Source organism: Mesoplodon bidens (genome assembly GCF_964165515.1).
Source record: "Mesoplodon bidens genome assembly, chromosome: 4".
In the NCBI taxonomy this organism is placed as follows: domain Eukaryota; kingdom Metazoa; phylum Chordata; class Mammalia; order Artiodactyla; family Ziphiidae; genus Mesoplodon; species Mesoplodon bidens.
The window spans coordinates 127,595,921-127,740,099 of NC_138160.1; the positions used below are offsets into that span (position 1 = coordinate 127,595,921).

The 144,179-nt window shown below is 43.5% G+C and overlaps 2 protein-coding genes across 8 annotated transcripts in view; one reads left to right on the top strand and one right to left on the bottom strand.

Moving 5' to 3' along the window:
- Nucleotides 1–18,952: 18,952 nt before the first annotated feature.
- Nucleotides 18,953–77,801, bottom strand: SH3TC2 (SH3 domain and tetratricopeptide repeats 2). 5 transcript variants are annotated; one of them, XM_081233971.1, is made up of 17 exons: nucleotides 77,544–77,801; nucleotides 67,178–67,276; nucleotides 64,984–65,111; nucleotides 61,731–61,836; nucleotides 59,711–59,854; nucleotides 58,450–58,651; nucleotides 57,599–57,672; nucleotides 55,234–55,429; nucleotides 47,233–47,366; nucleotides 44,408–44,449; nucleotides 42,586–44,283; nucleotides 42,302–42,482; nucleotides 27,766–27,916; nucleotides 25,594–25,716; nucleotides 24,199–24,349; nucleotides 22,230–22,426; nucleotides 18,953–20,563 (listed from the first exon to the last, which is right to left on the bottom strand). In XM_081233971.1, exons 1-17 carry the CDS (start codon nucleotides 77,593–77,595, stop codon nucleotides 20,372–20,374), a joined length of 3,870 nt encoding a protein of 1,289 aa, XP_081090097.1. In that variant the 5' UTR covers nucleotides 77,596–77,801; the 3' UTR covers nucleotides 18,953–20,371. The 5 variants fall into 5 exon arrangements, with proteins under 5 accessions (XP_081090097.1, XP_081090098.1, XP_081090099.1 ...); XM_081233972.1 differs by having other exon boundaries at nucleotides 58,450–58,672; nucleotides 77,544–77,692; XM_081233973.1 differs by lacking the exon at nucleotides 25,594–25,716 and having other exon boundaries at nucleotides 58,450–58,672; nucleotides 77,544–77,692.
- Nucleotides 77,802–134,442: 56,641 nt separating this feature from the next.
- Nucleotides 134,443–144,179, top strand: part of ABLIM3 (actin binding LIM protein family member 3) — a 148,599-nt gene continuing 138,862 nt past the window's right edge. For 2 of the 3 annotated variants that reach the window (XM_081233976.1, XM_081233977.1), the window contains exons 1-2: nucleotides 134,445–134,611; nucleotides 134,998–135,093. In XM_081233976.1, the coding sequence (XP_081090102.1) occupies nucleotides 135,081–135,093 (13 nt within the window). In that variant the 5' untranslated portion in view covers nucleotides 134,445–134,611; nucleotides 134,998–135,080. Of the gene's footprint in view, nucleotides 134,612–134,997; nucleotides 135,094–144,179 lie in introns of all 3 variants that reach the window. The other variant, XM_081233978.1, reaches the window with a different exon arrangement.

Genomic DNA, 144,179 nt, shown 5'->3' on the forward strand with positions numbered 1-144,179 from the left:
TGAATGGATACAAAAACAAGACGCATATATATGCTGTCTACAAGAGACCCACTTCAGACCTAGGGACACAAACAGACTGAAAGTGAGGGGATGGATAAAGATATTCCATGCAAATGGAAATCAAAAGAAACCTGGAGGGCTTCCCTGGTGGCACGGTGGTTGAGAGTCCGCCTGTCGATGCAGGGGACACAGGTTTGTGCCCCAGTCTGGGAAGATCCCACATGCCGCGGAGTGGCTGGGCCCGTGAGACACGGCCGCTGAGCCTGCACATCTGGAGCCTGTGCTCCACAACGGGAGAGGTCACACAGTGAGAGGCCCACATACCACTAAAAAAAAAAAAAAAAAAAAAGAAACCTGGAGTAGTAATTCTCATATCAGACAAAATAGACTTTAAAATAAAGACTATTACAAGAGACAAAGAAGGACACTACATAATGATCAAGGGATCAGTTAAAGAAAAAGATATAACAATTGTAAATCTTTATGCACCCAACATAGGAGCACCTCAGTACATAAGGCAAATGCTAACAACCATAGAAGGGGAAATCGACAGTAACACATTCATAGTAGGGGACTTTAACACCCCACTTTCACCAATGGATAGATCATACAAAATGAAAATAAATAAGGAAACACAAGCTTTAAATGATACATTAAACAAGATGGACTTAATTGATATTTATAGGACATTCCATCCAAAACCAACAGAATATACTTTCTTCTCAAGTGCTCATGGAACATTTTCCAGGATAGATGATATCTTGGGTCACAAATCAAGCCTTGCTAAATTTAAGAAAATTGAAATTGTATCAAGTATCTTTTATGACCACAATGCTATGAGACTAGATATCATTTACAGGAAAACACCTGTGTAAAATACAAACACGTGGAGGCTAAACAATACACCACTAAATAACCAAGAGATCACTGAAGAAATCAAAGAGGAAATCAAAAAATACCTAGAAACAAATGACAATGAAAACACAATGACCGAAAACCTATGGGATGCAGCAAAAGCAGTTCTAAGACGGAAGTTTATAGGAACATAATCCTACCTCAAGAAACAAGAAACATCTCAAATAAACAACCTAACCTTACACTTAAAGCAATTAGAGAAAGAAGAACAAAAAACCCCAAAAGTTAGCAGAAGGAAAGAAATCATAAAGATCAGATCAGAAATAAATGAGAAAGAATTGAAGGAAACAATAGTTAAGATCAATAAAACTAAAAGCTGGTTCTTTGAGAAGATAAACAAAATTGATAAACCACTAGCCAGACTCATCAAGATATAAAAGGGAGAAGACTCAAATCCACAGAATTAGAAACAAAAAAGAAGTAACAACTAACATTGCAGAGATACAAAAGATCATGAGAGATTACTACAAGCAACTATATGCCAATAAAATGGACAACCTGGAAGAATGGACAAATTCTTAGAAAAGCAGAACCTTCTGAGACTGAATCAGGAAGAAACAGAAAATATAAACAGACCAATCACAAGCACTGAAATTGAGACTCTGATTAAAAATCTTCCAACAAACAAATGCCCAGGACCAGATGGCTTCACAGGTGAATTCTATCAAACATTTAGAGAAGAGCTGACACCCATCCTTCTCAAACTCTTCCAAAATACAGCAGAGGGAGGAACACTCCCAAACTCCTTCTACGAGGCTACCACCACCCTGATACCAAAACCAGACAAAGATGTCACAAAAAAAGAAAACTACAGACTAATATCACTGATGAACATAGATGCAAAAAAGGTCAACAAAATACTAACAAACACATTCCAAAAGTACATTAAAAGGATCATACACCATGATCAAGTGGGGTTTATCCCAGGAGTGCAAGGATTTTTCAATATACGCAAATCAATCAATGTGATAAACCATGTTAACAAATCAAAGGAGAAAAACCATATGATCATATCAATAGGTGCAGAAAGAGCTTTTGACAAAATTCAACACCCATTTATGATAAAAACTCTCCAGAGAGTAGGCATAGAGGGAACTTACCTCAACATAATAAAGGCCATATATGACAAACCCACAGCTAACATTGTTCTCAGTGGTGAAAAACTGAAACCATTTCCACTAAGATCAGGAACAAGACAAGGTTGGCCACTCTCACCACGGTTATTCAACACAGTTTTGGAAGTTTTAGCCACAGCAGTTAGAGAAGAAAAAGAAATAAAAGGAATCCAAACCAGAAAAGAAGAAGTAAAGCTGTCACTGTTTGCAGATGACATGATACTATATATAGAGAATCCCAAAGATGCTACCAGAAAACTACTAGAGCTAGTCAATGAACTTGGTAAAGTAGCAGGATATAAAAGTAATGCATAGAAATCTCTTGCATTCCTATACATTAATGATGAAAAGTCTGAAAGAGAAATTAAGGAAACACTCACATTTACCACTGCAACAAAAAGAATAAAATACCTAGGAATAAACCTACATAAGGAGACAAAAGACCTGTATGCAGAAAACTATAAGACACTGATGAAAGAAATTAAAGATGACACAAACAGATGGAGAGATATACAATGTACTTGGATTGGAAGAATCAACATTGTGAAAATGACTATACTACCCAAAGCAATCTACCAATTCAATGCCATCCCTATCAAACTACCAATGGCATTTTTCACAGAACGAGAGCAAAAAATTGCACAACTTGTATGGAAACACAAAAGACCCCGAATAGCCAAAGCAATCTTGAGAAAGAAAAATGGAGCTGGAGGACTCAGGCTCCCTGACTTCAGACTATACTACAAAGCTACAGTAATCAAGACAGTATGGTACTGGCACAAAAACAGAAATATAGATCAGTGGAACAGGATAGAAAACCCAGAGATAAATCCACACACATATGGTCACCTTACCTTTGATAAAGGAGGCAAGAATATACAATGGAGAAAAGACAGCCTCTTCAATAAGTGGTGCTGGGAAAACTGGACAGCTACATGTAAAAGAATGAAATTAGAACACTCCATAACACCATATACAAAAATAAACTCAAAATGGATTAAAGACCTAAATGTAAGGCCAGACACTATCAAACTCTTAGAGGAAAACATAGGCAGAACACTCTATGACATAAATCACACCAAGTTCCTTTTTGACCCACCTCCTAGAGTAAGGGAAATAAAAACAAAAATAAACAAATGGGACCTAATGAAACTTAAAAGCTTTTGCACAGCAAAGGAAACCATAAACAAGATGAAAAGACAACCCTCAGAATGGGAGAAAATATTTGCAAATGAAGCAACTGACAAAGGATTAATCTCCAAATTATACAAACAGCTCATGCAGCTCAATATCAAAAAAACAAACAACCCAATCCAAAAATGGGCAGAAGACCTAAACAGACATTTCTCCAAAGAAAATGCACAGATTGCTAACAAACACATGAAAGGGTGCACAACATCACTAATCATTAGAGAAATGCAAATCAAAACTACAAGGAGGTATCATCATACCTCACACCAGTCAGAATGGCTATCATCAAAGAATCTACAAACAATAAATGCTGGAGAGGGTGTGGAGAAAAGGGAACCCTCTTGCACTGTTGGTGGAATGTAAATTGATACAACCACTATAGAGAACAGTATGGAGGTTCCTTAAAAAACTAAAAATAGAACTACCATACGACCCAGCAATCCCACTACTGGGCATATACCCTGAAAAAACCATAATTCAAAAAGAGTCATGTACCACAATGTTCATTGCAGCACTATTTACAATAGCCAGGACAAGGAAGCAACCTAAGTGTCCATCGACAGATGAATGGATAAAAAAGATGTGGCACATATATACAATGGAATATTACTCAGCCATAAAAAGAAGCGAAACTGAGTTTTTTGTAGCGAGGTGGATGGACCTAGACACTGTCATACAGAGTGAAGTAAGTCAGAAAGAGAAAAACAAATACTGTATGCTAACACATATATATGGAATCTGAAAAAAATATGGTTCTGAAGAACCTAGGGGCAGGACAGGTATAAAGGCGCAGATGTAGAGAATGGACTTGAGGACACAGGGAAGGGTAAGGGTAAGCTGGGACGAAGTGAGAGAGTGGCATGGACATATATACTCTACCAAATGTAAAACAGATTACTAGTGGGAAGCAGCTGCATAGCACAGGGAGATCAGCTCGGTGCTTTGTGACCACCTAGAGGGGTGGGATAAGGAGAGTGGGAGGAGATGCAAGAGGGAGGAGATATGGGGATATATGTTTGTGTATAGATGATTCACTTTGTTATACAGCAGAAACTAACACACCACTGTAAAGCAATTATACTCCAATAAAGATGTTAAAAAAAAAATCATACCCACTGATGTCCAAACTGTCCTGAATCACTCTACACTCACAAGCGGAAACAGCTGGCATCAGAGAACTCTACAAATACAGCAAAGAATCACATGGGACCTGGTCCGAGGAGATGGGCCTCCTCTTGCCTTGAAAAGCGGCATGCCGATGATCATCATGTTAGTTTACATTTTTCCCAGTGTCCAAGAGTAGTTTCAGGGAGCAACACTGACTACAGTGAGTTGGGTGACCTCGGGGAAGGCTCTTCCCTTTTCTGATCCTCCCTTGGTAAAATGAAAGAGTTGAACTAGATGGTCTCTGAAGCCCATGGACTGTAACAATTACCACTTGTTATGATATAAAATTCTCTGAGCATTGATTCATTTAAGACGTAGTAAGAAGTAACAATTTAATATCTAGCTGTTTCATATACAACAGCCCTATGAAGCTATTAATATTCCCATATTACAGATGCAGAAATTGAGGCCCAGACTAGTCAAGTGTTTTGCCCAAGAACTTTCACAGAGCTGAGATTTTAACCCAAGCAGCTCAACCTACAGGTCTATGCTCTTAATCTTTAATAATATTAATGAAAATACTAATGAACCAGTCATGTATAGTAAGGGTTCCAGATCCTTCTTTTCAGGATTTCTCCATTTTTATTCCATCAACAGTGTGTGTGTCAGCTCTCAAGTATCACCTGGCAGATGTATACATACATCACCTACCTAGGTCCTGGCATGTCAACCTCAGACAGGTCCTGACAGATCACCTGGGCTGGGTTTTCTTAACTCATTATCCTTGGGCAGCCATTAAAGGGTACATGAACTCTCTGAAGTTATGTGAAAAATGAGGGTGTGTGTAATTCTGAAGGTAGATGTCATAGATTTCTTCAGATTTTCAAGAAGGTCTATGAACTTTTAGAGACCAGCCCATGTTTTGATAGTTGATAAAATTGACACCTAGGGATGAAAATGGACTTGCCCAAGTACACACAGCAAGGAGCGACAGAGCTGGGTTCAGACCTCAGATCACCTGGCCCAGAGCCCAGGCTCTTTGGCTACATCATACCGATTCAACTCGATGCACCTCCAACATGCACCAAGGGACTGCCACGGTCGAGATGCCTTAGTGGGGATTATACACACAGCTCACAAGCTTTGGGTAGTTTTAGAAAATTGTCGTGCTTCATGTTTAATGCAAAATGGCATTGCGCCTTTTCTCTAAAGTTCTTATCATTGATAACTACCATTGATCTGCCTGTCTGCTTGTCTGCTATGGATGAAAACTTAGCTCATGGCATTTCATTCATATCTAGTCCAGTCTGCCTATACTGGCCCCACTCCTGGCCTCCACAGATACTTAAAGTGGTTGGGCATTTGTATTTCATTACTTTGTTTAAAATAATCAGTTCAAAATAAAACTGACAACAGCTAAACTACACAAAGCAAAATGTGTTAATGACTGAACACTGACAGAGGAATCATATTGTCCTGACAAAGTTCAGATCAACCAAATGTGTACCCGGAAAACTGGACTTAGTAGAAATAAAGCCACAATAGAAAATTCACTCTGGCAGAAGCTAAAATTTAATATGATTACATTTGATACAGATAAATCACAATTGATAAATAAAACCTGCCTTGTAAAAATTCACAAAATGGGGGCTTCCCTGGTGGTGCAGTGGTTGAGACCCCGTCTGCCGATGCAGGGGACACGAGTTCGTGTCCCGGTCTGGGAAGATCCCACATGCCGTGGAGTGGCTGGGCCCGTGAGCCATGGCCGCTGAGCCTGCGTGTCCGGAGCCTGTGCTCCGCAACGGGAGAGGCCACAACAGTGAGAGGCCCATGTACCGCAAAAAAAAAAAAAAAAAAAAAAAAAGCAATGCTAATAATGCAGATTATACTTAAAGCTGTCAAGTCTATATCTGTTCCACGATGATGAGCACAAAAAACTGAGGCGATATTCTTTCGAATTCAGCAAAAAAGTCATTCACACTATTGACAAATGAGTGATTTCCAACCTCTTTGTTGTTTCACTTTCGTCTTAACTTGTTAATGAAAATCTCAATGAACATTCATGTCAAAACTGTTCTTGTTATACAACTGCAACCATGGTTGACTCTAGATACAGACTTCGGAATAAATCAACGAATGCATTTTCTGAGAATCAACTGGCTATATGAAATGTACAATAAAAGCATTTATATTTTATTATTTGTAAATTGGGTACTGTACATCCTTTATAAAAGTAAAATGTATCATAACCTTGAGTATGCATATACACACATTTTCAGAGTTGTCACTTACCTCTGACTTCCCTCAGAAGCCCCTCATTCTCTTATCACAAGACCACGAGGACCTGCTGCAGCCACCAGGCCGTTAGGCCAAGTGAGGTCATGATGGGCCCAGGGAAGTACCTGGAAGCTTCAGGCTAGAGGAAGGGAAGGCCAGTGTTTACAGTGAGGGTTCTCTGCAGGATGGCCTTCGTCTGCTCAGGGCCTTTATTTGTTTTTACACCAGCCTAAGGCCTTTGACCCCAGTTTGAAGTCAAAGGACAGGAAGAAAGATCCTTTACTTTCATGAGGATTGGCAACATAGTTTGGCTGGCAGAGAACTCCAGGGCAACGTGAAGCCCTGCCCCAGGACATCTCAGGGCCCTGGAATGACAGCTCATGTAAGAACTGGAAAGAGAACGACCCTACTTCTTCCTGGAGGCCATACATCATTTGGAGTCTCTGCAGGAAGACCACACTCACTCACATACCTCTCTGTCTCATGTCTGCTGGTGTCCTTCGCACCGGGGGGCGGAGGGGGTGCTTATTTATTTCATTATTTTATCCATGTATAACTTATATCCTAAATAATGCCTACCATGCATTCATATATTCATTCATTCATTTATCCAATAAATCAATATCAAGTACCTTCTGTGTGTCAGGCACTGTTCTCGTGCTGTGGGTACAGGGGTGACCCAGACAATCTCTGACCTCATGGCGCACAACATCAAGTGGACAATATGGACATTAAACTGGTTTCACATCCAGTTGGATGCAAACTCTAAGTGTTTGCTCTACATGTTCCAAGCTGAATTCATTATCTTCTTCACACAAACACTCTTCTCAAATACCTGTCAAGAGAACCACAACAATCATAGCCACCACTTATATAACATGTGCCAGGCACTAGTCTAAACACTTACATATATTAACTCACTTAATCCTCACAAGAATCCCACAAGAGAAGTACTATTATCACCTTCATTTTACCAAGAGTTTGAAAGCTTCTCTGAGATCACACATTTGATAAGCAGTGGAATTGTTCAATGGTACCACCATTCATCCTGGGCAGGATGTTCAGGTGAACAAGATCAATCTAGCTGGAGTTCCATGAAATTTAGCAAACATCTAGCTTCAGTTTTATGCAATACTTGCAGTACAGATGAGGCTTAGATTGGTATCCTTACTGCCACTTTCCACCTGCAGGACTTTGAGTAAGAGTTAATTTCTTACTTAACCTCCCTGAACTTGTTTCCTCATGTGTTCTATGTGAACAATTATACTATGCAGTTACTTCCTGGGTGGGGTGAGACCATTAAGAGGAGTCAGTGATGTAATGGGACCACACATCTGGGACCCTGGCCCACCCAAGAGCCCATAGGCTCCTTGAGGTCATGGACCATGATTACCTTGCTCACTGGAGCGTGAACCTAGCACATAATAGGTGTTGAATATTGGATGGATGGTTGGATGGTTGGTTGGTTGGTTGGTTGGTTGGTTGGATGGATAGATAGATGGATGGCTCTGTTTCCATTGTCCCACAGGAGCTATCCCTGACTCAGACTCTCCTTCCTAGAGCTTCTCACATGCGTATCCAGTCTCACCCAAGAAGACCAACAGATACTCAAAGGCAGGGACTAGGTCTTTTGTCCTATATCTCACCACAGCCTCAACTTATGATTCACCAAGGAAGGAGCCTTGGGATTCTGAAAAAACACTCTGCCCACTCAGGTCCCAAAATATCCTAAAATTATCACCTGTCCCCTGGCACCCTTACTTCCAAAGAACTTTCAGGACTGAAGGGATTTCCTGTAATACTTGGTGGATTAATGCTTGTATAAACTGAGTTTCCTGGTCATTCCCCTCTTTAAGACAAAGGGGAACCATCAAATGTTCACAAGGAAAATTGTTCTCTTCAAGATCTTAAGTTCTAAAAAGAAAATGTGAAACCAGAATTACAGTTATTGAAAGCACTGATTTTCAGATCAGATAGAACTGATTTTGAATCTCTGCAAGTGTCTTAACTACTTTGAGCCTAGATTCTTTCATCTGGAAAGTGGGGATAATAACACGTTCTTTGTAGGGTCATTAGGAGGATCAAGTCAAATACTATAGGTGTATTACTTAGCACCATGCCTAGCACAGGGCAGGGACTCAGCAAAAGACTGTGATTATTGCTTATCGTAATTGGTACTTCACTGAAAATCAGGAAGAGACCAGCACATCTATAGCAATTCATCCTCAACAAATGAAAATTATGCTTATTATTCTCAATAAACTTTTACTGAGCACCTGCTATGAGTGTGAGCAGCCTTATCACCTAATTCCCTATGTCTCTCGTGAGCAAAAAGCAGGTAGATTATGGTCTTAATACTTTCTCCCTCTCATAAGTGATGAAAAGTGGTCACAACCTGAATCAAAAGTTTCACTCAGGGGCTTCCCTGGTGGCGCAATGGTTGAGAGTCCGCCTGCCGATGCAGGCGACATGGGTTCGTGCCCCGGTCCGGGAAGATCCCACATGCCGCGGAGCGGCTGGGCCCGTGAGCCATGGCCGCTGAGCCTGCACGTCCGGAGCCTGTGCTCCGCAACGGGAGAGGCCACAATAGTGAGAGTCCCGCGTACCGCAAAAAAAAAAAAAAAAAAAAAAAAAGTTTCACTCATTCATTTTTTCTTTATTAACCCATTCATCAAACCTTTATTGAGCTTCTACCATGCGTCAGACACTGGTAACAACTCTGGGAATATAGAGGTGAGTGACACAGGCAAGGTCCCTGCTCTCATGGAGCTTCCAATCTAGGTGGTGCACAGGAATTTTTTTAAAAAGCCAAACAGACAGTATAATTATAAACTGTGATAAGTGCCCCGATGCAAAAGTACAGGGATCTACAAGCACATGAAAGAGGGCGAGTCTAATCTAAGGATACAAGAAGAAAGAAAGAGAGACACAGACTTCAGCTGGAAAGAAAACAAAGGAATGCCACAGGACTTGGAAGAGTGTCAGAATATAAATCTAAATAATCCCTTAGGACTTTAAAACAACCAAAAATGCAGATCCTCCAAGTCATCTCTCTGTTTGGCTATCCTTCCCTCCACCCACTAGAGTTCGAAAGCTACATCCTCTAGGACAGACAAAAGTCTGTTTTGTTTATCTCATGAATAATTAGCTGTTTGGTCACCAGGATTACCATGCAGCTGTTATTTCAGCCTGGCCCTTGGCAGTTGCCCTGGGGAGGGAAGCAGATGTAACTAGTGTCACTGCTGTCTGGGGCAATGTGCAGACGTCAGGGGCATTCCTATGAGCATCTCTATGAAGCAGATGTCCAGTGTATCCCCAGATGAACAAACATCAAAGTTCTCAATTTACAAGAAAGTTCAAGAACAAAAATGTCACCTTCACACATAATGTTTGGCCCATGAAAGAAAGGTCAAGTAGTTGAAAGTCATATACATTAGGTTTAAATATCATCGTCTACATCTAAAATTCTTTGTTAGAATCAAAGACAGAAGAGATCACCTACTTAAAAATTCTTTCCAGAGATAAAGAATTTGCAATAGGTAAAATTTGCATAGGCAAAAATTTGCAATCCCAAATAAACATAAAATAGAAGGTTAAGAAAATAGGTAAGCATTCCTAAATATTGTGAGTCAGTTAAAAAACCTGTTCCTAACACAGTTTATGCATAAGAATTAAAACATCTCAACATGAGCGTGGGCTTCTCCCTGGTTATTTGTTTCACAAGACACATTTGGAGGATGATGGTATCCCCACCAGCTTTCCCATATCAAAAGTGGATAATTCTCTCACGTCTGTGACCTCCCTTCTGCTGCTGCCATTCAAGCCCCACAAAACTCCATTCACCTGGCTGCCTCACTTGCTCAGGTATCCACACTCTTCTACTATTGGCTTAGGGGTCTCTTGCAAATTCACCCCACTCCTCACCTGGAATCTTTCAAATCTAATTTATAATTTGTTCTGATCTATCACCATTGTGACATTATAAATGTTCTATTCCTCCTTTCATTTTCCATTTGGGAAAGATGGTTTATCATTTCTTCTGGACTGTTACCTGTGGTCAGTGATAACCTTCATATTTTTTCAAGATCTCCTAGAAAATCAGTTCTCTCCAATCCTGTTCTAGAGTAATTAATTTTTCGCCTCACCAGAATCACCATATTGATTTCAGCCTAACATTCCAGGCTGCTGAAACAAGTTTTAACCTTGCTTCTATTCATGATCACATTAGTGATGGTACCTGTCCCAGTGATGTGTCACCTGATAGAGATGCACAGCATAATGTAATGGGTTCGCACCCTAGTTCCAGCATCAGGGAGACATGACTTCAACTCTCACCTCGACCACTTACTAACTGTGGACTTAAGCAAGCCATTTCCATTTTCTAAACCTCAGTGGAGATAAAAACAATAGTATCTTCCTCAAAGTGTTGTTGGATTACATGAGAGAGTTCTCAAAAAGGTTTGCATAGGGGCTAATGCATAACGTTCATTCAAAAATCTCAACCGTTATTTTTGTTTTGATATGTACACATTCTCTGGTCTCAGTAAAGTTGTCCCATCAAATGATATATATGAAAGAACAAAAGCCAGAGCCCTCCAGGTCAATGCTTTTCAAACTGCAGATTAGTGAATCTAGAAATCAATTTAGCAGGTCATAAGCTGGGTATTTTTTAATTAGAATAGAATGTTTTTAAAAATGAATAGAATAGATCAAAGTGCATTTCGTGGTGTAAGCACAAAATGGTGTTTTGTCAAACGATACTATAGGTATATTTGTGCATATGCATACTGAGATACAATGTAAAAGGCATTTCTTACTGTGTGTCATAGTAAAAACCAAACCAAACAAACAAACAAAAAATTTGAAAGGCATTGCTGTAGGCTGATCCAGAGCTCCTAAACACACTCTTTGGTAATGATATACTACTTAGGAGAGACATTACTGCCCCCTGCTGGAACTCTTGATTTCTCATGGAGAAGGAAGACCTCAGCCATCCACCCCATACCCCCCTGTCTGGAAGCTTACCTGGGGGGGAATGCACCCCTTGAGCTATCCTGATGCCCTGCGCAATGAGTCCAAGGCAGCACTAGAAGTGGCAGCCGGCGTTCTCACCTTTAAAATAATTCTGAAAGCACAGTGTCCTTCCTTCCCACCTGCCTCCACAGTCTCTCCCGAAAACAAAGCTGAGCAGCCCCGTGACTGAGTTATCCTTGGTCTCACCTCTGCCCTATCACACATCACAGCTGGGCAGAGCCTCCCCAGCCCCTAAGCAGCCACATGTCTCTGCTTCACTGGGCAGACTACACTTCCTGGAGGAAGGTGAACCGACTGCATGTTCTCAGAGCTGGGACCGCCAGCAGCCTCCATCTTCTAATGCCCCTGAGTTCTAAAATAACTGACTAGGGCTGGGTGACCAGAGGAGTACAGACTTGGAAAGATGTGCTGTCCCATCCAAGAGATAGGCCTCCACCAAGAGGTCTCACCAAGAGGTAAAGGTCCCAAGACACCAGCAACCCTAACACAGTCTTAAGATACGGAGCCCAGAACCAGATACACTTACTAAGAATCTACTTAGTCCTGCTTCAGTATCAGAGCTACCATGAATTGAGGGCTCATACCTAGTCATCCATACTTGAGGTCTCAAGTAAAACTCGAAGCAGAGTTAAAATTGAGGCTGAAGAGTATAGAGTAACTTGCCCAGTCACTCAGCCAACTTCAGACCCAGGTGCCCTTGAATGCAGGACAGCGTTCCCAGCCACTGCTCTAAGTCTGGCTGCACTTCCGAACTTCAGGACTTACACCAAGAAAGAAACAAAATATGACTGAATTGCAAAGTGGCAAATAAAACCTAGTATAGAAAAGAGTAAATCTTAACTTTAAGATAAATAAACTAATGGTTGGGTCATAGTAGGCATTTTTTAGAACATAAACCATTAAAACCATTTTAATTTGCTTTAAAAATAGCCTCATTTGTTTTAAGTCTTGGATCAGGCTTCTTTCTTCCTTAGGTAAAGCCCTGCTCCCAAAGATAGATGTGCCTCAGCCATTTCCTCATCTATGAAATAAAGAAGGTAAACAAATCTATCAGGTCACCTAGTGTTTACACTATGTGCCAGGCACTGAGTGTGTTCAGTACTTTTACGTGTGCTGATACAAATCTTACAACACTGGGCTCAGAGAAGTTAATTAATTTGCTGAAGGTCACACAGCTAGTAAGAGACAGATTCTAACCCACATATGCCTGACTCCCTTGCCCCCACTAGGAACTGTTACCGTGGTGAGTGCACGACTCATCCTCTTTAATTTTTCCTTCTTCCCTTCCCCTTGTCCACACATCCCAATGGGAGCAATTATCAAAAGGGAAGGAGGTCAAGATCATGAAAAACAAGGGAAGACTGAGAGACTATCACAGGTCAGAGATGACTAGGGAAATGCGACAGCTAAATGCAATGTTGTACCCTGGACCCTGGATCACAAAAAGGACTTGAGGGGAAAAACGGGTGAAATCCAAATAAAAGCTGGAGTGTGTTGTTGCAATATCCAGCTAATGGGTCTCCCACCTTCCCTCCTGCTGCTCTGTAATCTGTTCTCAGGCTGCTTCCAGATTCATCTTTCCAAAGCACAAATCTGAGCATAGCTCTCTCACCTGCTTAGAACCTTTTCGTGGCTCACCCTCACACTCAGGATCTGTCTCCGGCTCCCCTCTCCAGAGTCTTCTCTCACTTCCCTTCCTTACCTCCCTGACTCTGCTCCAGCTTTGTTCAACTCATTGCTGTTCTCAGAAAACCCCAGGCCCTCTCCACCCTCTGGACCTTTCTTGACACATACCCTGTCTGTGAACCCCACCCAGGCTGCAGGTAGAATTAAGTAGATACCTCTCTTTCTCAGGATTCAGTTTAGGTGTCACTTCCTCCAGGGAGCCCTCCCGGATACTCTTGCTCCCATGCCTGGGTTAAATCCTCTCCCCTGAATTCTCACTGCACCCTGTAATTAGCTCCCATCACAGCGCTACCCATCCTGGACCATATTCATATCTGTCCCTTCCCTCTTATACAACTGAGTCCCAGCTTCCCTGAAGTGGGAAGTGTGCAGCCAGACATGGCATTGAATAGCATTGACTCCCACTGTGAGGAGGTCAGTCGTTTGCACTGCTTGCTCTGTTTCCTTGATTGCTCAAGGAGAACTGTGTTAGTTTGTCTTCAACATTCCCTGTCAATTGCTAATCTCTTTATTTTCAAATAATGCCAGATCAAGCCTAAGCTGGCACTTGCCATAAGCAACAGGATCTAGCTTGAATTTAGTGCATTGTTTGTTTTCATTGTATTTGTTTTTATTTATGTAATTCTTTTTCTAGAAAGCAATGTTTTTCTTCTGCATAGACCAGTCATCCTTTATAAAATTAATATTGAGTAAAGGAAGTAAATCAATTTTTAAAAAATTGGTAAGTGGTTGTTCAGGTGGCACATATGGTGATAAATGCAAGTGTGCATATGCATGTGCACATACGTGCACACAAATGTGCACGTATGCATGCATGCATAAAACTGTGAAAATCGCCCGGAAGGAATCATTTGTGCAGCTAAGTCCTTGGACCCAAGGTACTGCTGTCTTTGCCACAACTACCTGTGTGGCAGGGAGAAAATTACTTTTCTGTTTTTCAGTTTACTCACCTGTAAAAAAGAAGAGAAAAAAACTGGGCCATAAAAACATGATTTCATCTTCCAGATACAAGTCTCTCTTCCTGTTCAGATGGCTTGGAAATAACCAGCTTGGAAATTTCTGAAAAGGAACCTGCAGGAGGTCATACTTTTTATATTAGAGATCAGAGGTCTGAAGTTTATAGAGGTTAAGTGACATGCTCAAGGGTCACATCATAATTTAATGTCAAATTCAAGACCAAGATCCAGGTCTTCCCACCCCCTGGTGAACTGTTACTCCCTTCATTTCTGAAACTGTCCACCCCTATATACTTCTTTCCCCAGATAAACTTCTGTCAAAAGAGTTACATTCAGCTCAATATCAAAAAAACAAACCCAATCCAAAAGTGGGCAGAAGACCTAAACAGACATTTCTCCAAAGATATACAGATTGTCAACAAACACATGAAAGATGCTCAACATCACTAATCATTAGAGAAATGCAAATCAAAACTACAATGAGATATCACCTCACACTGGTCAGAATGGCCATCACCAAAAAATCTACAAACAATAAATGCTGGAGAAGGTGTGGAGAAAAGGGAACCCTCTTGCACTGTCGGTGGGAATGTAAATTGATATAGCCACTATGGAGAACAGTATGGAGGTTCCTTAAAAAACTAAAAATAGAACTACATATGACCCAGCAATCCCACAATTGGGCATATACCCCGAGAAAACCATAATTCAAAAAGAGTCATGTACCACAATGTTCATTGCAGCACTATTTATAATAGCCAGGACATGGAAGCAACCTAAGTGTCCATCGACAGATGAATGGATAAAGAAGATGTGGCACATATATACAATGGAATATTACTCAGCCATAAAAAGAAACGGAACTGAGTTATTTGTAGCGAGGTGGATGGACCTAGAGTCTGTCATACAGAGTGAAGTAAGTCAGAAAGAGAAAAACAAACACCGTATGCTAACACATATATATGGAATCTAAAAAAAAAAAAAAAAGGTTCTGATGAGCCTAGGGGCAGGACAGGAATAAAGATGCAGACATAGAGAATGGACTTGAGGACACGGGGAGGGGGAAGGGTAAGCTGGGACGAAGTGAGAGAGTGGCATGGACATATATATACTACCAAATGTAAAATAGATAGCTAGTGGGAAGCAGCTGCATGGCACAGGGAGATCAGCTCGGTGCTTTGCAACCACCTAGAGGGGTGGGATAAGGAGGGTGGGAGGGAGATGCAAGAAGGAGGGGATATGGGGATATATGTATATGTATAGCTGATTCACCTTGTTATACAGCAGAAACTAACGCAACACTGTAAAGCAATTATACTCCAATAAAGATGTTTAAAAAAGTTACATTTTACTTACAAAGCACAAGCAAACACACACACACAATATAAAGACATCTTAAATAATGGAAAAGCAAATAAGAAAAGGATAAAAGCAATATTAGATTTCAAAGCATTAGCTCGGATGAATAGGGAAGTAATGTAACTGAAAGCTGAGAAAACATGTTACAGGTTTTCCACAATGTTGTAATTCCCTCCTTGTTCTTTATTTAGATTAGATGCAAGGAGCCAGAAGCCAGGCAGGCCACTAAGTTTTGGGGGAGGATTAGGATAAAAGAGGGTAACTGATTCATCTTTGGCTACTACCTATGAATAATGAAACCTGTTTAAATAGAAACCAGGCCCAAACACCACTTCACTCACTCTCTGTGGATCATGAAAAACAGCATCAACATGATTCCAGGAGGAACAGTTCACCACATCTTTAAAACAGAATTTTCAGACACTTTTAAAGAATATTTCAGCAGAGTAATTTGCATACAGGATATAGTCATTTCAATGATACAGCACAATGTTTTTCTCATTTAAAAAAATAGCCTTATCCTTGTCTTTGGAAATGTGCTGAACATTTTTATAACTGACCTGGTTAAGGGCAAATTTACCAGACTTACAGGTAAACCAAAGTGCACAGAATCACAAAGAAATGGAAAGATATCCCTCACTCTTGGATTGGAAGAATTAATATTGTTAAAATGGCCATACTACCCAAAGCAACCTACAGATTTCATGAGATCCCTATCAGACTACCCATGACATTTTTCACATAACTAGGACAAACAATCCTAAAATTTATATGGAACCATAAAGGACCCAGAATTGCCAAAGCAATCCTGAAGAAAAAGAACAAAAGCAGGAGACATAATCCTCCCAGACTTCAGGCAATACTAGAAAGCTACAGTAATCGAAACAGTGTGGTACTGGCACAAAAACAGACACGGATCAATGGAACAGAATAGACAGCCCAGAAATAAACCCACACACCTACAGTCAATTAATCTGTTACAAAGGAGGCAAGAATACACAATAGAAAAAAATACAGTCTCTTCAGTGAGTGGTGTTGGGAAAGTTGGACAGCTGCATGGAAATCAATGAAGTTAGAACACACCTTCGCACCATACACAAAAACAAACTCAAAATTCCTTAAAGACTTAAATATAAGACATGACACCATAAAACTCCTAGAAGAAAACATAGGCAAAACATTCTCTGACATAAATCATACCAATGTTTTCTCAGTCAGTCTCCCAAGGCAACAGAAATAAAAGCAAAAATAAAGAAAATGGGACCTAATCAAACTGACAAGCTTTTGTACAGCAAAGGCAATGAGAAACAAAACAAAAAACAACCTACAGACTGGGAGAAAGTGTTTTCAAATGATGTGAGTGACAAGGGCTTAATTTCCGAAATATACAAATAGCTCATACAACTCACAACAAAAAAACAGCCAACCCAATCGAGAAATGGGCAGAAGACCTAAATAGACATTTCTCCAAAGAAGACATAAAGGTGCCAAGAGGCACCTGAAAAGATGCTCATCATAGCTAATTATTAGAGAAATGCAAATCAAAACTACAATGAGGTACCACCTCATACCAGGCAGAATGGCCATCATTAAAAAGTCTACAAATAACAAACGCTAGAGAGGGTGTGGAGAAACGGGAACCCTCCTACACCGTTGGTGGGAATGTAAGTTGGTGTAGCTACCATGGAAAACAGTATGGAGTTTCCTTAAAAAACTAAAAATAGAGTTCCCATATGATCCAGCAATCCCATTCTTGGGCATACACTGAAACAAAACTACAATCCAAAAAGATACCTGCACCCCCTATGTTCATAGCAGCAATATTCACAATAGCCAAGACATGGAAACAACTTAAATGTGCAGCAACAGATGAATGGATAAAAAAGATGTGGTATATATACACAATGGAATACTACTCAGCCATAAAAAGGAATGACATAATGTCATTTGCAGCAACATGGACTCAGAGAAAGAAAAATACCACATGATATCATCGCTTATATGTGGAATCTAAAATATGACACAAATGAACCTACCTAGAAAACAGAAACAGACTCACATAGAGAACAGACTTGTGGTTGCCAAGGGGGAGGGGTTCAGAGAGGGGTGGATTGAGTTTGGAGTTAGCAGAAGCAAACCACTATATACAGAATGGATAAACAACAAGGTACTACTGTGCAGCACAGGGAACTGTATTCAATATCCTGTGATAAACCATAATGGAAAAGAGTTTTTAAAAGAATATGTATGTGTAACTGAATCACTTTGCTGTACAGCAGAAATTAACACAACATTGTAAATCAACTATAATTCAATTTTAAAAAGTACACAGAATCAGAAAAGTTTAACCAAATTTCCCAATGAAGTATAAAATGGGTAGATATAATGTCCTTCACCTAAATATATATACATGTATAGATATATGTGTGTGTAGGTATTTATGTGTATATATGTATATGTATTTATGTATATATATCTATACATGTATATATATACATACATGTATAGATATGTGTGTAGGTACTTATGTGTATATATGTATATGTATTTATGTGTGTGTGTGTGTGTATATATATATATATATATATATATATATATATATATATGTATACTTGTAAAAATTGAGAAATATCTGGCCAAACAGAAACTCAGGTGAGAAGAGACTTCAAATGATAAGCTCAATGTGAGCCAATGGTAAGATGTAGCTGATGGGGAGAAGAAAAATCTTAATGTAATGTTAAAATAAAACATTAAATCACATTAAGTATGGTAATGACCCTCTTTACTCTCCACCCACCAGCCAATACCAGTTATAGGAACCACACTATCAGAGGGACAGAAATTGGCATCTGGCCAGAGGAGAGTAATAGGTCAGTCGGGAAAAGGGAGAGGGTCTGTAACCTGAAACAAATGGAGAATGGTTCATGGCGTGGGTCCCAGAGCCAAGCAAGCCTTCTGCAAACATGAGATTCGTAACCATTCTGCATGCATGTGCCCCGTCAGTCTCCCAGGAATGTTGTTGAAAGGACTCTGCATGGGAGGTTAGACTCATCTTCAACATCCCTCCCTTGGGGATTTTATGGTTTGTGGTGGGAGCAAAACCACAGCTATCTTACATGGTAGTGGACTAAGTCACTTCATTTCCTTTCTGGTGAAGAATACTCTAGAGTAGAGAGCATTTTAACAACCAACCAAGCTCCTAAGAGAAAATAAGATGTACCGATATGTACACAGCATTGGTGACTAGAAGGTGCACTATTGACTCAACTCACCACCCCCATCCCACCACTACTCATCTGGTTGCTCCAAGAAGCTAGAAAGTAAGGGCAGAGGGTTTTACAGTAAATCTAAGCTGTTGGGGGTCAGATGGCGATCCCTATAGCTAGATCTTACATGTTTCCACATTTCCGAGCAAGAGTGAACCATCAGCATCAGGGTCATTCGAGATGCTCGTTAATAATGCATGTTCCTGGGGTGTCTCCCAGGCCTACTGAATCAGAATTATTGGGGTAAGAACCAGAAAGTTCATTTTCTGAAAGTTCCACAGGTTGATGCCTTTTCACATTCTCTGAGAACCATGGTTCCAGAGGAGTGCTTCTTGTGCTTCAGTGTGCATTAGAATCACCTGGAAAACAGGGTAAAGCCAGGGATCCTTGGCCCCAGAGACTGTGCTTCAGAGGTCTTAGGTGGAGCCTGAAATTCGCATTTCAAACAATCTCAGAGGTGACGCTGATGTTGCTGGCCCAGCCAGTCAGTGGACCATACTTGGAGCTCACTGCCTTAGCAAATTCCTGATTCCGTCATCAAGGGACTCATATACTGTGGTAGGCAGCTTCTCCCCACCTCCTGGAATCCACACCCTTGGTAATTCCCTCGCTATCTGTGTGGGCCGGACCTAGTGACTCATATATAATTAATAAAATATGCAAAACTAACTAGTTTTCATCTTCCCTCTTATTAAGGAGACAAATGTGTGAATAAACGTAAATGAGCAATATTTAATAATATACACTATTTACATGTAATTTATGTCATAACTTCCTTAGTGCTCAGTTTTTAGGCTTTGACCCTTGGGAGCCTTCTCCTGGGTTTATGGGAGGTTATGAGGGAGCAGAGCCTCGGGGCAGGATGGAGATGGTGCCTCCACATCAGACCTCACCTCCTGTGCACTCCACCTGGCCATTCTGAGGCTGTGTCTTTTGAGCTAATAGCATGGTGAATTCCCGCCTGCCAGTCCCCGTGACAGGAGGAGTGGCACCCCCTCTGGTTGAAGAGAGAAAAAAAAACAAATGACTAGTTTCTCTGCTGGCAAGGGGAGGGGCCTTTCCCTGAGAAAAGTCAATGAAGGGAACAAAGTCCAATGGGCTGGTCTTCTCTCCAGTGCAATGCCTCATTTCTTCACTGAGGGAAGGAGACAGCTTTTCTAGGGGCAGGGGTCTCATTTTCTCTAGAACTGTGTGTCTAGAAAGTGCATTTCAGGGTCTGTATGTGTGGAAGGGCCACAGTCTACTGGAAAGGTTCTAGACACAAAGCCAGGACTCCTAATCCCTGCTCCACCGTCCATGCCTTGTGTGACCTGGAATGAGCCCTCTCCCTCTGGACTATGCTCTTCCCATTCTGAGATGAGAGGCTGGGCCAGGTGATGACTTGAACCCCACCCCCAGATTAAGAGCCTAGAGCAGAGAGGTAGCTTCTGACCATGGCAACTGGTCGGAGATGGGACAGCTGTCCTCAGAGGGCCAGGCCCCCACCACTCAGCCACCGCGCCCTCTCTGAGGAGCGCCCAGAGAGGCTGCTATGCCAGAGGGGGCTCTGGCAGATGTAGTCCAGCCTGGTCCTAATGATGTCCTGCAGCTCCTCGTCACCCAGCAGGACTGCTGCAGCCAGGGCCAGCCAGAAGTATTCAGTGGCATCGTGGGCATCCTAACCCCCGGCATGGGGGCAGAGAAGAGATAGCATTAGCAGACATTTCCAGGAAAGGCTAAGAGGCAGTGCAGGGAAAGCTAAGAACACTAGCTTTTGTCTGCCTGACATCCTCTCCCACCCCCTTCTCCTGGTTCCTTGAGGGAATTCCTCCTACCAACTCCACTGCAGTTCTGTGACAGTGCTAACCCTGGCGGCCCTCCTCCTCAGGCACAGGGATGGCACCCTACCCAAGCTCAGACAATCATGAAGCAGCATCACCCTGGGCACAGAGCTTCAGGTATGTGAAAATGACTCAAGCTGACCTGTCCCAAGTCACTCTCTGGGACCTTTCATGTGTGACCTAACAGAGAAAATGGTTGCTCACCCTTTTAGAAGGGTGCTTGAGCCTGTCAATAACTGGAGGAGAAGAGGCCAAGAAACAGAGAGAAGCAAAAACATTCAGAGCCAAGAGATACAGAGAGAGGTGGGGAAATCCATGATGACATTTGAGTACCAGCATCCAGAACTACCTGAAATTAAACTTATACCTGAACGTCCTCGTTCCTTGAGCCAATAAAATCTCCTGCTTTGCTTAAGCTACTTTGAGTTGAGCGCTTTCCCTTGAAATCCCTAGAGCCCTCGGTTGATGCAATCATATCACACATACTTTGTCCCACTTCCTGGGAGCTGTGGGACAATGGCAAGATCACTGTGGGGGAGTCCTTCACTACCCCATGTCCCTCCCTAATGGTTGGGATGCAGAACAGGTGGTTCCTCCGGTGAGACTCAAAAAGGGATGACTGGTTCCCATTAACCCTCATCAGTCAATAATAAATTTAGGCCAGAAACACTCTGGCAAATAAGAAAAAGACAACAGAGCTGCCCTAAGGGTCCCCTGGGGGCCAAACACAGGAGTGACTCAGAAGCCACTGTATGAAGAGATTAAGCGTTGTGCTGCAGCAGACAGAGACCTCTGGTAAGGGAAGCCAGTGCCCAGAGACAAGGTTCAAGGGCCAGAATTGTAACTGAGAATTATAGACCCCACACACAGTTCTAGAAGTGGCTGGAAAAATAAGAAGTTCTGGATTCAACTCCAGCAGAGCAAACAGAAGAGTCAGGGCTATGGTCTTCTTAGGACCTAGGCTTGCTTACGTTCTAAGACCCTGCATGTTATTATCTCAAACGTTAACACGTACCTAGATTTATCCTAAAATAGTTTATACAACTTTATAAGAAGTGAGTTGCAATTGACTAATTAATCTATAACATTTTTAGACATACAGTTGAGAATTAATTTTGATTTTAATTTTGGAGCTTATACTTCTTTTGTTTGGGGGTCTCATGTATTGTTTTGGGTCTCATATATTTTCATAGGTCCTAGAGGAGCTCACAGGCACTAGACCAATGTGCCCATAGTACCTGACAGATGAAGTGGGCCCAGAAGTCACAGCAGGGCAAGAAAAGAGAAGAACTAGGACCTGCCTCCTCAGCAGAGATGGGAGCCTCTTTGAGGTCTCCAAGGGGGCTAAGTGAAAAGTCACTGCGTTCCCAGAGGAGCCACTCCCCACCCTATGAGACAACACTCCCCATCTTACCCCTCTCAACTTTACCTTGAAGGCTCAGGGTGAGGAAAGAATATAGTTGGACAGTAGCTCTCATATGACCTTGGAAGCCTGGCTCTTACCTTCAGCTGGTAGAAGGTGAGTTGGCCCAGGCGATAATACACCTTGGCATAGTATAAGGCCTCCTTGGGGCTCTGCAACCAGGGTGGACAGAGCGACAGAGTCTTCAGGTAGCAGTCCTCAGCCATCTCGTACATGTGCAGGGAATAGTACACAGTCGCCAGACGGTGGAAGGCCACCAGCTCCTGCCTCTGATCTCCTAGAAATTGGAAGACTGAGAGAGATATCCTGAAGCCAACACTTTGCATCATTAGTTCACTCATTCATTCTGTACAATTCTTTGAAGATCTACTAGGTATCAGGGACTGAGCTTGGGACACAGCAAACAAAGCAGAAGTCCTGCCCACATGAGGCTTACTGTCTCACAGGACACAGACGTTCCTTAAATAATCCCACAAAGGTAAGATTACACCTGTGATAAGTGCTACAAAAGAAAACACAGGGATCTATGAGAGTGACTAAGTGGAGTATGTGTTCTGGACAAGGTTTTCTGGGACAATTCCTGAGGAAAATTTTCTCATTGTGGATGTCACTATAACTCAGAATTCTGGGAAATAATTACTTCCAAATCTCTGTGATGGGAATGGTGACAAGACTAGCTCGATGGAGTAGCTAAGAATTTCTGACAATGAATAACTTCATATAACAAATGTTTTCTCCACATGAAAGTCTCTCTCTTCAGAGTTCTTCTCTGGGGCTGCCATCAGTAGCAGTCACCCTCTACCCTTCACCAGCTTTCAGTCTCAAATAAGCTACAGAGACCCATTCACTTTTAACTCATGCTTTAGAATCTTGGTGTCTAAGGGATCTTTGGCTTGTTTTGGTTTTGGATGGATTTCTTGTTTCAATAACTAACTCCTTTAACACAAAGTAGCATTTAAAGAGAACAAATGCTTCCAATTGTGTTTTTGGAGTATTTGCAAGGTGGCTATTTGATGCAATCTAAAAACATCACTTTTAGGCTTCAAAGAGCCAAAAGCCAAAGCTAAAAGAGAAAATCCAACTCTCTGATATGGAAAAGTCCAGTCACAGGGAGTCACATGAAATGGTGGATATAGCCTCCTTTCAGCTTCTGTCCAAGGAAGGATAAAGAATGCTCCAGAGGGAGCTGCCTGAGCCCCCAAGGTCTTCCTGAGATTAGCAGACAGTTGCACAAATAAGGTTTTCTGCAGTAAAGGGAGAGGTAGGAAAAGAGAGAGAGCTCTGAAGTGCAATTAAATACAATAAAGTCCAGTACCATCCACATCTCATGCCCTTGAGAATGCCCAGAGGTCCGTTCTAGAATTATCACAGAAGACTCCATTTGCCTTTACATCTAATCAATCCTCTAATAAAACCTGCTTTTCCCCAAGCACCAACATTCAAGATGAGTTTATCTTTTTTCATTCTGCCTTTTTTTTTCTGTTTTAATGACCTACACTGTTTCTCATTAGCTTTTGTTGTAAATGCAAGCTATTTCAGCTACTGAGGGAGTTAGGTTAATGGGAATCTGACCTTCATTTACATTTCAATTCCATAAGAAAATGTGTACTTGACTAATAATTAATAAGTTAAGGCACAGTGCTTTTGTAATGGGGCATTGCCTGTGCATAGGATAAAATACCATTTACCCTGCACTCAGAATAATACCAATAATACCAACTATAATATAATAATTAGTGTGCACAGGTAACACTTATCAAGGACTTACTATGTACCAAGCACTGTGCTATGGGTTTTACCTGTATGATCATCGGTCTTCATAACAACTGCCTGCTGTGGGTGCCATTTTTAATCCTGATTTGCCAATGACAAACTTGAGGTTTATAGATGTTAAGTAGCTTGCTTAACTGGGGGCTCCCTGACACTTCGACCTGGAATTTGAACCCACGGAGTCTGACTCCAGAGCCTATGCCCTTACAACTTTGTTGTCCCTCCTTAGGGAGTGTTACCCCCTCCCATTCAATACCCTGGACAATTAGGACCACCGACCTGTGACTGTGCTGAGTCTGGCCGCCAAGGTGGCAAATTCCAAAGCCTTCTCATAGCCTTCCAGGCTGATCTGCAGCTCTGTCAGCTTGTTGAAAATCCGGAGCTCGGTTCTCACTGCCTTCATTCTCCTTGCTAAGGGAACAGCCCCAGCCTGAGAACAGAGGCACAAGGAACCTTAGTCTAGCTGAGAATCATTGGCACATACCATACTCTAGGAGGCTGTACTGCATCCTACTGCCAGGGGTTGAGGGATGGCAGTGACTAAACCCAAGGGGGAGATGGCACCTTCCATGCATGGCTTTTCTCAACTCACTCTCCTGGTCCTTACTCTTAGTTGCTCTGCCCAGACCTCAGAGGTGGAAGAACTAGAGGTCATCAGGCTCCCTGAAACTGACAGCAGGAAAGGGATGATAACTTTCCTCAAGGTCACATGAGAAGTTACTCACCCGCCAGCTACACGCTCCCTTAGTGCCCACAGTGCTAATCTACAAAGTACATACGTGGAGTATGTGCATAGTGTCTGACAGAGTCCCCAGTAAATAGTCATTTCTATTATTTTTATTATGATAGAACTTTGGGCAGGTCACTTCATCTCTCTGAGCCTTAGTTTTCTCCTCTATAAAATACATATGACCAAGAGCACCTCAATAGTCAGGGACACGTTTCTTGTTCACCCCTAGCTCAGTGCCTGGCACATACTGGGTCTTGATGAATGTTTGATGACTGAATAAACAATTGAACAAGCGAATGAATAAGTATCTGAATAAGTGAAATTTTAGGATCAAATAAGATAATGAGTTTTCCAACTTCAGTCAGTGACGAACAACAATTATGATTCTTCACATATCTGCTTAACATCTGAACATTTATTTAATTAGTATTATTTCTTAAATCAACTGTCTTCTATTTTCTTGCCTCATTCTTTGCAATAATATCTGTGGTATCATAGGTTTGATGAACTGGTATTATACATCTTTAATTTTTAAAATATATTTTAATGCATACTTAATGAAAACACAGTAAAGCAAAAGTGTTCACCCATGGACCAATCATCTCCCACCATACCATGTACATAGGAACATTCTGGTCAACATAAAAGTGTGCTACAAACTATAAACTACTATGCACCCAAAAGTTGTAATTATTATGGTATGTTCTCTCAGGAAAGATACTTTATTTATCAAGCCTGAGAATGACAGAGTTCATCAGCTCCTTCTTTGAGAGCCTGCTAGACTGAAGACAGGGAGGGCCTGTGGGCATTGGATGAGGAAGGGAAGACAAAGAAATACCAGCAAGACAGGGGAAGGGGACGCCGGGCGAAGTCCAAGTGGCCTTGCCCACGTTTGTGCCACAACCTAGCTAGGGATACTGCTGACTGTGCAGCCCACAACTTACTCGATAATACTCCACCGCACGATGCCTGTGGCGGGTCCCATTGAAGAACACATCACCTGCTTCCTCGTAGAGCCTGAGAGCCAGGGAGGGCTCCTCTGACTTCAGGGCTTTCTGGATGGCTGCCTGAGTGGGACAGAGACTGCTGTCAAAGGCAGAGAGAAGGACTTTCCAAATGTCCACAGGACTGGCAGGAATGAGATCCTGACCATCTAGCTTAACCCTCTGCTAAAGTCCCCTGAACCCTAAGTTGTCTTCACACTCATAAAGCTAGTAAGATTCCCTAGTCCGGCATTTCCCCACCATGCTATGAGAGATTACTTTGGTGGCCCTAGAAATGGTTTTCAGCAGCACACAAACATCTTGTAATAGTTAAGTATTTGTTTTAATGTGTTTCAGAAAAAAAGATTAATCATATTCAAAACCTCTGCTTTTAGATAGCACTGTTTAGTGTAAAAAGCTAAGTTGATTTGAAGTTGAGTCAAAGAAAAATAAATAATGGTACAGAGGTACCTGGATATGGCAAAACTATAAACTTGATGTATAAATGACTGAAATTTGGGAAGAGTGATCTCATCCAACACGTACAGTTCCTAGATGGAGAAACTGAGGCTGAGAATAAGGAGCTTTCAAGTTTACATCAATAGTTAGTGGCAAACAAATGCTAGTGTCTTTCAGCCCATTACCCTTCTCCTGGCCCCTATGACCTCTTTATCTTGAACAAGCTACTTCACATTTGCACCTAAACAAAATGTGATGAGAAAGTAGAAAATGTACCACAACATCTGCAGCACAGCCACAGGACCTCAAATATCCTTAGGTAGGAATTATTCACCTCAGTGGGAATAACTGCAGAACATCAAGTCAGGTGACAGTCTAGGGTTGTGGGTGCCTGGGACCAGTTCTGGACAGTGAATTACTGGGGCAAGATCCCTCAGTTATTTTTATTGCATATGCAGCTACACAAAGATAGAAGCAGTGAGATGGAATCCTAGAGTCAGGAGTTCTGCCACCAAGCAATGAACAACCCCAATAGCTCCCTCTGGGCATGTCTCCCGGAGACAGAAAGGCAAGACTGAATTGTCTGCTCTCTGATAATTCTTCCAGCTCTAAAATCCCAAGGCAGAATAGAGTCTGCAAGTAAAAGCTTTAAGTCACACTGCTGGTGTGTAGTTTTAACCACTTACTAGTTGTATCACTTTAGGCAAGTTACTCAGCCTCACTGAGTGTCATCTGTAAAATGGTAATTTCAGTAGAGACTCCTGCTGCATTTGTAATGAGGATTAAACTATATCAAGCACGTGAAGCGTTAGCAAAGTCTCCCATGCATAGTAAGGCTTCAATCAATGCTACACAACCATTATTAAGTCTCGGTGGAAATGAATTTGTGCGATTGTAAGTAATAGAGTAAGGGGGAGTAAAAGGGGAGAAAATGAGAAATGGGAAGGAAAAAAGATAACAGGCATATTTTTGATGGAGCAAATCTTATATACCATCGTGTCAGTATTGTACAGATAATGATGATGATGAAATACCATTTATTAAGCATTTACTAGGTCCCAAGCACTTAATCTTTATATGCATATGTTTACTATGCAAATGTTATACCTAATCTTTATTAGAGACAGGTCCAGCCATGAAGAAACTGAGGCCCAGAGAGCTCACGTAGCAAGCCCAAAGTCACACGGTTCATAATCAATGGCCCTGTGATTTGATTCCACACCTGTCTTTTTTAAAGCCCAGGTACTTAATCACTATACTATGTTATATCTCAGATATTAAAGATATGCAAACTAAAAAATCATAAAAGAATAATGTTAATACCATACACACGTCAACCTTCCCTCAAACTGCAGCAAAACCCTGAAGTCAAGGTGTGTGTCAAGTTTTGGAAAAATGGATAAAACTGACATGACAGATGAGCAAGTCTCCCACCATGTTCTTTGAGAGCTCACACGTGCATATGGGACTCAGGGACTGGCCCTTTGCTGCTTGTATTCAACCTGCCAGACCACCTTGGTTTCCACCTTGGGTTCAGGGAGCAGCCCAGTTGACCGTCCCTCCAAGGGCTTGACGAGGACATCACCCCTCCCTAGTTCTAGCTGATCACTTTGGAGGGTACAGCTGCCTCCCCGGATGGCCCAGGTCAGCAGATAAGCTCTGCGGGAGGCCTACCTGCAGGTATAGCTCCACCAGCTCGTCTTCCTGCATGAGGTAGTAGAGTCGCCCAGCCCCAAGCCAGGCCTCAGCAGCCTTGTCTCTCTCCCCCAGGTCAACGAAGATACGCAGGCTCTCCTTGATGCAGGTGAGGGACCTCCTAAGGGACCTGGGGGTGGACATGGACTCATAAGGCGTGAGGGTTCAAAGGGGCCCAGAGTCACTCTGCACAGGAGGAAACTGAAGCTCTGGCAGGGGAACAACATTGCTTCAGAACACACAGAGAGATCGAGGACTGATCTGAATCTTGGATCTGCCTAAACCAGCTGTGAGAACTTGAGAAAGTACAGAATCTCTCTGTGACTTGGTTTTCCCATCTGTAAGATGGGGATAAGCTGTACCTGCCTCAGAGGATGGTTGTGAGGATTAAATGAGATAGAGTGCTTAGAACAATGACTACCACAGAGTAAGCACTTGATGAATGTTTAAATGTTAGTTATCATTTTTATTATTACTGGCCCATGGTCCACACACTTTTGACTACTCTATATAACAGTTTTTCATAAGAACCTAACACAGTGGATACCAAATGCATATTTATTGAATAAATCACAAAATAATGACCATAGTGGTAACTTTATTATTTTTTTTTAATTTTACTTTATTTTTGGCCAGGTTGGGTCTTCATTGCTGCGCGCGGGCTTTCGCTGGTTGTGGCGAGATGGGACTACTCTTCATTGCGGTGCATGGGCTTCTCATTGCGGTGGCTTCTCTTGTTGCAGAGTATGAGCTCTAGGCACGCAGGCTTCAGTAGTTGCAGCACGTGGCCTCAGTAGTTGCGGCACGCGGGCCCTAGAGCACGCAGGCTTCAGTAGTTGCGGTGCATGGGCCCTAGGGAGCACAGGCTTCAGTAGTTGTGGCTCATGGGTTCTAGAGCACAGGCTCAGTAGGTGTGGCGCACGGGCTTAGCTGCTCCGCGGCATGTGGGATCTTCCTGGAGCAGGGATCAAACCCGTGTCCCCTCCCTTGGCAGGCAGATTCCTAACCACTGCACCAGCAGGGAAGTCCCACAGTGGTAACTTTAAATCATCAAAAAGATTTGATGTTTGTATAAGAAGAAAAATCAAAGAAGGGTGAAAGTTTTGGTGCTTAACAGAGTACTCTTTAATTATCTGGAAATTGTTTACGTAGAAAACTCTTGCTCCATGTCAGGAATTAATGAAGAAATGAGGCATAGGTAATGCAGTGTTGAACAGGTTCAGAATTCCAGAACAAGAATCAGCCCTGGGTATCACCTAGATAGTAGTTCTCAACTCCAGCAGTAATTAGAATCTGGAAACTCTTTAAACATGCATACACAGGCGAAGTCACCCCAATGTGTTGACATGTCATGCTAGCCTGTGACACTCTAGCTCAGGCACCAGCATTTTGTCAAAGCTCTTTATTAGTTACTATTGTGACTCTATTGTGCACCTTGGGTTGAGACTCTCTTCTTTTTCTATAGAGAAAACAGGCCTGGAGATGGGAGGTGACTTGCACAAGGTTGCACACCACGCTGGGGGACAATCAAAGGCCAGAACTCTGTTCTCCTGAGTCCCAGTCCAGGACTCGTCCCACAGTACCCATACTCCTCACACTGTGATTCATGGCCCACCTGCACCAGCATTACCTGTGGAGCTTATTAAAAACACAGACTCCCAGAGCTCCCTCAGACTGACTGAATCAGAATCATCGTGGTAGCCAGCCAGGAATCTGAATTTCTTAGACACACCCAGGTTATGCGCCTGTGCATTGAAGTTTCAGAAGCACCGCACCAAACCATGCAAATCCTTCTAGAAACACTGATCATCACCCCCCAAGTCTGTAAACAGTTAGGAGGTCCTCATCAAACATGGCTACCATCTCATGATGGGCAACCCAGCCCCCAGGCCCCCTTGTGCACAGTGATGGAAACAAGCATTGCTTGTGACTAATGAGGCCCTGATTCATCTTGGCAATGAGGCAGCTATTAGCCTTCTGCAGAAAGTGCCAGGCGTTTGGCCCTTGTAAGTCCTGAGAAGAAAGAACTCTAGTTTTCCCTATTGCCCTGCTCTTGACATGATATTTGTTGACATCAACGATGGGCACTGGCCACCCTCTGTCAAGAATCAGAATGTCAGACTTGCTGTTCAGACTGTGCTGTGAGCTGAGAAGCTGCACACTGTGCTGAGGTGGTCACCAACCTCCTTGGCCTGATAACCACAGGCCTCCTTTACTATAGGAAGCCCTGTCCTCCTCTCACCCACTCCATACCCACCAAATGCCAAGCAGGGCTAACAGGTTCTGCAGGCCTGGCCTCTACTTCTCTCCCTACTCCCCCTGGAACAGTTAATGAAGAGAGGAGTCATACGTCTCATCCTGATCCTATTTCCTGCTCTGTTTTTGTTTATTACCATTTGCTGTCCTGGGAGACCCCTGGGCTATGGTTGTTTTCTCCAGACCCCCAGGGAGCAAGATTTGGGTTATCACAGAGAAGACAACTCACAGAGCAGGCATTACGATCTTAAAAGTTTTCTCTCTGAGCTCACTATGACTGTGGAAGAGAGGAGGTCAGTATTCCTCTCCAGGAAACACCCCATGGGGGAAGGCAGGACTTACAGAGACCCAGATGCTCACATTGCACTATCAAGACTCTATGTGCGGGCTTCCCTGGTGGCGCAGTGGTTAGGAATCCACCTGCCAATGCAGGGGACACAGGTTCGTGCCCTGGTCCGGGAAGGTCCCACATGCCATGGAGCAACTAAGCCCATGCGCCACAACTAGTGAGCCTGTGCTCTAGAGCCCGCCAGCCACAACTACTGAACCCACGTGCTACAACTACTAAAGCCCATGTGCCTAGAGTCTGTGCTCCGCAACAAGAGACGCCACTGCAATGAGAAGCCTGTGCACCGCAATGAAGGGTAGCCCCTGCTCGCCACAACTAGAGAAAGCCTGCACGCAGCAACAAAGACCCAATGCAGCCAAAAATAATAAAATAAATAAAATAAATAAATAAATTTATTTTTTACAAAAAGACTCTATGTGCATGCGTTTTCCAAAGACCACTGCCTCCACTAAGTCTTATACCTGATCCATGACTCCAGTAAAAGACAAGTGCCTTATGGTCTAGAATCGGGAAGTGGTCTCCAGCTTCCTTGGTTGTTTCCTATCACCATTCACCACCCCATGTGTTTATATCTGTCGCTGGCTGTGCTATATTGCCCACCAGGTAAGCCACTAGCTTGGCTTGGAATGTCCCAGCACCCCAATTCCTCCAGCCACCACCTGCAGGCTCTAGGTGTGGGCTCAGCTCCCAAATCAAAGAAGTAAGGAGCACGGCTGGTGGAACAGCATGAATTCAGTCTTGATCTCAAGTCTCATGCATTCCCGGCCAGCTATGCTTGGGCCCTGGCATGGTATCTCCTCTCCTATCAAACCCTGAGTCTTCTCTTTTTCTCATTTTTCCTGCCCCCAAAGTTCAATCTCTGTGGCTGAGTCCTTGTTTCTTCCTTCCTGTGTGGACATCAGCCATGAGCCTGTGGTGAGGTGACCTCAATACACCTGCATTCCCAGACTTCCTCTTACCAACCCCTGCTGGGGTTTTCCAGATCCCTGCCCTGCCTGGATGAATGTTTGACCTCTGGCCAGAGCCCAGACTCCACTAACTGGTCTTATCCTGTTTCCATAATGAGAATTGCCACTCACAAGGGGCTGACCTTGGGCCAGGTGCTGCGATACAAACTTTCAGTACACATTCTCTCATTTACTCCTCACAGAAACCCCAAGCCATGAGAGTTCTTAGCTCATTTTGTACATAAAGAAACCCAGTGGGTTTTTAAAAACGTGTCCATGTTTGTACTGCTCATTTCTAAAGTTTTATGTTGAGCTCCCTGCTGTTTTGTCTTGTAATAACAGCAATGGCAGCAAATGTTACTTAACATTTATTGAGCACTTAGCATGTGCTAGGGGCTTTACATGCATAATTTCATTTAATCATCACAACACCACTAAGAGAGCAGTACTATTATCATATCTATTTACAAATGGGAAAAATAAGCCTTTGAAGGGTAAGTAACACAGACCAGGTAATAAACCCTGCGATCTAAATCCCAGGATCTAACCCTGAGAATCGGACTCCAGAGCCCCCTACAAACCCTCAAGCAGTGCTCAATTTCTGGCTCAGAAATCAGCTTGTGGGAAGGTTTTGCTTATTTTACCACTTTAACAACTTCAAAATTTTGAAGGACATAAGCTACCTCACACCCTGAACAAAGCGCCCCCATCGGCAAAAGTTGGGTGGTGTTGTACTTCCTAGCCTCGTGATCAAACGAGAACGTTTCAGCAAAAGCAATTCTTTCCTTGTTTATGATTCTAAAAATGTTAGGGATTAGTCATATTAACTATACTGAAAACCAAATATTGAAGCTTTTTTTTTTCAGTTCCACAGAAGTAAGATGCACAGGATAAGAATAAAGGCCAGGAATAACGACTTATAGGCTACTATTGTATTCACATGCAAAGAATCATTATTTTGCAAAGACCTGTTGCATGCAAGGCATTTCTTTCTAAAAAACAATATGCACACCCTTTGTGGCACTTAGCACCATTTATGTGATACCTCTGGCGATTATGTATATAATATCTACTTCCTGAACTAGATGATAAGCATTGTGAGCTCAGGGACTATATCTCATTTGTCCAGTTTTTAGCACAGTGCCTGGGTCATAGTAGATGTTCAGCAAGTATTTGTTGAATCTATCCAATAGAGCCACAAAGTTCTCATGGACCCCACCTGGTTCAGCTCTAGAACTGAGTCTATAGACAGTCTAGAGTACAGTCTGTATTGTGTCACCTGGAGACAGAAGACAAGACCCCCTAAAGACCTTTCTCATTGAGAGACTGAAAAACTTCATCAAACTAAATTCTGTAGTCATCACCCTGAAGGCAGAGAAAGCAAGACTCAAAAGGTACTGAACAAAGGGACAGCAAAGTGTCCCAAGACAAAACTCTGAAGGCTGAGCCAAAGTTTTCACCATCTACTTGCTCTCCCTTACTACCCACCATCACTAAACCCTAGAGAAAACCTTTCAAATAGGAGGAATATAAATAAGTAAAAAAGCAGTAACGGGTGGTGAAAACCACCTTAAATTAGGGATTCAGGGATCTGCGCTAATACCAGTGAGGCAGGTAGTATAAGCAGTCTGGACTCTCCATAGCAGGCAGAGGTCAGAGCAGATGACAAATGAGGCCATTCTCATCCATACAATTCTGAGAGGTTTCACCATACAGTCATCTACACCTACTGCTTATTGAGGGTGAAAATTACTGGCTGAGCAGGCAGAATACATACAGAGTAGTTAAGAACAAGCACTCTAGGCCAAGGGTTGGCAAACTATGGCCCATGAGCCAAATCCAGCCTTCCACCTGCTTTTGTAAACAAAGTCTTATGGGAACACAGCCACATTCATTTATATATTATCTATGGCTGTTTTCACACAACTGCAGAACAGAGTAGTTGTGAAAGAGACCACATGGACAGAAAGCCTAAAACATTTACTATCTGAGTTTTTATTAGTGTGCTGACTCTTGTTCTAGACACAGATTGGGTATCAATCTCTGCTGTGTGGCTTCATGCAAGTTACTTGACTTCTTTAGTTCTCAACTTCTACGACTCTTTCTCCCTCATATGGTCATCCTGAGACTGCACACTGCTTGGTAATCAGTGCATGCCCACTGAATGCCTTCTGTTACTATTATGACCATCATTTTCAATACGGACACTGACTGTGCCAGTCCAGAGGCCCACTGCAACCCCCTACCCCCAACCAACCTCCCCATCCCCTCCTGGGGGATAGGCTGTAGTCCTCTTTCTCCTTTAGTACCTATACCCAGAGAAACATCAAACTCAGACTGCGAAACCTATGGAATATCTTTCAAATGTATCCTCACCTTTCCATTGCTATGGCTATTCCCTTGGCCCAAAATGGTATTCTCTTACCCTTCCCCACTTTTCAAAATCCTTCCTAGCCCTCCAGGGCATCTTTAAATGCTCTCACCTTTATGAAGTTTTCCCTGACAGATGCGCCAACCCTCAGCTGAAAGTGTTCTTTCCTCTCCCTCCAAACCTGCCCCTGCAGATGCCTGTCATCTTGCCCATGAACGCTTCCTGCCTTTGCCTGCTATGGCTTTGAGCTTTGTGAGAATGGAAATCCCATGGGGGTAGTTTAGTTGAAAAAATGTGCCCAGTACATCAAAACCCACTTAATAAATTCCTCCTAGAAATCAGTGCCAGGAATAAATTTGCTCCAACAGATACATTTGTTTATATTCGTTTATCAGACAGTGGGAGCCTCCTATGGTTTTTCCCCTTTTACCTCAGCTACCAGGAAGCTTAGAGCAAAATTACAGTAACCACCTCCAGGTGCATGGAAACACCTGTTAATCTACATCTGTTAGCTGGTCTTTGTTCTTTTCTTTTTTTTTCATGAAGGCTTTGTAGGAGTAGGTGATTTATACATGCTAAATAAATATAGCATTAATAGCAGTTCTCCTTGATGAACTGAGCATCCTGAAAAGGGATAACCAACCACCTTATGTTTGCAGAGGCTTCCTCTGACACCTAAGGTACTTCCCATCTCCTCTTAGTATCACTCATATTAGTGGGAAAGGAGGAAAAGTGGATGTTTATTTCCTCCCAATTATACAAATAAGAATCTCAGATATTAGAATTATAGAATACTAGGATTAAAAAATCCTAATCGGGATCAACTTCCAGAATGATGAACTAAGGACCTCCAAAAATCAATCCCCCACAAGAGCAATGAGAACATGGGCAAAAATTGTCACAACCAACTTTTCAGAACTCTGGAAATTAACAAAAGGCTTGCAACTATTCAAGGAGTGGTTACTCAAGAACAACAGCACAGTGACTTTTGTTGCTTTTTAAGTTGCTCTAGAGACACCTTCTCTCCCCAGCTCTGTGACAGCCTTAAAAACTAAAAGCCATGGTAGCTGGGAAAACAAGCAGCCTAGCAGCCATTGAAAAGAGCACAATGAGTGTGGAATTCCCCAGCATTCTATCCCCAGGGAATTGTCACTATTTTACCTGCTTGGAAGTTCACTGAAAGCCTCCACTCACATGGCTTGTTTTATATAAACTAACTCAGAGATCGCTCAGTATAAAACAATCTTTTCCCTGAGGTGTTTGTCCAAAAAGATCAGCAGCAATTGTTTAACATTGCTGCTGTCTGAGGTGGTGAAAACATTTGGAGCAAACAATAAGCTGACAAAAAAAAAAAAAAAAGGAAAAGCTGGGAAATGAAATGTCCATTGGAGGCTTTGAAAGGCTCCAATGTAGTCCCAGGAATATAAAAGACCACACAAGTATAAAACTGTGTGCAGGGCTTCCCTGGTGGCGCAGTGGTTGAGAATCTGCCTGCTAATGCAGGGGACACGGGTTCGAGCCCTGGTCTGGGAGGATCCCACATGCCACGGAGCAACTAGGCCCGTGAGCCACAACTACTGAGCCTGCGCGTCTAGAGCCTGTGCTCCACAAAAAGAGAGGCCGCAATAGTGAGAGGCCCGTGCACTGCGATGAAGAGTGGCCCCCGCTTGCCACAACTAGAGAAAGCCCTTGCACAGAAACGAAGACCCAACACAGCAAAAATAAATTAATTAATTAATAAACTCCTACCCCCAACATCTTCTAAAAAAACAAAAACAAAAACGAAAAAAAAAAAACTGTGTGCATGCCGAGGAAACCCCTGAGGTTGTTATTAATTAAGATGTTAATTATAATCCCCAGGGTAACCAGTAAGAAAAGAGCTGAAAGAAACATAGTAAAAGAAATGACAAATTTAATATGGAACAACAGAAAATATCTATTTAACACAAAAGAAAGAAGGAGGAATTTTCAAAAGATATAAGATACATAGAAAACAAATAGCAAAACAGGCAGACATGAATCCCACCTTACCAGTAATTACATCAAGTGTAAATGGACTGACCACTCCACTCAAAAGACAGAGATTGGCAGAATGGATTTTTAAAAACAAACAACAAAACAACAATAACAAAAAATATGACTCAACTGTATGCTGTCTACAAGAGATACACTTTGGTTTCAAAGACACAAATAGATTAAAAGTAGAAGTATGGGGCTTCCCTGGTGGTGCAGTGGTTGAGAGTCCGCCTGCCAATGCAGGGGACACGGGTTCGTGCCCCAGTCCAGGAAGATCCCACATGCCGTGGAGCAGCTGGGCCCATGAGCCATGGCCGCTGAGTCTGCGTGTCCAGAGCCTGTGCCCCGCAACGGGAGAGGCCCGTGTACCGCAAAAAAAAAAAAAAAAAAAAAGTAAAAGCATGGAAAACTTTTGGATACAACATCAAAAAGGCCTTGAGTTGCTATACTAATATCAGATAAAAATACCAAAGTTGCCAGGAAAGACAATAAAGAAAAGTTTATAATGATAAAAGAGTCATTCCATTCGGAAGACATAACAATTAGAAAAATGATGCATCTAAAAATAGAGCCTCAAAGTACATGAAGAAAAAGCTGACACACTTGAAGGGAGAAATAGACAATTCAACCACAATAACTGGAGATTTAAATACCCCACTTTCAATAATGGATAGAACAACTAGACATGAGAACAAAAGGAAATAGAAGACTTTAGCTATAAATCAATTATACCTAACAGACATCTCTAAAAACAATGCAATGAATGGCAGATACACATTCCTCTCAAGTGTGCATGGAACATCCTCCAGAATAGACCATATGGTAGGCCTTTCTCAATAAATTTAAAAGGAAATCATACAAAGTATGTTCTCCTACCACAACTGAATGATATCAGAAATTGATAACAAAAGGAAATTTGGGAAATTCACAAATATGTGAAATTTAAACAACACACTCCTAAATAACCAAGGGGTCAAAGAAGAAATCACAAGGCTATTAGAAAATACTTTGAGATGAATGAAAACAAAAATATAACACACCAAAACTGGAGTAAATGGAGTGAAAGCAGTGATCAGAGAGAAACTTGTAGCTGTAAATATTTATATTAAAGAAGAAGAAAGATCTCAAATCAATAACCTAACATTCTACCTTAAGACACTTGGAAAAAAAAGCAAGGTAAAACCAAAGCAAGCACAATTAAGAAAAATGATAAATATTAAATCAGAAAAAAAAGATGTAGAGAATAGAAAAACAATGGAGAAAATCAATAAAATCAAAGGTTGGTTCTTTTAAAAGCTTTTTTAAAAGGCAAATCTTTGGTTAGTCTGATCAAGAAAAATAAGATAAAAGACTAGGAACTAAAGTGGTGACATTACTACTAACAGAAATAATTACAGAAATAAAAAGAATACATACAAAAATCAGCTGTATTTCTATACACTGTCAATGAACAATCTGAAAGTGAAATTCAGAAGACAATTCCATTTACAATAGCATCAAAAACTACTTCAGAATATTTAACAAAAGGAGTGCAAAAATAATATTCTAAAACTACAACACACTGTTGAAAGGGGTTAAAGCATACCTAAATAAATGAAAAGACATTCCACGTTCATGAATTGGAAGGCATGATGCTGTTAAGATGGCAATATTACCCAAATTGATCTACAGATTCAACATTATCCCTATCAAAATCCCAGCTGACTTCTTTGCAGAAATTGAAAGCTGACACTAAATTTCATATGGAAAGGCAAGGGACCCAAAATAGCCAAAACAACCTTGAAAAAGAATAACCAGTTTGGTAGATTCACACTTCCCAATTTAAAACTTACCATGAAGCAATAATAAACACAATGGTGTAGGCTGGCATAGGCCAGACATATAGATACATGGAATAGAATTTAGAACCCAGAAATAAACCCTTACATTTATGGTCGATTGATTTTAAACAAGGGTGCTGAAAACATTCAATGGGGAAAAATAATTTTTTCAAAAAGTGGTACTTGGGCAACTGGATATTCACACAAAAGAATCAAACTGGACCCCTATCTCACACCATAATCAAAAATTAACTCAAAACAGCTGATTGACCCAAATGGAAGGGCTAAAATGACAAAACTCTTAGAGGGAAACAAAGAAGTAAATTTTCGTGACCTTGGATTAGGCAACGATTAAAAAAATAGATAGGGCCTCCCTGGTGGCGCAGTGGTTGAGAGTCCGCCTGCCGATGCAGGGGATACGGGTTCGTGCCCCGGTCTGGGAGGATCCCATATGCCGCGGAGCGGCTGGGCCCGTGAGCCATGGCCGCTGGGCCTGCGCATCCGGAGCCTGTGCTCCGCAACGGGAGAGGCCACAACAGTGAGAGGCCTGCATACCGCAAAAAAAAAAAAAAAAAAAATAGATAAACTGAACTTCATCAAAATTAAAAACACTTGTGCTTCAAAAGATGCCATCTAGGAAGTGAAAAGAAAACACATGGGTTGGGAGAAAATATTTGCAAATCATATATCTGATAAGAGATTCTTACCAGAATACATTAAGAACTCTTACAGCTCAAAAATTAAATGACAAACAACACAAAAACGGAGCAAATAATTTAAAGAGACATTTCTCCAAAGATATACAAATGACCAGTAAGCACATGAAACAAAGGTCAACATCTTAGTCATTAGGGAAAGTAAATCAAACCCACTATGAGATATCACTTCATACCTAACAGGATGGCTAAAATAAAAAAGACACACAATAACAAGTATTAGCAAGAATGTGGAGACACTGGAGCCCTCATACTTTGCTCAAAGGAATGCAAAATGGTGCAGCTACTTTAGCAGTTCTCCAAAAGTTTAACTATAGAGTTACCATATGACCCTGAAATTCCGCTCCTAGGTACACACACAAGAGAATTGGAAAAATATATTCACACAAAAACTTGTTCAGGAATGTACACAGCAGCATTAATCATAATAGCCACAAAGTTGCAACAACTCAAATGTCTTTCAACTTATGACTAGATAAGTAAACATGATATATCCACACAGCAGACTAATACTCAGCAATAAAAAGGAATGAAGTACTGATACATGTGACAACATGGATAAACCCTGAAAACATTACCAAAAGTGAAAGAAGCCAGTCACAAAAGGCCGTATCTTGTATGATTCCATTTATATGAAATGTTCAGAATTGGCACATCCATAGAGACAGAAAGTAGATTAGTGGTTGCCAGGCTAGGTAGGGGTAGGTTAATGAGAAGTGACTACTAATGGGTATAGGGTTTCTCCTGGGAGCCATGAAAATGTTCTGAAATTAGATAGTGGTAATGGTTACAAAACTCTGTGAATATGCTAAAGATCACTGAACTGTATATTTAAAAGACAATTTTATGCTATATGATTACATCTCAATAAAGTTATTATAAAAAGCTCAATTCAGGGCATTCTTCTATAAGAGTCCTGAGTAACCAGCCTCTACTTGAATACTTGCAATGATAACACACTCTCTCCTACATAGGGTAGACTGCTCCATTTTTGGACAGTTCTTTTGAGAATTCTTTTCCTAACTATTAAATTCCCCACCATCTACCACAGTACCCAGTACATCAGAAGGGCTCCTATAGTGGAATAAAATGCTGGATCAACATTTCATAGTGATATTTTTAAATGAAAAAAGTAACATGAGTATATTATATAACAGAGCTTCTATCATAATCCCATTTAAGTAACTAAAAATGTGCAAATTATATATACCTAACATATATTTAATATAGAGAACATGTATCATATATAATCTTTCATATATATAGAATATTTCATGACGGATATTTAAAAATCTTTAAGTAGTTACTTCTGAAGAGTCTTAGAGAAAGGGAGGTTGCAATAAGACCTTTATTTTTCAACTATAACCTTCAGTACTGGGTGTTTTTTTTTTTTACCATAAGCAAATATTATAATAGAATTTTAAAGAACTTAAATTTTAGGAAAAAAAATTATTTTTGATTTGGGTGGTAATCCCTGATATTCCAGTTCACTATCTGTTATTTGGGTCCTTATCAGTGCAAGCTCCCTGAGAAAAGACCCACTCTGTTCTGTAGCTAATGCTCTGTAGGCCAGGTTCTAAACAGGCGTCTGGAAAGGGCATCTGAGGTTCCAATGACAGCCATCTGCTGACTGTAATTGTCACTAAAGACCAGAAAGTCTGCCTCCAAGTTGCAAGCACCGTTTTTCCCTTACCTGAATCCTGAGCAAAGAAACCAAGGGCTCCCTCGGGCAAACTCCCTCATTCTCCATCTGAATCTCCTCTCTGGCAGCCAAGTCAGCCAAGTCAGTGTGTAGCCTGCAGCTCAGGGCTGTAAGCTAGTGGACTAAATAAATAATTTACTAACTACTTGGCTGCCCACACAAACATGTATGTCTCCCTGTTCTATGACAGTCATGAGGTCTGCCCAGATGGAGTTTATAGTCACTACATCAAGACCTTCTGAAGCTACTGCAGAGTCTTTCAAAACCCCGAAAAGTTTAGGTCTCTGATCTTGAAGCCCCACATCTTTAAGAATCTGCCTCCAAACTTCAAGACTCTCTGGAGGAATTCTTATACTAATAGGGCTATTGCCGGTGTCAGCATAGCATAGCTGGCTGGTCCTAGACCTAACATTTTAGAACTAGAAGACACCTCATTCAATTTAACCTTATAAATGGGGCAACCAAGAGACTTATTTAAGGACATGTTATTAGCTCATGGCAGGCTCACGTTTCCTGACTCCTAATGCAGTTTTGGTCACTCCTCTCCCTGCTCTGTGGCCTGTGACTTCCTCCAGACACTTCCTGGAGCAAGCGCAGCCCCACTCCTTCTCTCCTCTCTATCACTCCCGTCACCTAAGAAGTCCAGTGGTCCTTCACACTGCCTTAAGAAAGGCCTCTGCACTCTGTGTTGAGAGCATCCAGGGCTTACTCTTTGGCTTTCTTTCAGTGGGTTTTGACAACTGGAGGTGGGAGGAAGGCTGTGAACAAAGGATGGCAGTTGGGTAGGTGGACTGGACAGTGATTCATCAGAGACTGAACTTGTACACAGGGAGGGGTGGCAATAAACCTGACACATATTTGCCCCCCATACTCCAGTCCCTTAAAAGTCAGCTTTCCCAAAGCCCATTCTCACTATTCCTCACCATGAATATATGACTATTTCATCTCTAAGGTTAATTCAAGCCTACCTTCTGGATCTGCTCCAAAACCATACAAACTCCTAGGGTGTTCTGAATAGAAGCATGGTACGGCTGGGGCCAGACTTCCTGTCCCCTCACAGGCTGCAAGGATCCAAAACTCCCTTCCTGGGACTAAAGGCAATGGGATATTTGGAGGATACCTGATTCTTATAAGAGAGGGACGAGATGAGGGAGAGGGAGACAGAATGGGAGAGAGAAAGAATTCGGTATCTGATTATTAGTGATCTGACTGACCAGGTGCCCAAGTTACCACGTTGCCTAGAAAAGCAAAAATTGTCATTTAAATAGCTTCTCCTCAATCACCTCTCTCTGCTCAACACTAGCAATTATCCCTGCTCTACATCAGAAGTCAGTCATAATTATGAATACAATGTTACAATGCTAATCTGTCACAAAGTGAAATTAAATATCTTGCAACCATGTAGAATTTAATGAAATCAATTAAAGGCTTGTTAGAAAGCAGAACTGCAGGCCATGTCACTGGCAAATGAGGATCAGGCAGATTTGACCAGTAAAGAGATAGAAAAGGGAAAATCATCAAGAGATGGCAGGATAATCCACTTGAGAATAATTTAAATATCAAAGGGTGAAAAAAAAGGCTTGGATAGAAAGTTAAGTTTTGGGATATTTTTGCAAAAATGAGTCTTTCTAAGAGAGTGCTAAAAGTCAATCACAAAACAAAGGAGGTTTAATTGTGGTATTATACAGTTTTGTCAACACAATTAAGCTGAAAAGTTAACAGTTCTTTTGTTGTGTATTTATTCTACAACTTAGTGCATAGTTGCGGTGATAACCTAAGCTTCTTAACTGAAAAGTGAAAATAAACTTAGTTTCATCGTTTCCAGTTTCATTTTAAAGGTAAGTTTCCAAATTTTTACTGTGTAATTTTACACCCCTGCTTTCTGTGCATTTATTTACATTGGTCCTTTCTCTAATACCAACTTCCTCAGGTAACGAAGACCTCCTGAGGGTTCCACGGTCCTCAGTGTAACTGCCACCTCTCTGAATTATGCACTCTCAGCCACATTCACTTGATAGGTTGTTATAGAAACACACAGGTAATTGTAACATAACCAACATGACTGAGCCCTGTCTACCAGGCACTGTTCCAAGTACCCCATGTGCATTAACTGGTGAGGAAGCGGAGGCACAGAGAAGTGTAAAAACTTGCCCCAAGTCACACAGCTAGTAAGTGATGGATGGCACTGAGTTTGCAATGTGGCTGCAGAGACCACTTTCTTCTCCACGATGCCATAAACATATCATGTGCATTTGGACTTGACTTCGTTAGGGAAAGAATACTGATTCTCCTTAAGGAAGAAAAGATGTTCTAGAATTATCCCTGAGCTTGGACTCACCTGGCCGTATTTAGGTTCCGATAGAGCTGCCCAAGGGACTCCAGCAGCCTCCCCTCCATCTCCCGGTCTCTGAGTTGCTGAGCCAGGGCCAGCCAGTGTTCGTGGTAGGTGATACATGCCTCGGGGCTTGGGGACACAGAGCTGTAGAAATGGCAGAGGGATTTGGTGACCTGAAGCTGACCTGAACATAAAGCAGGAACACGGATGAGATGAGTGGAGATAATGGAAAAAATGTCTTCTAACACCTATTTCTAAAGCATCCCAGCAGCATGGGATATACTCACTCTTCAGGTGTTGATGCCTTAATCCAAACAGCAATGCCATTTCGTAACAAAAGCGGCCACTGGCCAGCTGGCGTCGATACACCTCAACTTGGGCCAACCAGAGAAGCACCTGTACTAATTCCATGTCTGTCTCCATGCTGGCCTGGAGTTTAGAATAGAGTTGCACAGCCTGCAGAAGATAGTCCCTGGCTGGCTGCTGAGTCCAGGATTTAAGGGTCAGATGGCCAAGATTGGCCAAAGCCACCGCCTGGTTGCGCATATCCCTTGCCTCCTGAGCTCTGTTCAAGGCCCGAAGATAGCTGTTGGCTGCCCTGTTCACCCGGCCTTCACCTTGAAGTGCGAGTCCCAGGAGGTTATGGACCACTCCCTTTTGGGTAACACTCTCTGTCCCCTTCAGGGAGTATAAGAGTGGCTCGAGGATGTCCAAAGCCTTCTTTGCCTGGCTGGCTAAGAGATAGGCCCATGCCAAGCAGAGGGAAGACTCAAAAGCTTCCTGCTCACTCAGCAGCTGGCCTAGCATCAAGGCTTGGCTCAGGTAGTGGATGGCGCCATCAGGAGACCTATGTTGGAGGTACACTTTGGACAGGATGAGACACAGCGTCCTCTGGGTGCTCTGATCCACCTGCTCCTCACAGGCAGCCAGTGCCTGCCTGAGTGCTGGGCACGCCAGGGCAGAAACTTCACCCCAGCTTGGGGAGGGGATGCCAAGGAGCTTGGTGGTGTTCTGGAGGACCAGGTGGACCTGCCAAATTGGAAGGGCCATCCCTTGGGTGCTCTGAGTACCACGTTGCCGGACAGAAGCTACCGCAAGGTGTGGCAGGTATTTCTTGTCATAGAGAAAACTCAAGATAGTGGCTGCAGCATCCAACGTGGGAGGGTGTCCAGAGAGGAGCTGCAGGCGCTCAGCGAAGGGCAGGACCTCATCGTGCCGGCCGAGGATTAGGAGCAATCGGACGGCCAGGAAGCAGGCTCTGGCCTCCAGGGGGCAGCTGCCCGACACGATGCCCTGTCTCAGCACATAGGCCACCACATCCAGCTCACTCTTGGCACTATACTCCCGGTCAGGCAGGCAGACCAACATGGCACCTGCTTTTTCCAACAGGCCCGAGCCTTTATGCCTCAGCCTCTGCCTCAGGTAGATGGCTGCCAAATTGATGTACAGGGCAGCCACCAAGGATAGGTCCTTAAATGCCCCGTTGAGAATGTGGATGGCCTCCTCAAAGTACACCCTGGCCTGAGAGAGTTTGACCTTCCTAACGCTTAGCCGGCCCAGGAGGAAGCAGAGCCGGGCATGGGCCCAGGTCATGTGGCTCCGTTTGGCCCACTTCCTCGAGGCCTCCAGGTAGGCCACGAGCTCATCCTCCTCAGAGTAGCTGTAGAAGGAAGTCGTGAGGAAAGAGAAGGAAAAATCATAGAGGCTCTTAAAGTGGTCAGCATAACCCTCGTGATCCAGAAAAGCCAATATGGGGGTGAAGTTCTCAGCCTCCTCCTCCTCCTGACCGGTGTTCAGGTCCATGAGCAGCTCCGGGTCATCAAGGTCATCAGGCTCTGGCAGGTGATAGGTGTCTGAGGCGGCTGAAAGGAGCTCCTCCTCCAGGCTGGAGTCCTCGGAGCTGCTGGACTGTCTGGAGCCCACGGCCTGATGCTCCTCCCAGGCTCCACCAGGCCGGGTCTCCTTGAAGCCTTCGGGCTGGGACGCTGTAAGGGACAGGCAGAATTGAGCAACCCTAAGTACCTGCAACTATGGTGGCCAGCTCTTGGCAAGAGGACAGGACGCTATCCTGCAGGACTGGAGGTCAGGTTCAGCATGATCTCTACTCACCGCTCAGATCGTTTGGAAGACTCTGGATGGATTCAAACCCACCTGGAGAGAGATGAAGGATGAACCTATGTTAGGTCAGAATGGCCCAGTATGCTTATGCCTACAGGTGCTCCCTGACCAGTGGCCCCTTAGGACACTTTGTGTTTCAGTTTCAGACCATCTGCCATCCCTAAGGTACTAGGCAGCATCTTCCCTTCACCATCAATGCTGCAGGGACCTGAAGATCATCTTGTTTAACCCACTCACCTTACAGTTGGGAACTGAGGTAGAAAGGAGAAGAGAGTCAGAGAAGAAAAGCCAGAAACATGAGCTCTATGACAAGAGGTGTGGGTATGGGGGGGGGGGGCAGGGGGTGGAATCTGAAGGCCCAAATGGCTCAGCAAGTTTATGACAAAGCCATGAACAGAACTCGAAGGGCAGAGCACTTTGTGGCACGTGGCACTGCCTCCCATTTATGTGTGTACAGCCTTCCTTCTTCCTTCCTCCATTCATTCAGCATCCATCCACTCAACAGATAGACTCAGTGTGCACAATGTGCTTTGTAAATTTGACAAGATGAGGTGACTAAATGTAAATAATGAAGAAAAGAAGGTAAAGAAGCATCTACCGTTCCTAAGTTTTGTTCCCTGAAGTACCTTGGTGGGATGAGGTGGGAGAAGGGACCGTCTTGAGCAGTTTTAGACGTTTTGAGTTTGCGGTACTTGCAGGAGTTCTAGCAGAGAATGAAATAGATCTGCGGCCAAGGAGAAAAGTGGAGACTTGCAAATATGGATTTGTGACTGACAACAGGTCACAAAGAGTGGGTCAAAGTCCCAGAAAAAGGATTTGGAAGGAAACACAAAGCGGGTGGGGGAGGAGTGGGGAGAGGGGACTTGTGAATGAGCCAGAAAAACTTCAGCATTTACTTGCAGATGGGAGCCAATGAAGGAGACTGAAAAGGCAGTCTGTAAAGAGAAAAGAGGAGTCAAGGAGAGCAAGGTGGCTTACGGTGCAGCCACCTAACATAAAAGTGAACTAAGACAAGGTGAGAACCAAGAAGACAACCTGGGGTTTGGCAGCAAAGAAGCTGACCCCTTTGGCTAAAGCAGCCACAGTGGAGCTTGTGGAGGCGAAGGCCAGGTTCATGCTCCATAGGACAAGGGCTGCTAGAAAGAAGATTCTACCTCTTCCTGGCAAAGAAGCAATAGCCAGCCACCTGTGCCTGCACTCTGAGCTCTCCAGTGCACTTTGAGGGTAGCAGGCCCCTCACCAAGTCAAGCCTCCACCTGCTATTCTCTAGGGAAGGCTTCTTCTGTGAGTTTCATTGCACATACTTAAGATCTGCAACCCCCAAAGGTCCCACAGCCAAACGCAGCAGAGCTAGAGAGCTGGGCTCTGGAGAGCTGTTCATGCACCTGGCCCTCCCTGACATTGCGGAACACGTGCCAGTCTTATGCCGTCATTTCTCTGCAGGCCAGGACCACCGAGAGCACAAATGATGCATGAGTTACCAAAAAAATGCTTCCTCTGGGAAGAAGAATTACAGGGCATAGGCCTTGGGGGAGTTGGAATTTACCAGTAGGATGCACCCTCTGCTGGCTGCCTTGGTGCCAGGGATAGCCTGTGCAGCCATAAGGAGCAGCCCTGCACCCAGCAGAGCTGCACTCCTGGTCTATAGATAAGAGATAACAGACTGCCTGAGACCTGCCCCTGGACCTCTCTCAACCACTGGATCAACAATTGGCAGATACCCTGGATCCAAGCCTATAGCCACCCTGCCTTCAAGGCCGACCCCAAGTAGTCCTTGATTTTTACACCTTTCAGACCTCCTGCCTACCAGGCTGCATTCATAGCTTCAGCTTCCTGGCTCAGCCTGGTGGGGCAGTGTGATCGGCTTGTGGCAAGATAGTGCTGCCAGGGCTGGTGCTGATGCCTGGGTGAGGTGCTCTTCACAGATGTTCCTATCTGGGAGAAACTCTCCAATTCCCACCTCTGCTCCGGGAGCTGGCCTGAGGGTCCCTTCTTAAGAATCTCTGGCTGCACCCATGAAATGTGTGCCATCTAATCTGGCCATACAGGAGTAGACACAACATCACCATCACTGAAGAGATAGGAGAAACAGGAATCCTTCCTCAAACCCTGCCAATGAATGCACTTCCTGACACAGAGCAGTGGGCCCCTCCCAAAGTAAAAGAAAAGAGTATCATTCATTCACTCAGTCATTCAGACACTGCTGAAAACTGTGCTAGGCACTGAGGTCCCTCACCCACCCAAAGCTAACACACCCAACAGTCCAATGTCATTTTGTGTCAGGGGCAGTGTGGTGAAGTAGGGATTGTCCTGACGAGAAGATAGGGGAGGGCAGTTCTTATCCTGGCTCAGGCACTAATTCACTTGGGCCTCAGTTTCCTAACCTGTAAAATAAGAGGAGAAGTCATCTCTTAGGGTCCTTCTAGCTATGACATTCTATGGCTCCACCTTCATTACTGGGGAGCCAGACAACTTCAGCCCTAGACGGAAAACGCTCAGAGACAACCCAGGAAGTTTTCTTCTCCAGGATTAGAATGGGAGGCTCAATATGGCCAGCCTCCCATGCTATAGCTGAGTTGATTTCATCACATCTCAGAGTTTCTAGGCAGCAAGTTCCCCTCAACTCCAAAACTGTCTGAAATGCAAAGTGAAAATGCTGCTAATCAAATATGACCCAGGTCATCAACTGAACCGTGGTCATAGCCTCACATTCATGCATAGGATTATACTTTAGAGATATTCTGTTTCTAGTTAGGAACACTCCCTTAATCTTGAGGAGCTTGGGCTTTCACAGGGTCTGAGGAGCGAACACTCACTAAGCCGGTAGACAGATGTTATGTCAGTCTGAGCAAGCGTGTGGAGGAAGCTGGCACACTCAGCTCTCCTGTCACTTCCCGGGACCCCCAGAGAGCATCTTTCCTCATCACTGAAAAAGCTGGAGTTCTTGCTCCTGTATTGAGGCAAAAGACATGGACACAGATCAGTGCAAGGTTCCAGACACGACCCCTTCTCTTTTCGCCCTAGGATGTAGTGGAGGACACAGAGAAGCCATCGACCCACGTGCCCAGAGCTGAACTCAGACTCATCTCACTGTTGTATGCTGTGTTTATTTATACTGCCGGGGAAGAAGAGCTGGTAGCACCTCATCCGTGCAGAACTGACCTACGCCGTCGCTGAACGGATCAAAGTGGCAACGAAAACACCCTTCCTGTTAAAACTGCATCTCCCAAGGAAAACAAAGCCCCTGCCTTCGACTCCTGCCCATTCTTTGAGACCACATGGTGACCATTTTTAAGGGAAGAAATAGGAACTGGCTGCCCTAAATGTTAAGAGTTGGAAAAGGACGATTAAAAGATGTTTCTTTGACAGGGTATTTCAAGAAAACACTCAGGATTAATGACACAATCTAGAGGAACAATGGAGAAAACTTGACTGTGGTCAGAACGAACCTTTCACATTGGATGTTGACATCTGATTCCATGACACAGAACAGTGTTATGTAGCATTAAGATAGAGAAAGAAGGCTACGGTGTGGGAAGCGGGTAGAAGGAGGGCCAGGGGGCTGGAAGAAATGATTATAAATAATAGAGTTCTGTTCTCTTCTCTATTGTATAAACTAATTGTTAAAACTAATTTGCTCACCAGAGGTCTGTCATAGAATCAAAGAATATGAAAATTAGAAGTGCCTTGGAAAGTATTCAGTCCAGTGCCTATCTGGACAACACTTAATATCTCTTTCAGTTCTAAATATTCTTTAAACTTCAGAATCCAGTTTTAAAACAAAAATAACTTAGACTACAAGCAACTCTATGCCAATAAAATGGACAACCTGGAAGAAATGGACAAATTCTGAGAAATGCACAACCTGCCAAGACTGAATCAGGAAGAAATAGAAAATATGAATAGACCAATCACAAGCACTGAAATTGAAACTGTGATTAAAAATCTTCCAACAAACAAAAGCCCAGGACCAGATGGCTTCACAGGCGAATTCTATCAAACATTTAGGGAAGAGCTAACACCCATCCTTCTCAAACTCTTCCAAACAATTTCAGAGGAAGGAACACTCCCAAACTCATTCTACGAGGCCACCATCACCTTGATACCAAAACCAGACAAGGATGTCACAAAGAAAGAAAACTACAGGCCAATATCACTGATGAACATAGATGCAAAAATCCTCAACAAAATACTAGCAAACAGAATCCAACAGCACATTAAAAGGATCATACACCATGATCAAGTGGGGTTTATTCCAGGAATGCAAGGATTCTTCAATATACGCAAATCAATCAATGTGATACACCATATTAACAAATTGAAGGAGAAAAACCATACGATCATCTCAATAGATGCAGAGAAAGCTTTCGACAAAATTCAACACCCATTTATGATAAAAACCTTGCAGAAAGTAGGCATAGAGGGAACTTTCCTCAACATAATAAAGGCCATATATGACAAACCCACAGCCAACATTGTCCTCAATGGTGAAAAACTGAAACCATTTCCACTAAGATCAGGAACAAGACAAGGCTGCCCACTCTCACCACTCTTATTTAACCTAGTTTTGGAAGTTTTAGCCACAGCAATCAGAGAAGAAAAGAAAATAAAAGGAATCCAAATTGGAAAAGAAGAAGTAAAGCTGCCACTGTTTGCAGATGACATGATACTATACATAGAGAATCCTAAAGATGCTACCAGAAAACTACTAGAGCTAATCAATGAATGTGGTAAAGTAGCAGGATACAAAATTAATGCACAGAAATCTCTGGCATTCCTGTACACTAATGATGAAAAATCTGAAAATGAAATCAAGAAAACACTCCCATTTACCATTGCAACAAAAAGAATAAAATATCTAGGAATAAACCTACCCAAGGAGACAAAAGACCTGTATGCAGAAAATTGTAAGACACTGATGAAAGAAATTAAGGATGATACAAATAGATGGAGAGATATACCATGCTCCTGGATTGGAAGAATCAATATTGTCAAAATGACTCTACTACCCAAAGCAATCTACAGATTCAATGCAATCCCTATCAAACTACCACTGGCATTTTTCACAGAACTAGAACAAAAAATTTCAAAATTTGTTTGGAAAAACAAAAGACCCCGAATAGCCAAAGCAATCTTGAGAACGAAAAATGGAGCTGGAGGAATCAGGCTCCCTGACTTCAGACTATACTACAAAGCTACAGTAATCAAGACAGTGTGGTACTGGCACAAAAACAGAAAGACAGATCAATGGAACAGGATAGAAAGCCCAGAGATAAACCCACGCACATATGGTCAACTTATCTTTGATAAAGGAGGCAGGAATGTACAGTGGAGAAAGGACAGCCTCTTTAATAAGTGGTGCTGGGAAAACTGGACAGGGACATGTAAAAGTATGAGATTAGATCATTCCCTAACACCATACACAAAAATAAGCTCAAAATGGATTAAAGACCTAAATGTAAGGCCAGAAACTATCAAACTCTTAGAGGAAAACATAGGCAGAACACTCTATCACATAAATCACAGCAAGATCCTTTTGGACCCACCTCCTAGAGAAATGGAAATAAAAACAAAGATAAACAAATGGGACCTAATGAAACTTCAAAGCTTTTGCACAGCAAAGGAAACCGTAAACAAGACCAAAAGACAACCCTCAGAATGGGAGAAAATATTTGCAAATGAAGCAACTGACAAAGGATTAATCTCCAAAATTTATAAGCAGCTCATGCAGCTCAATAGCAAAAAAACAAACAAGCCAATCCAAAAATGGGCAGAAGACTTAAATAGGCATTTCTCCAAAGAAGATATACAGACTGCCAACAAACACATGAAAGAATGCTCAACATCATTAATCATTAGAGAAATGCAAATCAAAACTACAATGAGATATCATCTCACACCAGTCAGAATGGCCATCATCAAGAAATCTAGAAACAATAAATGCTGGAGAGGGTGTGGAGAAAAGGGAACACTCTTGCACTGCTGGTGGGAATGTGAATTGGTACAGCCACTATGGAGAACAGTATGGAGGTTCCTTAAAAAACTAAAAATAGAACTACCATATGACCCAGCAATCCCACTACTAGGCATATACCCTGAGAAAACCATAATTCAAAAAGAGACATGTACCAAAATGTTCATTGCAGCTCTATTCACAATAGCCCGGAGCTGGAAACAACCTAAGTGTCCATCATCGGATGAATGGATAAAGAAGATGTGGCACATATATACAATGGAATATTACTCAGCCATAAAAAGAAATGAAACTGAGCTATTTATAATGAGGTGGATAGACCTAGAGTCTCTCATACAGAGTGAAGTAAGTCAGAAAGAGAAAGACAAATACCGTATGCTAACACATATATATGGAATTTTAAAAAAAAATGTCATGAAGAACCTAGGGGTATAACGGGAATAAAGACACAGACCTACTTGAGAATGGACTTGAGGATATGGGGAGGGGGAAGGGTAAGCTGTGACAAAGCAGAAGAGAGGCATGGACATATATACACTACCAAACGTAAGTTAGATAGATAGTGAGAAGCAGCCGCAGAGCACAGGGAGATCAGCTCGGTGCTTTGTGACTGCATGGAGGGGTGGGATGGGGAGGGTGGGAGGGAGGGAGATGCATGAGGGAAGGGATGTGGGAACAGATGTATATGTATGACTGATTCACTTTGTTATAAAGCAGAAACTAATAAAAAATAAAAATTAAAAAAAAATAACTTAGAAGCCCAAGAGCTAATAACAACTAACACTTGGGAGGGGCTTATTATGAATCACACACTATTAACTCATTTAATCTACGCAGTTGCCCTATGATACAGGTACTATTCTTATCCCCTTTTTAGAGAGGAAGAGACTGAGGCACAGAAAAATAAAGTTGGTGGTTAGGGAGCGGTAGAGCAGGATGTAAGTAGGATGTAAGAAGAGGTTCTCTCTTTCAAGCAAGGTTAACGGAGGGGCTGGGATGGAGTGCCATGGTCTGCCACTTACCCATTATCCCCATAGCTCAGATAAATGCAGTTTGAAAGTCAGTGATGAGAAAATTAGCCATTAATGTGAACTGCTCAAGGTCACACCTCTAATCAGTGGCAGAACTGGCACTAAAGCTGTGTCCTGACATCTATGGCTCTTGACACCACACTTACTGAACCCCCATCTCTCTGGCTTGACCTCCAGATTCTCCCCAGCACTCTAAGAGCTTCCATCCTCAAAAGAACATGTAATTGAATTCTACATCTAAACTCATTTGAGATAAAAGGAATATGATCCCAAATTTCTGTAGAACACTTGAATTTTACAAAGCATTCCTGAATTTACTATTTCATTTACTCTTCATAATAACCCGATGATGTAGGTATTTTTATCCATATTTATAGATGAAGATTCAGAAAGTAATTTAGTGACACGCTCAGAATTACACAGCTAGGAAGTGGTAAAGCTGACACTGAAGCTGAGGTCTTCTGCCTCTGTGTCCATTGCCGCATGGCTGATCTACTAACGTCCTGAGTCCCAGATACTTAGAGTCTAAGAAGCTTGACAAATTACATTAGGGCTTTCCCAGCATGGAGACAGGCTTAGAAGGAGTGTGGCAGAGCTTCTAGAAATATGGCAGGCTGACGTGCTCCACACAGGGCTACTGAGAGTCTTCAAAGTCACTCTGGCCAAATACAAACACTTTGTCTATTCGGATAGAAGGCCTGCCTGAGGTTTAAGAATGGGTTTTCCAGCTGCTGTTGCTGTGAAATTAGGTAGCTGATGTTGAAATCTGGGCTATAAAAAAGGAAACCCACAAAAATTTGCCTCCGCGGATAAGCAGGATCCCTTTGCCATGTGTCAGAGGCAAAGACTAAATCTGACTCAGAAAACAGCTTCTGAGAAATTTCATTCTCAATACACTGCCAATTTGATTAAATGAATAAATCAAAGAATACATGCATGCATACATATATACATTCATACACGCACACATATGTACAAACAGGGTACAAACACTTCAGGGAGTAATACACCAGTACAGGGAGGAAAGCTGGGGGAAGAGGATAGAGATTTCAGCAAATGCTGGACCATCTTCAGAAACCTGACCCTAAACGAACACAGAGTTAAGAGTGACACCCAGTGGCCTGATCACAGGGACAGCACAGCACACAGGGATGGTTCCCAGGACTTCCACACCCTGGCTGCTGCTGGCAGGTTGTTTGTGGGATTTTCCTCCAATTGCTGTGTTTCGGGGGTATCTATAAACTAGAGAGTGATTTCTAGAGTGTGCAATGAGCCAGTTCTCCTCTTCTCTCCCTCTCCCACCCCTCCGTCTCCTGTCCACTTTCCCCTTCCCTACCGAATGTGCAGTCCCTGGTGCATGGGGTCCCACAGGTGACCAGGTAGAGGCCAACAGGCAACTCTGTGCAAGTAAGGTTTCCTGCCACCACTTGGATACAGGGGATGATATTCTGCAGGGTGAGTGTATCCTGTACAACTAAACTAGCTAAAATGTGATGATCAGATTAATTTAGTAGTACTGGGTTATTGTCATTTGAGGCATGATATGAGGTACAGAAGTTCAACATAATTGATTAAATCTGACACCTGCCCCCAGTATCCTGTTAAAACTGCCTCTCAGAGATTACCACCCGCAACAGTAACAGCAATAAGAGTTAATGCATATTGATTACACTTACACACACACACACACACACACACTGTGCCAGGCACCATTCTAAGTGTTTTACATGTATCATTTCAACTCAAGACAATCTTATGGGCAAATACTAATACTGTATGCATTTTACAGATGAGAAAACTGAAGCTTAGAGAAACAAATTAACATATCCAAAGTCACCCAGCTGGTAAGCTAATGGAGACACAGGATGTGCTCACATGGCCATAAATGCCTTCCAGGAAGTCTGGCTCTGGAATTCTTTATTACTGACCTATGCTGCCGCCCAATAACCAGTGACCTCCCCAGGGCCAGTGACTTCTCAATGGTCAATTTCAAAGGCCTTCCACAGTGTTAAGCATCCCCCACCTCCCACATGGCTGGTTCCTCCCGCTCAGCCATCCTTTCTTCCTCTGCTCTATAAATGGTTCTTCCCCATGGAGTCGCTCTTCTTTTTATTCTTCCTCCCTTTCACTAGGACCTCAGCTGCAGGACTCTGTTTTTGAAAAAGAACCCTAGATTTAACATCAGCAATCTGCAATTCCAGACCCAAGCCATGGTTCAGCTGTTACACTCCGGGGGTCCTCACCTACTCCTTCAGTAAATTGAGGGGGTAGTTTTAGCAGCAGTTCTCACCTGGGCTGCACACTAGCCCCACCTGGGGAGCTTTTACAACCATGGCTGCCCAGGCCCCACGCAGACCAATGAGAATGAACTGCTGGGGGCAGAACACAGGTATCCATATTTGTAAGCTTCCAGAATCTCTAAAGTCTGTTGACTGGTCCTAGCAGTGCCCTCTCCTCTCCATTCCCCTTGCCCCTTCCCAAATGCCCCTAACCTCAGCTTTCTCATTGGTCCCCTGCCTCCAGGCTCTCCTCTGACCATGCACACCTCAGCCAAAGCCAGGGTTGGCTTCCTAGACAGAAGTCCCAGTCACATCATGTCACCCTTGCTCAAATACATTCAGTGGCTCCTCATGCCCTGACAGGCCCATGGCATAGGCGTTTCCCGTCTTTCACATCACGGCCCCGCTGAGCCTTTGCCACACTAGCACCCTCCTGGTGACCTGCCCCCAACAACATGAATCGTTCCTCAACATCCCCCTTACTTTCCTACCTGTGACCTCCTTTCCCTATTGACGTCTGTTGAAATGTCTTACACCGTGCAAAGTTGAATTCACATGTTACTTTTTTGAGGAAAGTTCTCTTGATGCCCTTTATCTCCTTCTAAACTCCCATTGTTCTCCATACCTCTCCAGGAGCATAGTGAGTGATCTTCCTCTTATAGAGGTACCTTGGTTCCCACATTTCTGTGTAGGGAAAATGACCTTCTCTCCCCTCTCCCTAAAAAGGACAGGGCTTAGAGGAAGCTTCTGCCCTTGGTCCACTCTCCTTAGTGGCTCTTTCTACAAGAGAAGGAGTTCCAGTCGGAGTGTTCAGAGCCTTAGGCATTGTTTGGGCCGTGTTCTCCCCATGTGGAGGGCTACGGTGTCTCAAGGTTAGCCACCAACTCTGTGTCCCCTCTTGTACTTCCTGGGCCCAGGCTTTCCACTGTTTGCTATCCCCGTGCAGGATGCCCACCCAGAGAGACCGGGCAGTACCCCAGCACTCCATGACAGGGTGGCGGGAGCAGGCTGGCCACCTGCTGCTGACTAGTCATGTGGTGGCTCTGCTCCTCAGAACCAGCCCTTCTGTACTGAAGGCAGGAAAGAGTAGAAGAGGCACTCCGCCATCCTGGCCAACACTGACTTCCCATACATTAAGCTCTCAGCAGACAGACCTATGTGGGAAGGACTCTCCATTCACTAAGTTGGATTCTATAGGTCCCTGTGTGTGTACTCCCCTGATGGGGCCCCTTGATTGGGTGGGAAGGGCTAAGAGCAGGCCCTGGGTTTGGGGGGTTGTGCTTCTCTCCTTGCACAGAGGAAGGCCTCAATGACCATCTGCTGAAATGAACTGAACTGACTCCTTCCCTGATCACTCATATTTTCTTTCCTATCACTCCTCATGTCGCCTTGATTGTCAGAATGTGCTCCTCTGGGTTCATGTTACCAGGAAACCCTGAAGCTCATCTTCAAACCTGCTCAGAATGGGGCAGGACCACTGGGGAAGGTGGCCCTGCTCCAGCACATCCCAGAGGGTCTGTGTGTCATACTCACATTGGGGAATAAGAATCAGGATCTATGTTTCTGGTGGGGACAAAGCCCACTTCTCCTGAGAGCGCTGACTTCCCAATGAACCACTGAAGCCCAGGAATGACAAAGCCGATGATCTCAATGCTTTCTCCCTGGAGGAAATTCAGTTCATCCTTTTCTTCCCTCTCGTATTCCTTCCAGGCCTTACATTTTCCTCTACCTGTGGGAAAACAGCACACAGGTCAACCAAATAAGGCAGGAACAGCTGAGCCTTCCACTAGCTTCCAGTGTAATATGAAATGAAGAGTTCCCAGACTTTAGAACTTTAAGGACCAGTAAAATTTCTCCCCCCCTCAAAAAAAGAAATTGGCAGGAATGATATAGGGTAACTGGCTTTTCATTTGGCCAAGCTAGGAAATTCAAAAAAGGAACTCCCATCCACTTTTACCACCGTTTTATAAAAGAAATTTTAACAAATGTAGTAAATATAATCTCAGGATACTAGGTATACCTTAAAACAGAATAAAGGTAGTTTATGTCAAACTGGAAAGCTCACTATATTGTCCTACTTTGTCCGATTTGCCATTATCATGTAAACACTTTGTCATGGTTGGCACAGATCCACAGACAAGGGTGAGGACTACTGTAGGATCTCTCCATTTCCTTCTGGCTCCTTTGGCCACTATGACCTTCAGTCTCCCCAACTGTAAAATGGGGATAATGAGAATACCTGTCTTTTACAAATATCAGGAAGAGTTAAACAGATAAAGTGCACAATGCCTGGTACTTAGGCAACCCTCAATACATGTTAGCCTCACATCACTGGCGAACAGAAAACAGCTGGTTACCCAGAGGGTTCTGGAAGACTCCTCTTCTGACTATGGGCACTACCTAGCTTGATCAGCTGCCAAGCTAGGATCTAGTAATGATATATGTATGACAACTGTACTCTCCAGTTAACAAAGTACACTTATGTCCCTTTTCTCAGATCTTTCTAGGAGCCCCAAAGGGTAAGCAGAGCAACTATCAGAATCTCCTTTTTATAGATTAGAAGGTGGAAGCACAGAGAGGGTACGTGATTTGTCCAAGGAGTTTGTGTGTGAACTAGAACTTAAGTCTCTCCACTGCTGTTAACCCTTCTTTCCACTAATCCAGTTCTAGTTGACGTAGCAGTTTTTATATGCCCCAGTTTCCATATTTGCTTCAGCTCCCCCGCTAAAGCTACTGGATTTGTTTTTCCTGACATTTTTGGTCAAGTTTCTGTTGACTGTGCCTTCAGAATCAGAAGTTCCCACTGCTTTGGTAGTATCTACCATGTGTTAAACACAATGTGAGAAAACTGTACTAAGTGATTTACAGATGTCATTTAGTTTAGTTTCTCATGACAACATTTAAAGTTGGTTTTACAGTAACATTTTACTAATGAGGAAGTTGTGGCATTGTGAGAGCACGTCATGAACTGGCCGAGGTCACAATGGTTTTAAGCTGTGGGGCTAGAATTGGAACCCAGAATAGGACTTCACAGCCCCATGTTCCTAATGACAAGGCCATACTGCCTCAGATAGCTAAAAGTCTTGTTTGTGGTTGATTATTAATTAGATCTAATGTCTGGGTCTCATAATTCTGTTTCTTTTTTTTTAAAGTGGTACTTGGGCTTAGAACTTTAAAAATTGCACTTCGTGCTAGGTGCAGGAAGGCAGCTCCAAGGATGAAGATGAAAGGAATGTATATTCTAGATACATAGAAAACATTAAATTTCCTTATCCAGTAGATACAAATATATTTATAGATATATGTGTATGTGTATATATTTATGTGTGTGTATGTGTATATATATACATACATACACATGTATATAGAGATTACATAAAATGTATGCATTTATACATATGTATGTATATATGTATTTCATCTATTCAACAAATATTTACTGAGCACCCGCTATGTGCCAAGCATTCTTAATCTTCCTAAATTCAAGATCAACTTCACAAAACTCTGAAGGAAATTAGAAAATGTTTTGACTAGAGATTGAAAGCAGGCAGCCTGCAGGCCACATCTGGCCCACACAGGGCTTTTTTTTCCCCCACATATCTTTAAATCGCTATGGTCCCTACCATTCCCTAACATCTTCCCTCCAGGCCCTCCACACATCTGTGTGTTCTGCCTGTCCCTGGAGGTATTTATATCTACAGTACAGCCCTCATCTGAGACCTCTCATTTCACAGGCAAGGAAACCCATGGGAACAGATGGTATAATTGGGTTCCCCAAATTCAGTCAGCAGCAGAGGTGAGACAGGAATTCACATCCACTGACTCCAAATCTGCCGATAAAAGGAGGAGGCAGAGCAATATTATCTCCCTAATAACACTGCCTTCAACTCAGCCGTACCGATCTGATAGGAGCCTGTCCAATCCCTCTTCCTGGAAAGGCCACAGCTTCCTGGATAATTCTTTAGGAACCATCTGCCAATGGAAACATGGGGTTTGCAAACATGGATTTCAAAAAATTTGAACAGTGAGCAGAATAATCCATTAAAATGATGCTGCTGATGATAAGTATTATTGTAATTTTGGTTACTTTTATTATAATAGTGGCAAACATTTACTGAGAACTTACTTTTTATCAAGCACTGTGAAAAATAAAGAAGCTCAGCAGGCCTGGGATATTTTCTGGCTCAGCAATTAGCTTGTCAGTTAAATATCTAACAAAGGATCCCATTCCATTCTCACTGTCAGATTCTCTGCCACACACAGAACCCACGGCCTGGAATCATGCTTACTGTCACTCTCTATGTTTGAGTTTACAATATCTTCCAGCAAGGATTCTGGAACTTTAGTGTGAAAAACATCGCCTGATGTTTAAGGGGAGCGTATATAAAATGCAGATTTTTGGATCCAACCTCAAGAGAGTCTGAGGAGGGCCAGAGGGTATAAACTTGCAGTAGAATCCCCAGGCGACTCTGCTACAAATGGTCCCCAGTCCCCACAGTGAGAAACACTGCACTGGAGACCAGGGAGTGTATTTCTTCTTTGGTACAATGTCCATCTGAAACTTTGAGTTGTCTCCATTTCATCTAATTGTGCAAATCTTGACTTAAAAAAATAACAAAACATAAAAAGCCACCCAAGTTTGTTCCCTCCCTGGCAGCATGGATGTCCACATCTGCAAATGTGCCTACTCTGTTCTGCAGACCTCAGTGCACTCTGAGACCCTCTCCCAGGAGGTGAGTGGTTACTCACTGGTGGAAAGGGAGAGGCAGGGGTTCCAAGGCTGACACCGGCACCAAGCCCCGCTGACCCGTCACCAAGGACATGCCTTCCCACTCGAACTCGCCTTCAGCTGTCTTCACCGAGATTAACTCATTCTTGCAAAGTGGCAAATACTCCCCTTCCTTCTCAGCTGGCTGAGCCATGGAGCACGTGGCTCTGCAGAAGAAGTGACCTGCAGAGAATGAGAAAAGCTCTTTCCAAGGAGTAGCAGGAAGTGAAAATGGAGTATCCCGCTATGTATATTTCCATCAGAGCCCAGATACTTTTCTTTCTGAAAGTAAAGTACACAGTCCAGGGGGAGGTATTACAAGAGGTCTTTGTGACCCCAGGAAAACTGGTACCAGGAAAAAAAGCCACTGAGAGGGAATTCACTTAAAATAGACACCAAAAACTCCAAATAATTCCCAAGAATGAGGTTTAATTGGGACTTCACCTTGAGAAAAAAATGAAACAAGAGTTCAGGAAAATATATTTTAACAGAACTTCAGTTATAATTTCAACCTCATGCTTAATCTTAGGACCAAAAAAGAATAAATTAAGTTGATTTGGGTGAATATAATTTCTCCAACTAAATTTCACAGTCATACAGTATGAAAGTTTTTCTTTCATATATGATTCGTGCAAAACAATCAGAAAGGGAATCATTCCGCAAAATATTCTATGCAAATCTGGCTCTTTCACTGTGTCTATGATGTCATCAGTCATTAACCGGTTGGCTGCAGCCTTGATTGGATCCTTCCTTGTAAACAGACTGGTGGGTGCTCCAAGCAGTTCCCCAATATCACTTTCCTCGATCTCATGAAATCATGAAGGTTTTGCAAGATCTGCAATTTTATTTTACAATCAAATTATATCACATGTTTGGAATAGTGGTTCTCAATCTTGGATGCATATTAGAATAACCTGGGCAACTTTCAAAAAATACCAAAGCCTGACCCCCATCTCCAGAGATTAATTGGCCCCAGCTGAGCCCTGATATGGGCATCTTCTTAAAAATTCCTGGGTGGTTCTAACATCAGACAATCAGTGAGACTGGCCTACATAGTTGTTCATGTGATATTGATGTTAAATTGAGAGAGATGTTTGAAGTAATATTATAACAGGTGGGTTCATTTGTGAATATTTTCATGTTTGAATGGTTTTTGCCTCCCTTTGCATCCTAATTATTTCAAGGACTCTGATAACATACATCCAGATAAGACCCCCATCCCCACCCCTACACCATGCTCACCTTCCTGGATCACAAGTCCCAGGTATATTGTTTCCAGGTGTTTATCATCTACTGACACGTGGATCTCTGTATCCTCCACCAGTCGGCAGTTAAGCCAGTACTTGTGGTCAAAGAGGAGATGCTCCAGACACATGGATACGTAGCCTAAGAAGTCAAACCAACAAGATTCCTCAAGGGCATGATTTCTGCCATTAGCTGATCATTAGGGTGAGCAATTTCCCTCCTGAATTTCTCCCCTAGACCTCCATCCCTAATCTGACTCCACTTAACTGGAATTAGAAGAGCATAAGAGGGGTAGCTAGAAAATTTCTAAAATGAATTGATTCTTCTCAGCATCTGTTGGGAAGTACAAATCATTTTTAAATGATATTTATTTTCAACATATTATGGGTCTCCATAAATGCAGAATGAGATTATCAAACCAAGTTACTTTTTTATAATTCATTCAGGGAGGCATCTCCAAGATTACAATGTTGACACTGGGAGTTCCTAGTTCCCCCTTAAAGTTCTCCCAACCAAATTCGAATTCTTGTACCCCTGATGATGCAGTGGCTGGGGAGGTTATCCGTGGCCCACAAATAAGTCAGGATTTACTTCAACATCCCTCTGACCCTGCCCCTCCCCCCATGCCCAGTAAGATCTCACTTGTTAAAACCAGACTAAAGGGCTTCCCTGGTGGCGCAGTGGTTGAGAGTCCGCCTGCCGGTGCAGGGGACACGGGTTCGTGCCCCAGTCTGGGAAGATTCCGCATGCCGCGGAACGGCTAGGCCCGTGAGCCATGGTTGCTGAGCCTGTGCGTCCGGAGCCTGTGCGTCCGGAGCCTGTGCTCCTCAACGGGAGAGGCCACAACAGTGAGAGGCCCGTGTACCACACACACACAAAAAAAACAGACTAAAAACTATGCAAACTGCAAAACTGCAACAATTATGGATAGTATTTTACACATTCCCATAAATTTAACTTATTTGTATGAAAATTTTGCTTCTTTCTAGACTTCCTCACTTTCTTAAGATGCAGAACCTGTCTCTTTCCACTCTCCGTTGTGCTGATTTAGGCCCTGTGTATCTTCTATAATGGTGCTTCTCATACTTTAATGTACACACAAATCACCTGGGGACCTTATTAAAATACAAATGCTGGTTCAGTAGGTCTGGGTGCGGCCTAGGATTCCATGTTTCTAACAAGCCCCAAGTGATGCTGATGCTGCTGGTCCATGGACCACACTTTGAATAACAAGGATCTCTAATGGTCACAGAAGGAGATGTGTTGAATGGAGAGCAGAAAAATCACCATGACTACAAGAGGAGAACTTATACCTTCTAGCCAAGAGCCATCTTGACCCTCCACCCCTACACAAAATCGCTTCCTGTGTAAGTCTGCATGGAGCCCAGCATTTTCTGAGATGTAAAACATGCGTCAATTCAAGTGGCCTCCCTTGCTTTGCTTGGTTTTGCTTTGCAATTGTAACTTTCCTATCATGAGTTATTCTCCATGGAGAGGGTAGGTAAACTGTTTCCCACCACATCGGTACTGCTGCTGTGCCCCAGTATCCTTCTTTACCTTGTAGAAAACCCTGCATCCCGAGGCCCCTTTAGCAGATAAGTTCCCCATATCTTTCTTTGACTTTTCCAAAAACATGGAACATGGATCTGGAACTTTTGAACAGCTACTTAGATCCTACTAGAGGCTGGTTTCTTTTCTTTTTTTTTTTTTCTTTAACCATCAATTTCTAATCTAGCTCTACTTTGAATCTAGTAGATGATCAATAACTGTTTGCCAGTTTTAACTGATTATCTAATACTCTCTTCCTGAAACAAAGAAGTGCTGCATGTGACATTTTAGAGCAATATTTGCTTTAGATTTAGTTCCAGGCAGTTTGTGATATTTCAAAGGTTAACCATCCATGCTAGACTCTACTGCTTTTAATTATCAGAGCCAGACCAATTCCTTAATGTCAAGCTCTGCAAATTGGCGGAACTGAGAAGCAGGTGCTCCTTTACCTGCCTGCTCCATGTCATACCTAAGTTCAGGTAGGTGGAGAACTTCCAGATTTCCTCCACGGTCTTGAAGGTAATGAGGAACTGGGCCTTCTGGGACTGGATACACACCAACCTGGCTGAGAGGTCCTGAGTAAAAAGAACAGTGAGTCAGCCTGGGATGACAAAAGCGTCCTGTGAACAAGCTCACATATATACAACATGCTGTGTATGAACTTTTTTTGAGATATAATTGACATATAACATCATATTAGTTTTTAGTGTATAACATAATGATTTAACATTATGTATATATTTTGACATGATGGCCACAATAAGTTTAGTTAACATCCACCACATCACATAATTACAGATTCTTTTTTTCTTGTGATGAGAACTTTTAAGATCTATTCTCTTAGCAACTTTCAAATATACAACATAGTATTGTTAACTACAGTCACCACGCTGTATATTACATCCCCAGGACTTTTTTATCTTATAACCGGAAGTTTGTACCTTTTGACCACTTTCACCAATTTTGGCATAGATTTTTTACATCACCAAAAAAAAAAAAAAGGAAATAACCTAAATGTTCATCAATAGGAGACTGGTTAAAATGAATTATGGTTCATCCATACAATGGAATATTATGATATTATGCATCCATAAAAAAGAATAAAGAAGCTCTTTGTGTATTGATACAGGCTCCAAATATATACTGCTGAATGAAACAACAGCAGAAACAAAAAGGAAACAGAGTACAGAACTGTGTGCAGAGAATGTTATCTTTTGTGTTAAAAAAAAAAAAGTATGTGTGAGAGGGTGGAGAATGAATCACAGAAGGCACCTTGGAAGCAAATCTGATTGTGAATCTATGTTTAATAATTATTTTTACAAAGCTAGCAAACAGAAAAACCAAACCACACAAAAATAAAAAGTATCCATAATCCCTCCTCCTAGACATCATCAATGTTAACAACTTTGTGTATTAACTTTGAATCTTTTTTCCATACATTAGTTTCTATGTAACTATTTTTATATAAATAGAACCACATTACTAAGTTGTTTTGTAATCGTTCGTCCCTAAACAATGTTTTGTGAACCATCTCCCATGTCATTAAATAATCTACATTATTTTTTATGGTTACATATGTTGTTGTCACATTAACATAATTAATTCTTAATGTTTTCTTATGGCTAGACATTTGAGTTGTTTTAATTTTTTAACATCCTAAACAGTATTGTGATAAACATCCCATATCTAAATCTTTGTATGCACCCTTGATTGTTTTGACACAAGTGATTCCAAGAAGTGTTAATTGGGAATGCACATTTTCAATCCTAAAATGCAGGCGCCAAACTACCCTCCAGAAAGGTTGTACCAGTTTACACACTCACAAGCAGAGCAAGAAGAGACCTGTAACACCCACTCCCCCACCCCCTTTTTAAATACCTGAATAAAAAGGCCTGAATCACTGCCTAGACTTGGTTTTCCCATAAAATCTTTTCTGCTTGTCCAAGCATCTGGACTTGACTCTATCAGGTGATGATCAGAACGTCCCTCTCCCTCCAGGCCAGTCCTACCACCAGTGATCAACCCCTGGATCCCTGTCCTGAGGGAACCCTGGAGAAAGAAGAAGAGGATAGAAGGATCCAAGAAAAAGCCCCTACTTCAGCAAAGTCAGAACTCTGGGGTTCTCCCATACCAGGCCCCAGGAGGCCCCGGATCCTTGGAGGATGTAGATCCTGGTAGTCAGGGAAGAGGGTCCTAAGTAAAAACCGATTTACAAGGAATTTACTACATGCCAGGCTCTTCTTCAAAAGTTTGATGAGCAATGCCTCATTTAACTTTTACAATAACCCTATGAAAGAGTGTATTATAGGAGTTAACCCATTCTAAGATGCACTTTTATCACATTTCACCATTTCTGAAATAAAAATGTGGCATCATAAATAATTGGCAGCATTTATTTTCTTTCTTAAAATAGTGTGTTTATAATCAAATGGCACCTCACATTTAATAGAAAATGGCATTGTCCCTGTTTTATACTCAAGGATGCCAGGGTGCAGACAGGGTAAGTCAAGAGAGCTGTGACGCCCAAACTGGATCTCAGATCCAACTGACTCCAGGCCTCAGCTTTGGCCCACAAGCCTGCCCACTCAAGACTCAGCCCAGCAGGCCAGTTTGCACAACCAAACCTAGCTCTTGCCTGTGTCAAAAGAGACTCAAATTAAAAGAAACTCTATGGTGCCTGTTAGTAGCTAATGCCTCCAAGTTCCTGAATTCTGGAGATTTAAAAACAAAACGACTCTGCTATTTATAACATACCTATTTCTGGAGCACATCCCACCACCCAAGCACACCACCAAGCTCTCTACAGATACTATCTCATTTACTCCTCCCAACAAACCAAACACTGTATTTTTTGTTACATGACAGAATAGAGTTTCTCTTTTTAATTTGTATCAATTCATACAGAAACTGTAAAATAACTAGAACATACTAGTTTATTATGTAAAGCAATGTTCTCTTTCCCCCATCTCTAGTTGCAGCAAATTTTAAACATTCCTGACTTTAGTTCTCCTAGTAAGTACCTCCTAAAGTATAAATAATTTAGTCATACCCTTCTTCCCTGGTTTAGCACTTAAAGATATTATCTACCTACTACGAAAGATGAGAAATTGGTTTATTTTATTGCCTTTTCCTCCTCTCATTCTAATATTTATAGCTATTAAGTTTTGATTAGCAATTTTGGTACTTAAAAAAAGTACACTTACCAGTGGTTACCAGTGGCTGAGGAAAGGGGATAGAGGGGAGTTATTGTTTAGTGGGTACAGTGTTTTAGTTTGGTATGATGAGAAATTCTGGAATGGACAGTGGTGATGGTTACACAATAATGTGAATGCATTTAATATCACTGACTTGTTTAATAAAATTAAAACTGAAAATGTTATGTATATTTTATCACAATTTTAAAAAGTCAAATTCACCACATTTTTTTAAAAGTATACTTTATGAGGTAGGTATTATAACGATTCCCATTCTACAAAGGTTAAGTAACTTGCTGAAGGTCAAAAAATTAATAGTGGCAGATTTTAAATGAACTCTTCTCTGACTCTGACTCCAAGGCTTGACCCATTCCTGCTGAGTAGAGAATGTGTACATTTTTGTTCATTCAGTCAGTCAGATGTTTTCTTGAGGGCCGACTTTGTTCCTAGCACTGTCCTAGGTGTTGGAGAGTCTGCTGTGGACAGACACAAGGTGGACACAAGGTTGCACTGCTCTGCGAAGCTCACCTTAAACAATGCACGCACCTCCTGGTCCTCATTCTCCAGAGCCCAGAGCCGCCTCCTGGCTGCTTCTTGCAAGGGGCCATTTACACACCTCCTGGAGCGGCTCTTCACACTGAAGGAGAGCGTCAGATCTTAAAGAGAACAGAGTGAAAAAGATCAGGATGGAAATGCAGAAACAGGGAAGAAAGAATTAGATAACACCCAATGTTTCCCACACCCAACCCCCAAATTGATGTTCTCATCAGAGATTGCAAGTGATCTTAACAATTCTCTGAGCACATTCTTTAAACTTTCCTCCCCCAGAAGAAAAAATGCTGAAGCCCAGAATGTTCTGGAATCACAGGAGTTGCTGCAGTTGGGTTGGTTATTTCTGTTTGTACAGAGTATATTCCTGCTCTGCCTGGCACTGAGGGAACAGTGCCACACAGAACCAGCTAGAACATACATTTCCTCCTGTGGATGATTTGTGAAAGTTTCCAAAGAATACTAATTTATCCATATTTATGGAACTATATTTATATGTCAAATTTATCATATGTAATAGATATTAATACTACATGCATTATACATATACACATGCATTTCCTCTAACCTGCTTCTTTCTGATTATGCATTTGTTGTTTGTCAGGGTAAGTGGCTAATATATTAAAGTCTATCTTTAATATCTTCAAAATGCACATTCATTCAATACTGTGAACTGAGGCTGTTTTAGGTGCTGAGATACAGCAGGAAACAAAATACACAAGGTCCCGTTCTCATGGAGCTTGTATTCTTGGCAAGTAACCAATTCCATGAACACAGTAATTTCAGATGGAGAAAAGTGCTATGAATAAAAAAAAAATGTTAATAGGGTAAAGAGACAGAGTGATGGAGCTGTTGGAGAGTGGATAGTGTTGCTGGGAAAGGCCACACTGACGAGGTTCATCTTATAACTGCACTTTGCCATGTGTCTTCTTCAGACAATAAGTAGCGATCGCATTAATAATTATCAAACACAATGAACCTTCAAGGCAGCAACTACATAGGCACAGAGGTCTGTCTTCTAGCCCTAACCTGCCAGGGCTTTTGCAAATTCCTGAGCACGTTAGAGATGGCCCCTGTCATGCTGGCCTGAGAACACAGGCAGCCTGCATTTCTGTCTTCCTGTCTAACCAAGAAGTTGTGGAAATGCTGTGGCTGCAGGCCAGCTCTGATACGACATGCCCAGCTGACCTGACATCGGTGAGAGCTTCGGGTGGATGTTTGTTCCACTCCGTTCCTCCCTGGCCTGTGTTCTAATCTCATGCAAGCCCTCCATCTGCCACAGTCCAGGTCCAACATCCGTCTGGTAGCCTCACTGACCACTGATCTCTAGGAGGAGGTAAAGCCCAGGGTGGAGGAGTCACACAGACGGTGGACTCGAGGCTCAGCTCTGCCTTTGTTAACTGAACCACCCTCAGCAGTTAATTACCTCTCTATGCTTGACTTTTCTAATTAATAAGATGGCTTTTAGAGTACTAACCCACAGGGTTAAATGAGATTATGTGCATAAAGCATTTTGTTCAGTGCTGGTGCATACTAAATGTTCAATACACACTTTAATTTCCACTTTAATTTCAAAATCTTTTTCTCCTTCTGAAAGATTCAGACAGACATCCTTCTGCTCAGCCAATCTCACCCCACATACTCAACCCTTTATTCACTTATTTATTTAACCAACTCTGTATAAGGTACTGTTTTGGTAGTATACAGGATACAAACATGACCCCCACGGACCTATTCAATTCTTCATGTATTTATTTACCAAACATGTTTTGAGCACCAATTATGTACAAAAAACTCTTTTAGGTACAATGTAGAATACTTAATTATTCAAAAAATTACCCCTGCCCTTCAGCACCTTAAAATCTATTTGATGATATACTTTATTTAATACAGCAAATATGTATGGAGCTCCTAATATGTGCCAGATTGTGAAGAACTCTGAGTGTTAGCTTGAGACGGCTTAGCTTAATCTTACAGGCAATGGAGAGCACTGGAAGATTTGTGAGCATGTGAATATCATAGTCAAGGTCATGCTTACAAAGATCTATTTGATGGTGGTGCCTAGAAAGGATCAGAGGGAGGGAGTTTGCAGATGGGACTGATAAGGGGATTACTGTAATATTCAACATGGAAAATATTTTTTAACTAGGTTTTGTCTTTGGGGTTTAGATACCTGGAGTCATATTCTGTGGCAGGAAACATTTTTCCTTGTTTTCAGATGAGGATATAATCTCACTGGATATGGTTGGATCCTTGGAAGAAGTTTCTTTACCTGGAGGAGATCAAATGCAAGATCATTTGCGAGAATATAAGAAAGCTATAGGCAAGGATTGCAAGTCTTTATCAAGTGATCATTTTTTTCTCCAGGGCTGGTGGCCTAGAAGAACTCTGTTATCACCATTGCCTAATAATTATTTAGTATTCAACTAAAGCATACTGTCTCAATCCTACAGCAGCCTGGGTGTCCCCACTTTATTTAAAAAAAAAATTTCCCACCTACAGGTCAGACTGAGTCCCATGGCCTAGTATACTGAACGTGTTCAATATATGCTGAGCCTACAAGGTCATTATAGATCTGACTACAGCAAGGTGGATAACGGAAGTGCTGGAGCAGGGCAAGTGAGAATAGCATCATAAGGGAGGTGGCTGGGGCATGGCTGTAATGGCCCTGAAATGTATGATTGTCCCCAGACTGCCCTTCTGTCTGCCCACTACACAGAGTCCTGTATGGGACTTCTTTCCTCCCCAGCTCTCTAAAGTGTTCCTGTCTTTGCAGCTGTAAAACTGGAGTGAAAAGGAGAGGAAAGAAAATCATAGCATAGACTACGGTTAAGGAGGAGGCTATTTTGATGGCATGGAGTTGAAAAGAGAAGAAGAGTACAGCTATACAGCACAAGACAGCAGGTAAAAATGAATAGAAGGGAAATTCACAAATATTGATATGGGATGTGGGCCTCCTTCATGGTATCCTCAAAATACAACAAGCGAACTCAAGTCCTTAACACATTACTGTTGGTTACTCTGTTCTTCTGAACATGCCACTGCTCAAGGACTCCACCATGGGGTCAGAAGATTATAAGCATGATACCTGATACTGGAAATAGGGATTAGGAATCTTGGCTCAACCACCATTTGTCAGTCATTCATCTAATCCATCCAGCTTCTTCAATTGTAAAATGTTGGTGGATCAAACTCAAGCCGACCTACCACGTTTGCATTCTGGACCTGTGTTTCTGTTGATGCAGCCCAAGAGTGATAAGAGATGAAGTAATCACGCTCCATCCAATCACTGCTGGTTAATGCTGAACCCAAATCCTCAAATTGCTGCCAGAAGTCTTTGCCTTCTTCTGTGCCTATACAGTGGGACTTTGAGACCCGAGCTGAGGATCTTCCATGTCTTCATAGCAGGAACAGTTAGCACTTTTTTGGGTAATGAACAGGGAATGAAATGGATTTTGGCTTGAATGGGCTGAAGGACAGGCCCATTAGCTCACAGCTCTTCATCTAGCAAATCTTGTTAGGGGTCAGTGCTGAAAGTTAGGCAGCTTAGCTAGAAAGCTGGCAGTAATGAGCCATAGTCTAGCAGGATCATTTTGTCGTTCTGCCTCCAGGAACCAGAAGTAATTATAGCAAAAAGGCTCTAGCTTGGGAATCATGAGATATGAGTTTGCACAAATCAGGTTCTCTGATACATTAGTTAGGTAACATTGGTCAAGATATTTCATCCGTCCATTTTTTGAGATTTCACATTTCCCAGTCATAAATGAGGGCTTGATCTAAATTAGCGCTTCTCAACCCTGGCTGCCTATTCAAATCCCCCAGGATGCTTTTTAAAAGTATCAGTGCCTAGGCCTCATCTCCAGAAATGCTGATTTACATCGTTCATAGTGCTGCCCAATCATGGGTATTTTTCTTTTTTTCTTCCCCCCTCCCCTGAAGAGCGGCACGTGGCCTCACGGCGGGGCCAGCACACCACTCACCGGAAGGCGAGGGGTTCTGCCCACGCACGCTGCGGGGGCTACCGTGCGCTTTGGAGGGGCGGCGGCAGGGAGGTCTGGCGCCCCAACGCTCCCTCTCGGGTCGCTAGAGAAGGCTTTCCCACCCAGGGCGCGTCGTCCCCCAATCCCCCACCCATCGTCTCCCCATCAGGCCCACGGACGCACTTCGGGAGATGCCAGTTCTCGGCTGGGGTGGGGGTGGGGGTCTGCGGTTGGGTAAGCATGGGGTCAACATGAGCGTTCACGGTCAGAGGAGGGCAACGCCTGTGAAGCCTCGGGCTCCTGCGTTTGCCTAACCAGGGGGCTTGCCTGAACCCCCCTTCGCATCACCCGGCCCGTCACGATAGCTCACACTCCCGCGTGCAACCCCGGCGAAGGGGGAACACACGGCCAAGTCAGTCCCCCTGCACATATGAAGACGACCCCCACAAGGCACCTGCCCCTACGAAGGACACCGGTGTGCCTCCCTTATCACCAGGACTCCCCAAGAGAGCTGCTCACCAGACTCACCACCACAGGAGGGACCCGAGGGGCTCGCTGAGAACCGGAAGCGACGCCACCTGAGGGACGCCTGGAGCCAGCCAGAAGTACCTCAGGGAGTAGGCGGGACGCTCACGCACCGACGCGGGGGCGTGGTGAGCTGTGGGACGCCTCGCGAGACCCTCCGAGAAGGCGAGGCTAGAGTGTCGGCTGCGGGAGCAGAGCCGGCGCCTGCCGTGAGGCAGGGGGCAGGAGACCGAGGTCCAGCGGGGATTCCGCACCTCTGCCTTACACACACCACCAGCAGGCGGGGAGGAGAAGCAAGGGGCCGGGGCCTAACGAGAAGAGCGGTCCTGTTCGCCATGAACGTCTGTCCCTCGTCAGGTGCGACTTGGGCCCGGCCAGGAAGAGATAGACATCACCACATAGATACAGGTATTTTTCTTAAGTTCCCCAAATGATTCTGATTTAAGCCAGTATTAAGAACCATACATCTGGTGCGATGAATTGGGAGATTGGGATTGACATGTATACACTGATGTGTATACAGTGGATGACTAATCAGAACCTGCTGTATAAAAAATAAATAAAATTAAAAAATTAAAAAAAAAGAACCATACATCTACATAAAGTTTTCACACTTTAATGAATGTATGAATCACCTGGGGCTATTGATAAATTGCAGATTCTGCCTCAGTAGCTGGAAGCCTGAGGTTCTTCGTTTCTAATGTGCTCCCAGTTGACCATCCTGCTGGTCCCAGGATCACACTTGGAGTGGCAGCCTGCTTCTTTACACTAGGACAGAGTTTGAAAACTGGTATACCAGAGGCCACAGGCCACAGAAAACCCACAAACACTTTTCTTTTTTCTTATCTTTTTTCCCCCTGCACAGTGAATTTTTTTAAAAAAAACAGGAGAAAAACAGAGATTTTATTTAACGTACTTTTTATATAACGTGAAAGTCCACTTGAGGAAATGAAGATCTAAAGAAGAGGAAAAACCTAAAGGATTTTATACTAGGTTGAACAAACACAAGCAACTGAGGAAAAGTAACTAAAATATTGGGAGAGGCTAAAGGAATTTAAGAATTATTTTAACAAGCTGTTGGGGGGGTTTTTGGGTTTTTTTAACATCTTTATTGGAGTATAAATGCTTTACAATGGTGCATTAGTTTCTGCTACCGCACAGTGAATTTTTAAGGTTTAAATTGCTCTACATCATTTAGAAATCAGGATGTTTTACATAACCCAGATGCTTGGCTTTGCTTTGAAAACTGGAAGAACTATGGTCTGGGACCCTCATGCTTATCTGGCAACAGTCAGCTGGGACTGAGCGGTCTCTGCCACCAGTATGGGGCATTTGTCCTCTGGCCATCACGGTCCCCAAACTGCCAGCTCACGTATTTATACCCAGCCCTGGCAAACTTTGTGAGTCTGTCCCTGTTGTAAGGCTCCATGAGAAGAGACAATGGCCTGAGAACCATGAGGGCCTGTGGCATGAGCCTGCCTTGAAGAAGGAAGTTCATGATGGTGACCCTGGTTTGGGGGAGAGCGTAGGGCCCACAGCTCTTAAAGGACACGTGAGGTTTAGAGCAGAAAATCGCAGTTTTGCAGAATGTGATTTGTGGATAGTCTGCGTCAGAATTATTTAGTTGCTTGTTTTTTAAAAGATACCTGTACCAAAAAAAACTTGGAGTAAAAGATAGAAGAGTATCTGCATGACTTGGGGTAGCCAGCAATTTCCTAAACAGATGGAAAAATTACTACCCACAAAAGAAATAATGGGGGCTTCCCTGGTGGCGCAGTGGTTGAGAGTCCGCCTGCCAGTGCAGGGGACACGGGTTCATGCCCCGGTCTGGGAAGATCCCACATGCCGCGGAGCGGCTGGGCCCGTGAGCCATGGCCGCTGAGCCTGTGCGTCCGGAGCCTGTGCTCCGCAACCGGAGAGGCCACAACAGTGAGAGGTCCGCGTACCGCAAAAAAAAAAGTAATAAAAAAAATTTTTTTAATTAAAAAATAATTTTAAAAAAGAAATAATGGATAGATTGGAATACGGTAAGTGCCCTACATATGAACCTTCAAGTTGTGAACTTTCAAAGATGCGAACGTGCCCAGAGAAATTACAAAGAGAGACAAGAGGAAGAAGAAGTAACTGAAGAACCAAAGAGTTTCACAATGCAGGAAATGGCAAGGGGCTTTTCTTTATTTGAGGAGGCACTGTTAGTTTTTGAGGCGCAGGACCCGAACATAGAACAGTACACGAAGGTTGCACCAGCTGTTTAGAATGCAATCCAGTGGTACCGTGTCATCTAGGATGAGAAAAGAAGAGCTACTACCCAGACATCACTGGATCATTTTTTCAAGAGTGTAGATAGAATTGAACCCAGCAAGGAACCAGAAGCTGTGCCATCAACATCAGGTGTGAGTGAAATTGCAGCTTGCCTTCTGTCTCCTATTGCTGACGATCCTTTAGCTCTACCATCTCCCACCTCCTCCCTCTCCTCCAGTAAGTAACTCTTCTTGCCTGTTCACTCAATGCCAACCCCTGTATGCCAGCTGTTGTAATGTACTACTGTACTTTTCAAGGTACTGTACTGTAAGATTAAAAATGGTTTCTTTATTTTTTGTGTTTGTTTTTTTATGTATTATTTTTGTGAAAAGTATTATTAACCTATAACAGTACAGTACTATATAGCTGATTGTGTTAGTTGGGTACCTAGGCTAACTTTGTTGGACTTACGAACAAATTAGACTTACGAACTCGCTCTCAGGACAGAACTCATTCGTTTGTAGGGGACTTACTGTACATTAAAAGCAAAAACTTCTGTTAGCCAAAAGATGTAATTAAGAGAGCGATAAAGGTGACAGAATAGAAGAAACTATAGACTATATGTGTATTCATCAAAGAATTTAAATCCAGAATATATAAAGAATGCTAAAAATATTTAAGAAATAGATGGGTAACCCACTAGAAAAATGGGCAAAAGCCTTGAATAGGCATTTCACCAAAGATAATATCCAAACAGCCAGTAGATTTATGAAAATTTTTTCAAGTTCATCAGGGAAATGAAAATTAAAACCACAGTGGAACACCTCTACACAGATTGGCAAAAATGAAAAAAAACAGGTAAAGCCAAGTGTTTGTAAGGATACACAGCAACCAGAACTCTCATGTACTGCAAGTGTGAGAATAAATTTTGAAAATTTTCACTTTGGAAAACTGTTTGACAGTATCACTTCAAGCTGAACATATGCATAAGATTCAGCAGTTCCACTCCACTATTATCCCAAATAATACATACATGTCATCACAAGAATATATCTACTAAAATACTCAGAGCAGTAGTAATTCATAACAGCCCAAACCTGGCAACGACTCAAATGTCCATCTACACTAGAATGGATAAGTAAATGATGACATATATAATTAAATACAATATACCAATGAGAAGTAATGAATTACAGCCACAGGAAGCAGCATAGTTGGATATATTCACCTTGTGAAAATTCACCAGCTGTGTACATATAATTTCATGTACAATTCTGTATGAATGATAAATTTCAATAAAAAGATGAATTTTAAAATATTCCTGGAGCCTTCTCACTTACTCCCCTGAGAACATCTAGGGGTAGAGTCTGGAGACATGTATTTTTACCTAGCACTTTGGGGATTTCTGATGTTCTCTATAGTGTGAGAATTTCTGGAGTAGAAAGAGCTAATTCACCAACTGTTTTGGGACCCATGAGCCAGAAGACAGCTTCTTGAGAAACAGTAAAGAATCTGGAGTAAAAAACAGTAAAAAATCAGAGGGAGCTCTATAATGTGAAGAACAGTTGCACAGGGATTAATTAATAATTAATTAATTAATAATTAATAATTAATTAATTAATAGTTGCACAGGGATTTACAGTTTACAGAGCTCTTTTAAACATGGAATTATATTTCAGCATGAAAGATTTGAAGACTTGAGCTGGGCCTTGAAACAGAACCAGAGACCAGGGCTTCCCTGGTGGCGCAGTGGTTGAGATTCCGCCTGCCGATGCAGGGGACACGGGTTCGTGCCCCGGTCCGGGAAGATCCCACATGCCGCGGAGCGGCTGGGCCCGTGAGCCATGGCCGCTGAGCCTGCGCGTCCGGAGCCTGTGCTCCGCAATGGGAGAGGCCACAACAGTGAGAGGCCCGTGTACCGCAAAAAAAAAAAAAAAAAAAAAAAAAAAAAAAAAAGGAGAGGCAATAATTACAGAAAACTAATATTTGAAGGGAATAAAAGACCACTGAGTTTCACTCCTAATTTTACTGTTGAGAAACTAAGGCCCCAGAGAGGAGTAATGATTTTACCAGGATCACACAGCAAGTCAGCAATAGAGTCAAAGGCCATCCAGATCATTGGGTGCAGACCTTGCCAGTTCCACTACATAAACCCAACCTCAGAATGCTGAGATCTATGGTTTCCAACTTGGGAAATATTTCACTCACAGAAACTTGCTGGAAATGAGAATTCACTCCTCTTTCTCCTCTCTCAGTCTCTCCTTGATCCCACCCATCCACCACCACTCCCAACTTTAAGAAGATAACTAAACAGTATACATTTCCCTGCATTCTTTTCTTCTCCACCCACATTTTTTTTCTTTGACCTGACAAGCATACAACCAGGAATTTTTATGATGTAAACCCACATTCTCCTTGTTGGAACAAATACCAAATTAGAATTACAGCTACATTTATCTACATGAATATATCTTAGATCATAATGTTGAGCAAAAAAAAAAAAGGCAGTTTGCATAATGATATCATTTTAAGTTTAAAAATCTTCAAAATAAATTATTTGCAATGATACGAGTACACAAATATGTAATAAAAGCACAAAACCACTGAATTCATGAATGTGATTAATTTGGGGGAGGGAGAGTAGGTAGTGAGATTGGGAAGAACTACCAGGGGACCCTAATTGTATCTGTAATCTTTTATTTTTTCAAAAAGTAAAAGAAAAATAAAGAAGTTCTGAAGCTAATATGACAAAAAAAAATTTGCATATTGTTCTCATAGTCTCTATTATCAGTATGTTCAAAGTACCTCACGAGTTTTTTAAAGCTCAAATGTGAAGCATCGTTTACTATTGTCAGCATTCACCCCCCCATCTCCTATAATTTTACTGATGATTCATATTTACCAAAAAGGTTGAAAGGAAAGTTACAAACAACAGCGATCAATGTAGGCAAATGTATCTCTCCCACATCCTCTGCTTAAGGGTGTAAGTCTGCCATATGTCTTCAAGATAGTGTTGAAAGATAAAGGGGCAGTGCTAGAAGCTTTTAGACCAACAAATCTTGACATGACTTGCTCTGTGATCCTAAGTGAGCAATTGTAGTTTAACAGTGGCAAGAATTTCCAGGGGTCCAGAAGCCAGAAATAATGGCAGTTACTAGAAACCCATCCCCTGCCCACATGCAATCAGGAGATTTATGTGAGTAAGTAAGAAACATCACGGAAACAGATGCTGCAGGCAGAGTCCGTGTGTGAGAATGCAGCACACCTTGGGGGTGTCAGGGACAATGTTTGTCATTGTGTCACACCAAGGCAAACCAGCTGGGCAGCTGTCCAGGGCTTAGTACTGTCAAGCCTTCTCCTTTCCTGCCTCCCTAACCCCTGAGGACTGTTGGTCCTCACTGTTTACTCCCACTGAAACAGACACAATGACTGAAGCAGCCAAAGCAGGAGCACAGACTCCTACTCCAGTGGAGTAAGGAATAGGAAGAAGGGATGTGGGAGTGGTCCCTATTAGCTAACAATAAAACAGCCCACAATTACTGAGGGTTTATCAGAAGCCAGACACTGTGCTAAATCCATGAGATGAATTATCTGATTTAATCTTCACAAAAGCTCCGTGTGATAGATACTATCATTAGATTCATTTCACAGACAGGAAAACTGAGGTTCGAAGAATATGAGACTTGCCGAAAGTCACACACTATTAGGGCACTCCAGCATGTGTCTCATACTTTGTTCTATTTCTCTAGGATAAATAGGGGGAACCTAGAAGGGGCTGTTTACAACAACTGGCCTCAGACCTATAACACCATATCATCCTCCCTAGGGAAATCCCCTGACAAGTACAGAAAACAGTTTGGGGAGATGGCATGAAAAGCCTCAGTAGAAATAAATATCAGGCTGACTCCTGGTGAAAAAGTGAATCCAGGATGCCAACCAATTCAACAGCAAAAATCTGGTGAAACAATAAGATAATTGAATGATAGTATTATAAGAACTTTGAGGATGTTTTCTTCAAGGTTGGTTGGTTGGTTGGTTGGTTGGTTTTGAGCTGCAGAATTCTTTTACATGAAATCTTGGGTTGAACAACAGGATGTCAAACAGGAGCTGAAGCTGGGTGTCAGGGACTAGGAGCAGAGCTCCCCCTAAGATACCTTCACAGGCTGAGTTAACCCCCTCGTTTTATAGATGAGAAAAGGGAGGCCTAGAGAGAGAGCATGATATGCCAGGGTCATAGAGATGTGATTAATGTGCTTTGTTTTATTTATTGTGCTTAATTAACTGTGCGCCAGGTTGTTTTAACTGTTTCACATGTAGACTTAATCCCTACCACAACCCTATGAGGAAGGCATAATTATATCATAAAATCTACAGGTGAGGAAACTGAAACACAGAAAGGTTAAATAAATTGCTCAAGCCAAATCAAAGAACTAAGATCAATCCAGACACTCTGGCCTCAAGGGCCAGGTGATTAACTGTGAGGATGCCTGCCTAAGAGGAAGTAGACTGAGTCAGATCTAGAACCCAGGTCCCTGCCTTACAGACCGGTGGTCCTTCATGTTCCCACAGCCCCCATGCAACTTCTGCTCCCATGGGGTGCAATGACAACAGGATTTAGGGGGAGGGTTTGAAAAGTATATACATCTTAGAAATCTGGAGAAGCTTTCTTCCATATTTGTTTCCTAGCTGAAGGTCATGCCTTTGTGCCAAGGGCATTTGCCTGCTTATAGTCTAGGGTGGCTTAGTCTGGGAGTCTTTCCCTGCTGGAGGTACCAAGGTGCCTAGGCTGAGACTTCAAGCAGAGGAAGCAGAACGTGGCTGCTTCAGATTCCCTTTAGGAACCTCTAGTGCCTTCCATGTTGTCGAGCCCAGGTCACAAGACTACAGGGGGAAGTCATCTCTTAGAGAGTAGAAGGCCTTAGCTAGAGGTTCTCCTGGGCCCCCCTCCAAGGAAACATGGCAGTGCTCCAGGAAGATACGGAATCCTAACAAGGGTTAGGAATGATTTCTTGGTGTAATGCTCTTCTGTCTCCCAAGCAAGTCCTCCCCCAAAGCCACTGATAAATGCCATACACGAGACCACAGAGCCTCACCTTGGTCTTGCTGTGAAAAGAAGCGAGGAGCTTGCATTAAGGTGACCAACAACCCCAGTTTGCCTGGGACTGTCCCAGTTTTAGCACTGAATGCATCCTGGGAAAGCCCTGGGTCCCAGTGAAACTGGCAAGGTTGGTCACCCTGTGTCAAGCCTCAGATGACTTGACAATTCTTAGAGCAACAACTCTGTGACCTCAATTTGACGTACAAAAAAAAAAAAAAAGAAAAAAAAATCACACTATAACAGGTAGGAGGCAGGAAACTGCCTGTTTTTCTCCAGAAACATTAACCCTGACAAAAATAGGGTTGAGTGGCTTAGGCCAAGTTTATGACCACTCCTGGGCCCCAGAGGAACTAACTGCCTGAGCTTTCTTCCTGAACTAGGGAATCTTGGGAAGAAAGGAAGGAAGGGCTTAGTCACACCCTGGGAATGGCAGCCAAAAGCAGCACTCTCTCCTCCTCCTAGAGCAAACTCAAAGCCTCTTTCTTCAGGAAAAGTAGATGCTTCCCAGGCTTCACTCCCTTTTCACAAAGCCAGAATGACAAATACTGAGTGAGGAAGGGAGAAGAAGAAGCCAGAAAGTACAACCATCTCCCCATCTTTAGAAGAGTAGCTCCCCCAACCCAGCAGATCCCTAAGCCTTCACTGGACCCACCACCTCAGCCAAGCCACAGGCCGGGGCCCCCCAGGAAACTCACCTGGCCCCCAGGACAGACTCGGCTCCCAAGGGATGCAGAAGCAGCCACCCATGTGTGCACCATCCTCCCCGGGCCAAGGCCCCTGGGAACACCAGCCAGAGGAGCACTGGGAGGGGACAGCCTCCCAGCGGTGTCCCTCCTCCCACCTCCTCCCTGGCACACAAGGGACCGAGTCCTGCTCAATGCACAATGCAGTCTTTGATATCCTGGCTGCGGCAGCAGGCCCGGGGAGGATGGGAGGGGCAGCCCAGCCCTCAGGACCCGTAGTCCTTGCACTGTCAGGCCTCTGACTGGGGAGCTGAGCTCCTCCCTGCCTCTCTACAGATTGCTTCATGCCTATCAGGCTGTGGCACATTCCACACATTCTAGGATTGAGATACACAGTTTGGTTCTTATGGGGGTGGATGGGATGGGGGGGCTGCGGGGGGAGGAGGAATCAAGGCTGCTGCTGTTCTTGCTCCCTCCCTGACTGGCTCGGCCCACACTAACGTGCCTGCTACTCGGAATGGGCTCCCCACCAATCCTCTCTGTGCAGACACCTCCCTTGGCTATCTGGGTGAAGCTGGACCTGTGGACACTGCATCTTACCTCACCCCCAGCAGCATCAGTAAGCCAACGCCCAGCCCTGGCTCCCGAAGTCTTGGTCAGAAGGAATCCAGGAAATCTCCTGATGTAGCCCAGCATCTTACAGATAAGAGGATGGAGGACCAAGTATGTTAAGGCCACAAGTATGCACAAAAAACGGGTCACACCAGACCAAACTCTTGGCCATTTTGGATAAGGATCAGAGCAGGGGGATGCAGTTGATACACTATGGCTGAATTTCAGAAAACCTCCCATGACGTCTCCTAAAGGAGACGGAGACAATATAGCTGAATGCCAACAATGTTAGAGGCGTGACTGATCCAACAGCCTAGCTCAAGGATCATTAATTACTTACTGTTTCCTTAAGGCCCAAAGCAAAGGTCGGTGGTGAGTGGTCCAAAGAGTGCGGAGGTGTGGCCTAGGGAAGGCAAGGGTCCTGACTTGCAGGCTGCTTGCAGACTGAACTTGCGATTAGTCTCACCAGCACTTTAAGGAGGGAGGTGGCCTGGTCAAGGTTATATTCTGGCAGGAGCACTGGGATGACAGTGTGAAGGATAGCCTAGGGGTCAGTCTCACTGGAGTGATCAGGGGTGTCCACTGCACATCCCAGCTCAGCCCCAGGTGACAGGGCCATGTCTCTGAAGTCTGGTTTCAATTTCAGCGCTTACCTGTCTTGACTCCTAGTGACTGAATGTTCACTATAGGTCAGGCACTTACCATACACTATTTCATTTAAATCCCATAACAGCCCCATAATATTAGCATTATCATCTCTATTTTGTAAGTGAGAAAGCTAATGCAAGTATAATTGCCCAAGGCCCCACCATTTATGATTGTCAGATTCAGGGCTTGAACCAGGTCTAGTTGATTCCACAGCCCAGGAGCTTCTCTTTTCTAATATTCACGCTCTTTCCATGACTACAATGAGGAAGGATTTGGTGATCTGATGCTGAGCCCTCTGGAGCCAGCTGAGCACTTACGGAGGGCCCGGGAGAGGAGGGCTGGGATGGGGCCAGGAATGCAGGGACACAGGGTCTCTCTGATCACAGAACTGCCATGGAGGATGTTTTCCTTGCACACATCTGTTTAAAGTTTCCGCTTCCCATAATGTGTCTCATGTCTTTTCCCCTCACCAAAGCACAGTGTTTTAAGTATGAATTAGGATGTTTTCTTGGGCCTAGGATAAAAGGACAAGGGTTCCTTTAGAAAGCAGCCACTCAGAACTTTGGGAGGTACATGGGAATCAGTGAAGAGAAACCATGGTCTAATTTGCACATGATGATGAATGCTCAGACTTAACATTTCTCCTTGACTTGGCTGCACACCATTTCTATACAGGTGCAGCAACAGAGGTCAGTAATTGTAAATGATCAAGACCAACCAATGGAAGGAACCCCAGGCCATCTGTCAGAGATGACACCCTGAGGCAGTTGGTTGAGACACACATTTTGGCAAATCTGAAATAAATGGTTCATTTTGGAAAAAGTCATTGCTTCTCTTGAGACGCAGGAAATCAGTGCTCTTCTGCTTATGGGTAGCTCAGATGAATTAGCAAGAACAAAGAGCTTTCCAGACAAGAGAGCAGCAGGTACAAAGGCACTAAGGCTTGAACTTGCCTAGAAAGCTAAAGGAAAAATGTGTGTGGTTGGAGTCTAGTGAGGCAGGACCGGATATAGAGATGAGGTCAGTGAAGGCAGCAAGAAGCCAGGTTGTGTAGGACTTTGAAGGCCATCTAAAGGCTTCAGCTTGTACATTGTGTGAGATGGGAGCCGATGGAGGACACTAAATAGAGGAGTCATGTGACTGACTTATGATCTTAAAGGGTCTCTCTGGCTGCTCCTTGGAAACATAGGCTGCAGCTGGAATTCCAAGTATGCAGCAATTGTATCAACCGGGAGAGAGATGGTGATGGCTTGAACCAGGGTAATAGCAATGGATATTTTTGAATGAAGAGCATATTAGTCAAAGTTCTCTAAGGGAAACAAATCCAATAGGAGATGTGTGTGTGTGTGTGTGTGTGTGTGTGTGTATGAAAACATGGTACAATGTTCCTCTGGTGTATGACCAGGCATTCTGATTTGTTATGGAAACCAGACACCCAGATTTTTAGGTAAAGTTTCCAAATTTTTAAATATTCGCAAACTGATTCAGAACATCTTGCAAATCACTGTGTGAGCCAATACTTCAGGGCAGATAAACACGCCTGCAGGCCAAATCCAGCCTAAGACCAGCCAGTTTGCCACTTCAGATGAAAAATTGAATTATTTTCTTGTAAAATTTACAATCTAGTTGGCATAATAATACATGCACTTGGGTACGACAATTCAGCAGAAGAACTGAAAGACCATGTTATGGGTAGAATTGTGGCCCCCAAAAGTGATATATTGAAGACAACCCCCAGTACATCAGAATGTGATTTTACTTGGAAATACAGATTGTCGTAGTTGTAATTATTTAGGTTCAGATGAGTTCATACTGGAGTAGGGTAGGCCCCTAATTCAATATGACTGGTTTCCTTATTTAAACAATCAAACAAACAAAAATAAACCCACCCTGTGAAGAGATAGAGACACAGAAGGTGACAATGAACGGAGAAATTAGAGTTCTGCAGCTGCAAGCCAAGGGATGCCAAGGATTGCCAGCAACCACCAGAAGCTAGGAAGAGGCAAGGATCCTTCCTCTGCAGGTTTCAGAGGGCGCATAGCCATGCAAATACCTTGATTTGGGGCTTCTAGCCTCCAGAATTATGAGACAGTAAGTTTCTGTTGTTTTAACCACTCAGTTTGTGATACTTTGTGAAAGGGCAGCCCAAGAAAACAAATGTAGACCACATGAGAGAGAAAAACAACAGGTCACTTATTCAATCACATTATTCAGTGAACAAATAATTATAGAACATCTGCTATACCTAGGCATTGATCTAAGTTGTGAGGATACAGCAGTGAACAAAACAGACAAAAGACTCTCCCTCCTGTAGCTTACATTCTAGTGAGGGGAGAAAGACAAGAAACAGTAAATAAGTAACTTATGCAGTGTGTTAAAAAGATGGAAAATGTTACAGGAAAAAGGAATGGAACTGCCAGAGTAGAAAGGCTGCAGTTTTCAAAAGGGTGGAGAGAGAGTTGTCACTGAGAAGGTGACAAATGAGTGACATGGTGGGCAGAGGGTATCATGGGCATCCAGGAGAAGAGCCTTCCAGGAAAAGGGAAGTGCCAGTGCAAAGGCCCTGAGGCAGGAGCGTGCCCCCGCATGCTGGAGGAAGAGCAAGGGAGGGTGTAACTTGAGCAGAGTGAAAATGGGGCAGGAAGCAGAGGGTACCCCCAAAGGAGTAATTAAAAAGAGTTTAAAGAAGAAGCTATTTACAATAGTGTGGGCAGGGTTAAAGAAAACCAGCAAGGATGATGAGGCACCCCAGGGTTCGGAAGACTAAAAAGCCATTAACATCCTGAAGGGAAGCCTGAAGGGACAAGAGAATGGCTGTTGGAATCTAGAAAGAGCTGGATGCAGGCCAGGACTAATGACAGGAGCTGTGTTATTAATAGTGGAACACAGCTGTGGCCTAGCCAAGGCCATATGTACACAAGGGGCAGAGGAATAAATACTCCATCCGCTCACCTCCCATCTTCCATTGACTGAACACAACTGGAAGCCAAAGGGTGAGAGAGCTGAGTTGAGGATCCCTGTAGAGGCCAGCCTCCCGGGGGGGCACAGAGCAGGGGAGAGAAGGGTGGAGGGGTGATTCCAGAGGATAACTGAAGATTATCCAGTACAAGGGGAGAGGTAACAGCATCCTGAAGATGCAGGGTTTACTGGACCACTTTAAGGAGGTTGGCTTTCACTCTGAGTGAAATGGCAGCCATTGCAGAATTTTGAGCAGAAGAATGATGTGACTTACAATGTGAAAGAATCAGAGGAGCTATCATAGGCTACCGCAATAATCCAAGCAAGAGGAAAGGGTGGCGTGGGCCAGGGTGGTAGCAGTGGAAGTAGTGAGATGTGGCGATACTCCAGCTTATTTTGAAGGTAGAGGCAGAACTGCCTGTGAATGAGATGCAGTCTGTGAGAGAAGGAGGAGTGAAGGATGGCTCCCCATGTTTGGGCCTCAACACCTACGAGGAGCAGGGTAGCCATGACCTGAGATGGGGGTCCCACAGGGCGAGCACGCTTGGCTGAGTGGTTGGGTGAACAGGTTGAGTATAAGAAGTCTATTCTCCATCTGCTTGAGGACGTTGAACAGGCAGTAGGATACGCAAGTCTGGAGTTCAGGGGAAAGGCCTCTCCTGGAATCATCAGTATACAGAGATATACTGGAGACATAAGGAGAAAGTTAGTATGTCCTAATGAGAACAGCAAAGAAAGCTTCATGGAGGAGGTGTGACTGGGGGCCTTGAAGGATGGAATTTGGACAGGCAGACATAGGTGGGAAGAGAATCCCAGACCGAGGAAAAGCCATTAGCAAAGGTGCTAGGATTGGCACTGGGGACAAGTTTAGGAAAAAGTCATTCTGTTTGAATGAGCCGAAGGACTGATAGAGGGAGCTGAGATGTAAGCCTCTTAACTTCTGGTTCATTCACTTATCTATTTATTCATTGAACATTACCATGTCACAACTTTAAAGGCTATTTTTGTTGTGGACATTAATAATAATAAATGCTTACTGAGCTCTTTCATGTTCTGTGAAAAGTCCACATTTAATCTTCACCCCCTACTTAAATATCAACAAACTAAGAGTCTGGGTGACTCACCCCAGCTCACCCGCTCACTGGGCACAGCAGAGTCAGGGCTTGAGCCCAGGAGGGGAACTGCGGGGCCCTGGTCCTCACCACTCTGGTCAGTGCCCGAAGCTCTGCCAGGAGGACTGATCCGCATCTGTGCGGTGTAGACACGCGGCTGTCACAGGTGCAGATAGGTCACCACACCACGGGCGAGGTGACGCCCAGACTTTCCTCTGCAAGGGGTGAAAGTGAGCCCTTGCCAGGGGTCAGCTGAGGAACTAGCCCAGCAGCTCAGGGAGGAGGCCTGGCTGCTGACCTGCTGACCGGGGCAGAGGTCACCACGCTGCCAGCTCTGACCTCACCCAGGACTGCGGACTGCTCTTTCCAAAACGTCAGTTTCCTGTTTCTTGGCTCCCACATCCAACCTGGGGTCAAGGGCAGGCAACTGACGCCTCACCCTGGAAGGTGAGCAGTGAAAGTGTCCTTACAGTAACGTGTCCACTCCCCAACCCCAGTTAAAGATAAAGAAACTGAGCCCCATAAAGACTGTCATTCATTCAACACTTTTAGGCAATTCTGTGGCAAAGCCTCCCTCAGACCTCAAACCTCAGGACTCTCAGTTCAGCGTGCTTCCACAAAACATGACAAATTAATCAGTTCATGTTTTAAAATTAGGTTCCCTAGTGAGCAGGCTGGGATAGGATGGGGTGTGTGTGTGTGTATGTTTGCCAAGTACAAGCCCAAGGTCTGACACTCCCCACCACTGCCAGGGAAGAGAATTTCTCCTCAGTCCAGCTTATCTTGAAGAGGAAGTCAGGTTTTCAGGGAATGGGAGAGCAAGGGGGAGCCCTTCCATCCAGCGAGTCCACCTCAGGTGTCTTTCCTGGGCACCTGGGCACCCACAGCCTGTGCAGCAGCATGGCTGGAAATAGTGAGAAATGGAAGGAACCTAAATGCCCATCAGTGTGGAGGTGGGCAAATAATGATGGTGCATTTAGTCAGCAGTGAAAAAGCATGAAGCAGGTCTAGATAGAGAGTCAAGGGAAGACCTCTAAGACATACTCTGAGGCAAAAACTGAAGAAACCTGTGTATAGCACATACAGTGTGGTCCCATTTACGTACATAAGCACAGTATATATATGACTTCGGATGTATAGGAAAGGGCTCACATTGCCTGATGATGGCGATTTGTTCATTCATTCCACAGATGTGCATCGAGTGCCCTCCCTGTGCCCCTCGCTGGGCTGGATGAGGGATCAGAAGTGAGCAGGGCAGACAACATCCCGGCCTCCTGTAGCCCGGTGAGGGGGTGGAATGGGGGTAGGGGAAAAGGAACATGATGTCTTTTTATTTATGTACTTCTGTGTTATGGCAAGTTTTTCAGCTAGAATGTTTCATGGTGATGTCATAATAAATACAAAACATAGGAACAAAGAGGAGAAGGTGGAAGAAGAGAAGGAGAAGGAGAGTGGCATAGGTAAGCACATTGTGTCAGGGGTGGTCGTGAGAGGGTGACTTTCAAGCTGTTAACACTCTGGATCTAACTTGAGGGATGGTCTCTCGGACTGAGCATCATAGAAGGACGATATCAATTGGAGAATGCCAGACACAATGTCCGCAGCATCTTCGAAGTAAGAAGGCATATTCCAGTAAGAGAAAGCCCCGAAACTCCTCACAGTTTCTTGATGGTCTTCAGAGAGCACTGCCTGTAGCTGATTATAGCTCCCAGAAGAGGCAACTTTTTAATCCACGGATCATCTTCTGGGGCTGATGCCGTGAAAATAACTACACTGTTTTCTGGGAATGTAGTCTTACAGGCAGGGCCTTACACTCTCCTCCCCTGACCTAGTGCCTCCACCTGACCACCAACCTGTTTAAGGGCCTTAATGGGGCTGGGATCCATGACTAATAACAGAGGAACCCTCTTCTTTTCTTGAAGGTGCTACATCTCTACTCAGATAGTCTACCTGAGAGCCGGCTGCACAGTCGGTTTTATGGATACACAGAAGGGCATACCCTTCCCCGCCTGAGCACCTCCCAGCCCTGGGGCTTATCTTCTCTGGGCAGAAGAATCGGCAAGACAAGCTATTGGCCAATAAGTTAACAGAAGTGTTACCACCACTCTGTGGTCTCAGCGATCAACTTGGACATTAGATTTGTGGTCAGGCAACCTAAGTTCAAATCCTGGCTCTGCCATTTTCAAGCTGTATGCTCTTTGGCATGTTTCTAACTTTGTAAATAGCAATACTAATAATAATTAAATGGAGGTAACAAAAAAATTCTCCCTCAAAAGTGGTTGTGGGAATACAGGTGTTTATAGATGTCTGTTTTTCACGTGTGCAAATCGTGTGTGTGTGTGTGTGTGTGTGCGCACACGCATGTGCATTGTTCTACTAATCTTAGGCATTTTCTCCATGCATCTGGAGCTGGCAGGACTCTGAGGAGAAAGGGATGTCCTAGGTGAGCAGAATGTGCCTGTCAACTGTGACAGAGACAAAATTTCAGTTCCAAGTAAAACCAGATCTGCCTGTCCTCAGAGAAAATCAGAAAGGTTCCTTTTGGTTACTTCAGGCAAAGGCATCCAGCCTAGGCCACCCTAGCTGCATTTCAGTCCTTACTCCTACATTGTCTAACATTTTCAACAGACAGGAATTCTACAAACTGTTTACTTAAGGAAAAAAAAAAACCAAAATCTCATGCTCAACTATTTTCATCATTATGATATTTGGCTTTATGACCTAGTAAATATTTTTAAAACAAAAGGAAATGTGTCTGTCTGTCTCTCTCCATCTTTCTTTCTTTTCTGGTGTTTTCACTGATAAATTTCATTGGGTGACACCGGATGAGTCAGCCATTTTCCCTTAAGTTCTTTCCCCTCTTCCTTATGTCATGTAGTTTTGAGTCCCCACACCATTCATGTCTTGCTCCGGTGAAGACTTTGTCCAAGTTCCTCTGGAGGTGGGGTGCCCAGATCTCCATCTAGTTGGCCAATACAGCTTTGTATTCTGTATATAGCTCCGAGGCACTGTCCCCTCCTTTGTTTTACTTACTGTACTTCTATTAATGGATCCCAAGCTTACATCATCCTACTGAGTCAGGAGACAGCTCATATTCTATTCACTTGGAGAGATTTATCAAAATTCAGATGCCTAGAACACTCTATGACATAAATCACAGCAAGATCCTTTTTGACCCACCTCCTAGAGAAATGGAAATAAAAACAAAAATAAACAAATGGGACCTAATGAAACTTAAAAGCTTTTGCCCAGCAAAGGAAACCATAAACAAGATGAAAAGACAACCCTCAGAATGGGAGAAAATATTTGCAAATGAAACAACTGACAAAGGATTAATCTCCAGAATTTACAAGCCGCTCATGCAGCTCAATATCAAAAAAACAAACAACCCAATCCAAAAATGGGCAGAAGACCTAAATAGACATTTATCCAAAGAAGATATACAGATGGCCAACAAACACATGAAAGAATGCTCAACATCACTAATCATTGGAGAAATGCAAATCAAAACTACAATGAGGTATCACCTCACACCAGTCAGAATGGTCATCATCAAGAAATCTAGAAACAATAAATGCTGGAGAGGGTGTGGAGAAAAGGGAACCCTCTTGCACTGTCGGTGGGAATGTAAATTGATACGGCCACTACGGAGAACAGTATGGAGTTTCCTTAAAAAACTGAAAATAGAACTACCATACGACGCAGCAGTCCCACTACTGGGCATATACCCTGAGAAGACCATAATTCAAAAAGAGTCATGTACCACAATGTTCATTGCAGCTCTATTTACAATAGCCAGGACATGGAAGCAACCTAAGTGTCCATCGACAGATGAATGGATAAAGAAGATGTGGCACATATATACAATGGAATATTACTCAGCCATAAAAAGAAACGAAATTGAGTTATTTGTAGTGAGGTGGATGGACTTAGAGTCTGTCCTACAGAGTGAAGGAAGTCAGAAAGAGAAAAACAAACACCATATGCTAACATATATGTGGAATATAAAAAAGAAAAAAAAGGTTCTAAAAAACCTAGGGGCAGGACAGGAATAAAGATGCAGACGTAGAGAATGGACTTGACACAGGGAGGCGGTAGGGTAAGCTGGGACGAAGTGAGAGAGTAGCATGGACTTATATATACTGCCAAACGTAAAATAGATAGCTAGTGGGAAGCAGCCGCATAGCATAGGGAGATCAGCTCAGTGCTTTGTGACCACCTAGAGGGGTGGGATAGGGAAGGTGGGAGGGAGATACAAGAGGGAGGACATATGGGGGTATATGTATATGTATAGCTGATTCACTTTGCTTTAAAGCAGAAACTAACACACTATTGTAAAGCAATTAGACTCCAATAAAGATGTTAAAAAAAAATTCAGATGCCTAGATCTTGTCCAACCTCAACATATCACTATCTCTGGACGCAGTGCTATTGGAGGTCTTCTTTTAGATCCATTCCACGTGATTCTACTGTGCATCCAGATTTTGGCAAATAATACCCCAGAGATTTCTTTCACAGGGATGAAGGGCAGATAGGTATGTATTTCAGGGGTGTATATTTCCTTCCTTCTGATCCACACCAAAATTAATTAAAAGCCTTAAGCACAAGAAGGCAGCACACGCAGGGGCATGACACTGTGAAAAGAATCTGAGAGTGTCACTTTTATTCCTCAAGGTCCACAAATAACCAGATAACAACTTACAATTTTACAGGAGTTCCCTATTGATAAATTCCTCCATCTCACTACATCCTCACACCATATCTGTGACATAGGGGTTGGACCTGTCATTTTGCAAGTGATATAAGTGTTGTCTGAGAGAAGTCAGATGACTTCTCCAAGGTCTTACTATTAGTAATTGGCAGAGATGGATTTTCTCAAACATTCCAGCCAGCACCAGCACATAGAGTAGCTTTCACCACTTAAGACATCCAGGAAGACATGAACCAACACCTTCGTCAATTAGACCCCTGTCTAATAATAAAGATCAGAATTATTTTAACCTACACAGAACCACATATGTACAGGGGTCAAGAAAACAAGCAAAACACGTTTATCACACATGCATTATAACCTAAAGGTTTCAACAATACGTGAGCACCCAGGGAAAGTAGGAAAGAAAAACCATTTAAATAGGGTGGCCAGGGGCTTCCCTGGTGGCGCAGTGGTTGAGAGTCTGCCTGCCGATGCAGGGGACACGGGTTCGTGCCCCGGTCCTGGAAGATCCCACATGCCGCGGAGCAGCTGGGCCCATGAGCCATGGCCGCTGAGCCTGCACGTCTGGAGCCTGTGCTCCGCAAGGGGAGAGGCCACAGCAGTGGGAGGCCCGCGTACCACACACAAAAAAAAATAAATAAAATAAAATAAAATAAAATAAATAAATAGGGTGGCCAGCAGAGCACAGGGATATCAGCTTGATGGGGAGGGTGGGAGGGAGGGAGATGCATGAGGGAAGGGATGTGGGAACAGATGTATATGTATGATTGATTCACTTTGTTATAAAGCAGAAACTAATAAAAAAAAGAAATAAACTACCATCATTTATCTTTAAAAAAAAAAAATAGGGTGGCCAAGGCTTCACAGACTTTAACATGGATGTGAATTATGTGGTGTGGTAGACAGAACAATGGCCCCCAAAGATGCCCTAACCCCCAGAACCTGTGAATAATGTTACCTTTCCCAACTAAAGAGACTTTGTTGGGTATGATTTAAGTTATGGAATTTGAGAAGGGGAGATTTGGATTATCCAGATGTAATCACATGGATCTTTATAAGTGGGAGATAGGAGGGTCAGAGTCAGAAGACGATGTGATGGCGGAACTAGAAGCAGAGGTCAGAATCAGAGAAAGTCACTTAAAGATGCTACTGTAATGCTGCTTTTAGATGGAAGAAGGGACCATGAGCCAAGCAATGTGGGAAACCTCTAAAAGCTGGAAAAAGCAAGGAATGGATTCTTGCCTAGAACTTCCGAAAGGAACGCAGCTCAGCCAACACCTTGATTTTATTTAGCCCACTAAGACCCGCTTCAGACTTCTCACATCAGAACTTTAAGATAAGGAATTTGTGTTGTTTTAAACCACCAAGTTTGTAATTTGTTACAGGAGCCCTAGGAAATGAATCCACCTGGAGACTGGTAAAATGCAGATCCTTATCCTGGGTCTAGGAAGGCGTGGGAAACTCTGTTGGGAGCATGGTGTGGTACCTGTGTACTGGTCCTTGGAGCACACCTTGAACAGCAAGGCCATGAGCAAATCCCCTGTAACCATTCCTCCAATGACTGGAGGTCTCCACTTAGCAAAGCATGGAAGCATTGATCCTGCAGACCCCTGAGTTCCTTACCTCTGACGGCCCAAGCATCCATCCACCTGAAAATGGTGCAGGTCCCTTGTCAGTCTTACATTTAATGTCACCTGTTCTGAGAGCTACCCCCTTTTATTCTCTACTTCTGCCCCTTGTTTATTTGCCTCACAGATTGTAATCATAAGTCTGGGCGTTTTGCTTATCGTCTCCCTCCTCATGTATCTGCTGCCTCATGCCCGCTGTGCAGCCCAGGCCTAGCACAGAACAGGCTCTCCTGTGTGGATGAATGAATGAACTAAAGAATTAAGGAATCCCTTAGTTCTTTTTAAAATAAATGCCAAAATCTCTCACATCTTATTTGTACAACTGAATTTTTTAAGCTACAGAATACAAAAGTTTACAATGATCCACGGAGGTTTATCTTCTCTGACTGGCCTCTGTATTCCAAGCAGATGAAATCAGTCTATTGATCTTTCTCACCCCTGTTCAAGATTTCTCCCCAAATTTGAAAAGCCTGCTATAGAAGTCAGTTCCTGTGAAGCAGACTCTGGACGATTTGCAGGCAGGAAGCTTGTGGGGACATGTTCACACAATCCATACAGAAAGGGGATGAGGGAAACAGGACTGGGCAGAGGGAGGAGTGGGCTGCAATGCAGACCCAACAATGTCCCCCACTGGTTCGTGCAGGGAGTATGCATAGCCCTTCAGATTTGTCCTTAGCTGGGGCAAGGGTGCCCAGTAACAACCAGTCACTGGACTGGTTACATTCCTGTAGAAACCAGTCATTGAGGGCAGGCTGCCCCAGAAGGGGGCACAAGGTGGAGATGGCACCCTTCAGTTCTAGGTAAGCCCCAAAGAAGGACTCACCTGGGAGCTGTCAACCCCGAAAGCTTCCCAGAACTGGGGGCAGGAGTGGGCCAGTGGTGATAGGTGAGAATTTAGGGAGACCCACAGCACTCACCACGCATGCCTTGTTTCCTCGGTCACTGGGGGAAAAGAAACTATTAAAAGCCAGGATAAAGCTCTGCATCACACCAATATGAACCAGAGAGGAATAGACTAAAGATGCAAAAAGAAGAAGAATGCTGATGTGGAAGGGTCCAGAGGGAGGGAAACCGGCGTGGACCTGAGGGTGTACCCACAGAGCCTATCTTGAGACAGGGTTCTTCTGAGGTGGGCCAGCTGGAGAATGTGATGTGTGAAGGCGTCAAGAATATGGAGGAAGGAGGTGGGCATTTGGGGTAGGCCACAGGTAAGGCCACAATATAAACAGAGAGAAGGTGGGGAAGGGTACGTGGGGCAGTGTAATAAGCTGATTAGAAAGGAATAAGGATTGCTGGGCACAGTGAGGGATGGGCTGGGCTGACTACTAGGAGTTTGCAGGGGGCCAGTCATGGGAGCTTATGTCTTTCTTCCAGTAGCCTTGAAACAAAGGAAGGACAGCAGACAGTTCCCAGCTGGCAAAGCAGGTGTGGCAGGGAGACACTGGGTGAGAGAATCAATGGCTGGTGAGTCACCAAAATGGGTGCCTTAGAGTCCGGCTGGATGAAGAGGCCAAGATGGGTGGAAAGGGATATAAGAACAGGCTTGGCTTCCCTGGTGGCACAGTGGTAGAGAGTCCGCCTGCCGATTCAGGGGACACAGGTTCGTGCCCTGGTCCGGGAAGATCCCACATGCTGCAGAGCGGCTGGGCCCGTGAGCCATGGCCACTGAGCCTGCACTCGGCAATGGGAGAGGCCACAACAGTGAGAGGCCCGCGTACCGCAAAAAAAAAAAAAAAAAAAAAAAAGAACAGGCCTGACACAAGGTCCTAAGAAGAATGTCCAGCAGATTCAGGAGGATTCAGGGAGAGGGAGAGCTGAAAGGTGGAGGTTGCAGAGGGAAATTTCAGAGGTGTTTATAAAGGGGCAGGACGAGAAGGAGCCCCTGCAGAGAGGGCTGAGGCAAGTACCATCCTGCAGGAAAGCCGGGTATTCTGCTTAAAATGGCATCATTACAGTAGTAATATATGCATGGAAAAGTTCAAACTATATATGGAGTAAAAATGTGAGTCCCCTTTCAAACAAAGTCACCCCTAACCAAAGCTCAGTCCCCTCTCTGGAGGCAAGCACTGGCAATTCGGAGCATCCTTCCAGACCTCTGGCTCTGCATTCCAGACACTCGTATATATGATCCCATTTCTTTTTTTTTTTAATATTTATTTTATTTATTTATTTATTTTGGCTGCACCAGGTCTTAGCTGTGGCATGCGGGATCTTCACTGTGGCATGCAGGATTTTTAGTTGTGGCATGAGGGCTTCTTAGTTGTGGCATGCATGTGGGATCTTAGTTCCCTGACCAGGGATCGAACCCGGGCCCCCTGCACTGGAAGTGTGGAGTCTTAACTCACTGGACCACCAGGGAAGTGCCTATATGATCCCATTTCTGTGAGAAAGATTATATATATGTGTATATATATATATATATATATATTATTTACACATTATATATATATATATATATATATATATATAAACATTCCTAAATAGGATCATATATATTATCCCATACATTAATTTGCTTACTGCTTCACTCTCGGCACTGGAATCATCCCACGTCGTGAGGATGACAACTCTGACTTGGCCTGTTTCACCTGACTTGTCGCAGGACCCCTCAAGAAGGAATGATAGGAGCTCTCTGTGGAGTAGAGAGCCTTAATGAGGGCAGCCCAGGCTGCAGCTTGTGAAGGGTGAGGTGGCAGCCATGGGTGAAGCTGGCCCAGAGACGTTTCCTCTTTCCCCTTGTTAAAGGCAGAAAAAGTGTGTCCCAAAGGTTTCACCAGGTGGTTTTCCAACATCTAGGAATATTTTATTGTTTCTGGATGAGACTTGTTCATCACCCTTCTTGGAATCAAAACAAAGTTCAAAACAAACTTCTAAACAAAGCAATCCTCGGCTCCCAGGTCTTGATTCCATTCCCTTGCGAGGAATGAGCCAAGATACAGGTCTTCTGACAACTTTCCCAGCCGAGCCCCATAGAGAAACCCAGCGCAGGCTTCCTCTTGCCCCTTCCCGGTGGCCACCAATTGATGTGGACATCCTCATGGGGGTAGTACCGTCTTATTTCTATTGACCCTTTCTTCATGTCTTCATAGTTATGCAGGGGAAAGAAGATGTTTTCCCATTAGAAGTTATTTGAGGTTTTTAAATGGTCCAAGTTTCAACAGTCTAATTCATCACAGCCAGCTGGGTAAGGTGAAAAGCACCCTAGAAAAAGAGGTGTGGGTTCCCACATTCAAATCTGGAGCTCCCCCTGCCGCAGTGTGAGGCTGAGAGGCTGAGCTGCTATACAAGGGTGGGGCTCCTTAGCTATCAAATGTCACACCTGCCTTGTGGGCTTTACAGAGTGGCTGGGAGGAGAAAATCAGAAAGATCCCTGGAAGCATTGTGTTAATTGTGAGGTTCTGGGAAGTACTGGGGTGTTTCATTAAGCTGAGTTCACCCAACTGGGGAAAATGTTTAGTCCTGGAGAAGGAAGTTAATCTCAGCCTGGAATAGAGAGAAAGGACTCAGGACCATAGCACCTTCATATATGAATTTATGCTGCTTTGAAAGCACTTTGATTCAGATACTTACAAGCCTGTGAAATAAAGAGACAGAGTTAGATTCTTACTGCAATTGCATGAGAAGGGCCGGAGACTGAGAAGGGAAGCAACCAGAAGCTTGCTCCTCTTTGCCTGGTCCCTGCCTGAGTACTACACTGCAAGGAGATGGAAACAGGGACACAAGCCAGCCTCATTTGGCAACGTAATTAGCCCAGAGGAAGGACTACACCCTGAAATCCCCATGGCAGCAGAGCTCACCACACATTCCCAGGCAGCAAAATGCAAGCAGACAGGAATGGATGGGGAAAAGGTCTAGCAGGCCGCCCAAGGAGAAAAAGAGATGGTGGGCTTGTCACCGGTTCACTTCCAACCGGATGAGTGCAAGTAAACAGTGATAGTGATAGTTAACGTATATTGAGGGCTTCATGTGAATGCACTATACTAAGTATTTCAATGAGTTTACTTGTTTGACACAGCACAATCACCCAGTCAGGCAGGTACACATTATCTCCATCTACAGATGAAGAATTTGAGACCCTGGGAGGCTGAGTAAATTTCCAAAGGTCACACATCTGGCAAGTGATGGAGCCCTGATTCAGAGCCTGACAGGATGAGTCCAGGGCTGGGCTCTTGACCAGGGCACCATGGAGTTTTCCTAATTAATACTTTGGCAAAGAATAATGTAACCTACATTTATAGAACCCTGAAGTATGGAGAGTGGAAGAAATATTGAAGATGACCTGGGGTTTCATTCAACAAATATTGATCAAGCACCAACTATGGGTTGGGCATTCACTAACATAGGTTTAAGAGGGAACGTAAGTACAGTGGTAAAGTTAGCAGACACATGTATTCTTTCATGGAGCTAACATTCTCGGGAAAGAGATGATAAATAACTGTAACAAATGAGTCAGTGATAAGGGGTATGAAGGGGGAGGTAGGGACAGAAGTTAGCAGACTGGAGGAACCCCTAATCTCTTACTCACGTGTCCAATTGCCACCTTCTACACTTGGGGACGAAGAGGCAGAGACAGCAGTCACCTGCTCAAGACCAGACTACACCCAGCTGGTGAGAAGCAGAGTTGAAAGTGAACACTGTCTTCCTGCAAAGCCAATCCTTTCTTCACAGCCCCTCCCGATGAAGGGCCTATTTTCCTATCATGGTCTAGTCCTTAGACCCCAGAATCAAGGGAGGGAAACAGCGCTCAAGCACCCCCTTGTTGGCCGCAGGACACAGGGTCCCATCCGACCCCCTTCACAGCCCAGGACCCAGGGAGAAGCCCGGGCGGGGCGGGGCCTGGACACGCGCCGACGCGTCCAGCAGGTGGCAGCAGCGAGCGGCCGCGCCCCCTGCGCAGCCACCCCGAGAGCCCGCATCATGGATGTCGAGCTCTCCTATTTCGCCTTGCTCGCCTTGGAATTCGAGACCCCAGACGAGGACCAGGATTCATGAACCGGTCGCAGGGGCCCGGGCAGGGGCCTCTGGCTCCCGACGCTGGCCGAGAGGTGGGTCCTGGGGCGGGTTGCTGCTCGCGGCGCCCGGGTGGGGACGCCCTGCCCAGCGGAGCCCGGCGCCCCGCGCGCTGCCCCCGCCCTGCCTCCCTGTGGTCCACACCCCCTTTGGGCTCCCGAGCCGCTGGGCTGCAATAGTCGGGGTGCGCGCGAGCAGGCGCTGCCAGCCCTGCTTCTGCCCGGCAGTCGGGTCCCAGGAGCGCGCGGACCCGGCGTCCGCGTCCTCTCTGCCTCCTCCTCCTTCCCGCTCTCACCTGCGCCTATTAGCCCCCTCGCCTTCAAGGCCGGGGGCTACAGCCCAGACTGAGAGGGGGACAGCAGAAAGAGAGAGAGCACCTGAGGGTACAGAGCTGACACTGGACTACACTTCTCACCCCCAGGTGATGAGTGAGGTCGGAAGATCGCAAGATTTAAAGGAAACTGGGGCCAAAAAAATGAAATAAAAGGCATTCAGGTTAGAAAGGAAGTAAAACTATCTCTAGTGTCAGGTGACAATCTTATAAGTGGAGTCATAAGGAATCCAATTTTTAAAAAACTATTAGAACTAATAACAAGGTTAGTAAGTTTGCAGGATATAAAAACAATGTACAAAAATTAGTTGTTTTCAATAAACTAGCAATGAACAATCCAAAGATGAAATTAAGAAAACGATTTACCAAAGCCCCCCAAATAATAAGGCACTTAGAAATATATTTAACAAAAGAATGCAAAACTTATACTCTGGGAACTACAAAACATTGTTGAAAGAAAGATATAAATAAATGGAAAAACATCTCATGTTCATGGATTTGGAAGACTTAATACTGTTAAAATGGCAATACCCCCAAATTAATCTGCAGATTCAATGCAGTCCCTATCAAAAGCCCAGAAGCTCCCTTTTTAAATAGAAATTGACAAGCTGATATTAAAGTTCATATGGAGACTTTAGGGAACCAGAATAGCCAAAGCTATTGGCTATAACAAAGTTGAAGAACTCACAGTTTCAAAAGTTATTATAAAGCAATGGAAATTATGACAGTGTGGTACTATCTAAGGATAAATCATTGTAATAGAATTGAGAGTCTAGAAATAAACCCATGTACCTATGATCAATTGATTTTCCACAAAGGTGCCAAATCAATGGAGGAAAGAATACTCTTTCACCAAATGGTGCTGGGACAACTGTATGGCCACATGCAAAAGAATGAAGTTGGGTCATTACCTCACATCATATATATAAGTTAACTTACAGTGATGGAAACATAGCCTTGCTTTTGACCAAGGAGGCCCTGATTTATTTTGGCAATGAGGCAGCTATTGGCCTTCTGAAGAAAGTGTCAGGCTTTGGCCCTTTAAAAGACTGGGAAGAAAGAGCCCATACTTTCCCTGCTGTCCTGCCTTTGACATGATATCTATAACATTCCAGGACTGGCTCTGACCACCCTCTCTGAGTATTAGAATGTCAGACTTGCTGCTGAGACTGTGCTGTAAGCTGAGACACTCCATGGTAAGCTGATGTGGTCACCAGCCTTCCATTCAAATAATCACAACCTTCTGATACTGAGACTTCTATCCTACTCTCAACCACGTTATATCTTCAAACCACAGTAGCATTAAGAGGTTGGATGCACCTGGCTTAATATTCTCTCTGCTTCCACTGGACATTTGACAACATGCTCTGTGTAGCCCTGGATGTTTCATACCAATTATACCCATCAACTATTATCCAGGTCACCAACTCAACTGTGACCACAGCTCCAAATTCTTGGTAGCACTGGAACAACCCTATTCACTTAAAAGGACCCTATTGACCTTGAAGGGCTTGGACCTTCAGATGATACTAGGAATATAGTCAGCTGTTATGCAGATGTTATAACAATATGAGCAACCTGCAGGATAGCAGGTGTACTCTGATTTCCTGTCTCTTCCCTGGACCCAAAGAGAGCATCTCACCGTGTCACTGAAGATGATAGAGTTCTTGCACATGAATTAAGGCCATAGAACTGCCACTTTCTGCACTTCACACTGGGATGTGGTGGAAGACCATCAACCCACATTACTCATCGCTGAACCCTGACTCATCATCTCACTGATTCATAATGTATCATGCTCCCAAGTAAGAAAAGCTGTTACTGGCTCATGAGTGCAGAACTGAGCTGAACAATTGCTGAGTAGATCAAAGCAGGAATGAAAGTGCCCCTCCCAAAAGCACCTTCTTTCATGAAACACAGCAAAGCCCTTCCCTTAACCCTGTCTTTTCCATGAAACTACATAGTCCCCACTTTCATGGGAAATGTAGAAGAGGTTACCATATATGTAAAGTTAGACCATTAAATGACATTATAGTTAGGCGATTTTAGCAAAATCTGGGGACAGGTGACAGAACGTTGGGAAACCATGAAGCAAGGCTGACTCTAGTCAGAAGGAAGCTTGTACAAATGTTACAACAAGTTCATTGTAAATCATCAAGAAAAGAATAGAATTGCTAAGGGATGGGAAGTGGGGTTGAAAGAATGTCAGGGGGCTGGAAGAAAATGATCATAAACAATAGAGCTCTTTATGCCCACCCTGCTAGGTTCCAAGCTTGGCTAAAACTAACCTTCCTACTATAGTGTTGACGTAGAAGTAAAGAATTTTCAAACTAGGTCTTTTAGAAAGTATCCAGTCTAGAATATATCTAGATAGTTTTGAAAGCCCCATCTGGATCTAAAAAGATACTGGGGTTTTTTTGTTTGTTTTGTTCAGAATCATTTTTAAAAAGAAATATAACTTGGAGCTCAGTAATTCAAAGCTCAAAGATCACTTACTGAGTGCTTATTTTGAACCAGGCACGACATGACTGCTTCATGTATATTATCTCATTTAATCCTCACAGTAGTCCTGTGAGGCAGCACTGTTATTGTTCCCTTTTTACAGATGGAGAAACTGAGGCACGGAGAGATTAAGTACTTGCCAGAGTCACACTGCTAGTCTGTTGTAGAGCAGGGTACAAGAAGAGCTGCCTGTTTAAACCAAGGTAGAGGGAAGGGTTTCGAGTGGGGAAGGGTCAGTAACCCTGTCACTTCTCCTTCTGCCCCCACAGCTCAGAGGACCCTGTTTGAAAACTTCTGATAAGAAAACCAGAAGATAAACTGAATGGCTCAATGTCAAGGTAGGATAAAATGTTACAAAGATAAATATTTTAATACACAGTTAGCTTTAAAGAAAGAAAGGGAAATCCGTGGGAGCCAGAAACAAGTGCGGAATTCAGAGTCCTACAGGTTCGTGGGAGGAGATGCCATGGGGACCCTGAGGGTTCTTAGCCTGAATGCTGGTCCTCAGAGCTGGGCTGGTCTTCTAATGCCCACCCCCCCTACCCCCCCTTATTAGACATGACCGTGGGCCTATGTAAAGCAGGAGAGCTGGACATTTGCTCCCTGCGTGAAGCTTGAAGCCTGAAAGTGTTGTTTTTCCATCAAAAAGGAATTAGAAAACTTACTTCCACCTTCCAAGGAAACCCTGAAGAAGCCATGCATCTGTGAGGAAAAAATCAAACCTCCAGACTCGCTACTTGAGAAGGTGTAGGATCTGAATTTACCCTGCACTCTCCAGGAATCCCAATCAGGGGAGTAAGTGATTAAAACTGGCCCTTGGATGTTGATTCTCTAGGAAGACAACAGAAACAATTGCAAAAACTACTCTATAAGGATACTTCCACAGTGCAGGGCTCATGAGAAGCCCCCCCACCCTTTTTTCTTTTAAATGTTGAAGACTCATTCAGGGTAGTTCACAGTTAAAGAGATACAAATACAAAAGGAAATTAACTACCTGGAGAGAGGACCAGCAGTTGTAACCAGCCAGTGAATTAGCACAGCAAGAATGATAAATAAAAGAACTGGAAATGTAAGAGACCTAAAATAAGTGTGTTAAAGTAACTTAAAAGGTTTTTAGGGGGCTTCCCTGGTGGTGCAGTGGTTGAGAGTCTGCCTGCCGATGCAGACGACACGGGTTTGTGCCCCGGTCCGGGAAGATCCCACATGCCGCGGAGCGGCTGGGCCCGTGAGCCATGGCTGCTGGGCCTGCGTGTCCGGAGCCTGTGCTCCGCAACGGGAGAGGCCACAACAGTGAGAGGCCCGCGTACCGCAAAAAAAAAAAAAAAAAAAAAAAAAGATTTTTAAAATTAGGAACCATAATGAAAGAACAGAGCATTATGGACAGACAAATTTGATAAATAGCCAAATACAACAACCAAAAATTTTTTGATAAAATACAAATTTGATTTAAAAAAAAGACACATTTGATAAGTAACCTAATAACAACTCCTAGAAACAAACAAAAATGCACTGCAATTAAAGATCCACTGGATAGGTTAAATACAAGATTCAGCACCGCAGAGGAAAAAAAATCCAGGAACCTGAACACAGATCTGCAGCAATCACCCAGAATGTAGCTGTAGAAACTACAAAAGGATTAACCAAGCAGACAGAATAGAATGAGAGGCCCAACATAATCTAATAGAACTCCCAGAAGGAAAGGCTGAAAGGGAGTCAGTACTCACAGGGAAAATGACTGAGAATATTCCAGAATGAAGACATGAATCTTCATACTGAAAAAGTACATTAAGTTCTCAAGCGGGTAAATAACAGTAAAAGATTTTTTTTAACATGATTTCTATTTCTCTAAAGGTTTTATCTGTTCTTGTTTTTCCTCCCAGTCCTTCTTTCTAGGTTTAATTTCTATTTCATCTAAGTGTTCGATTTTACAGAATGAAAGAATTAAATGAAAATATAAGAATATAAATTAATAAAATAAAAAATAAAGAATATAGAAAGAAGGAAATAACAATGACAAATGACAAAATTAATGAAATTCTATATTTTAAGAACTCGTTTTCAGGGCTTCCCTGGTGGCTCAGTGGTTAAGAATCCACCTGCGGGGCTTCCCTGGTGGCGCGGTGGTTGAGAGTCTGCCTGCCGGTGCGGGAGACACGGGTTCGGGCCCTGGTCTGGGAGGATCCCACATGCCGCGGAGTAGCTGGGCCCGTGCGCCGCGGCTGCTGAGCCTGTGCGTCTGGAGCCTGTGCTCCTCAACAAGAGAGGCCACGATAGTGAGAGGCCCGTGCACCGCAATGAGGAGTGGCCCCCGCTCGCCGTAACTGGAGAGAGCCCTCGCACAGAAACGAAGACCCAACGCAGCCAAAAATAAATAAATTAATTCATTAATTAAAAAAAAAAAAAAAAAAGAATCCACCTGCCAGTGCAGGGGACATGGGTTCAAGCCCTGGTCCAGGAAGATCCTACATGCCGCGGAGCAAGTAAGCCCGTGCGCTCTAGAAGCCACTCGCAACAACTAGAGAAAGCCCGCGTGCAGCAACGAAGACCCAACGTAGCCAAAAAAAAAAAAAAAAAACCAAACAAACTCGTTTTCTAGCTGCCGCTGCTATAAGTTAGTTACTGTTGCTGGGCTCTGCTTACTTCCATGACAGACAGGCTATTCCCCCATGTGTAGATCAGAAGTCAGCTTCTGGGGCAGTTTTACTCTCAGTATACTGCCCATGTGGTCAGAAAAGCCTTCCAGGGGAGGTACACCAGCACAGGGAGGGAAGCTGGGGGAAGAGGATGGAGGCTTGAGCAAATGCTGGACCATCTTCAGAAACCTGACCCCAAATGAACATACACTAAGAGTGACACCCAGTGGCCTGATCACAGGGACAGCACAGCACACAGGGCTGGTTCCCAGGACTTCCACACCCTGGCTGCTGCTGGTGGCAGGTTGTTTGTGGGGTTTTCCTCCAATTGCTGTGTTTCAGGGTATCTGTAATCTACAGAGTGATTTCTAGAGTGTGCAATGAGCCAGTTTCCCTCTCTCCTCCCTCTCCCACCCCTTCCTGTCTCCTGTCCACTTTCCCCTTCCCTACCGAATGCGCAGTCCCTGGTGCATGGGGTCCCACGGGCGACCAGGTAGAGGCCAACAGGCGACTCTGTGCAAGTAAGGAGTAGGTCTCCTGCCAGCACTGTGATACAGGGGATGATATTCTGCAGGGTGAGTGTATCCTGTACAACTAAGCCAGCTAAAATGTGATGATCAGTTTAATTTAGTAGTACTGGGTTACTGAAGTTCCGGGTGGGGTATAAGATACTGGAGTACCAGGGTAGACAGTCCATTCTATCACAAAAAGGCCTCAGTGAGGCCTGGTTAGGTCTGCCTCATTTCTGCAAACAGTACTGCAGTTATCTTTCTGAACTCTTTAGTAACTGCTAACTTGGAGATTATTCTGCAGAGATGCTGGCTGAGATGCAAAACCCCATAAGAACATTATAAAATCAGACACCTCTCCCACTAGCTAATTAAAATCATGTCTCAAAGCTCACCACCAATAACCACAATAATAATAATAACTAATATATATTGATGACACACACACACTGTGCCAGGAGCCATTCTAAGTGCTTTACATGTATTAGCTGATTTAAACTTATGACAGTCCTATTAGGCAAGTACTAATATTTTATACACATTTTACAGATGAGAAAACTGAGATAGAAAGATAAATTACATTGTCCAAAGTTACCGAGCTGGTAAGCTAACAGAGACACATGATGTTCTCACATGGCCCCAAAATGCCTTTCAGGCAGCCTGGCTTTGGAACTATGTAAACCATTAAGCTGCGCTGTATGCGAATGACCTCCCAATGGCCAGTCCCAAAGGCCTTCCCTCCGTCTACTCGCTTTACCTCTTTGAGGCCTGCGACAGTGTTAACCATCCCTTCACCTCCCTGGTGGCTGGTTCCTTCCTCTCAGCCTGCTCCTGTCTCTTTTGCTATGTTTTCTTCCTCTGTTCTGTAAATAGAGGCATCCTCCCAGTTCTTCCCCACCAAGCCTATTTTCCAGTCTCTTTATTCTTTCTCCCTTTCACCAGGACCTTGGTTGCAGCACTCATTGGATTTAATGTCAGGACGCTGGAATTCCAGACCCAAGGCCTTAGGTTCATCCCTTTCACTCCTGGGTTCCTCACTTTCCCCTGCAGTAAAGTGAGGGGGTGGTTTAGAGCAGTGATTTTCACCTTGGCTGCACACTAGCCCCACCTGGTGGTGGGATAGGAAGAACATGAGAGTGTTAGGGCTGGGGGCAGCTAGAAAATTCCTAGAATGAATGTGCTTTCCTAAGTTAGGAGATATAAGTTGTTTTGAAATTATCTTTACATTTATTAACATATTATGGGTCTCCTTAAATGCTTAATGAGATGTCCAAACCAAATTCAGCCTCTTCTAAAACATTCAGGATGGGAATGCTCAAGAATTAGAAAGTTGAGTGCAATCTCCTGGTGCCTTCCTTAAAGTTCTTCTGCCTTGGGCTCCAATTCCCATAAAATGGACTGCACACAACCCACACAAGAGCCAGAGTTTACTCCAACATTGATGCTTGCCCTACGTTCTTTCTCATCCTATGGCCAGTAAGCTTTTTCTTGTAAAAAGCAGACTGAGAACTATGAAATTCTAAAATTCTAATCATTTCTAGCCCTCTAAGCACACTTATAAACATGATTTATATGTACTGATATTTTCCTTCTTCTAGGCTTGATCTCTAAGAGACAAATACCTGTTTCTTTTTGTTCCGGCTATTGTGGGTCCAGATTTGGTCCTTGGGTATGTATGATGACTGTGCTGCTTGCACACGTTAATGTGCAAAAAATTTGCCTGAAATCATGTTAAATGCAAGTTCTGTAGATCTGAGGTGAAGCTCCCAGGTGATCCTGAGTTTTCTGGTCTATGGACGACACTTTGAATAGTGAGAGTCTGTAGTGTTCACTGGAAGAGATGTTAAGTGTGGAGAACAAAAGATCTCCAAGACTGTAGTGGAAAAATCTCTCCCTTATTCCTTTCAAACTTGAGCCATCTTGATCCTTTACCCTTTTCACAAAGTCGCTTCCTGCGTAAATCTACATGAAGCCACTATTTTCTGGAAGATGTTAAACATGTATCACATCAGGCGGCATCCCCTTGCTTTGCTTGGTTTTGCTCTGTAACCGTAACTTTCCTGTCATGATTTGTCCTCCATGGAGAGTGTAAGTGAGCCATTTCCCAACACAGCAGTACTGGTGCTGTGCCCCAGTATCCTTACTTACCTTCTGCAAAACCCTGCAGCCTGAGCCTGCTGTAAGCAGATAATTCCCATCTCCTACCCAAAGCTATGCAGTAGAGTATCTGGTACTTCTATACTCTGAACTGCTTCTTTGCTACTCCTCAAAGCTAGTTCCTTAGTTTTAAGAAGCCGCCAGTCTCATTTAGTAGGTGATCAATAATTCTTTGCCAGCTTTGATTGGTTATCTAATAAAGAAGGGTCTCCCTGGAGACAAAGAAGCCAAATTCTTCATATGGCATTTCAGAGGAATGGTTAACATTTACTTTATATTTATTTACAGACTATTTGAGATGTTTCAAAAGCCAACCAGCCATGTCCTCTTCAGGGATTTACTTCTTGAAATTTTTAGAGCCAGATTAATTCTTTAATGACAAGTCCTACAGATTGGCTGAGCTGGGAAGTGGCTGTCTCTTGGCCTGCCTGCTCCATGCTTGCCCAAAATTCTGCTTCTGACTGTAACTAGCCATAGTCCAAAGGTCCCTTCTCCTCATGGTCAGGTCATTTTATCAAGAATCAGCCAGTTGACCAGCGTGTGACAGGTGACAGAATCTCAATTCAGTGAAGCTGAGTAAAGAGAGAGAGAGAGAAGCTCCAGCCTCTGATCAGAGGAGAAACAGTGAAGGAAAAGATAACTGAGCTGTACCTTGGAGGATACAGGCAAGCCTGACTGAAGATGTGAGGGAGAGCATAACAGTGGTGGGAAAGAAATGTCTGAAGACTTGGCAGTCAAATGTGCAATGTAGGTTTGACCGATAATACAGAGTCCGTATCAACTGTGACCAAAATAATGGTATGGAATGGAGTATAATGAGTCATGACACGGGGGTGAGAATGGCAGCCAGATTGTGCAACTTTTTATATGTCAGCCTGAAAAGATTTAAATTAACCTTCTAGGCAATGGAGACTGATGAAAGATTTGTAATTAAGTAGATGTCACAGTTAAAGTTAATGTCCTTACAAAGATGTATTTGGTTGTGGTGTCTAGATCATCTGCAGATGAGGTATGAGTTTGAGCATGAGTCATATTCTCCCACAAATTTGATCTGTTTTGGTAAAAGTACCATGTAAATGAGAAAAAATGTCTATTCTATAGTTACAGGATTTAGTGTTTCATAAATATTAATTATGTCAAAATGAGCAAGTGTTTTTCAGGTCATCTTTATTTTTACTGATTTTCTGTGTTCTTTCAATTGTGTGTTATTTTGTTGTCCTTTTAATTGCTGAGAGAGGGTGTTAAGATCCCCAATTGTGAATATAGAATTTCTGTTTCTCCCTTGATTCTCTCAATTGCTTCTTTGTATATTTTAAAGATCTATTATCAGCACACACATTACTGATTGTATGTCTTTTCATGTACCATTTCAGCCACTTCAGCCTTCTTATGCTTACACCTTACATGATATCTTTTTCGATCCAATTGCTTTTAACCTATCTTTGTATTTAAAATATGTATCTGGTGAATAGCATACAATTGGGTCTCACTTCTTAAAAATCAATTCTGACGTTCCCTGTAGTGTTGTTTTACAGGCTTCTAGCTCCCATGGTTTGTGATGAGAAGTCAGAGGTCTTTGGAATGGACTTTTTTAAGGAAAAATTATTCATGACACTTGTTAAAGACTTTATTCAAGAAGTAACTACTGCAGTGAGGTTTTGCAGCAGGGAAGAGAGATCAGGCTCAACTCCAAATACGACAAGGACAAGTGGAGACTTATAGCCAAGGAACAGGATGGGGTCAGTAAATGGAAAATTACTAAGAGGAAAAAATCCGGGATAGGTGGATTCTTGCTGAAGCCATGCCAGGGTGATAAGATATTGAGGATTGGGGATGAGGAATTTTTTTTTTTTTTTTTTTTTTTTTTGTGGTACGTGGGCCTCTCATTGTTGTGGCCTCTCCCGTTGCGGAGCACAGGCTCCGGACGTGCAGGCTCAGCGGCCATGGCTCACGGGCCCAGCCGCTCCGCGGCATGTGGGATCTTCCCGGACCGGGGCACGAACCTGCGTTCTCTGCATCGGCAAGCGGACTCTCAACCACTGTGCCACCAGGGAAGCCCGGGGATGAGGAATTTGATCAGATATGGAGAGTGATCAGACACTGAGTGAGGGATTTTGCTAAACTGACTCAGCAGGATTCTTGCTAAAACTGGACTAAATGGACCAAGGACAAATCCCGTGGTTGGATCCTAATCAGAAAGAGGACTCAAAGGCACTTGATTCAAGTTTGGTCAAAGGAGAGAGTCTGTCATATCCCACTATGTGTAGTGGGTCTTTTTCTCTAGCTCTTTCAACATTTTCTCTTTACCTTTGGTTTTCAACACTTTGACTATTATGTGATTAGATACGATTTTCTCTAATTTCTCTTGCTGAGCTTCTTGGATTTGTGTCTTTGAGAGAGTGTCTGCCCCGTTCTCTCTCTCCTCTCAACTGGGGACTCCAGTTACACAATGTTAGATCTTTTGTTATTGTCTCCCATGTCCCTGAGGCTCTGTTCATTTTTTTAAGAATTTATCTTTAGAGTAGTTTCAGGTTTACAACAAAATTGAGAGGAAGGTACAGAGATTTCCCATATACCCACTGCTCACACATAAGCATAGCCTCGTGCACTATCAGCATCGCTCACCCGAACAATACTTTTTTTTTTTTTTACCAAGGATGCATCTACATTGACAGAGCATAATTACCCAAAGTTTATAGTTTATCCAAGTGTTCATTCTTGGTGTTGTACATTCTATGGGTTTGGACAAAGTGTAATGACAAATATCCATCATTATAATATCATACAGAGTATTTTCACTGCTCTGAACATCTTCTGTGCTCTGCCTGTTCGTCACACTCCACCCCCAACCCCTGCAACCACTGATCTTTTTCTTGTCTCCATGGTTTTGCCTTTTCCGGAGTGTCGTATAGTCAGAATCATATAGTATGTAGCCTTTTCAGATTGGCTTCTTTCACTTAGTAATACGCATTTAAGGTTCCTCCATGTCTTTCTGTGGCTTGATCGTTCATTTCTTTTTAGCACTGAATAAACTACTCTATTGTCTGGATGTGCCACAGCTTATTCACCTACCGAAGGACATCCAGTTTGCTTCCAAGTTTTGGCAATTATGAATAAACCTGCTATAAACATCTTTGTGCAGGTTTTTGTTTGAACATAAGTTTTTGACTCCTTTGGGTAAAAACCAAGAAGTGTAATTGCTAAGTCATATAGTAAGAGTATGTTTAGTTTTATAAGAAACTGCCAAACTGTCTTCCAAAGTGATTGTACGATTTGCCTTGTCATTAGCAGTGTATGAGAGTACCTGTTGTTCCACATCCTCACCAGCATTTGGTGTTGTCAGTGTTCTGGATCTTGGCCATTCTAATAGGTGTTTAGCGGTATACTGATTTGCATTTCCCGATGACATATGATGTGGAGCATCTTTTCATATGCTTATTTGCCATCTGCCTCTCTTTTTCGGTGAGGTGTCCATTAAGGTCTTTGGCCCATTTTTTAACTGGGTTGTTTGATTTCTCGTTGTTGAGTTTTAAGTGTTATTTGTATATTTTGGATAACAATCCTTTATCAGATGTGTCTTTTGCAAATATTTCCTCTTAGGCTGTGGCTTGTCTTCTCATTCTCTTGACATTGTCTTTTGCAGAAGTGGAAGTTTTTAATTTTAATGAAGTCCAGCTTATTATTTCTTCTATGGGTCATGTCTTTGGTATTGTATCTAAAAAGGCATAACTATACCCAAAGTCACCTAGGTTTTCTCCTATGTTATCTTCTAGGAGCTTTATAGTTTCACATTTTACATCTAGGTCTGTGATCCATTTTGAGTTAATAACTGTGAAGAATGGAAGGTCTGTGTCTAGAACAGATACAGGTCTAGATGTTCCAGCACCATTTGATGAAGAGACTAATTTTGCTCCATTGTACTGCCTTTGCTCCTTTGTCAAAGATCAGTTAACTATATTTATGGGGGTCTATTTCATGGGCTTTCTATTCTGTTCCATTGATATATTTGTCTTTTGCCAATACTACACTGTCTTGATTACTGTAGCTTTATAGTAAGTCTTGAAGTCAGGTAGTGTCAGTCCTCCTACTTTGTTATTCTCCTTCAATACTGTGCTGGCTATTCTGGGTCATGAGATACATGAAGGACCCAAAGTCCTTCTCAAAGCACAACGCAGCCTTTGATATCCTGGCTGCAGCAGGAGGCCCAGGGAGGATGGAAGGGGCAGCCCAGCCTTCAGGACCCGTAGTCCTTGCACTGACTGGGAGGTAGAGCTCCTCCCTGCCTCTCTGCAGATTGCTTCATACCTATCAGGCTGTGGCACATTGCACCTGTTCTAGGATTGAGATACACAGTTTGGTTCCTGTGGGTGCAGCCAAGGCATGAGAGGAGGGCAGAGAGCATCCCAGGATTCAAAGCTGCTATTCTTGCTCCCTCCCTGACTGGCTTGGCCCACACTGACTCACCTGCCACTGGGAAAGGGGTCCCCACCTAGCCTCTGTCTGCAAACACCTCCCCTGGCTATCTGGGTGAAGCTGGAGCCGGAAGCATAGCATCTCACCTCACCCCCAGCAGCATCAATGAGCCAACCCCCAGCACTGGCTCCCAGTCTTTGTCAGAAGGAATCCAGGAATTCACCTGATGTAGCCCAGCACCTCACAGGTGAGAGGATGGAGGACCACGTATGTTAAGGCTGTGCACGAAATCTAGTTGCATGAAACAAACCTCAGTTGCTTTTTGGATAGTCGGCCGAGCAGGGGGATGCAGTTGACATAGTGAGCTGAGCTTTAGAAAAGCCTCCCATGAGATCTTTCAAATGAGATAGAAAAAAATATGGGTTGAATACAAATAAGGTTAGACAGATTGATGACTGATTTAAAGACTACTAATAAATTACTTAATGCTTCCTTGGATGCTATCTTCAGATCAGGTTCTTAGTCGCAGCTCTCGTTCCATTCCAGGCCAAATTTTAATAGTCTTGGATGATGGCACAAATTCATTCCTTTAAATAATACTGAATGGGTGCCTACTCTGTACTGGGCACTCCTGGCACTGTTGAGTGAAAACAGAGCCCCTGCCCTCACAGAACCCAAAATCCACTGAGGACTTAGAGGTCAATCAGAATATAACACAAATGGCTGTACAGTAAGAGCTGTGCCAGGGAGGAAGGTCAGTACTGTCAGAGTACATCAACGGAGGCTTTCATCTAGGTGGGGAAAGCAAGGAAGACTTCCCTCCAGAAGTGACTTTTAAGCTAATTTCTGAAAGATACCTAAGAGTTACAAAGACAAGAGGGAAAAGAATTCCAGAGGGAGAGACCAGCCTGTCCCTCTGAGGCCCTGTGCCAGGAGGGAATATGACTAGTGTGAAGCAATGAAGGGCCAGTGAGCCAAGGGTGCAGGGAGCCACGAGGAGCTGCATTCATCTGCTGGAATATAAGCTCCATGAGGGCAGAGAATTTGTATTATTTTGCTCACAGCTGTGTCCCCAGTGCCTAGAGCTGTGCTTACCACATCATAGGTATTGAGAAATATTGAGTAAATGAATGAATGAATGAATGAATGAATGAATGCTGATGAGTGTATAAGAGATATGAACAATAGAAATTTTGTAGGGTTTTAGGCAATGGGATGTTGGGAACTGTTTTATAAAGATTAGCCTGGCTTCAGTGTAGAGAAAGACTGGAGGGGGTGGGAATAGGTGTGTGTGACCAGCCAGGATAAGCATTCCATTTCTGGATGAAGATCAAACTAAGCTGGGGTACTGCAGAGAGAACAAAGTGAAGAGTACTGAGAGGTGTTTAGGGGACTTGGTGAGGAACACCTGCACATGAGCTGGGGAAAGCCCTTGGTGAGGGGAATTTGTATGGAAACACAAAAGATCCCGAATAGCCAAAGCAATCTTGAGAAAGAAAAACGGACCTGGAGGACTCAGGCTCCCTGACTTCAGGCTATACTACAAAGCTATAGTAATCAAGACAGTATGGTACTGGCACAAAAACAGAAATATAGATTGATGGAACAGAATAGAAAGCCCAGAGATAAACCCATGCACATATGGTCACTTTATCTTTGGTAAAGGAGGCAAGAGTATACAATGGAGAAAAGACAGACTCTTCAATAATTGGTGCTGGGAAAGCTGGACAGCTACATGTAAAAGAATGAAATTGGAACACTTCCTAACACCATACACAAAAATAAAATGGATTAAAGACCTAAATGTAAGGCCAGACACTATAAAACTCTTAGAGGAAAACAGGCAGAACACTCTATGACATAAATCACAGCAAGATCCTTTTTGACCCACCTCCTAGAGAAATGGACATAAAAACAAAAATAAACAATTGGGACCTAATGAAACTTAAATGCTTTTGCACAACAAAGGAAACCGTAAACAAGACCAGAAGACAACCCTCAGAATGGGAGAAAATATTTGCAAATGAAGCAACTGACAAAGGATTAATCTCCAACATTTACAAGCAGCTCATGCAGCTCAATATCAAAAAAACAAACAACCCAATCCAAAAATGGGCAGAAGACCTGAACAGACATTTCTCCAAAGAAGATATACAGATTGCCAACAAACACATGAAAGGATGCTCAACATCACTAGTCATTAGAGAAATGAAAATCAAAACGACAATGAGGTATCACCTCACACCAGTCAGAATGGCCATCAATCAAAAAATCTACAAACAGTAAATGCTGGAGAGGGTGTGGAGAAAAGGGAACCCTCTTGCACTGTTAGTGGGAATGTAAATTGATACAGCCACTATGGAGAACAGTATGGAGGTTCCTTAAAAAACTAAAAATAGAACTACCATATGGCCCAGCAATCCCACTACTGGGCATATACCCTGAGAAAACCATAATTCACAAAGAGTCATGTACCAAAATGTTCATTGCAGCTCTATTTACAATAGCCAGGACATGGAAGCAACCTAATTGTCCATCGACAGATGAATGGATAAAGAAGATGTAGCACATATATACCATGGAATATTACTCAGACATAAAAAGAAATGAAATTGAGTTATTTGTAGTGAGATGGATGGACCTAGAGTCTGTCAAACAGAGTGAAGTAAGTCAGAAAGAGAAAAACAAATACCGTATGCTAACACATATATATGGAATCTAAGGAAAAAGATGGTTTTGAAGAACCTAGTGGCAGGACAGTAATAAAGATGCAGACGTAGAGAATGGACTTGAGGACACGGGGAGGGGGGAGGGTAAGCTGGGATGAAGTGAGAGAGTGGCATTGACATATATACACTACCAAATGTAAAACAAATAGCTAGTGGGAAGCAGCTTTATAGCACAGGGAGATCAGCTCAGTGCTTTGTGACCACCTAGAGAGGTGGGATAGGGAGGGTGGGAGGGAGATGCAAGACGGCGGGGGGGGGATATGCGGATATATGTATACATATAGCTGATTCACTTTTTTATACAGCAGAAATTAACACAACATTGTAAAGCAATTATACTCCAATAAAGATGTTAAAAAAAAAAGCCATTGGTGAGGGGGAACAGAGGGTGCACAGGAAAAAACAGAATTCACCATCGTCTCAGAAAGTTTGAAGGAAATGTCACAGTAAATAACAAGCAAATAAAATACATGTAAAAATGTTAACTCAAAATACACTAAAAAATACGACACAAGTACAGCTGGGGAAATGGCTAAAAAACAACACATACCACATACAAGAAACACATCAGAGTTTTAGGTACTCTCAAGTTCCAAGCATGAATTATCCTTAAATGAGGCTACCAAACATTAATGCAATTTAGACCAAACAAGGAGACTTACTGTGTAAGAAAACAAAATGGCAAATTCTGTACTCTGGGCCCTCTGATGGGACCATGCATTCAGCTGTAGGTGACAGGTATTAAAATAGACATTTATCAACTGGAACTTCCTGAGAAAAGGGCCATTAATAGTAAAGCAAGTCAGTACATCAAGGAATACCTCCGTTAACAGAGGACCTTTAACAAACATGAGAAAAAACTCAGAGGGAATAGTCACATTTCAGTGCTTAAAGTCTCTCATGAGAGTGAGAGATTGTACTTCTCTGGTCTCTGGGAGTTTAATCCAGGGTGGGTGTTACAGGAACACAGATTTCCACTTAGTGACAGAAAGTTTTCTAAATCAATCTGTCCCAAAATAGAAGCGTGGAGTCTTCCTGTAGGGAGAGTAAGCAGATGCAGGCTGTGAGAAGGCGGGTCCAGGTCATGAAACACAGGGCCTGTGTTTCTGGCTGCTTGGATTCTGAACTTGATTCTCAAAGCTACATGGAAGCCTCAGGAGCATATTAAGGAGGGCAGCAGCCTGTTCCAGTTTATATCCTGGGAGGACCAGTTCAGTGTTACGGGTGCTCTGGGCGTTGGCCTCATGGGAATGGTCAGGAGTGTCCAGAGCATGCACCAGCTCACACCCAGGTGCTGATACTCTGACTGGGACTGCATTTACCTATAGATCCATCTGGGGAGAAATGACATCTTGACAACACTGACTTCCGATCCATGTATGCAGTACATCTCTCCATTTTTGTAGGTCTAGTTCAGTTTCTCTCATCAATGTTTTGTAAATGTGAGCATATATATCTTGCATGTATTTTGTTAGACTTACCTCTATGTATTTCATGTCTTTGGTACTGTTGTAACATATCGTTTGTAGAGTCTTCAGGATTTCCTACACAGATAATCATGTCATCTGCAAGTGAAGACAATTTTTAGTCCTTCCCTTCTAATCTTAATACCATTTATTTCTTGTTCTTGTCTTCTATACAGTTTTGAATAGTTGTGAGAGTGGATATCCTTGCCTTGCTCCTGATCTTAGGGATAATCATTCAGTCTTTCATACACTAAATATGATGTTAGCTATACATTTTCTTTTTTTTTCTTTTAATTTATTTATTTATTTATTTATTTTTGGCTGCGTTGTGTCTTCGTTACTGAGCACAGGCTGTCTCTGGTTGTGGTGAGCGGGGGCTACTCTTCATCGTGGTGCTCGGGCTTCTCGTTGCGGTGGCTTCTCTTGTTGAGGAGCACGGGCTCTAGATGCATAGGCTTCAGTAGTTGTGGTACATGGGCTCAGTAGTCGTGTTTCACGGGCTCTCGAGTGCAGGCTCAGTAGTTGTGGTGCATGGGCTTAGTTGCTCCGTGGCATGTGGGATCTTCCCGAACCAGGGATCGAACCTGTGTACCCTGCATTGGCAGGTGGATTCTTAACCGCTATTCCACCAAGGAAGTCCCAGCTATACGTTTTCATAGTTGATCTTTATTAGGTTGAAGAACCTACCTATTATCTCTAGTTCCTTGAGAGATTTTATTATGAATGGATGTTGAATTTTGCTAAAATGCTTTTTCTGAATCTATCGAAATAATCATTTTTCTTTTTTTATCTGTTGATACGGTGATTACATTGATTAATTTTCTTTCCTTTTTTGATTTGTTTTCAAATATTGAGCTAACCTTGCATTACAAGGGTAAGACCACTTCTTCATTATGTGTTATCCTTTTTATATATTGCTGGATTTAATTTGCTAATATTTTGCCAAGGGCTTTTGCATCTATGTCAGTGAGGGATATCTGGGCCATAGATTTCTTTTCATGTAATGTCTTTGTCTGGTTTTGGTATTAGGTTGATACTGGATTCATAAAATAAATTGGAAAATATTCCATCCTCTTCCACTTCTGGAAAACATCTCTAGAATTGGTATTATTCTTTCCTTAAGTGTTTGGTAAAATAGACCACTGAACTCATATGGGCTAGGAGTTTTCTTTGTTGGAAAGTTTTTAGCTACAAATTTAATTTTTTAATAGGTATAGCATTGCTTGGACTATCTATTTCTTCTTGAGTGAGCTTTGGGAGTTTGGGTCTTTCAGGCAATTTTTCCATTTCATGTAAATTCTCAAATTTATTAGTATAAAGTTATTCATAATATTCCTGCATTAACTTTTTAATTTCCATAGGATCTCTAAAGTCTTCTCTTTAATTTCTGATATTGGTAATTTGTACTTTTTCTCTCTCTCTTTTTAAATTGAACATACTGGATATTTATAAATATAAATTATAGTTTCATTGATTTTTCTCTACTGTTTTTCTGGTTTCTATTTTGTTGATTTCTGCTCTTTATTTCCATCTTCTGATTCTTTTGTATTTAACTTGCTTTCCTTTTTATAATTTCTTAAGGTGGCAGCTAAGTCTCATTGTAATGAGACTTTTCTTCTTTATGAGTAATTAACGTCCTACATGTTCCTATAGCATTTCTTTAGCTATATCACACATATTTTTATAGATTGTGTTTTCATTTGTCTAACTCAAGTATTAGGATCTCCTTTATGATTCCTTCTTTGATCCATGGGTAATTTATTTATTTATTTTTATTTTATTTTATTTTATTTTTTTATTATTAGTTTCTGCTTTATAACAAAGTGAATCAGTTATACATATACATCTGTTCCCATATCCCTTCCCTCTTGCGTCTCCCTCCCTCCCACCCTCCCTATCCCACCGCTCCAGGCAGTCACAAAGCACCGGATCCATGGGTAATTTAGAAGTGTATCTTTTTATTTCTAATTATTTAGAGATTTCTGGCTGTATCTCTCTCTTATTCATTTCTAGTTGAATGCTGTTATGGTCAGAGAACATGCTTTGTATTATTTTGGTCCTTAAAAATTTGCAGAGATTTATTTTGTAGCCTAGAATATGACTTATCTTGGTGAATATTCCATGTGTACTTGAAAAGAATGTTTACTTTGCTATTGTTAAGTGTTCTATACATGTTAATTAAGTCAAGTTGGTTGAAAGTGCCCTCGGTGTCCTTCAGGTCTTCTTCAGGAGTCATATAATCATAACTATGTATGCACCTAATAATAATAGAATTTGAGAATACAAAAAGTAAAATGATATAACTTAAAAAAGAAAAAGAAAAATCCACAATTATATCTGGAGACATCAACATCAACACTAATTGATATAACAAGTAGATGAAGAGAAGTTACAAGAAAAAAGATTAAAAGAAGTAGATATTCCACCCATATTTCTGCATCATCAGTATCACATCATTATCATTAAACATTTATTGTCTCCCTGGGATATGTTTCACCATCAGGGGTTGCAAACTCCTGTGTCTACAAGGGCCAAGCAAATGAGTAAGTTAGTGGAGTTGGCTGGGTGACACAAGCTTTATAGGGGCCAGGGAAACAACAGGAAGAGGTACAGCCCTGATGCAACGGACATGCCCAGTCTAAAGAGGAAAGCCCTGCTTGGCTGTTAGAAAATAAGAAACACAATGTGAAATATGACCAGACCCAATTTGGCATGGAAACCAGAAATCTACATCTTAAGTGAAATATCCCCATTTTTTAATGTTGGAAAGATAAATCAAAATAATATTTGAAACACTGTGTGGGCCAGTACTTTAGTACAAATAAACTTTCCTGCAGCCCAAGGGCCTCTGCTTTGCAACCTCAGGTATAAATGCTAATTCTTCCCCTTGGAGAGTTCACAGTTTAGTTGGAGTAATGAGTTATGCACTTGGGTTATACATTTCAAGGGAAAACATGGTGGGATCCATTGAGAGATAAGAACAAAGTGGAATATATTCAAACTTTTACTCATTCAACAAACATGCATTTATCACCTACCATATTCCAGGCATTGTTCTAGGTAGTGGAGATTCATCAGTGAAAAGAACAGATGAAATCCTTGCCCTCAAGGATCTTATAGTCCAGTGAGAGGATAAAGATAGTGAAAAATCACAAATAAATAAGTAATGTAGTGAGTTATAAGAGGATATGTACTATTTTTTTAATTAAAAATAATAATAAAGATTGGAACTGCCAGGGTAGAGGGGCTGCAATTTTTATGAATATTAGGACAGAGAGAGATGTGGTCACTGAGAAGGTGACAACTGAGCAGAGGTTTAAGGACATGAGGAAGGGATGCATGAATATCCGGAAGAACAGCATGCCAGCAAAGGGAAGATCCAGTGCAAAGACCCTGAGGCAGGAGTGTGCCTAGCATGCTAGAGGAAGCCCAGAGTGGAAAGTGTTGCTTGAACAGAGTGAGCCAAAGTGAGGAAGTGATCAAGTTATATAGAAAGCAGAGAGCACTTTAAAAAGGAGTAATTGAAGAGTGTTAAGTAAAAAGGCTATTTACAAAGCTGGGCACAGAGTTAAGATAAATCAGCAAGGTCAGGGGCTGGAGAGGTAGCAATACCTGGATATCTTTAGCACTCCTGGGCCAGAAGGGGGCAGCAGAGAGCAGGATTTCTGGACCTGGGAGGGCTGGCTGTAGGAGAGGGCTGCTGGCAGATGTGGTCTTTGGTGAAGCAACACAGTCATGGCCACAACCAGGCTTAGCAAGAAAAGAAACAGAGGGCTAAATACCCCCAACCTCTATCAGTTCCCGTTTCCCCATCCTGTACCAGTGCCTGCCATCGACTGATCAACTCCAAGCCAAAAGCAGTGGAGCATGTTTGAAGATTCCTGTGGCCAGTCTCCTGGCAAAGAGAGGAGAGTGGAAAAGGCTGGAGAATGAATCTACAGGGACAAAAGGAGAATGTACAGGACAGAGAGTAGTGGGAGATGAAGTCAGAGAGATCTGACTCTGGTTTTAATGTCAGCTTTTACTCTAAGTGAAAGGTGGAGCCACTGCAGGATTTTTAGCATAAGATTGATATGATTTGACCTTTAATTGACAAAGAATCACTCTGGCTGCTCTATAGAAATTGACTGTGCAGGGCTTCCCTGGTGGTGCAGTGGTTGCGAGTCCGCCTGCCGATGCAGGGGACGCGGGTTCGTGTCCCGGTCTGGGAAGATCCCACATGCCGCGGAGCGGCTGGGCCTGTGAGCCATGGCCGCTGAGCCTGCGCGTCCGGAGCCTGTGCTCCGCAACGGGAGAGGCCACAGCAATGAAGGCCCGCGTACCGCAAAAAAAAAAAAAAAAAAATTGACTGTGGTTGAGAGAAAAGCAGGGGTACAGACTATTGGCCCAGACTTGGACCATAGTGGTAAGCAGTGGAGGTGGTGAGAAGTGTTCTGGTTCTGGATATATCCAAGTAGATCCAAAAGATTTCTATATGGATTAAGTGTAGGATGTAAGAGAAAGAGAAGCATCAAAAGTGACTAATGTTTTGATACAAGCAGCTCATGCAGCTCAATATCAAAAAAACAAACAACCCAATCCAAAAATGGGCAGAAGACCTAAAGAGACATTTCTCCAAAGACAATATACAGATTGCTAGCAAACATGTGAAAGGATGCTCAACATCACTATTCATTAGAGAAATGAAAATCAAAACTACAATGAGGTATCACCTCACACCAGTCAGAATGGCCATCATGAAAAAATCTACAAACAGTAAATGCTGGAGACGGTGTGGAGAAAAGGGAACCCTCTTGCACTGTTAGTGGGAATATAAATTGATACAGCCACTATGGAGAACAGTAAAGAGGTTCCTTAAAAAACTAAAAATAGAACTACCATATGACCCAGCAATCCCACTACTGGGCATATACCCTGAGAAAACCATCACTCAAAAAGAGTCATGTACCACAATGTTCATTGCAGCTCTGTTTACAATAGCCAGGACATGGAATCAACCTAAGTGTCCATCGACAGATGAATGGATAAAGATGTGGCACATATATACCATGGAATATTACTCAGCCATAAAAAGAAACGAAATTGAGTTATTTGTAGTGAGGTAGATGGACCTAGAGTCTGTCATACAGAGTGAAGTAAGTCAGAAAGAGAAAAACAAATACCGTATGCTAACACATATATATGTAATCTAAAAAAAAAAAAAGGTCTGAAGAACATAGGGGCAGGACAGAAATAAAGACGCAGACATAGAGAATGGACTTGAGGACACAGGGAGGGGGAAGGGTAAGCTGGGACGAAGTGAGAGAGTGGCATGGACATATATACACTACCAAATGTAAAATAGATAGCTAGTGGGAAGCAGCCGCATAGCACAGGGAGATCAGCTCTGTGCTTTGTGTCCACCTAGAGGGGTGGGATAGGGAGTGTAGGAGGGAGATGCAAGAGGGGGGAAATATGGGGATATACGTATACATATAGCTGATTCACTTTGTTATACAGCAGAAACTAACACACCATTGTAAAGCAATTATACTCCAATAAAGGTGTTAAAAAAAAAGTGACTAATGTTTTGGTCTGAGCACCTAGAAAAATGGAGTTGTCTTTAACTGAGATAGGAGAACCTGCAAGTGAAGCTAATTTAACAGAGGGATGGGTGGGTGGGCGATGGACATATTAAATTTGAGTCTATTAGATGTCCAAATGAAGGTGCTAAGTAGACAGTAGAATAGACTAGTTTGGAGTTCATAAGAAAGATCTGAACTGAAAATGTAAATTTGGGAATCATCAACAGAGGAATATATTGAAAATATGAGGGCTTCCCTGGTGTCACAGTGGTTGAGAATCTGCCTGCTAATGCAGGGGACACAGGTTCGAGCCCTGGTCTGGGAAGATCCCACATGCCGCAGAGCAGCTGGGCCCGTCAGCCGCAACTACTGAGCCTGTGCGTCTGGAGCCTGTGATCCGCAACAAGAGAGGCCGCGATAGTGAGAGGCCCGCGCACTGCAATGAAGAGTGGTCCCCGCTTGCCACAACTAGAGAAAGCCCTCGCACAGAAACGAAGACCCAACACAGCAAAAATAAATTAATTAATTAATAAACTCCTACCCCAACATCTAAAAAAAAAAAAAAGTGGAAAAGGCATTAAATTTGTAAAATAAGATATTTAAAAAAAAAAAAAAAAAAAGAAAGAAAATATGAGGTGGAAGAAACACTTCCAAATGGGAAAACAAAGAAGGCTTCTTGGGAGGGAGGTGGCATGTAATGTGCATCTTGAAGGATAGAATTTTTTTTTCTTCCTCTCCCTCCCCTTTTGAAGGATAGAATTTTGACAGCAGAAATAAATGATAAAAGCATTCCAAGTGGAGGGAAAGCCACTAGTAATAATGCCAGGATAGGAAACTGGAGTCATGTTTGGGGAAGGCCAGTAGAGTTGGGAGGGGCAGTAGCCTTGCTGTTCAAGGAAGTCAGGGCAGAAATGGAACTAGAGCGTGGTTCCTCGCTTCTAGTTCATTCATGCATTTGTCATATACTCACCAAACAATTATTTACCACCTACTTGGCCTAGGGGCTATGCTCTGTTCTAAATATTATAATAAAAACACTTAATGAGCAGTAATTATGTACTCCATGCAAAAAACAAAACTTCACCATCAACAAAATGAAAAGGCAACTTGTGGAATGGGAGAAATTGTTTGCAAGTCATATATCTGATAAGGGGATGATACCCAAAATATATAAAGAACTCATACAGCTCAATAGCAAAAAAAAAACCAAAAACAAAAAACCGAAAGAATTCAACTTAAAAATGGGCAGAGGAACTGAATAGACATTTTTCCAAAGAAGGCATACAAATGATCAACAGATACACGAGAAGATGCTAACATCGCTGTTCACTAGGGAAATACAAATTAAAACCACAATAAGATATCACCTCACACTTGTTAGAGTGACCATCATCAAGAAGACAAGAGATTAAAAAAATTCTGGCATGGATGCAGAGAAAAGGGAACCCTTGTGCACTGTTGGTGGGAATATAAATTGGTGCTGGCACTGCAGAAAACAGTATGGAGGTTCCTGAAAAAATTAAAAATAGAACTACCATATGATCCAGCAATTCCACTTCTGGGTACATATCTGAAGTAAATTAAGTCACTCCTTGAAAAGATAACTGCACCCCCATGTTGATTATAGCATTGTTTACAATAGCCAAGACATGGAAACAAGTTAGATGTCCACTGACAGATAAATGGAAAATGTTGATATATGTAATGGAATATTATTCAGCTATGAACGAGAAGGAAATCGTCTCATTTGTGACAAGATGGATGGACCTTGAGGGCATTATGCTAACTGAAATAAGTCAGACAAAGACAAATACTGTATGATCTTACTTATATGTGGAATCCAGAAAAGCCAAACTCATGGAAAGAGAGAACAGACTGGTGGTTGCCAGAGGTAGGAGATGATGGGGTGGGCAAAATAGGTCAAAGTGGTCATAAAGTACAAGCATCTAGTTATAAGATAAATAAGTCTGGGGATGTAATGTATGGCATGGTGACTATAGTTAACAGTGCTGTTTTGTATATTTGAAAGTTGCTAAGAGAGTAGATCTTAAAAGTTCTCATCACAAGAAAAAATATTTTGTAACTATGTGAGGTGATGAATGTTGACTAGACTTATTGTGGTGATCATTTTGCAATATATACAAATATCTATTCATTATCTTGTACACCTAAAACTAATACAATGTTATATGTCACCTGTAGCTCAATAAAACTGGCAAAAATGTAATTTAAAGAAAGAAAAATAGAAGGACAGTAAAACCAAAAAAACAAAAAGTAACTATATTTACAGAACACCAACTTTGTGCTGGATGCTCTTCTGGGCACTAGGCATAGACCAAGAAATGAAATGGACCAAGATCCCTACTATTGTGTAACTTTCAGAATGAAGTTTGTCCAGCGTTAGCAAAGACCCACGTGGCAAGAAGGGTCCCTTTCTGAAGGCTCACCTACAGCCCTAGTCCAACGGCCGCTTATCTCTTAACTATTTTCTACTCTGCCTTCCACATCAAGACTCCCAGATGCCAATTCTTTGGTTTTTACGACTAATGCTTTATTTAAAATTTAATATTTTCATGATGAAAACTTTTTATATTATGTGTAATAATATAAATACATTTTGATCAATTAAGTAAAAAACAAAAGGAAAGGATCTTCTCTTAATCCTTACAATGCCCCATAAGAAATATACTAACATTATCCCCAGTTTAGAGATCAGCAAACTAAGAGTCTGGGTGACTCACCCCAGCTCACCCGCTCACTGGGCACAGCAGAGTCAGGGCTTGAGCCCAGGAGGGGAACTGCGGGGCCCTGGTCCTCACCACTCTGGTCAGTGCCCGAAGCTCTGCCAGGAGGACTGATCCGCATCTGTGCGGTGTAGACACGCGGCTGTCACAGGTGCAGATAGGTCACCACACCACGGGCGAGGTGACGCCCAGACTTTTCCTCTGCAAGGGGTGAAAGTGAGCCCTTGCCAGGGGTCAGCTGAGGAACTAGCCCAGCAGCTCAGGGAGGAGGCCTGGCTGCTGACCTGCTGACCGGGGCAGAGGTCACCACGCTGCCAGCTCTGACCTCACCCAGGACTGCGGACTGCTCTTTCCAAAACGTCAGTTTCCTGTTTCTTGGCTCCCACATCCAACCTGGGGTCAAGGGCAGGCAACTGACGCCTCACCCTGGAAGGTGAGCAGTGAAAGTGTCCTTACAGTAACGTGTCCACTCCCCAACCCCAGTTAAAGATAAAGAAACTGAGCCCCATAAAGACTGTCATTCATTCAACACTTTTAGGCAATTCTGTGGCAAAGCCTCCCTCAGACCTCAAACCTCAGGACTCTCAGTTCAGCGTGCTTCCACAAAACATGACAAATTAATCAGTTCATGTTTTAAAATTAGGTTCCCTAGTGAGCAGGCTGGGATAGGATGGGGTGTGTGTGTGTGTATGTTTGCCAAGTACAAGCCCAAGGTCTGACACTCCCCACCACTGCCAGGGAAGAGAATTTCTCCTCAGTCCAGCTTATCTTGAAGAGGAAGTCAGGTTTTCAGGGAATGGGAGAGCAAGGGGGAGCCCTTCCATCCAGCGAGTCCACCTCAGGTGTCTTTCCTGGGCACCTGGGCACCCACAGCCTGTGCAGCAGCATGGCTGGAAATAGTGAGAAATGGAAGGAACCTAAATGCCCATCAGTGTGGAGGTGGGCAAATAATGATGGTGCATTTAGTCAGCAGTGAAAAAGCATGAAGCAGGTCTAGATAGAGAGTCAAGGGAAGACCTCTAAGACATACTCTGAGGCAAAAACTGAAGAAACCTGTGTATAGCACATACAGTGTGGTCCCATTTACATATAGAAGCACACTATATATATGACTTCGGATGTATAGGAAAGGGCTCACGTTGCCTGATGATGGCGATTTGTTCATTCATTCCACAGATGTGCATCGAGTGCCCTCCCTGTGCCCCTCACTGGGCTGGATGAGGGATCAGCAGTGAGCAGGGCAGACAACATCCCGGCCTCCTGTAGCCCGGTGAGGGGGTGGGGGTAGGAGAGGCGATAACCGTACTCTTTTTTTTTTTTTTTAAAGAAGTCTGTGTTATCTGAGGTTTTTAGCACCTGTAATTTACTTGTGAATGTGTCATTGTAAATATGTAAATAAACAAAAGAAGAAGGTGGTTGGAGATGAGAAGAGGAGGAGAAATTCATGGCCAAGTGTGGGGTGGCAGAAATGATCTTGGAAAGGAAGCATGAGGTGTCTCCTTAAAGGGTTACAGCACAACAGGCGATCAAAATCTCTGGAGAGAAGGTCAATGGAAATTTTTTATATACCTCCTAGATGATTTTGATTAGCTGAAATTTTGGCAAATACTGTCCCAGGGGTTCCTTTCACAAGGATGAGGGACAGAGTATAGACTTCAGGGATCTTTCAATGACTAGCTCTCCTTTCTTAATCTTCTGATCCATGCCAAAATTAATTTAAAGACTTAAAAAACAAAGAAGCCAATCCAAAAATGGGCAGAAGACCTAAATAGACATTTCTCCAAAGAAGATATACAGACTGCCAACAAACACATGAAAGAATGCTCAACATCACTAATCATTAGAGAAATGCAAATCAAAACTACAATGAGATATCATCTCACACCAGTCAGAATGGCCATCATCAAAAAATCTAGAAACAATAAATGCTGGAGAGGGTGTGGAGAAAAGGGAACACTCTTGCACTGCTGGTGGGAATGTGAATTGGTACAGCCACTATGGAGAACAGTATGGAGGTTCCTTAAAAAACTACAACTAGGACTTCCGGGTAAGATGGCGGAATCAAGGAAACACTCCCATTTACCATTGCAACAAAAAGAATAAAATATCTAGGAATAAACCTACCTAAGGAGACAAAAGACCTGTATGCAGAAAATTATAAGACACTGATGAAAGAAATTAAAGATGATACAAATAGATGGAGAGATGTACCATGTTCTTGGATTGGAAGAATCAACATTGTGAAAATGACTCTACTACCCAAAGCAATCTACAGATTCAATGCAATCCCTATCAAACTACCACTGGCATTTTTCACAGAACTAGAACAAAAAATTTCACAATTTGTATGGAAACACAAACGACCCCGAATAGCCAAAGCAATCCTGAGAACGAAAAATGGAGCTGGAGGAATCAGGCTGCCTGACTTCAGACTATACTACAAAGCTACAGTAATCAAGACAGTATGGTACTGGCACAAAAACAGAAAGATAGATCAATGGAACAGGATAGAAAGCCCAGAGATAAACCCACGGACATATGGTCACCTTATCTTTGATAAAGGAGGCAGGAATGTACAGTGGAGAAAGGACAGTCTCTTCAATAAGTGGTGCTGGGAAAACTGGACAGGGACATGTAAAAGTATGAGATTAGATCACTCCCTAACACCATACACAAAAATAAGCTCAAAATGGATTAAAGACCTAAATGTAAGGCCAGACACTATCAAACTCTTAGAGGAAAACATAGGCAGAACACTCTATGACATAAATCAGAGCAAGATCCTTTTTGACCCACCTCCTAGAGAAATGGAAATAAAGACAAAAATAAACACATGGGACCTAATGAAACTTAAAAGCTTTTGCACAGCAAAGGAAACCATAAACAAGACCAAAAGACAACCCTCAGAATGGGAGAAAATATTTGCAAATGAAGCAACTGACAAAGGATTAATCTCCAAAATTTATAAGCAGCTCATGCAGCTCAATAACAAAAAAACAAACAACCCAATCCAAAAATGGGCAGAAGACTTAAATAGACATTTCTCCACAGAAGATATACAGACTGCCAACAAACACATGAAAGGATGCTCAACATCTTTACTCATTAGAGAAATGCAAATCAAAACTACAATGAGATATCATCTCACACCAGTCAGAATGGCCATCATCAAGAAATCTAGAAACAATAAATGCTGGAGAGGGTGTGGAGAAAAGGGAACACTCTTGCACTGCTGGTGGGAATGTGAATTGGTACAGCCACTATGGAGAACAGTATGGAGGTTCCTTAAAAAACTACAAATAAAACTACCATATGACCCAGCAATCCCACTACTAGGCATATACCCTGAGAAAACCATAATTCAAAAAGAGACATGTACCAAAATGTTCATAGCAGCCCTATTTACAATAGCCCGGAGATGGAAACAACCTAAGTGTCCATCATCGAATGAATGGGTAAAGAAGATGTGGCACATATATACAATGGAATATTACTCAGCCATAAAAAGAAATGAAATTGAGCTATTTGTAATGAGGTGGATGGACCTAGAGTCTCTCATACAGAGTGAAGTAAGTCAGAAAGAGAAAGACAAATACTGTATGCTGACACATATATATGGAATTTAAGGGAAAAAAATGTCATGAAGAACATAGGGGTAAGACAGGAATAAAGACACAGACCTACTAGAGAATGGACTTGAGGATATGGGGAGGGGGAAGGGTAAGCTGTGACAAAGTGAAAGAGCAGCTTGGACATATATACACTACCAAACGTAGGGTAGATAGCTAGTGGGAAGCAGCCGCATAGCACACGGAGATCAGCTCCGTGCTTTGTGACCGCCTGGAGGGGTGGGATAGGGAGGGTGGGAGGGAGACGCAAAGGGGAGGGGATGTGGGAACATATGTATATGTATGACTGATTAAATTTGTTATAAAGCAAAAAAAAAAAATCATAAAAAAAAAAATCTTTGCTACAAAAAAAAAAAAAAAAAAACTACAACTAGAACTACCATATGACCCAGCAATCCCACTACTGGGCATATACCCTGAGAAAACCATAATTCACAAAGAGTCATGTACCAAAATGTTCATTGCAGCTCTATTTACAATAGCCCAAAGATGGAAACAACCTATGTGTCCATCATCCGATGAATGGATAAAGAAGATGTGGCACGTATATACAATGGAATATTACTCAGCCATAAAGAGAAACAAAATTGAGCTATTTGTAATGAGGTGGATAGACCTAGAGTCTGTCATACAGAGTGAAGTAAGTCAGAAAGAGAAAGACAGATACCGTATGCTAACACATATATATGGAATTTAAGAAAAAAAAATGTCATGAAGAACCTAGGGGTAAAACAGGCATAAAGACACAGACCTACTTGAGAATGGACTTGAGGATATGGGGAGGGGGAAGGGTAAACTGTGACAAAGCGAGAGAGTGGCATGGACATATATACACTACCAAATGTAAGGTAGATAGCTAGTGGGAAGCAGCCGCATAGCACAGGGAGATCAGCTCGGTGCTTTGTGACCGCCTGGAGGGGTGGGATAGGGAGGGTGGGAGGGAGGGAGACGCAAGAGGGAAGGGATATGGGAACAGATGTATATGTATAACTGATTCACTTTGTTATAAAGCAGAAACTAATACACCATTGTGAAGCAATTATACTCCAATAAAGTTGTAAAAAAAAAAAAAAGACAGCCAGCAAGGGAGCAGCACAGGCAGGGCATTTGAGCTGCAGAAAAAACAATCACACCTGAGCAAACTATGGTCGTACCACAACCCCAGGCTTCTAAGTCATTCCGAGAATTATTTTAGCTAAATGAGATTTGGGGTCCTAACCTCTGATATGATGTGCATCCCATATATGTAACACTACATTGGCGTGGAGCAACGGAGGGTTTTTTGGTGAGTGTTTTATTTTTCATTACCCAATTCCAGTGTTTCTCAACCAGGGGCAGTTTTGCCTTCAGGGGGACATTTGATAATATTGGGAGACATCTTTGGTTGTCACAGCTGGCCACTTCCTTCCAGTGGGTAGAGGCCAGAGATGCTGCTACACATCCTGCAATGCACAGGACAGCCCCCATAGAAAAGAATTATCCAGCCCAAAATATCAGTGGTGCCACTGTGAAGAAACCCTGCCCTATTCCATCCACTCATACTGATCCATATCTTTGGCAACTTATCGAATAATTATTTGAATATTTCCACAGATCAGGGGAAAGAGATTATAGGCAGTTATTCAAATTGGACACCTTTGAGTTCTTGCTTCCCTTTGAGCAGGAAATTTAGTAGCTAAGGGGTCCCATGGTTGGGTTTGAATGCCAGTTCTGTCACTGACAAGCTGGATGAAAATGGACATGTTGTGCAAAATGTCTCAACTTTCATTTCCTCAGGTGTCAAATGACTATAAGTCCCATGAGGGCAGGGACTGTCTCTATTTGGGGCAGCAAAGTATACATATTCTCCTGGCACATAGCAAGTGCTTGTGTGTTTATAGAAGGAATGAATGGTATCTTTGTTATAAACATAATCATTTTTTGAAATCATTGCTACTTTTAAAATCTTAATTAGAAACTTGAATGTTAGGGATTATTTTTATTAAGTGCACCTTGTCCTAGCAGAGCCAGACCTCACTGCACGATATGTATTAAATCCTGTACTACACATGTACAGGTATCGGTAGGGGGAAAGACTGTAGGTTCTAGCATCAGACAGCCTGGGTTTAAATCTGAGCTCCACTCCCACATGAGCTTAGACACTTGATTTACCCTAAGTCTCAATCTCTCCATCTGAAAAATGGGGTAATAACAATTCCTGCCTCATAGGGCGCTTGGAAAAATTTAAGTTGAGTGAGATAATTTCTGCAAAGCCCTTAGCCCAGTGCTTGGCACACAGCCAGCTCTCAGTAAAAGGAGGCTTTATAATGCGTTTGGCCTCCAGCCTCCAAATCAAGGGCACCTTGCTCAGTTACCTCTCCAATGAGAAGACAAGACACAGTATTGAAGTCAGAATCTGGCCCCAGAGACCAAGCTGACTCAGCTCCTTTCTGCTGCATAGGAATTCAGGGACTCACCCTTCTTACTCCCCACTCCATGTACCTGAACGAGGGGTTTTGGAACAAAAATTCCGTATTCTTCTGTATACCCACTTAGTCATATTCAAAATACGGCCCCAATGACTAGATACACAGAATTTTCATTCTGCTAAAAGGCCAAAGGACACTAATAAAGATGTCAACGCCGAAAATTGTTTGGAGAGCAAAGAAACAAATGAGGAGAGAAAACTGCAGCCTTTGATTCAATAATGAATTTTGCATAAAGAGCTCCATATTACAGTGCACTAGAGACCATGCTGCCACACACTCTGCATTCCATTTTTTATGAGAAAGAGGAAAATGGGGAAAAAAACCCAACACTAAATTGATATTAACGGCATATTAAAGAAAGTGTATTCAAGCATATATCTTGATTTGAGCACGTGGACCCAAACCATTTATATTTTATAGCATAGTAAAAGCTTGGAGCTGAAAAGAAGCATCTAGTCCAATCCCTTTATCTTCCAGATGAGCAAATTAAAGCATCTGGGCATTAAGTCACAAGCCCCACACCTTCAGCCTTGTGGTGGCCAATTTGGGAAGAGGAGCCATGGGGCTTGTCCCTTTGTCCAATCCGGCCTGACTCAGGGATTCAACTCCAGACTGGAGGGCACTGGAAGGAAACTTGGGTCCTTCTTCTCCAAGTGCACTCTTCTCACTGGGCTTGTAAAGGTTGCACATTCCCATAATCTTTACTGAGCACTTACTATGTGCCAGACACCATTCTTGGTACGTGAGCTCCGGAGGAGGACAGGACAGGTGCCCGCTCCTAATGCCCCTAGCTTCCAGTGGACGACACAGTGGGTAAAAGTGCACAAACAAATTGAACAACATAACTTCCAGTGGTGTCCATTCTCTGGGGAAAATAAAACAGCACACTGTGACAGAGAGGGACTGCCAGGGAAGGATGACCTGGAAATCCTCTCAAGGAGGAAACTTTCACTAGAGATAAGTCCGGAACCACAAGGAGGAGCCAGTCACATGGACATTGGAGGGAAGAAGTTCAGATCAGAAGGAACAGCAGCATGAACGCCCAGGGCAAGGGTGGGAGGCAGGGTGCACAGAAAGGAAGCCTGTGTGGGTAGAACAGGGTGAGTGAGGGGGAGATGCCAGGAGAGAAGGTCAGAGCCTGGCAAGGCAGGCTGCTGGGACTGCAGGCACTGGCCCGACATCCCCCTGCAATATGGAAGCAGGGCTGAGATTTGAACTGGAGCCTCCAGGCTCACAGTTTTTATAGTTCTGTGTCCACTGTGATGGGCAGACCTTCCCATCATGTCAAGTCACCAGGTCAGTTACAGGAGGACCCTGCGGCACTGGACTCTGGCCACGCTATGCTCAATCTCAGGACCTGGCGTGGAACAGGCCTCCAAAGGCCAAGGGAACCCCCAGGAGCAGAGTGACCAGACAGCATGGCGATGGAAAGTGGACCCTCCCTTCCCATTAGTCACCATGACCCATACAAGGTCAGTCAATCATGAATCAGCCCTGCCAACCCAGAGGAAGGGCTCAATAGACCCTGAAGATAATTTTTTAATCATTATTATTAATTTTTAATCACACAGGAACTCGTGAATACGTTTCTTTAAAAAGAAAAAAAAAAAAAGAAAGAAATGACTTAAAACATGGTCCCTAAGGCTCATGTCCCCTAAACTCCTCTCCTCCAATCCTGGTCATCTTGTCAGCCCTGCACCTCTGACCCACCTAGAGCTGATACTCTTATTATCAGTTAAGTGGGAAGCCTTCCAGACCATTTCTTATGCCTTAAAATGCATATGTGTTTACTCCTGGAAAAAGATAGTGGGATTTTTATGGGTTCATCTTAATAAATTGTAGCATACTCTATGTAGTGGCTCTGCAATTTGTTTTTGCCCCCCACCAGAAAATAGGTCTTGAATAGCTATTCAGGTTATATAAACACCCACCTCATTTTTGCTAATTACTGTGTAATATTCCTTGGTATGATATGCCACAACCTCCCAATGGATTGTAATTTAAACTGTTTGCCGTTCTCTTTGTATTACAAATGAAATAATGCTGCAATGGGATTTCCTCTCTGTCCCCTTTGTGGGTATTCCTCTATGACAGAAGGAGGACTTTACTCTTAGATGCAATTCCCAAATGGAAGAAAATCAGTCATGAGAATTTCTAGCAATCTAGTGGTCATCTAGACCCCGGAGACCTTTCCTCGCCATTAGTTCACTGCATGATGTTAGCCAATTCCCACTGCCTTTGGGACTCCATAGGAGGAGGAACTTATTTTTGATGAATACTAAGAGCTCTCACAGTAATAGCGATCTAAAACTTGATGATCCCAGGTAGTGAACCTGTAGGATTCTCTCACAAGTAGAGGTTTGATTCCCTTTCAGAGGTTATAAGATGTTGCAGGAGGCCCGTGGATTGCAATGTGTCACTCCAGGCAGTGGCATGCACTCTAATGGTGTTCCTGGGGAAACGACTAGTGCGCATATACTGCTGAGTTCTGCTTGCCCTTTTCTGTGGCCTTCCTGGATATCAGGAGATACGATGTCACCTTTTGCAAATTCTGAGTAAATGACTGAGCTTGAATCGCTAAGTTATAATGAGATGAGGGAAAAATAATCACCACTTACTTTGCATAGACTTTAATTTACAAAGCACACAGTTTCTCATTTCATTCCTGGAACAACTTTGAGATACACACAGGAAAGGGAGAATTATAATACATATAATAATGTTTAATGGACACTGTTATTCATTATAGCTGAGGAGGCTGAGACAGCAAGAATTAATTAGTTGCCCAAGGTCACATAGCTTGGACGTGAGAGCAAACCTGGAACCCAGGTCTTCTGATTCCCCGTCCTTTTCTCGTGCACAGGGCAGCATTGTTCTTCCCAGCTGTGTAGCTGTGAAGACCCATTTGTAATCCTTAATTCTGGGAAAGGCATGCATCCTCAGCAGATTCTAAAGGATTTAGTGGAAGACCATATTCAGAGATAGAATTTAGTTATTTTTTTAATTATTTATTTTTTAAATTGGAGTATAGTTGATTTACTATGTAGTGCCAATCTCTGCTGTACAGCAAAGTGACTCACTTATACACATATAGACATTCTTTTTTTTTTTTTTTTTTAAATAGAATTTAGTTCTTAAAGAGCCAAGTGAGGGCTTCCCTGGTGGCGCAGTGGTTGAGAGTCCGCCTGCCGATGCAGGGGACGCGGGTTCGTGCCCCGGTCCGGGAGGATCACACATGCCGCGGAGCGGCTAGGCCCGTGAGCCATGGCCGCTGAGCCTGCGCGTCCGGAGCCTGTGCTCCACGGCGGGAGAGCCCACAGCAGTGAGAGGCCCGCGTGCCGCAAAAAAAAAAAAAGAGCCAAGTGAATAAAGAGAGAAGAGAAGCAAATTTGGGGGAAGAGGACATGGGAGCTAATGTAACTGAACTCTAAGAAGAGGTGAATAAGTCCATGTTGTCTGAGAGGCTTTTACTGCACCCATTAATTAAAGATACTTTCTGGGATACTTTAGCTAGCTGGTCACAGAAGGCCTCTCTAGGGAAGTGGCAATTAAGCTAAGACCTAGGGGATGAGGAGATTCTAGCTTTGCAAAGAAACAGGAGAAAAGCAAACCAGATATAGGGAACAAACAGCCTGTGTGCAGTTTCCAAGATGGACAAACTCACTGAAAGGCCAAGGAATCCCTCTGTGCTGGGAGCCAAAGGGAGGGAGGGTCTAAGATCAGGGGGCCTCCTTAATGACTGATCTGAGCCCAGAGGATGACTTCCAGGAGAAGATGAGACTTGAGGGAATCTTAAGGAAATGACTGACTTTATCTAAGGGAAGCACAGCAGAAGAGGGCACTACCAGCAGAACCGTAGGCAGAAGAGAAATTATTGGTGAATAATAATTGGGTAAGACAATCTCTTAACCCGTAAAGTGGAAGAGTAGGATAGGTTCACTGAGGTCCCTTTTAGGTTGTACCGACACGGAAACTGAGCCCAGAGAAGGCTGGCCAAGGGAACGGCAGGCCTGAGTCCAGCTCTCATGTCTCCCAGATTCCCATCCGGAGCTGGCTCCACCCCAGCTCCTTGCTTCTGCTGGCAGGGTGGCTGTCAGGAAGGAGGTTCAAGCTGCGGTCGGATGTGAGCCTGAGGCCTCAGCAGAACCCTGCAGTGGGACCGTCTGCCCGGAGCCCCCCGCAGCCAGCGCTGCAGCCCCCGACACTCTGATCTCAAAGCCAGTTCCTTTGTTCCCCTCAGAAGCTTCCCAAAGACCTCAGGAACCCCTTTGATTTTTTTTTTAACATTTTTCCACAAAACAATATGAGGAACAAGAGGAAAAGCATGGCCCCCATCACAAATCTGTCTCAACCAGAAAAAACAGGCCTGCGTCCTGCCAATTCCACTTAGTTTTGGGAGCTCCCCCGGGAAGAAAAGAGGTGCAGACATGGGGTTAGGAATTACCTCACATCTCCTGGGGGGAAGACCACTCTTCACTCAGACCTGGGTCTCATCACAAACCTGGGGGATCAAGGGTCCCTGCACCAGCCTAGAACATGGTCAGACCTTCTGCCAAACTCCAACCACAGGACACTCAAAGGCTTAGAACCAATAGCATTAGAGTGAAAGGAGCCTCAGAACTCATGTGGTCCAGTCTTCCATTTGTAAATGTAGAAACTCTGGCCCAGAGAGTGTCACCTTACAAGTCAGTCTGGTTGTTCCAAAGCAAATAAGAGCCAGGTGTATGAGCACGTACTGGATGCCTGACACGGTGCTAAGTCGTTATGTCTGTCATTGCTGTTGATGCTCACAGGGGGAGGTATTGCTATAATCTCAGCTTTACATGCCAAGAAGCTATGGCCTAGAGAGGTTAAGTCACTTCCCTAAAGTCACACAGCTGTGAAGAGCAGAGTCAGGACTCTAATTCAAACCATTTTATTCCACCGCCTCCAGGCTGATTCACATCCTGCTGCGTCAGGACTGTAAGCAGGACCTACAACCTCCCAGCCCAGTGGAGCCACTTCCATTCCAGGTCCATTAATCCTGAACGTGGTCTTGACTATTTGCATTCCACTCAGCTCTTCCACAAAGAAGCCTTGAGACCCATCACTTGTGTCCTGTCCTGCCTCCCCCACGGACCTGTGATTCTCTTCTGCCACTTAATTCTGCACCCTCTCCTTCCCCCAGCCCTACACCAAATCATGATGGTGGTTCCTTCCTCTTTAGCCTCAGCTCAAATGTCACCTGTTAGGGAGACACCCATCCTTTAGTGTCCATGATTGCCCCCTCTTCTCTTACTTTGCAGACTGCAATAATAAGTCTGTGTGTTTATGTATTGTGTCCTCCCCACTGTTCCTGGCCACACAGTGCTTGGCATGGAATAAACACTCAATCAGAAGTTGTTGAATAAATGAACAAATGAATGAATGAACTAAAAAAGGAAGGCATACCTTAGTTCTTTACATAAATTACTGCCAAAATCTCTCGTCTTACACGGGTCCAAATGATTCTGTTAAACCTACATAATCCAAAAGCTAACCTGATCCGAGGGCCTGGTAATTAGGAGTGTGCCCTTCCAGGTCTTTCTCTATGCCTCATAGATCTATGTATAGGTAGGATCCCATTTGTGGAAAAAAATGGTTTAACTATTTTACATGATATATTTTGTATATGCTGTATGTTCTCTATATTATATATGTATTATATGTAATACAATATACCCACATATACACCTTATCCTAAAGAAGGACATACTGTATATATTTTTCTGCAATTTTCTTTTCTTACTTAATCACATACAGTGAAAATCTTCCCTCACTACTGCATGTAGAGCTGTCTCATGTCATTAAAAACTACATATTGTTTTTCAAATAAACATAAGTATAGTACTCCCTCTTGGAGGGATATTCAAATAGTCTAGGGATGGCAAGTAGAAACTATCAGATTACAAGTACCTATGTGTGCCCACTGTTCCCACCCCTCATAGGCCAGAAGGATTTTTGTATTCAAAATGAGGATGGATGAGGGTGTACTCATGAATGGCCCGGAGCAGCACAGGAGTGGGGTGAGGGGGGCAGGCCGATGTGGAGGACAGAAGTATAGGATGGAGCTGGATGGGAACAAGAGAAACGCAACTGGAAAGAAAAGCTGGGGCCTAGGGCCGTGCTAGGCAGTGATAGCCATGTGGGGGCAGAAAGTGGAGAGGAGAGCCAGGGACCACCCCAGTTAGGGACAGGAAGTCAGGAAAGAAGGGGACTCTTTGAGGAGAAGCATAATGGGGGCAGCAGCCTGGGTGAAGCCCCCAAGTTTTCCTCTTTCCCAGTGAACAAGGTGGAAAATCTGTCTCCCAATGGTTTTGCCACCTGGCTTTCCAACACCAGGAGCATTTGCCTGAGTGAGACTTGTTTACCTCCGTTCTGGAGTCATAAAGTTCAAAACAAACTTCCAAACAAAGGGACCCTCTGCTCTGCGGTTCTCAGCTCCATTCTCTTGTGAGGGCAGAGCCAAGATTCTGCTTTCCTGATGATTTTCACAGCTGATTCCACCAAGGATCCCACCCCCAGCTTCCTCCTGCGTCCTTCCCGGCTGCCTCTATTGTTGTAGACATCCTCACGAGTACTGCTGTTTTAGCCTCTTTTAACCCTTTTCTTCCTATCCTAATAACTGCGTAGGGAAGATAAGATTGTTTCCCCAACAGAAGCTAATTGGAGCTTTTAGACTGGACCGATGGTCTCTCCAAAGAGCTGAATTCATCAGCACCCAGGTGGATGTAGTAGTAAAAGAACCCTAGACAAGAAGAACTGGTCAGTTAAGCCCCCTGTAATTGGAAAATTCTGAGGCGTATTTTCATGGCCACCACTCTATGGAAAAGCCCAAAAGTTCTACATCAGTAGAAAATGACAGGACTGTCTCTGAGGGTAGGTATAAATGAGGGATGATATTAATAATTAGCATACATCGTCTTCATTTGCCAGGCATTACACTGAATATTATCACACAACAATCCATGAGGTAGGTACCATATTATAACCATTTTATAGATGAAGAATTTGAGGTTTATAGAGGCTGAGCCTCTTGCTAGTAAACGATGGAGCTAAGACTGAAAATCAGCCAGGCTGGAAACTGCTCCTGAGCTCTTAACCAAGCCACCATCTTGTTTACCTAATTCATACTTGGCTTAGTTAGTTACTGTCTATCCTCACTCCTCCCCAAAGATTTATGCTCCAGGAGGCCAAAGTCTTTGTCTGTCTTCTTGTATCCCCAGCTGCCAGCACAGGGCCTAGCACCAAGTAGACACACAGTAAATGACTGCTGAATGAATGAAATGCTTTTATTTGACTATATAAACCTGAAAGCTGAAAAGTTCTGAACATTGAGGTTTTGAGTGATAGCAAAATATGTTCACTGAAACGTCTTAATTTTACATATTAAATTTACCTGAACTTTCTCCCAGGATGAAAAAAAAAAATTAGAACCTAGCAAGTTACATGTAACTTGGGAATTGAATAAAGAATCTCAATCTGAAAATGTAGGGGGTCTCTAAAGAGATCTTTGGGAATCATTTAAATATGTATTAAGCACTACCATGTTTTCAAAGTTATTCTAGGCCTTTTCAGTAGCAAAGAGTGGTCTGTGCATCACCTGGGATGCTTGTTTAAAATGCAGAGCAAGGGAACCGGGAGCCATTTTTGCAGATCTCTCAGGTGATTATTATACAAACAAAATTGTGAGGAGGTTCCCCCTCCACTGGCAACAACTCCTAATAAGCTATCAAAACGTGTTTCAACCACTGACCCTTCAATTTATCTAAAGATCCTTTAATGGCTGTCACATCTTGGGGTCCTGAGCCATAGCAAAGTTTTTCACCCTGTGTAAGACAGAAACATTGTATTTACCTAAAAGATGTTCTTTCCCCAGTTTTAAGAGGGTGGCCACCTACCCTTACCCTGGCATCTCAGTCTCTGATGCAGTGACTCACTCTCACAAGGGACCAACCTAGAAATGAGAAGCTCTAGTCCAGTTCTGCCACCACATGTTGTGTGTCTGAGGGCAGGTGGCTCAGCCTCTCTGACCCACTGTTTCCTTGTCTACAAATGGGGGGTGTGAGTGTTCACAGCTTTTTTATTCTACCTGTGCTCTAACCAGAGACATGGTATAGACAGGGATTATGTGTCTTTTCAGTCTTGTTCTTCTACACTCCAAAATCATGGTTCTGTGACCATGAACTAGGTTCAGAAGGTGACAGGGCAAGTAGTCAGGGGAATGTAAAAAATCTCACCTCACTGAATTCACCATGACCAAGAGAATCAGAATTTAGGTCTCTTTAATACACACCTACAAAAACTGATTCCAGGAAAAAGAAAACTTTTGGCCATACAAAACTGGGTGAACCAGTGAGGTTGAGTCATGAGGGTACACACCTGCTGTTTGCCTCAGACAGGGAGGTGTCTCAAGGCAGGGGTTCCTGGAGCTTCTACCCTTGAGGGCTGCACGATATTAGATCCAGGAGAGACCTGGGGCATTCTGTCAACAAATATTTATTGATACCCACTATGTGCCAGGTGCTCTTCTAGGTATTGAGGGCCTCGCAGTGATCCCAACTGACAAGACCCATACTTTGACGGAGCTAATATTCTTATGGCCAAGAGGGATGATTAAAAATACTGTAACAAATGAGTCAGTGATAAGGGGTATGAAGGGGGAGGTAGGGACAGAAGTTAGCAGACTGGAGGAACCCCTAATCTCTTATCCACGTGCCCAATCGCCACCTTCTACACTTGGGGACGAAGAGGCAGAGACAGCAGTCACCTGCTCAAGACCAGACTACACCCAGCTGGTGAGAAGCAGAGTTGGAAGTGAACACTGTCTTCCTGCAAAGCCAATCCTTTCTTCACAGCCCCTCCCGATGAAGGGTCTATTTTCCTATCATGGTCTAGCCCTTAGACCCCAGAATCAAGGGAGGGAAACAGCGCTCAAGCACCCCCTTGTTGGCCGCAGGACACAGGGTCCCATCCGACCCCCTTCACAGCCCAGGACCCAGGGAGAAGCCCGGGCGGGGCGGGGCCTGGACACGCGCCGACGCGTCCAGCAGGTGGCAGCAGCGAGCGGCCGCGCCCCCTGCGCAGCCACCCCGAGAGCCCGCATCATGGATGTCGAGCTCTCCTATTTCGCCTTGCTCGCCTTGGAATTCGAGACCCCAGACGAGGACCAGGATTCATGAACCGGTCGCAGGGGCCCGGGCAGGGGCCTCTGGCTCCCGACGCTGGCCGAGAGGTGGGTCCTGGGGCGGGTTGCTGCTCGCGGCGCCCGGGTGGGGACGCCCTGCCCAGCGGAGCCCGGCGCCCCGCGCGCTTCCCCCGCCCTGCCTCCCTGTGGTCCACACCCCCTTTGGGCTCCCGAGCCGCTGGGCTGCAATAGTCGGGGTGCGCGCGAGCAGGCGCTGCCAGCCCTGCTTCTGCCCGGCAGTCGGGTCCCAGGAGCGCGCGGACCCGGCGCCCGCGTCCTCTCTGCCTCCTCCTCCTTCCCGCTCTCACCTGCGCCTATTAGCCCCCTCGCCTTCAAGGCCAGGGGCTACAGCCCAGACTGAGAGGGGGACAGCAGAAAGAGAGAGAGCACCTGAGGATACAGAGCTGACACTGGACTGCCCTTCTCACCCCCAGGTGATGAGTGAGGTCGGAAGATCGCAAGATTTAAAAAGCATCTGGAGTCTCCGTATTGAAAGACCCAGTGCAAAGGCATCACCATGAATACGAGCAGTAAGTGGGTCCTCCTCTTCTTTGCCATGGGAACAGGGTGGGGGCGGGAGGTGCAGGAGCCGGCGCTGGGGCTGCCTGGAAGGAGGAAGGAAGCCTGGCACGGGGGGACACATGGCCCCCAGACTCCTCCTTGGTCCTTTCTGTGCTCCCTCCTGGGCACAGGGATATGGCTCCGGCTTTTCATGATGATGTGCTCATGTTTTACTGGCAGCGCCACTTGTCTCTGTGGGGAAGCCTGCTTGGCTCCTTCTAGCAATGCCTGGGAAGGCCTCGGAAGCAGTAGTGTGGCCATTGTCTGACTGGGGGGGCTCTGAGGAGACCTCTGGGCTCACAGCTGGAAAGCCAAGGAAGGCCCTGCTTGTCCTGGAGCCGGGAGGAGCAGGGAGGCTGGCTTCGGGCTGGTGGGTGGGTGGGTGGATGTGGGCAGGCAGCGAGCAGTTTGATAAACAAATCATCAGGAAGCCACCTTTGGGTCTGGAGATTGTGAAATATCCTGCTCTTGTGTACAGGCAGCCCCAGGGGCACAGGACTGATTTTTTCACACACCTGCAGGCTCTTTAGCCATCATGAGAATGAGAGAAAAGAGACAAGCCCTTTGGCCAAGGTCTCTAACATCCCAGAAGCAGCAACTGCTTTGCAGAGCCAGCACCAGACATTTTGCTGCTGGGCTGAGCCTCAGCTGCTGAGAAATGCAGTAAGAAATACGAGGCCCAATCCCTTTCTCCTCAATATAGTCCCTTTGACCATGGGCACCTGCTGGGGCGGGTGGCATGGGTGCCACCTGGAAGGAGGTTGGGGTTCAAGTCCCCCCTCCTGCCTCCCGGCCAGCTTTGCTTGTCTGGCTTATTTCGCAGCAGTTGGGGTTGTTAAACCAGAGAACCCCTAAGAACATTCACTTCCCTGGGTCTATGAGTTTGCCACCTCCTCTCTGGATTCCCAATTGCTCATCTGTGAAATGAGAAGGGTTGAATTAGAGGTCCTTCTAATCTAAGAATCTGCAAGTTTCTTCTAAAAAAGCTAGAGCTGAGAAGCAAGGCCGTACAAATCAGTACCTTCTGAGGCTGTGCCCAGACCAAACCCAGTTTCCTCACCCTCCCTCCATTTCAAGGCTTATGGCATGGAAGGGGGGGAAAACAAAGCGAAAGCCAGGGAGATGGAAATGAAATATATTTATTTACTATGTGTTTGTATGACTCATCTCTCTGCTGTCTTCCTTTGTGTATTACATAGCTATGCTAAGCAAGCGAGTGTAGCCGGACTCCCTCTGCCTCTTACAGCCCAAGAATTTTGCCTCTTGATTTTGACAATTTGGAACAGGGCCGCAGCTTCACACCAGGCTCAGGAAAAGAGCAAAATTAGGTAGAACTGATCACCTAGTGGGCCACATATTTGCATCTGTGTGCTCTCAGACAAGTAAGGATGTGAACTGCCTGTCCGCTTCTCACTGTCTCTAGGGGAAAAATGTTTTTATGGGAGTCCTTTCTCACTAAACGACAGAAGAGAAAGATGGCTCATTTATTTTTCAAGGAACTAAGAAATAAGGTAACAAGCAACAGACCCTGCCCTTTTCTCTCTTTGGAATCATAAGGAACTCTCGTCCCATTAGCAACACGGAGTATTCCTGAAAGAAGGAAACAGATTTTACTTGTTTTTAATTTTCAAATAACAACCAATAGAATTGAATACTGCAGAAGAGGACTAACAAAAATGCCATTCCAGCCTCATATACTTTTTCTAAGTGGGGAGAGTGTGTTTATTTTATGGGAGTAGTGGAAAATAAACAGTGACCTGGACACTCTTGGGGGCCCCTGAGGTTCCCTAAGAGGAAGTGCTTCTCTAAAGGGCTGCCTGGGGGCACACTGGAGAAACTCCCGCTCAGGCTTAGAGCTGGGCTTCATCATCATTGAGGTTCCTTCCCACCCTGGGAGTCTGCAAAAGGAGAGGGTAGAAAACAGACATTGCAGGAGTGAAGGAGTGACAGGGTCATAAGGTCACAGGGACAGAACTTTGACATGAGGTCCTTGGGGTGACCTGATGTAAGCAAAAATGCTCTCCCCTTTAGGATGTGAAATTCTCAACTCAATCCTCATGCCTGAAATTGAACCTAAGAGAAACTGTTACTCAGCTTTTCTTTCACTTCCACTTATTGAGTCCTCACTCTTTACCAGCCACTGGGCTATGCATTTCACCTGCACCATCCTCCCAGCCTCTCACATCCAACCAGTGAGATGGGCATTATTGCTCCAGTTTTACAGGTGAAACCTTTTAGCTAATGTTCAATAACTTCTTCAAGTCATGCAGCTAATTGTTGGATTTTGAAACGTACTTAGATGCATAACATTTTCGACAGTGTGTGCCGTGCCTAACCAACAGTTCAGATGTCACCATTGAGGTGGGGGCAAAGCATGCGCTTATTATTACATTGCTAATCACTTCATCTGGAGAAGAGGCGCCTCGGCTACAGTCTTACAGCTCATAAGAGCTGATGTAGCTCGGGCCCTGCAATCAGGTGGGCCCTGCAATCAGGTGGGCCCAGGTTCTAGTTCCCTTATTTTCACTTATTAACTGTGTGTTCCTCAGCATGGTTGTCTCATCTGCAAAATGGGAATGATGGGACCTACCTCAGAGTGGAATGGAGATAATTGTTCATGTGTCATGTGAAGTTCAGAGAGTGGTAACCGGGACATAGCTGGCATCATGTCAGCGATGGTGGCCAGGCTGTCATTGTCACTGCAGTAGTCATTGTGGTTCTTGTCATTGTTGACTTCATGAAATTAGCGAGCAGGTCACTCAACCTCTCGGATGTCACATCTGTGTCATAAATTGAAAGGAATGTGGAAGTGTGATCTTGAGGATTAAACAGGATTATGAGAGATTGCTTTGTAAGTATATGTAATTTTTTTAAAATTATTTTTTATTATTATTTTTGGCTGCGCTGGGTCTTTGCTGCCGTGCGCGGGCTCTCTCTAGTTGCGGCGAGCGGGGGCCACTCCTCGTTGTGGTGCACGGGCTTCTCGTTGCAGTGGCTTCTCTTGTTGCAGACCATGGGCTCTAGGTGCGTGGGCTTTCAGTAGTTGTGGCTCGCGGGCTCTAGAGCACAGGCTCAGTAGTTGTGGCACACGGGCTTAGTTGCTCCGTGGCATGTGGGATCTTCCTGGACCAGGGCTCGAACCTGTGTCCCTTGCATTGGCAGGCGGATTCTTAACCGCTGCGCCACCAGGGAAGCCCCCGTAAATTTTTTTTTATTCATAAGAAACACGTCTCAGATGGCAAAAACAGGGGAGTGCCCAGTCAGTGACTCCTCAGAGTACATTTTAGTTTCATCAGAATTCTTTCTTCTGAATTCTAGCTGAGCTTTAGCACACCACAAAGCAGGGCTGTGAGAGAAATGGGTAATTTTGGAGATGTAGAGTGGGATGGTGGTCTAGACCTGGCAGAATGCAACAGGTGGGCTCCAGCCCTCTGAGCCAGTAAGGAAAAGGGGAGGAGGGCTCCTTGCAGAGAGAACAAGACACCAAAGGCATGAGCAGGACACCCAGGGCTAGTCCTGAGATGGTACCTCCCCTGGGCCAAGGGCTTCAGGGAAAACAGAGTCATCATTTGTACCTTGGCCTCTGTGGGGTGGGTCTACTGTCCAACCTTTCCTTCCCCCTGCACACCCACCCTAATTCCAGGGATCTGTTATTTGACTCCCAACCTGCTGAGGCAGCCTCCTAACTGGTCTCCCTTCACCTACTCCAGCCCCCTTCAGTCTCCTCATCCACCCTCCGCATCACACTTCGCTTAAAATGCAGATCCCATTGCTTTTAAGATACGAGAGGAAACCCCTCAGCAAGGCCTGGAGGGTCCCCTGTGGCCCAGCCTGCTCACAGTCCAACCTCATCCACATGTGCCTCTACATTCTCCATGTTCCTGTCATGTTTGCCTCCTTCCATTCTCTCCTGGAAAGTTCCCTGCCACCAGCACCAGCCCCTCTGCCCACTACCCCTGTTCACCCAGGATGGCCCCTCCTTACCTTCCCAGCCCCAGTCCAGCTAAAAGTCCCTGATGATGTTCTCCTCTGTGCACCTTGGCCCTGTTCCTTCAGAGCTTTGTCTGTGTCATCACACACTCACCCCTGGGTCTCATTTTCCTGAACCTACAGAGCGAGAAAAGAGCTGACCCCAGACCCCTTGTTCTCACATAATCCCCAGAGCCGTGAGGGCCTCACCACCTAATGTGCATTTTCTTAGGCAACAGTAAGTCTTTGGTTATTCCCTGTCAGTGTCTCCCATTCCCTGTTGGCCCCAGGAGTTCCCAAGACCTGGGAATCAAAGCCAGGGGAGACTGAGTTGACCCCAGAGCGTCAGAGGCCCTGAGCACCAGAGTCAATTCTGTGTGTCGTAAAATGCTGTGCTTTGCTTGGGTTGGAACTCCCAGAGCTCCTGAAGGCTGTGGCTTTCCTAGGCACAGAGCCAGCGCTGGCTCATCCTTGAGGTTGGAGAGCATCCTGCATACCATGTACAGTGGTACCAAGAGCCATTCTCCCTCATTTCATTGGCTTCTTCTGATGGCCCCTTCCTTGGTTGTTATCATGGATTGGCATGCCAACAAGTTACTTTTTTGGAGTAGACTTTGTTTTGTTGAAGAGAGCATTAAGGGGTCATATAACCCTCACAAAGATGTCATGGGATAGCAGACAGCACACTGGGGCAGTAAAAGCCCAAGCTTTGGGGTATGGATTCCTGAGTTCAAATTTAAGATCTGTCATGTAGTCTCTCTATAATCTTGGACAGGATAGATCATGTCTCAACCTGAATTCTTATCATTATAAAATGTTGACAGTAGTGCCAGTCGGGTTGTTGTGAGGATTAAGTGAAATAACATGAGAAACTCAGTGGTGGTGGGTCTCAGGGAATGAAGTTGAATCTTTTTTTTTTTTTTAAAGAAGATGTTGGGGGTAGGAGTTTATTTATTTATTTATTTATTTATTTATGCTGTGTTGGGTCTTCGTTTCTGTGCGAGGGCTTTCTCTAGTTGTGGCAAGTGGGGGCCACTCTTCATCGCGGTGCGCGGGCCTCTCACTATCGCAGCCTCTGTTGTTGCGGAGCACAGGCTCCAGACGCGCAGGCTCAGTAGTTTTGGCTCACGGGCCTAGTTGCTCCGCGGCATGTGGGATCCTCCCAGCCCAGGGCTCGAACCCGTGTCCCCTGCATTAGCAGGCAGATTCTCAACCACTGCGCCACCAGGGAAGCCCTGAAGTTGAATCTTAAGTTGAGTTGGCCATTGAGTAGAACAAAGTTCTGAAATGATGGTATCATAAGAGCCAAACCCTCTAGTTGAAAATTAGCCTGTTTTGCTGGTATTGTGGCCAGCGCTGGGTTCTGTACATAAGAGAGCCATGGCTTTCAGGAAGCCTTCAAGAAGATGATTAACCTGGTATTGTATATGGCATGAGTCTAAAAGGGCAAGGCAGGAAGTTAGATCCTAGATGAGAGACAATTAGCCTAGTTCAGAAAAGGTCTGATGGCCAGGATTTGGGTGGCTGTAAGAATAGAAATAAGGGGAAAGATGCTTTAGAAGATAAAGTCTGCATGGCCTTGTACCTGATCGAGTTATAGGGTGCAAGAGAAGAGGAGTCTGTCTTAGGGTCCTGGCAGGGAACAGATGTGCAATTTGAGGGGAGTTCAACAGGAGGAGTCTCTGCAAGTGTGTGAGAAGGGTGCAGAGAAACAGACAAGGAGAAACCAGGATGGCCCAAGACTGGGAGGCTAGTAACAGCGACCCATTACCACTCTTACCATACCTGCCCCCAGACCTAAAAAGGAAAAAAAAAAAGGAAGCCAGAGACCCAGTAAGCTGTAGGGGAGGGACTGCCTGGTAGGAGCTGTGGCCTCTGGCTCCCGGAAGGCAGCCAGCTCATGGCAACACCCCAAGGAAGGAACCAGGGGAATAAATATCCTGACCTCTCTCTCCTTCCTCCCTTGGATTTCCTATGGTACCCGATCCAACCAGGAGTCAGAGGGCAAGGAGGGCTCTGGCTTGATGGGCCCAGCATGGTCAGCCTCCCAGGGTAGAGAGGGAGCAGAGTGGGTCTGGGGAGGCAAGGGATTTCAGCATTGAAGACACCAGCACAGGGAGCACAATGACCTTCCTCTGCTAATGTCATTGCCCAGGTCAGGAACTCTAAGAATTCCTAGAGGAAAGGATCCATTGTAAACACAAACACAGGAGGATACTCTCTAAAGAAATTCTAAATTTGCAAAATGGATGAAATAGAGAGCTGATTGTATACTTCATAAGAATAGAGATTGTTTTTTAAACAGTGCTTCCCAAATGAATGGAGCACTTGTTGACAAATGACCACTTAAGGCTAAGGGATGGTTTTAGAGGAATAATATAAGGAACAATGTTAAAACGGTCCAAAATGAGTATAACACATCTCTGCAAATCACAATGTGATTTCAAGTGTACTTGCATTGCATAAAGGAAGTGTTACCAGTTCTGAACGCCAACACTCCTATCTGGCAAAAGCTTTATCTGGCGGAGATAACATCTGGTGTCGTGAATGTCAACAACTGGCTAATACCTGGCATTAGCCAGATACCATTGTAAAGAACAGAAAACAACCAGAAGTGTGTGAGTACCTCTTACTTGTTGGGTGTTTCGCCAGTTAAATTGTTTTTAAAGGGTGCAGCTGGGTTCACCTTCCAGCCCTGCCCTTTCCTTGCTGTGTGTGCTTGGGCAAGTCACTTACCTTCTCTGTACCTCTGATCCTCATCTCGAATGATAATCACAGCGGGTGTAGTAATAGTGCTTCTCTCACAAAGTTCTTGTAAAGAATAAATAAGTTGAGTTGTGAATTGCTTAAAATGGTGCCTGGCATATAGCAAATGTTTATAAAATGAATAAAAACCGTGTATATTAGTTTGCTAGAGCCGCCGTAACACAAAAGTACTACAAACTGGGTGGCTTAAATGACAGAAATGTATTGTCTCACAGTTCTGGAGCTGAAAGTCCAAAATCAAAGTGCCAGCAGGGTTGGTTCCTTCTGAGGGCCATGAGGAAAGGATCTGCTCCAGGCCCCTCTCCTTGGTTGTGGGTGGCCATCTTCCGTCTGTTGTCTCTTCACACTCGTTTTCTGTCTGTGCATATCTCTGTGTCCAGATTTCCCCTTTCGATAAGGACACCAGTCTTACTGGATGAGGGCCCACCCTAATGACATCATTTTAACTTGATTACCTCTGTAAAGACCACATATCCAAATAAGGTCACATTCTGGAGTACTAGGGCTTAGGACATCTCTATACAAATTTGAGGGGACACAATTAAATCCCTAACATAGTGTTTGTTAAGTAAATGACTCCTCAAGGAAAATATTTCCCTGTGGATCAGTTTTCCTGAATACCGGCCACTCCCCAGGGCTACTGTAGGATGCTGATAGTTGGTTATCTACCTAGTCTTGATGTTTAAACCCTCATTTTACCAGCTCTGACCAGCAGAGATGGAGCCTGCCCCTGAGAACTTGAAGGGGAGTGTTCACACATAGGAGGTGCCCAGAAAAGAGGACCGTGCTGACTCAGTATTCCACAGTCAGTCTGTCTGCAGAAAACACACTCCCCACCTTACCCCTATTCTGGTCCTTATGCACAACTGTAGCATTTCAACAGTGAAATGGAATTTACAGTCGTGGTAGTGTTTTTCAATCTACCTACTTCCTGGGAACGTCCAACATGGATAATAAGAATTGGATTGTTCATTTGTTCACTCAACAGATATTTACTGACCACCAGCTCTGTGCCAAGCATGTTGCTGGAGACACAGCAGTAAATATATCAGGCATGGTCTTTGCTTTCGTGGATCATACAGGTCCGGCACAATGGGCCAGCTGGTGGCCAGCATGATGAGACGTGTTTTATTTGCCCTACACCAGCTTTTCAGTGAGTTTGAATTATTTGCAAACACTCAGAAGTCAAAATTGGGATTTCTAGCTTCTCTTTAAAAACAGTTGAAAGACCTTGCATCCCTGCCTCTACGTTCCTACATGACAGACAACAGTAAGTAGAATTGCCTGCCTTCAGGGGGGCATGTACTGGTCTCTAGAGAGCCACAGTTGCCACCACTTCTTATTACATTGCACAAGGACAGCTTAATATTTTTCTGTTACCTTGCCACTCTAGGCATTTGAATTTATTTTGAATTGAAATATAATTGATTTACAATATTGTGTTAATTTCAGGTATACAGCAAAGTGATTCGTGTATATTTTTTTTCTATTTTTTTTCCATTATAAGTTATTATAAGATATTGAGTATGGTTCCCTGTGCTATATAGTAAATCCTTATTGTTTATCTATTTTATATATGGGCATTTGAATTTTTTAACCCTAATCTAGTAGATGATCCATATAACATCAAACACAGATCTGAGGAAACCGCAGCATATCTGTTCATCATAGGAGACAGTCCTGTCTGGAGTTAGCAATTGATTAACAATGCCATGCCGTAAAGTACTCTTGAAGTGAGCAAAATCCTGCTTCGTGTCCTTATTTCCCCAGCTGACCCATTCCCAGAGGGTGAGATCATATCCTGTTGGATATAGTTGGGCAAACAATGTCCTACCCCCATCTCCTAGAGGTCAGTTTCACTTCCAAGGGAATCTGTTAGTAGGGGGTGGGACATAGACCAAAGGAAAGCAGTTCTGGATAACTGGTCCCAGCTCTGGGTACCTTTTCCAGAGCTGGTACCCTGGGAGGCTGGAGTGTTCCAGAGATTGTTGTGACATATGGGACATGCCTGCTCCAGTGGAGGACATCTAGTCAACAGCATGAGCTCTATATCAGTAAGGTCAATTTATACACCCACCCAGCTAAGGGATAATTACTGAAAGGTCACACATTGACCCTAAATGGCTACCCAAGACCTCTCCTCTGTTATGATGGGGATCTCCTGCGTGAGAAAGAAAGGTGAGAAATTGGATAATGCTAACATAATTTCTTCACTTGAGAGAAGATTTTTCTTCATTTCTTTGGAAGAAATCAGCATAGCAAATCATTCATAGAAGGCAAAGCACAGTGCCTCATACATTGTCAGTGCTCAAAAGATACT

Bases quoted from the DNA above. Each gene is read 5' to 3' on its own strand.
- SH3TC2 (XM_081233972.1), bottom strand. From the start codon at position 77,595: ATGGGTGGCTGCTTCTGCATCCCTTGGGAGCCGAGTCTGTCCTGGGGG. The intron at 58,673-59,710 runs GTGAGCATGGTG...CTCCTTGGAAAG, and splicing joins GGGACTTGTGATCCAGGAAG to AGCTTTTCTCATTCTCTGCA. The intron at 55,430-57,598 runs GTACGGCTGAGT...GTTTTCCCACAG, and splicing joins GACAGGCTCCTATCAGATCG to GTAGAGGAAAATGTAAGGCC.